The 144,179-nt window shown below is 36.3% G+C and overlaps 7 protein-coding genes across 11 annotated transcripts; 2 read left to right on the forward strand and 5 right to left on the reverse strand.

The window, feature by feature from the left end:
- Positions 1-10,912: 10,912 nt before the first annotated feature.
- LOC5567703 lies at positions 10,913-22,445 on the reverse strand. The gene is made up of 3 exons (XM_001651819.2): positions 21,824-22,445; positions 12,326-12,493; positions 10,913-12,263 (listed from the first exon to the last, which is right to left on the reverse strand). Exons 1-3 carry the CDS (start codon positions 21,873-21,875, stop codon positions 11,815-11,817), a joined length of 669 nt encoding a protein of 222 aa, XP_001651869.2. The 5' UTR covers positions 21,876-22,445; the 3' UTR covers positions 10,913-11,814.
- A 16,915-nt stretch (positions 22,446-39,360) lies between these two features.
- On the reverse strand, positions 39,361-41,126 carry LOC5567702. The gene is made up of 2 exons (XM_001651818.2): positions 40,873-41,126; positions 39,361-40,798 (listed from the first exon to the last, which is right to left on the reverse strand). Exons 1-2 carry the CDS (start codon positions 40,955-40,957, stop codon positions 39,903-39,905), a joined length of 981 nt encoding a protein of 326 aa, XP_001651868.2. The 5' UTR covers positions 40,958-41,126; the 3' UTR covers positions 39,361-39,902.
- Positions 41,127-42,063: 937 nt separating this feature from the next.
- LOC5567701 (solute carrier family 25 member 35) lies at positions 42,064-59,228 on the forward strand. Its single transcript, XM_021844099.1, has 3 exons — positions 42,064-42,340; positions 58,230-58,405; positions 58,467-59,228. The coding sequence occupies exons 1-3, from the start codon at positions 42,269-42,271 to the stop codon at positions 59,146-59,148; spliced, it is 930 nt and encodes a 309-aa protein (XP_021699791.1). The 5' UTR covers positions 42,064-42,268; the 3' UTR covers positions 59,149-59,228.
- Positions 59,099-73,763, reverse strand: LOC5567700 (solute carrier family 2, facilitated glucose transporter member 1). 3 transcript variants are annotated; one of them, XM_021844096.1, is made up of 7 exons: positions 73,665-73,763; positions 73,499-73,603; positions 73,273-73,433; positions 60,137-60,731; positions 59,725-59,937; positions 59,528-59,630; positions 59,099-59,469 (listed from the first exon to the last, which is right to left on the reverse strand). In XM_021844096.1, the coding sequence occupies exons 1-7, from the start codon at positions 73,680-73,682 to the stop codon at positions 59,216-59,218; spliced, it is 1,449 nt and encodes a 482-aa protein (XP_021699788.1). In that variant the 5' UTR covers positions 73,683-73,763; the 3' UTR covers positions 59,099-59,215. The 3 variants fall into 3 exon arrangements, with proteins under 3 accessions (XP_021699788.1, XP_021699790.1, XP_021699789.1); XM_021844098.1 differs by having other exon boundaries at positions 59,149-59,469; positions 59,725-59,877; XM_021844097.1 differs by having other exon boundaries at positions 59,149-59,469; positions 59,725-59,907.
- Positions 73,764-73,825: 62 nt separating this feature from the next.
- On the reverse strand, positions 73,826-76,580 carry LOC5567699 (solute carrier family 2, facilitated glucose transporter member 3). Its single transcript, XM_021844095.1, has 7 exons — positions 76,399-76,580; positions 76,078-76,343; positions 75,389-76,025; positions 75,194-75,329; positions 74,394-74,470; positions 74,238-74,340; positions 73,826-74,105 (listed from the first exon to the last, which is right to left on the reverse strand). The coding sequence occupies exons 1-7, from the start codon at positions 76,414-76,416 to the stop codon at positions 73,852-73,854; spliced, it is 1,491 nt and encodes a 496-aa protein (XP_021699787.1). The 5' UTR covers positions 76,417-76,580; the 3' UTR covers positions 73,826-73,851.
- Positions 76,581-76,685: 105 nt separating this feature from the next.
- Positions 76,686-108,116, reverse strand: LOC5567698 (solute carrier family 2, facilitated glucose transporter member 3). 3 transcript variants are annotated; one of them, XM_021844093.1, is made up of 8 exons: positions 107,901-108,085; positions 107,586-107,818; positions 87,881-87,985; positions 87,652-87,812; positions 86,953-87,586; positions 86,677-86,889; positions 77,181-77,283; positions 76,686-77,122 (listed from the first exon to the last, which is right to left on the reverse strand). In XM_021844093.1, the coding sequence occupies exons 2-8, from the start codon at positions 107,670-107,672 to the stop codon at positions 76,857-76,859; spliced, it is 1,569 nt and encodes a 522-aa protein (XP_021699785.1). In that variant the 5' UTR covers positions 107,673-107,818; positions 107,901-108,085; the 3' UTR covers positions 76,686-76,856. The 3 variants fall into 3 exon arrangements, with proteins under 3 accessions (XP_021699785.1, XP_001651862.1, XP_021699786.1); XM_001651812.2 differs by having other exon boundaries at positions 107,586-108,116; XM_021844094.1 differs by lacking the exons at positions 107,586-107,818; positions 107,901-108,085 and adding an exon at positions 106,389-106,549.
- Positions 108,117-114,105: 5,989 nt separating this feature from the next.
- On the forward strand, positions 114,106-115,447 carry LOC5567697 (sugar transporter SWEET1). Its single transcript, XM_001651811.2, has 5 exons — positions 114,106-114,410; positions 114,474-114,551; positions 114,649-114,875; positions 114,933-115,108; positions 115,161-115,447. The coding sequence occupies exons 1-5, from the start codon at positions 114,325-114,327 to the stop codon at positions 115,290-115,292; spliced, it is 699 nt and encodes a 232-aa protein (XP_001651861.1). The 5' UTR covers positions 114,106-114,324; the 3' UTR covers positions 115,293-115,447.
- Positions 115,448-144,179: the final 28,732 nt, after the last annotated feature.

Consider the following 144,179-nt stretch of genomic DNA (forward strand, 5'->3'; position numbering starts at 1 on the left):
AAGAAGAATGACATGAGAGCTGAGTCCAGGTAGATGATATTCGAGAGAGAAGTAGATTTTACAAATTTGAAGACCTCCAAATATTTCCTTGTGTTTGTCTTGTCTGAGGTAAAGCTTTGAAGTTTCGTTGAAGCTTCGTTTTTTTCTAGTTTGATAAACCTCAAACCTGCTTTCCCCCAAATCTCAAACCTACTGCCTCTTACTCAAGGTGTGCATCAAACTTCATTCCCTTTTTTTGGCATTACGTCCCTACTGGGAGAGAACTTGTTTTTCTGCTTAGTGTTTCATGAACAACTTCACAAGAGCTTTCTCAGCCAAAGTTAGCATTTTTGAATTAGTATATTGTGTGTCACGTACGATAATACTTTATGCCCTACCAAGCTAAGTTAATTTGCATTATAAAAATGGAATGGAATCGAGTTCAGACACTTTTGTGACTTTGTTTTATGGCCTCAGAAGCTACAGAAAATCTAAGAGCTATCTTATTTTATGGTTATTCTAAACCCTCTACACGCTTATAAAAACTTACTTATAACTGTCTCGTAATCGAGCAATCTAAATTAAAAATGGGCTCCACATTCACTTAATTTCTCAGATCTTTTACCGGCAATAATTAGAAAACCTCCAATGCTACAACTTTTGGAAAACCTCAAATGCTACAACTTTTCGAATTGTTTTAACAAGGATGGAGTGTTAAGGCCTTACACGGAGAAATCAGACTACCCTAAAAATAAGTTCTTTTAATTCATATTTGAGTAAATTGCATTTAGTTTTTACCCACAGTTAAGTTGTTTTGTCCCTCTCGCAACAGCAATGTTAATAATAAATCTTCGAGCTGTTTAGTGAAATACCTATAAACAAACGAAAAAACCAATTCAATTCCGCTAGAGCTTGTATCCTTTGACAGATACGCGTATTTCGACCTCAACTGTAAGGCCATTTTGTAAATTCTGAAATTAAACGTTCTTAAAGAGAAAAACCGACTTGGTTTAGAGCGGAACGTGTAGAATTTCGTCGGCGAAACACTTAGGATTGATAAAGTAAGTGTGTCAATTTTTCTGACTTGGGTCTGTTTGAATAAGTTTTCGAGAAATCGATTCTGGAACTCCTATGTTTTGAGTGGAGCTGATTGCTGATGTGTTTGTCATATGGGATGTAGACTCTTTTCATGGGCTCGGTAATAGGAGGGGTTTTGAATTGCAATGTTGTCAAAAGCAGAAAGCGAAGCACCGACCCAGGTCGAATGTCTGTGGAATAAGCATAATTTGGGTTTTTTGAGTTTACCTGGCCAATAACCACTTTCCACTTATTAATTTTAAAACTTTTGTATGAACAAATGACCAGGAGGGTGGGAGGAGGATACGGTGTCTGAAGTCTCAAAAAATAACCTCGTGATTAATGAACAGCCCCTAAACGGCAACACTGGCAAATGGAGCAGTTGTAGTAACATAGTGCTGGCGCAATAATACTCGAATTATGCAATAATTACCCATGTTAAAACTGAAGTGTAGTGCACAAATAATCGATAACCAACCTATTCAATCGTGAACTGTGATATTCTTTCTCAATTACTCTTCTGTGGTGTGAAAAACTCGGAATTGCTGTCTGTCTGAGGACTGGTGATATAATCTATCCGTCATCATCTTCGTCTGTACCGGTTGGCGGTGTAATTCATCGAAATGAACACAAGAAGAGATGTATCTACAAAACGCACTAAGCCAGACGAGACATCCAACAGTACCGATGAAATGTCTGTCGCTCAACTCGCTCAGTGGATTTCTAACAAGTTAGACAGTACAAAAGATGAGTTGGCAAAACAAATCAACGATGGGATGCTGAGTGTGAAGATGGAGATTAAATCTGAGCTGGACTCTATGCGCTCTCAACTGGACAAATCGATCAGCGATCTCAACCGATCGGTCCAAGCCAACAAGGAGGCAATACATTCTACAGCATCTACCCTCTCGCGCTCTCAGTATTCGAACGAGAACCTAATGGAATACTTCGATATATGGTGCAATCAGCTTGGATATAGCAGCACACCACTTGTGGATATCCGTCGACTTTCAAAGCAACCTATGACCGTTGGAAAAAGCTACAAAATCCTTCTGCAATTTGCAGAAATAATAAATCAACGATGCGATTTCTATTACAAGTATATTCGCACGAGAACGCTAACGCTTGATCAGATCGGGTTCAAGAGCAACGATAGGATTTTTGTGAACGAGAATCTCACACCGATCGCAAGAGAAATTAAAAATAAAGCACTACTGGCTAGAAAGGATGGCAAGTTGCAAGCTGTGTTCTCCAGAAACGGTGAAATATGCATCAAGAAGACGGTGGAGGCTGGAGTGATTCCTATATCGTCTGTGGATCATCTGAACAACATAATACATCAATCTTAACCTTTCCTAGTTAGTGCTCTCTTTTCCTTTGCTTCCATTCCTGATTGCTCCCGTGATTTCTTTCCTGAAAGTCAACAACATGATACCTATCCAATAAGAGCTCTCTGTCCTTCCACTCCTTCCTGCAGTTACTCCTTGTATCCTCTCCTAAAAGTTATCAACGAAACTCATCAATGGATACTGCTGGGCGGACTGCGTGATGTTGCTGCTGTCGTTGTTGCTGTCGTTGTTGCTGTTGGCTGCGCTGCTGGGAAGTTACTTTCATTTGTCTTGAAGCTACTACGATCAAGGATGGAAATCTAGTGATCATGACAAAATAAATGATGCATCGCGGTTGTTCTTTATCGTGCGAGCATAGCAACAACGATAAACCATTAGTCGTCAAGCCCTAACAACAAACTCCGCTCAGCGAAAAATGAATCGCTCGGCATGTGTACTAACGATCAATTGTTCGCAAACCAAAGTCATAAGTTTTAGAGGATTTTTTAACTTTTATTCCGCGATCTGCCTTCTGGTATGTCGTTTCTGATCCGAAAGTCAATCGGGCATAGTTTGTGCGAAAAATTATGCCGTGAACGCGTTCTGATTCTTGTTAATCGCAACATGTTACAACATCCGACAAACGGTTTGTCCCGCGACAAACAGTGCATCGGATGCTCCATATATCCTTACCATGCGCGCGTAGTGAGCAGTTCAAATCAAATTCAAATCAATTCAAATCATGCAGTTCAAATCATGCATGAGTAATACCTATTAAGAAGAAGCATAATTGCAATACGCTTGAAAATCTGCGGCCGATAAGTATTCTTTGCGCACTGTCCAAGGCTTTCGAACGAATTTTAAAAAAGCAAATTTGTGCTTATGTTCACGATAAGCAATTACTTTCCGATTATCAATCGGGGTATCGTCCAGGTCACAGTACCAAAACTGCAATGATAAAGATCTGCGATGACATTGGTATCGTCTTGGATAAAGGAAATAAAGTCATTATGATATTACTGGATTTCTCAAAGGCCTTCGATTCCATATCACATTCAATGGTGTGTAATAAGCTTGCAGAACAATTTTTATTTTGTAGGCAATCTGTACAATTGATTCAATCTTATTTGCAGAATCGTAAGCAGGCCGTTTTTTCTAATGGTATTTTATCAAGTTTTCTTAATGTCAGCTCGGGCGTTCCGCAAGGATCTGTTCTAGGTCCTATCTTGTTCAGTTTATACATAAATGATCTCCCATCTGTTATTAAATATTGTTCTATACATTTATTCGCTGATGATGTTCAGTTGTATTTTGATTGTAAAAAATATGATGCAGAGACTATTGCATGTTTCATTAATGAAGATTTTGAATCTATCAGGAAATGGTCTGAACTGAACTCTCTCAAACTGAATGCTCGAAAAACCAATGCTCTTTTAATAAATCGTGGAAATAGCTGTGAATGTCCAAAAATTCAAATAGGTTCTGACCCCGTAAGATTTGTTGATAGTGCAACCAGTTTAGGGTACACTGTTGAAACTTCTTTCAAATGGGACAAATACGTTTTAGGTCAGTGCGGTAAAATTTATGGTGTTTTACGATCTCTTTATTCAAAGGCTAATCTGTTCAGCTTCGATATGAAATTGAAATTGTTCAAAACTTTCATTTTACCATATTTTATATCTTGTGATTTTTTGTTCTTCAGTGTAACGTCTAGAACTCAAGAAAAACTTAGAGTAGCGCTTAATTCATGTGTTCGTTTTGTATATGGTTTAAAACGTCTGGACCATGTTTCTCACCTTCAACAAACACTGTTGGACAACTCTTTTCATGGTTTTTACAAGGCACGTATTAGTATCATAGTCCATAAGTTAATTCTTACCAAAAACCCTAGATATTTGCACACAAAATTGAGATCCTTAAGAAGTAATAGAAGCAGAAATTTTTCCATCCCAGTTCATTATACGTCACAATATTCAGGTACATTTTTCGTGAAGGGTGTCGGTTTATGGAATGCTCTGCCGAATTTCTTAAAGGAAATAAATTCAATTATAGTGTTTAAGAAGCAATGCAAAGTACACTTTAATTAGTTTTAGTATATTTTTTTCTGTAATATGTAAAAGTAAAAGTGATTGTTACGCACTCCATAACTACTTTGTGGCAATTATAAGATTTATATCTTACGCTACTTGTGAAAAATGCAATAAATAAATAAATAAATAAATAAATAAATAAACGGCATGAGCGTGAGCAGTGATTTTGCATCAAAATCTCTTGCGTGAGTTTCTACCGACACTGGCCATAAACCCATTTTTCTTTACTGATTATTTTATTTTGATTCTGAAAGATTATTCCATGGCTTCCACCAGGGATTTGTCATCTGTATCCTTCATAGATTCTCCAAAGATTTTGTTTTTTAGATTTTCCTATATGCCTTGCAGAGATGCTTCAAGGAATTTCGGTGATATTTTTTAGATATCACTGAACGAACCCTTAAAATATTTTCAGAGCAAGAAACTTTTATTGAATCCCTAAAACAATATAGGACATTCCTTGCTTCTTGTGTAATTCTTGATTCTCTATCCTTTTTATGAATAATAGTTGACTTCATATTTATGTTCATATTTACTTTTTTTTTATTGGCTAAAATTGGAACTTTGTTGGTTGATGTGTTAGGTAAATGTATTAGAATTAAGTTTTACCATCATTAGGGCTCTGAATGGCTGAATGAAAATAAGCACAGAAGGTCAAAATTTCTCAGTTACGATGGAGCGAGTTTTCATGCTAGGATGAATGGGATTAAATATACTGTTGTATTACAATCCCGCGCATTCAGAATATGACTCTGATTATTCAAATCAACTATAGCATGACTTTCACTTCAAATTAAGTATACTACCTGTTCAAGCACTTAACCACTCTTCGTACTAGGATATGAGGATTCTGTTACTAGCACTGGAATTGGCCTTTTCTTTTCCCTTCTTGGCTCAATTTCTTGGGGGATTTTACACTACACAGCACAAACGGGAGAAAAAAAATCGGTTTGTAATAACAATGTAATAACGCGGGCACCATTCAGACACCACAAAACCAAACGCAACAAATTGTGTGTGCAAACGCGGCGGGATGACGATTTCAACTGATTTTATTTACTTATGCTACTATCTACGAAAAAGGTCTGCACAGTGGGTTCGATGCTCGTGTCAGGTGGTTATTGCAATTTTAGTTCAAATTCATTTTCTTACTTTCTAGATGTGTTTGGAAATTTCTTTTTGATTTTGTATGGTTTTAAACACCCATAAAAGCATAACTGTGCCAAATAAATTTTCGGAACAACACTCTTCTTCACCGCAACCTTCATGATTTAGTATAAACTTTAATATGCATATAAAAATTTACATACTTTGATTGTAAATGTTGCTGAAAAATATGTTGTTGGTGCAGTCTCATATTGAAAAAATAAAGGCAGAACAGACTCTATATGAACTTTCAACTAAAAAAGCAACTGCAAAACGTGTATTATGTTCAAGTTTTTTTTTTGCTTATCAATAGACGCAAAATAAGTTATCTTTGTGGTGCTGCTAGGTGAAAATAACATGCAGAAATGTACAAGATAAATATGAATGATGAATGAATGATCGATTTTTGACCTGATTTGACCCATAAGACACCTTTTTAACTCTAGCCTCAAAGTCCGAATGACTTTTCAAATTGTTTTCCTCAAAAAAGATATGTAGATGCACTATTTCCGAAATTTTCAGAAAAATGGTTGAAAATTGAGTCCGGGGTGTTTTTTTTTCAACTAAACTTTTAACCCGGACGAAACGGGTTAAGGAGACATTCATTAAAGTTGTAGCTTTCTGAATAAAGGAAAAAGCCTCGGATACTCGAGACTAACCATAGATTAGATATGGGAAAATAGGCTATAATAGTATATAAGATTTTTAACCTCTAATAAATAACAATATGAGTTGCGACAATAAAATTAATACTTACTTGTCTTTTTTATATAACTAGAGTGTTGAGTGGTATTCAAAATGACAAATAAATAACATATTTTGATATGATAGCACATTTGTAGTTGTAATAAAAATATTCAGTTTTCCATAAATGTCTTAAAATATCTTAATATGTGCTGACAGCATTTTTTTATTTTGATTTTGAATTGTCTTTCACTTCTTCACTTCACCGGTTTTGGTCATATGCCAGTCGAATCCATAGTGGGTTATACCGTTTAACATAGCCAATCAGCATGAAAATTTTTGTGTTCAAGAGATCACACTAACATTATAGATCTACATGAACTTACTAGTCCAAATTGATTCAAAACATAAGAAAAATAATTCATTTTCCTTCTAAATGTATCTCCCATACACATAATCTAGCCAGGGTACTCCTTCTTTGGCCACTCTCATAAGAAATCAATGTAGTTTGCCATTTTAGAAATCAAAGCGGTTCGAAACTGGTTCTGGTGGTCAATATTGACCTACAAGGTTTTCAATGCGAAAAAATAGTTTCAGTTATTTTTCATTTATAATATGGATTGAAAGCATGTGTTTGACATATTAGTAGTATAAATAGAGCTTCCCATATAATTTTCAATTACATTTTCTCTTAGGCTGGCCAAAACCGGTGCATCTAAAATAGTCACAGCTTCAAATAACCTTAAAATATGGGTGGCCTCAAATAAAAATGTGGTAAAATCTCCATTTCTTTATTCTTTAAGTCATGTGAGATAAAATACGACGTTATCATGGAACACATAGACAAAATACGATACAGCTGGCTTTCTATCGTTATTAATGAAATTTTTAACCCTATGCCAGTTTCAATCGGAACGAGGCCAAACAATCATTTTCATATATTTTTAATAAATGAGTATTGAACTAGCTTCCTATGTAAGTTTTAATATTGGTATACGTTTGCTTTCACTGTGAAATTGATTACTCGTATTTTTCGTGATTGAAAATACAACCCAACCATATGATTCGGAATAAGTTTTATATGGTATAGACCAAATAAGGTAAACAAAAAGTCAGTACGCATCGTACCTTCGTGCTGTGCGTACACGAATTCTCTCTGCTCTTGGAAGTTTTTTTTCTAACTACCTAAAGCAATAAAACAGTTCTTCTCAGTGCTAAAATAAAAAAACGGTGCTTTTCAGTGCTACTAAAACAGTACTTTTCAGAACTATTTTTTCTACTATTGATCCCTTTACGATCCTTGTTTGGACCTGTGCCTTCGATTTTTCGTTGGACCCGTTAGCGAAAGCTAGCAGTGGTAATTCTTTTTGGACACCGTCTTGGGAAAAAAAACCTCTCGAAGGTCACGTCTTTGATTGAAGTGAGGAAGCAAAGAGTGCCGCCTATCGTGGATACTGTCGCGTTTTTCCGGAAACTCTTAAAGATCGTGAACTTCTTCTAAAACATCTTGAAAAGAAGAAGCACATTTTTTTTACTTATGACGACAACACTGAACTTTTGCTCAATGTCGCTTTGAAAGGTCTCTCAAGTGACTATAAGTCACCTGAAGAGATCAAAAATGGAATAAATGATTTACTTGTTTTTTCCCCAGTCCAAGTAATCATTATGAAAAAGAGAACCCAATCTGGCATTGTTCGGAAAGGGCTTTCTCAAGAATATTATTTAGTTCACTTTAACAAAAAAGATATAAATAATATTAAAGCTTTAGAAAAAGCATGACTTATGTTCGATGTCCTTGTGCCATGACAACATTTCCAGAAAGCTGGAGGAAATTACCAGAACTCCACTCAGTGCCGTCGGTGCCAAAAGTGGGGTCATGGAACAAAACATTGCCGCATAGATGCTAAATGCATGATTTGCGGAGGTTCTTCTCACGCTAAGCACGTCTATCCTGTGAAGGAAGAAACCAATAAGTTCATATGCGCAAAATGCGGGGGCAATCATAAGTCTAACTTTCGAGCTTGCCCTTCGCGTAAGCGAGTAATTGAGGCTCGTGCCAGGCAGATGAACGGTAATGTCCGTTACGATAACGGTCGTTTCCGGAATTCCCTTTGTAGAGTATCGAACAATGTTCATTTTTCAGTTAACGATCGCTTGATTAGGAATCATACCCATCAGGAAGATTACAATCATGCTCATTCACAAACTTATTTAAATCTGTCGGGTAGCCGTTCGAATCTTTTAATTTAGAATGTATTTACCCAAGGAAAATCCTTTGCCGATATCGTAGCAGGTAATTTGAACTGCTCCCCTATTGGTACTATGAGTACCCATTCTACTTGTTTCAAATCAAATGGAAAAACCCCTGCCGCCACAGGTAACTTCTACTCCGCCTCTTCATGAAGCGATTCTCAATCCTATCAGCTCCACTTTCAATTATTTTCGAGCCGACTGGAATATATATGAAACATATATTGACTCTAATCTTGATGTTACCATTTCTCCACAAACAGAACTTGATATTGACAATGCTCTTGAAACTTTAACAAATTCCATTGTTGAAGCCAGGAGCATTGCAATTCCAAAATGTGATGTAAAATTTGAATCCGTGATTATAGACGATGGTCTTAAACTCTTGATCCGTCTTAAAAACGTGAGGAGAAGGCAATTTCAACGCACTCGCGATCCTGCTATGAATATTATATGGCAGGATTTGCAGAAAGAAATCAAGAAACGTTTTGCACAATTAAGAAACAAAAATTTGGAAACTAATATTTCTTAATTGGACCCTGGTTCCAAGCCCTTTTGGAAATTATCTAAAATTTTGAAAAAACCTTAGAAGCCAATACCGGCATTGAAAGAGGAAAACAAATTATTGCTAACTAATTGCGAAAAAGCTCAAAAACTTGCTATGCAGTTTGAAAGCCCGCACAATTTTAAGTTAGGACCTACTAGTCCAATTGAAAATCAAGTTACTCACGACTTCTAAAATATTCTCAATCAAGAGAATGTTTTCAAAAATTCCTGGGAGACTGATTTGAAAGAAGTGAGAACTATTATTAAAAAAATCAAAAATATGAAAGCTCCTGGCGATGATGGAATTTTCTACATCCTCATCAAGAAACTTCCAGAAAGTAGCTTATCATTCTTAGTTGATATATTTAACAAATGTTTTCAATTAGCATATTTTCCTGACAAATGGAAAAATGCTAAGGTTATACCAATTTCAAAACGAAACAAAAACCTGCAGAAGCTTCTAGCTATCGTCCAATCAGTTTGCTTTCCTCCCTCAGTATACTTTTTGAAAAGATCATGTTGTACAGAATGATGGCCCACATCAACGAAAATTCAATTTATGCCAATGAACAGTTCGGATTCCGCCATGGACATTCGACCACTCATCAACTTTTACGTGTAAGAAATTTGATCCGTTCCAACAAATCTGAAGGCTATTCTACTGGTCTTGCTCTTCTAGACATAGAAAAAGCATTCGACAGTGTTTGGCATGAAGGTTTGGTCGTAAAATTGAAAAAAAACTTTAATTTTCCAATATACATTGTTAGAATAACTCAAAATTATGGGTCAAATCGTACAATTCAGGTTAATTATCAGAACTCCAGATCTGAAAGACTTCCTGTAAGAGCTGGTGTTCCTCAAGGCAGCATTTTGGGACCAATATTATACAATATTTTTACATCTAACTTACCTGAGTTACCTCAGGGATGTCAAAAATCCTTGTTTGCGGATGACACAGGCCTCTCCGCCAAAGGACGAATCCTGCGTGTCATCTGTAGGAGATTGCAAATGAGTTTGGATATTTTTTCTTCCTACATGCAAAAATGGAAAATTTCTCCTCCTGCTTCCAAAACTCAACTAATAATATTCCCACATAAACCAAAAGCTCCTTATTTGAAACCTTCAAGTAGACATGTTGTCACGATGAGAGGGGTTCCAATAAATTGGTCAGATGAATTTTAGTATCTAGAGCTAACGCTAGATAAGAATTTAACTTTCAAAAATCACATTGAGGGCATTCAAGCCAAATGTAATAAATATGTAAAATGTTTCTATCCCCTTATTAATAGAAAATCAAAACTTTGTCTTAAGCGCAAGTTGTATGCTGTACCAATATGGACTAGCTGTTGTAATACCAGGAAAAAAGCTTTGCAGAGAATTCAAAATAGAATTTTGAAAAGGATTCTGAAGCTTCCTCCCTGGTATAGTACCAATGAGTTGGAACATGGAACAAAATGTTAATAAAATCTTAAATTTGTTTTACCAAATTAGGATGATAGTGTTGTCTAACACAGAACACTAAGATATAATAAATGAATGTAATGTGTAAAATGATACTAATAAAAAAATGTAATGATTTAGTCAAAATTAATTTGAAAATTCTTAAATACTAACGATAACAAAAAGTAGTCGCTGAAAACGCTGTGGTACTCAACAAATTTGAACAAGTAAAATATCTTTTGTACCATTAAGTTAGAATTATAGAAAAATCCCAGATGATGGATAGTATCATTGAAAATCCCCGTTGTTTGGAATCTTATTGCAGTACGTCTATAAACAAGTAACTCTTCAAAATAAATCACACACAACTGCTTGGTTATTAATGCACATTGTTTTCATTGCCTTTCGTCACTTATTTCTAAGTACAATACATCATATAACTATTCTTAATCAAAACATGTATTATCACATCTTACATTCAAAATCGTCTAGATAGTCAGTCGTGGGGGTGTGTAAACTAATTAGCAATTAAAATGATTGTCGCTGTCGTGATTACGGCTCACCGCGATCAGTCATGTCTTATAAACAGAATTCTGCACTAATACTGCATTCAGTTGCGGGAAAACCAGTTATCGTTCATCATTATCAACACAAGATAATTTCGAATCGCACCCGATTAGCGTATACTTGTGCGCGAACGATCGTGACGCATTGCGCAAATATATTGCGACTAATATCGACTGCACAGGTCACCTTTGTGAAATGTGTTTCTCGATGTACGCCAAATCATCGTTCCCGACATTTCTTGCCTCACTGTGAAGTGTCCACTGTCAAATACAGCTTTTCCAATAGTTTGATCAGATCACATTTATGTTCCACTGCTGTCTGATGCTCATGATTGATTCATTGCATGACTGGGAAGAGTTGTTGACTAAAAGGTTAAAGAATGAATTTTCAATAAAGTCACAACATTTTTGAATTATTATCTTCCTAGTCATTTGTTTCAAACGCTTCGTATTCTCATATTCTCGATTAAACACTAGTTTTTGGTTTCACAAAAATTAGATTAGAACATTCTTCAGTTTGTTGTCACACCAATCATTCACAAGGCTTTGCCAGAACTATGCATCTGCTCAACTATTTAGAATCATCACTATTGGAAAATATGGATATAACATAATTTCTCTTGTGGAAAAACTGTATTCGCTCCACTTTACAATGCATTCGTGTACTTTAATCCTGAGCTTCTTGAGCATTTCTGATCCTTTTGAACTTCATACAGTAATTGACAATGAATTCCTAGATCGGCGAGGATCACCACTAGTTTCCACACTTTCACTTCGAACATTGGCAGACGGCTCCACAGGTTCCATAACGTCGGAAAGATTTGCCACTAGAAGATCAGTGAACTGTTCTCGTCTATTGTAGTCATCAATCGGTATGATGAAGATACTATCAGGCCTCTTTTCGATGACGGATTCATAGCTTGGCGGAGCAAACAGCCGGTATGATGGAGCTGGCGTTGGAGGTACAGGAATTTCTACTTCCGGTGGCTTTGGGGTGAAGCACCTATTCGTGTCTGCGCATGCCATTACCACGAAGAACGATATCAGAGCTATCAATGTAGCCACGTACCAAATAATAGTGATCAGATCCATTGTTGGAGTTACTGTATGAATATCCCGCAGACTTGTCGTTTGGAGCACGCTGATTGTTGAAGATTCTGGAAGAAAACATGAGGTTATCAAATCACACTACCACAAAAAGCGTTTTCTTGACGCTTACCTACGTCTCCCTTTATTTGATGACCAACTGTTGATGCTTCCTGGTTGCGAAAATCCACGGATGTAACATTTGCAGCTTTCTCCTCTTCGACATTGAGCTCCTCTGTGAGAACAGTTCCTAGCAAATGTGGCTCCTCCGATGCTACCGTTGACCCATTGATCAATCCGACTGGAAACAGAATGGATAAAGAAGGTGTTAAGTCACAACTGCATGGTACGACATAGGTGGGTTCGATTTTTTTAATTCATAAAGAGATAAGAACACGCCAATGAACGGAGTTTTTCTGATAAAACATGTGACTAATCATTTATTCCCATAGACTTGTGTCGATAAAAAATTGCGGTAGCGTTAAACAGCAGTAAAATTTTGCACACACCTTTTAAGAAAATCCGAATCGCGATAACTCTGCGTAAACATTGGTCGACATGTGCTGTAAGCAGTCAGACAGGTACATCCTGTTATTGAAATTAGATAAAATTTCAAATCGCTAGGATAAGGATTATCTTCACAATTGATCTATAGCTGATAAAACAATTATACCAATAGAATTAAGCCAAATTCAACTACAGTCCGTCTGATTTCCGTTATTTTTTAAATATCATTCTTTTCGAAACAATTTTGGATACCAAATGTAATCACAGTCAGATAACCGATAGGAGACGTCCATATATCACGTGGACAGTTCTCGGGCAGGAGGGTGGAGGTTAATGAAATGTCAACGTGCACATTCTTTGATTTGACAAACGAAAAATTAGAATCAATTATTCAAACTTGATCCAATCAATCAAACATTAAATCCTTCAGTTATTCATGAAATTCGGAATCTCATATTTGTTTGTTGACATTATTATTATTATTTATCATAGAGGTTTTAACTAGTGTCATTCGCCTCTGTATTTGTTGAAATGATTTCTTCGAATTAAAATCATTTGTTTACATTTGTTTTAATGATATTTTAAATTTTGGTAAAAGTTTTCAATTTCTGACGATTGCAAAACAGTCAAAAAAAAAGGTAAACCGTTAAATAATCTGTATTTCAGTTAAAAGATTTGAAGTAAAAGTAATTTTAATTTTAAATCGAAGATTATGGCCAACACTGCTGCACGCATTTCCTCAGTGTCGAAAGAATTTTTCTTCTTGGTTTGATTTGGTGTAGCCAAATCAACTATGAAAAATTATTAAGTTAACTATATTTATATGGTGACAAGCGAATTGATTCGTAATTGAATCGATCACACAAAAAATTGAACCAGCAATGTACACATTAACAAAATGTCCATGCTCTTCTACAGAGAGGTTCAATATTGGGCGTGGTATATGGAAGGCACCTAATAAAACAGAAAAATAATTCATTGCATGTACATATCGTGAGTTACAATCACCATCAAGTGCAGGACTTGCCGTATCGTACGATTTTTGTAATATGTATATAGTTATATGCTTATACGAAGTTGTTAAAAACAAATTTTCAACTTCTATTCATTTCTCTCGTCGCTCGCTTGCGATTCTATCCATCTTGTCATTTCATTACTTTCGTTACTCCCTTTCACTCTGAGTACAGTATTGCATTCACCGAGAAAAGCCAATGAATTTTCATAATATTAAAGTCATGCGGTGATTAAACCTTATAAATGTTAAACGAAGTTACACAAAATTGAGTACGATTCGTACATAATTGAGCTTTTTTGACCACACACAGCAAAAATGAAATTCTCGCGTTAAGTATCACGTTGGATCAGTACACAAAAATCAATCGATTGTCGTAACACTCCACGATATAGTATGATCAAAGACAAATTAAAGACCTCGATGTCCCTTGCAGTTTCCCAAAATTTTATGGTTCGTAGGGTAATCTAGAATGCCGTGAAAAGTGTACTGCGATCTGTCAAACTTTAGTATTTTTTGTTCTACCGAGGGACCAAATGCAGTACTAGAAGTGGTACACAATCTGAGCCCGAGTGTGACGAACCTGGTATGATGGAGAATGATAAGTACTTTCTACTGATTTATTTACAGCGGTTGAAAACAATTGCCCGGTGGAGTAATTATTTAAAGAGAAAATCGATGAAAAGAAATCGAACATTGCAGTTACGCCCTTATGATACTGAGCCCGAGAATTGCAATATCACGTCGTTTTAGCAGCGCATCTGCTCCGTCGGAAATGAGTTCAATTAATTATTTTAAACGTTAAAACGAGCCGATGAGTGCTAAAAATCGAGGTCTAGTAATCGATAGAATTGTATTGTTACTCGTTTTTTTTGTGACATTTTCTTTGATAGAATACGTTTACGTTTTAAGGGAATAGAGCACACTGAGGCAAAAAAACCTTAATTGAATCTTAAGAAATAATTATGATTTGGCGCCACAACAAATATTGTTGAAATTCGCAAGTATTACTTATGATTTTGGGGAAGAATTTTATTACTGATTTTTATAAGTCATTTAATGAAATTTTCTATAAAACTCATTGATAATGAACAGATTTCGCTTCACTTCTACTCAACTTCGAAAGCGAAGCAGTTCCGCAAGCGATTGTTATGAAAATTATTACAAACCTTGATTTATAAAGAATTCAAAGATCTCACATCTGACATCTGACACACTGCGAAATTGTTAACCGTTCAATGAAATCGAAATCCCACTGGATCATACGTCATGATTTATGGAAAACTTAAGTAGCAGTAAAAAAGATGTGATCCGATTCACTTACGAACATCGGCCGGTATTAATTTATCTTCTGCTGTGCTTAAAGAAGCTCCACAATATTAAATATATCTGTGAGTCGTAATATTTAAAATAAAATAAAATGTAGCACAAAATCGATTTTTCTCTATATATGAGAATAACACATATGGTGTGCCTGATTTTATGTAACTTCATTTAGGAGTGTAGTGTTTTATATTCAGACATTTATCGCGAACTGGTAGAGGTTTCACGTCGGTTACTACGACTTCTTTATTTACTGTGCGGGACTGAAATCCGTACACCTACGAAATAAATCTATACTCGACTAAGGGTACAAAACAAAATTATATCAACACATATTATTACGTTCTAAGGTTTTTTTTCGAGCATAGGTTGTTAAAAACTTGATGCAGGATGTTCAAATCATAACAAAAACTATATTAATAGTAATATAAACATAATAAAATGTGTTTTAATTCTTTCAAAAACATATCAAACCAAGTTATAATGTTTGATCCAAAGTATTAAAATTATAATACTGTCTAATATACGGGGTAACTCAATCAGCTACAAGCTTTTTGAAAAATAATATGACAATTCAAACAAAGCATGATACTTAGTGCAACTGACAGAAAAATGTATAATTTGTAGTTAAACAAGCAATTTCAAATTGTATTACGTCGGAACGAGTCAATCTTTAATCACTTGGAATTAGTCAAAAATTACATGATTATCAAAACATTCTTGATTGCTTGGATAGTTTGGAAACCTGTTTCCTCAAATGAAAAAAGTTACTCATTTTTATCTTCATTTAGTTAATATTTATCAAAAGGTTACATGGTCCGATTCCAATATTGTATTTTATTGAAATGCGTAAGTATGTATTTGATTTTGTTATAAAGTTGTTAAAATTTAACAAAAAATATTTTCAAAAGAAGTAAACACTTTATGTTACATTTTTGTTTCAAAATGTTCTGTGGATAACGTAGCCTCACAAAATTATGTCATAATATGATATGCATATCATATTCTGATACCGTTTTATTTTATTTTTGTTACAAGCCTCTAGTCGGGTATCCGTACACTTCATAAAACGGCTACTTTTTGCAAGTGTACGGATTTTTAGCCTGTTCGGATTTTGGTCCGCAGCCGAAGCTCGAAAACTGTCTACACAGCAAAAAATAAATTAATATCGGTCAGCATAATTGATGGCTATTGAGGACCTTGCACTTGAAAAGAAATGCAATCACCTATTTCGATATTTGGGAAAATTCTTGCAAGAAATGGTCAAGAAAAGCATTTTTCTCTGATCACAGTACGCAGTTGAAAATAGATTTAAATTTAAATGGAGAAACCTCAGTATCTCCTTGGAGATATTCCAAAAGAAATCATGGATGATTTCCCTGGATATTTTTTTAAGAGCCTGTTGAAGAATTGCTAAAGAAAGCCTGTAAGAAATCAGTCAAGGTTGCTTATACTAAATAAATTCTGAATGATCATAAAAGTAGCTTTTAATAAATTTCCGGGAGAATCTCTGGAGAAATTTCTGAAATCTGTGGAAGAATCGCTGGATAAGCCCTGAGAAACATCACTTCTTTGAGAAGTTTTGGAACGAATCTTTGATTAAATGCTAAGTACATGCAATAATATTCGGCGTTTCGACACGAGGAATTCCCAGGAGGTCTCTAATGTGCATATTTCAAAATTAGCCCTGGTCATATTACGTCATATTACTCTTCATTCATTGACATTTCCACAAGTTCTATGATTTCCAATCGCAAATCATTACATTGTCAAAGGATGCAAACTCCAGTACAATTAAATGGTGCAGTACTAAATTTGGTTGGCCTTATACCAGGCCTACCCAACCTGTTATAATTGTGGAACAAATTTCTAAAACAATATTTTGCGGTGGGCCAAATTATTCTTTTAAGGCAGCTATATTTTAAAATTTTTGATGAGTTCAACATAATTAAAAAAAAAAAAAAATCTCCTGAAGAAATTGTAAAAAGGTACTTGCTTCTATGATAATTATGCCGAATATTTTGTGAGAATCGTGCTTATGATTACGGCATAACCAATCTTAAGATTCTTATAATTATGCCCTGAACCATGAGAGAAAGTAGTCCTGAACTTTAAAATAATATTTCTCATAATTCTATCATACATTGTTAGGAAACTTTGTTAAAATCTCATCAATTATTATTAGAAAAACCTGTCCAGGGGTTTCTTAGAATAATTGCCTAGAGTTTGCGAGAATTCATCTCAGGGTTCTTTGGGAATTTTACTCAGGATTCCGTCAGAATCTCACCTAAGACACATTTCAAAATTCTGTTTCAGGATATGAAGATGTTTATCCCGTTTAGAATTCTATAAGAAATTCATTATGGAAATGAAAGACTGTGTGAGAACCTTTCCAAGGATAATTTCCCGGATTCTGGGAAATGCTACTAAATATTTTGTAACAATTCTGCTCAATATTTTGTTAGAATTCTGCTCTAGTTTTCCTTGTAATTTATGTGAGAATCCTCTATAAAATTTTACAAGCTATTAATTCTGTCACTAGATCTGTTCATTACTTTTTGTTATGTTACTCATGTATAAAATTCATGCTCGTTGCGGGAATCGATCTTATAATTAAGTGGTTTCGTGTTTGGTTTTTAAATTTTTGTCAAGAAAATTTGTTCAATCGTTTTTTTTATCGGATTCGAGGAGTCCAGCAAGTGGGTTCGGGTTTCGCTTCGCCAGAGTGGTTTTTTTTTCAGTTTTCGGGCAGTGCACTTCGAGAAAGGAGTGCTTTGAGATGGCTCGAGTAAACGAGTCAGTTCTGTGCCTCGTTGGTGTTGTTTTTTCGTGTTTTTGTGTATAGTGTCATAAGAGCAAGTTTTTGCATGAAAAGCAAAAGTGTTATTTTTCTCCCGCCTCCAGACTGATTAATTTCTCAGTTAGTCTGTATGCGTTAAGTGAAGCTGAAAGTGGATTGTGACTCCTCAGTCAAGGATGAAAGGTCAATTGGTGAGCTCGTTTCATGCTTTTGTTATAAATCTGTAAAACATGTAAGACTGCACATTTCATCTTTACAACGGTGGGACGTAAATATGATTTTTCAACAAACTATGAATGTCGTCATAGTATCATGTGAGTGTCAGCATGAACTCTTATTCATAAATTATTAATATTTCGCTATTTTTTTTTAAACAACCCTTTCCTCTTACTTTTATTTTTGTAATTAAACAACTTTGAATGGTTCGACACTATAAGTGTAGACTTGCAAAAGGCTACTTTATTCAACATATACTTCAATGTCGGCATAAAAGTGTTCTGTGATGGTCCAGCCAATCGAGTATTTTTTTTCATTTCATATGAGTAAAATATGATAACCACGCTTTCATCCTGACAGTTTTAGGAATGTTGCGTTTAGCTATTTATTCAACAAATTTTGAATGGTTCGTCACAGCAAGCGTCAGCATTATTTACTTCTACAATGCCGTAGGTTGGCCCCCACCAAGTGCGCCAGGCTTCAACGGGCGCTAAATTGCGTGACGCACATGTTGAAATTTCTAGAGATACATATTTAGAAAGGGCGATAGAAGATGCGTATATGCTACAGCTTCAAACATGTAGATATAAACATGATAGGTTTCTGAATGAAATTCTCGTACATGATAAAAAGTCATTGCGTATTTCGAAATTACGTAAAGAAAAATCACCAAAGGGGATGGAAATTTGTTTTTTTTTTATTCCACTCTTGGTACAATAATTATTTAGCCTATTCTCAAAACGCAATATTTTTTGAAGGGTGCAAATAAAGCTAATAAAAAAGATACAGGACTTTATTTGCCAAATCTAGTTCCTCATAGTCCTTAATCACAGACTGATAACCGTTTAAATTCACAAAAATTATTGTTCATTCATAAAAATTCCTGAAAATCCGTACCGAACTCTTCGTAACATTTCAAGTTTTTATTGACTTATGACAACATAAGTTTGCTATTTTTGATGCAGATTCTAGAGATTCTTGGCATAATTTCATTAGACAATTTTGATATATTTGAGTATTTCTTAGAAATTAATATTCGTTCCATTGTTTACGTAAATTCTCTATGCCACTTTTTTATTGTATGATTCAAAGAGGAAACATTTCATTCAACATATTCTGCTGTGGTCCCGTGTTTTTATGTCAACGAAATATTATTTATTGATAGCATTGAGCTTGAGCTTGATAAGCCGCCCGTTGCTACTTTAGTATCGCCAGATCAACTGCACTTACACAAGGAACCAACCAGATGACGGCTTGGGACTAACAGACACTCTCAGTGTATAAGTGCTGGTGATCTTCTATTTTTAGGCAACAATGGTGTCTGTCACGTCAGAATGCAGACCAATGAGGGGAAGGGGGAGGAATTGATGATGCATTAAATGATTTTTTTCTTGAATTTTCTTTATTAAAGAGACTTTCAGCCCTTGGCTGGTTCGTCTCTATGATGCATTAAACTGGCTCCCACGGTAGACCGTATATGCCACTGCGTCTACGCCAGTTCATACGGGAAGTGTGAAGGGGTGGGGTGATGTTTATGGCAGAGAGGCTTGCTGATTTGGTTAGCAGACTGCCTATGTATCAGGCGTAAGTAAAGAAAGGCGTGCTATAATGATGAAAGAATGTAAGCGTAGGGAAACGGTTTATTTATGTCCGTCTCGGGTTCTAGCAAATGCTATGAACTGTGATAGATCAACTGTGATATATTAAGAGTGGTAGATAGAAGCAAGTGAAAGGATACAACTACAAAGTACGACGAAAGGGACGGGCCTGGGATTGAACCAATGACCTTCAGCTGATGAAGCAGAAAAGGTAACCGTTAGACTGATAGCATTTCAGAGATAAGCTGCAAATTTATTTTGGAACATAAGACAAATGAGTTAAAACTAATGAACAAATAAATGTATCTGAAATGTTTACAATTAGCTTTTCAAGAGTATGAATTTTGCTGAAATTTTGACAGAAGATTACTCTGGTCATATGAACAATAGTTTTGATATCAATTTACTCAAAATATCTTCAGATTCTTAAATCATGAAAGCAGCCCGGAAGACAGTTATTCCTTAAAAAAAACTTTCGGTTAATCTTTTTTTTTTTTTTTTTTTTCATAAGTAGCCCTAGACATTCAAATACTTTTCCGAATTTGTTTACGAAAACTTACACAATAAAAAATGAAGTTTGAGTAAGGGGCGCTCACATGGCGGTGCAATGAGGCAATACTTACTACGGCTCTGATAATAAATTTTCAAGCTGTTTAGTGGAATAAAAATAAATAAATACAATTCAATTCCACTGGAGCTTGTATCCTTTGACAGATACACGTATTTCAACTTCAACGTAAGGCCAAACGATTCTCCCACCCTAGTTAGGTTTTTTGTATGAAAAAAAAGGATGGCGCGTAAGAAATCTCAAACCCCCACCTCTCATAATCTCTTACGTAGTTTATAGACGGCCCTTAAGATTTGTACCATGGCTTAGTAAATGTAAGCCGCAATCTATCACCCTCATTCTTGTTTACGGCGGATCCAACTTTCGATCGAATCCTATTCGTTCGAATCCACGGCCCACTTGATTTCGCTGGCGTAAACGGGAATGCAAAATGGGTTTCGATCGAAAGAGCATTCGAGCGTTAACAAGAATAGGGGTGTATACATATCGGTCATCCTAAACTGCTAACGGAAGAACGATTAAATTGAATTTGTGTTGATGCTTTAACATTCATGCCTTTTCTGAGACTATCAAATATTTTTCCAACTTATTGTCAATTTTGTCTTTAGCGCAACTACTGATACAAGTGGCTTGAGCAATTTCATGTACAAAAAATGTTTTAATTACTTTTTATACTTTTAAGGCCTTATTGAAGTATAACTGACCAAAACGCTTACACAGTACATCAATCTGTGATATGTGCCAATTCTATGATTAACTGGAAAATATTGAAAAATGTTGTGTGTTTTACATAAAATGTAGACTGTCCGGGATTCTAAGCAGTCCAAAATTTTAATCAAAATGGTAGTTAAGGTAAATATCGTCTGATTTACGTTAAAAGGTCAACCGTAGGTCTTTTCATTGTTTTGTTATGATTTGCTGTTCTTATGTGATCCACTAACGATTAGTTTTGGCACTCTAGAAAGTGGTTTTGTTAAATATGACTTAAAGTTAGATATTCTCATCTAAATTGTGAACAGTTATAACATAGCTGATCATTCATATTTTCAGTTAGCAGTAATTTGTTAGCAGAGCATTAAGAGGTCCAAAATATTGCTCTGAAGTTGCTACTTCACAAGGAAGTGGATAGGAGTCGGATCCAATTCTTGGCACTTTCGATTCACTTCGGCAGAGGGGTTTTTAAAGCGCTATTGTGCTTATATTTGGGCACAATATGCGGCATACTAAAATGCTTCTTGTTGCCAAGTTTTAAACAACCCGAGTAGCACACATGTTATAATTGAAGCAGAATAACTCTTATATAACCAGATCTGGTTGTATAAGAGTTATTCTGCCTTAATTATAACATGTGTGCTACTAGGGAATTCCGTCAAGAAACCCCCCCTGGTACCAAAGTGAATCATGAAGATGCCCAAATAGTTCTTCACCCTATGTGTCGTGGTTTATTATTTTCTGATTCTTTATCCCCTAGGTCGAACAAGCTCCTCTCATTGAAATACTTTTACTATGTTGTTTTGTTGGCTTGGATAATCTCTATGCACACATCAACAAGTGAGTAACATACAAGGTATGGTGTGACATGTGATAAAACGTCTAATTAAACTTACCTAATCGGAATAGCAACAGCGCCACCGTCAGATACCAATCTCCAGCATCCATATTTGCTGGTTGACTTTTTTTTTTGCTTTTTCTAAGCTGTGCACTCTCCGTCAATTGTATTGACTAAGAAACTCTCCAAGAAAACTTCCTGCACTTTCTTATCACAAAGATCACTTCCGTCGTTATTACACAGTACCACTTTTGCGATTTCATTAAAATTTTTAGCAAAACCATCAGTAGCAAATGAAATTCATTATTTCAGAATTTTAAAAGCTTTCACGAATCACACTTTTTGTCACCTATCTGCTAACTGGATTCAGCTATTTGCACGATCTATTAAACAGCAGAGACACTGAGACGAACTAATATGGTAACAGTCGTATGGTTCGCATTTATAATGAACCGAATAACAATCAGAGAGATAGGATATTAAAGAGCAAGGCCAAAACACGTCCAATTGGCGAAACGATCGATTTGTAAAAGATTGCAGTCACAAGTATCGGCTATAACATCTCTTCTCGGACGGACACACTACTCGGAAGGCAGTTCTCCGTTCGGGGTATGAACTCACTTACGACGAGAAACACCTGAAACGCGTCCGGTTGGCGCCAATTGCTCAACGTATCTGGGCGCTTATTACTCTCTTATCCGATGCTGAACCGGCGAGAGGAAAGCCTTTTTTATCATTTTGTTTAGATGCAATGAACTTGCTGAGGAGAGTGGAATTATTCTGGAAATGAGATTACATGGGTGCTTTTTACGGAACTAGGCTTGCTTTATTTTTGTTTTAAGATGTAAAATTATTTATATTAAGATTTTTTCAACTAGAGTAATAACAATTATTTAGGGATTGTTCATATATACTGTTGCATTTCAGATTTGAACAAAGTACACTGAAACCTCTATTAACGTAATTTCTATGATTTCTATGAAATTTAATTTCCGGAATAACTTTGATTGTTGATGCGGTTGAAAATATGATTGATTTTGCACTCCTTCTTAAAAATGTATGTCTTATATTTTTGAAATACGTCCTGGTATCTCAGTTATCATTGCAGTTAAATGATTGCATTATGATTAAATGATAAATAATGATCGTAGAATAGATTGTTTTTAGAGGAGGGCTTGAATTCTGAAATATTTCAAATTTTCTATATTTGAATATGAAGCATCAAATGCTTTGTTATTCTATAGAGGTACAGTTGTGTGCAGAATAATAGTAGTGAAAGCCGATTTTCATACAAAATGCTCAACTTTGGCATGCTGTAAAGATGTCTCCATATGAGCAATCGGCATGAAATTTTGGCAGTGAATTACAAATATACCCAATTCTATTATCACAAGATTTGAAAATTTTCACACTACCGGCTAAAAAGTTTAGCACCAGGTGAAATCGCTCAAAATAATAGTAGTTTTAATAATTTAAATATCTGCTGTATTTTGAGTTTTTAATTTTTCTTTATTCGTCAAATTCCAAATCATGATCGGGAATATATCAGCCAATATTGGATATATATTTTTACAAAATTTTAATCGGATGTTCCTTATAGTTATCTAGAGCTACCGTTAAAAAGATTGGATTCTTTGAGCTTACAGTTAATTTTTAATAAATCATTGAAAAGTATTTGAAAGCCGTTTGAAATTGTCACTTTCAGAGTGTTATGAAATATTTCACTTTTAGGTGTTTCAAAATCTCACAATCATGTCCATCATATGAATTGATATTGGAAAGATGTAGGAAACTTGAGCAGAAGACGATTCATTTTCAGGCTATCATTGAAATCCTTTGAGCATTCAGATTTACAAGCACATTTATACTTTACGAGTTTGGATTATACTTATTTTTATTCTTCTCATATAAAACAACTGTGTAGAGTTATCCAAGAACTGTATTGAGAACAGGACTTAGGTTTTACAGGCCTAACGAACGATTTCTTGAATTTTATTGAATGGATTCAAACTCAAGGCTCAGACAAACATAATCTATTGCATATGATTGTCCAAAAGTAAATCTTCTAATCTAGGTATCGTAAGCAGATCTCTTGACGATTTATGAATGAGATTTATACTCAACTGAACTCAAACAAACACACAGAGGCGTTGCGTGCCCAAGACAATCACCTGTTCAACATGACATATTTTTTTTAAATAGGAATCATATTGCCTATTTAAGGTGACACAGGATACCGTGTTATTTACCCTATCTTTTGTCTCACTCTAACAATTATCAAAACTTTGCAGAAGCAAATCTCGAGTTTTAGTGAACCGATGAAGCTGAAAATTGTATGGGTTGTACATCACATATACAGCCATTCCATGAAAAACCGATCTAGTGGGTCACCGAATTCCGTGAAAATTTGCTATTTTGTTCCTTATCCAAAATAAGGACACACGTGTTTTTGGATTTTTTGATTAGGGTTAGAAAAACATATAAAACTTTGAAAAAATATTTTTTTACATTAAAATAAATGAAATTTTTTAAGAAAAACTTGAAATTTTTATATGTTTTTATGTAAAAATATTTCTTTTCAGATATTTTAGTTTTTTAAATTTTGTCTGAAAAGTTGAAATCTTAAGCTTTCATAACATAAAAAAAAATTGAAAATCGGTTTAGCTGTTCAAAAGTTATGATTTTTTGAAAAATAAAAAAAATAATGCGCTGAGACCTACAGTGTGTGCCGATGAAAAATGACTGATTTTTTATTTTCAAAAAAATATATCTCAAAAACTAAAAAATATACATCGCTGAAAACTTGACAGTAAACGTTAAATTTTCTGAACTTTCAAGAAAAAATGAGAACAGCAATAGCCCCTTTGGTCCCGAGGCCTTCAAAACACAAAAAAAAACGGAAATTTTTGTTTTTTTTTTTCATGTAAAATAATAATTTTTGTGAAGTTTCATATTTTTCCTGAAAAGTTAAAATCTTTAGCTTTCATTTCGTCCAAAAAGATTGAAAATCTGTCATACGGTTCAAAAGTTATAATTTTTTTTTTTAATATTTTTTTTGTAAAATCGCGATTTTTCTGATCACCCTATTTCGGAAATGGTCACCCTAATCAAAAAATCCAAAAACACGTGTATCCTTATTTCGGATTAGGAACAAAATAGCAAATTTTCACGGAATTCGGTGACCCACTAGATCGGTTTTTCATGGAATGGCTGTATATAGAATATAGTGATCAGGGATTGAATCCTGAGAAAATTGAGAGAATCTCTCACGTATCGCTCTCTGTAACTATCATAACATGCGGCACATTATGAGAGACTGTTTATCGTATACTGCTACAAGTTTGATCAGATTGGGGGGATAGTAGTGCATGATAAAACCCCTCTAAACATGCTCCAAGCCTGGGGGACACTGTTGTTATTGGAAGTTCGTGGATTGTTTATTGTGCCAGTAAAGAAAAACACCTATCCCCAACGGTAAACAAGCGAGAAAAATGGATTTTATCATCGCTCTCTCGTTGGGGCTCTCGCTCGCTGCTTCCATTTATCAGACTTGTTACACCTTGCGATACAATGACGATCGTGGACCGCAACAGATGGGATGTTTTTCTTTGCTTGCTTTGATCGTGCTTCATTCTCAAATGAGAGCGAATTCTGCAACGCCTGATAGTGATACATTTTTGGTCTCGATGTATGGAGTAGTAATTGAGACTTGCTTTTTTAAACAGATAATGTGATTATAATAACGTCCCGTGCAGACTTAATCAGCGATCAATTTTTTTTTTACAATTTCTTGTTATGTTTTACATGACTTGAAAGTATTTTCAGCTACACATTAATTTTATGTTTCCGGCAGAAATTAAGTAAAAATAGACACTATTTTCAAATATATTTTTTCTCATTCCTCAAGTACTGTATACTTAGAAATTATAAGAATGCAGTACCATGTATCAAACAAATTAGAAAACACAATGTTGGAAATGTTAACACTTCTTCAATCAAAAACATAGATTTTTTTTCAAAATCTATAGAGAAAGCAAATAGAAAGCGAGTCAGATATTATGCAGCAAAAGTTAAACGGAGCAGTGTTACACTACACGTACAGTACGAAGTAAAAAAATTGCGCCACTCTATTAAATTTTCTTTGAAATCCCTGCATTTTTCCTGAGCTTTTATCATCTTCCTCAGCCTGTTCAAGCGACCGATTGAACGTGTTGAGAGAAACAAGAGCAACCGACGCCGTATTGCATGAAAGTTTATATCTTCCTTGCATGCTTTAAACTCTAACAACACTCCATATTGCCTGCGCTAACTTCGCCAATGACCCGATTTTGCTAGTGTATTGATAAAATTTCCGTATACCTGGGACATATGCATATAATTTTTATCATTTTGATTTTGATTATTAGGATCAAAATTATAATATATCCTTCTAAGTTGATGAACAAACATTTGATCTGTTTCGAATCAAATACATTTTAATATGAAACTTTTTAGCGTGCACGAATCTGACGAAAAAGTTATACCTGTTCAATTAATTCGTAGAACCTGTTGGTTGCACACATGTATGCTTCAGAGCGTATACGTATTACTATGATGCGAATATATGGGATTTGGTTCAACAATGGCAGTAGAACAGGTTGAACGCACAGTAGCGTTTTACGACGGCATGTCTCTCAAGCTTTTGTGCTGTGGATATCAAGCTCTCAAGCTTTTTTTGGAGCGTGGATACGGCACGACCGGTCTTGGGATTTTGGGAAAATTGCTATGCTTTTTCCTTGTAGAGAATATGAAACCGCACTCTATTGAAAATCCTCATGCAATTTTAAGACACTGTAATAAGTTTCTTATGGGTTTTTTGAATATTTTTTTACAATTTTGATTCAAATTGGCTACCTGTTCTATGAACAGGTTGAACAGTCTGACGAGACGCCTCTGCAAACACAACATAACATAGTTTCGTAAAACATGTATTTCGTATAAGTTTCGTATAACAAGTTTCGAGACAAACAAATGTCTAAGGATATCCAAGAGATGAAAGGACTGAACATCAGTATCCATAAGAAAGAGGTGAATTCCTTCAAGAAAAGTATCTTTTTTCACAACATATGATCAATATGACTTAACGGTCAATGTTGTACTGAAGATGGGCTTTTTTGCAAATATTTGCAGTTATATTAAGTTTTTAATACGTGTTGTCTGAGAAATCGTTCGTTGCCGGTTGACCTTGCAAAGATTTTGTATATTTTGTATATAAAAATGCGGTAAGAATTGCATTGCATTTATGTTATTGAAATTATTTTAGTAAAAAACTATTGATTTTGACAACTTTAAACTACAGCTTAACCATTGTATAAGGACCCACTGAGGGTTCTAAAATGATCGTTTCTGTTACCAAGAAAGTTCTGTCTACCTTATCTTGCATTGGCTTTCAAATCTGCTATCCCAAAACAAACAACTGCATACAGAACGGCACCGTAACTGCAACGATTGTGCTGATTTTGTCAATTAAAGATATACGAAAGGCCATTGTTGGTACGGGGTGTCCTTATCATTGATGCCACGCGACAGATGATACCATAGAAAGAGACAACCAAATAATAACAGATTCGCTATCACTTCGTGTCCATAATTGATTGCTCCATTTTGCAATTGTTTTACAACCTTAAGTCGCGCCTGTGTCAATAAACATCGGGAGACCTAATTCACAGGGAAATGCGCGAAAATTTTAATCTCTGATAGAAGCGTGGGTTTGCTCCAGAGATAAAGTTGTTTTTAAGCAACCCGCCAACAGTTTCGATGACGTTGGTTTGTGCCTATTTTGAGTGGCATTATCTTTTTCTCATGTTAAAGATGACTGGTTTCGTTTGGAAGCATTCGAGAAATTATTAACAGCTCACAGGAAGAGCACCAAGATTGATGAGACAACTGAGAAAGATATGAAGAAAACTCTACTACTGCATTTTATATTCTATTTTAATTTTCCATGAAGATTTTCTACCATATTCTCTATTATAGAGTGTCTTTAACTCGTATCCGCACAGCAGATGAAAAAAATGTTCAAATTGCTGCCATTTCTGCAATAGGGTAACGACTGTTTATTTCGTTCGTAAACGCTAACAGTTGGCGCCAGCGGCAAACGTGGAGACAACAACCTTACACTTTCTCTCACTGGCCGCCAAGCAGCGACACTGATGTTTGTATTCCACTCACTCGCGCTACGCTGGATTCTCAAATTTCTCAAACTTGTCAACTTTGACAGGAACTGGCACCGTTGTTTTCAGATTTCCCGAAGGAGGGAAAGAGAGCGATTTTCTGATGACGTCACCGTGCAATGGGCAATTCAAATTTCTCAAACTTAGCTGCGCTGTCAGTATAAAATAGGGGAACATGGTCCAAGACGCACTGATGGGATAAAATGGCTCAACTCATTGAATCATTCCTACAGCGTTTCCATTTATATTTTTTGCCAAACGATGTTAAAATATGATTACCCAAGAGTTGCCGCTACAACCCCTGTACATAAACTCATCGATTTTTCCTTAAATTCCCGGTGAAATTCAACATGTTTCACATTTTTGCCTAAATATTAAGGTTTTCCGATGATTTGGTTAACGAATAAGCGTTTCCATACCACAGAGCAAACTCATGGAGAAACATGGTTGCTTACTCCTAGTTATCCATACTAAATGGCATTCTACCCCACCCATGTGGTCATTTTGAACCACCCCCATTTTTCAACCAACTTTTCTACACGATCTAAGACCGTTAAAAAACTCAAATTTAGGAAATGTTTTCAATGTGATAGCTAGAAAATATTGTAAAGTTACTGTTAGGACTTCGAATGGTGTTCAAATGTAGATCTCATTAAGAGAAAACGACACAAATCCTCAAAGTGGCATTTTGGACCATTTTGTCCTATATCTGTTTTGTCACCAGCTCTTCTGGGCATCACCACGCTCGTCTTATACTACAATAACACGACTAAAGAACAATAGAAGTAATCCATAGCATGTAAGAAAGTATTGTAATTATTGTATGTAGTCTACTAGACTGGCCCATCCCAGTATGGGAGAAAAATAAAGTTGTATAATTCCACCCCCCAGAAATATTCCTTAGGATTAGAGGAAGACTTCCTGAAAATTTCAGCACAATTGGTCGTTCCATGAGTTGGCGCATTTGAATTAAAGTTAATATGGGATTTCCAGCTCAAATATATGGGAAACAGCCCATCATCTACTGTTAGGTTCAGGAAAATTGTTGATCACGTTCAATTGAACCCAGAATGTCAAAAACAGTACTTGACACCATAACGAACAATATTGTAGAAGGTTATATCATGATTAAAATTGATTAAGCTGGTGTTTTAATCAACTGAAGCAGATCTGCAATACTGCTCTGTATTTCTTCAACATACCATGATGGTTATCACTAGGCGCATCATAGCCACCTATGACGCTGGGCGATCTGCTGCGCAAGGCGCATGCATATAAGTGGTTGTACGGGAGTGCTGATCTAAGCTTAACTTTCAACAACTTAAATGTTAATTCAAATGAGCTTAAATCCAGATAAAACCTTCTGCAATTATGTTCAGTAGGGTATCAACTAGTGTTTTTGTCATTCTGGGCTCAATTGAACACGATCAACTAGTGTACAGATCGAAAGAGGAACAAAGGGTCAATTTTCAATATATTTGAAACGAATATCCCATACAAACTTCGAATTGAATGCGCCAGCTGGTGGCGCAACCAATTGTGTTGAAATTTTGAGAGACCTTTTTTCTTACCATAAGGCACATATCTAGGGGGTGCCCCGTTGAGTTTTACAACTTTTTTATTTAAGGGCCAGTCTAGTAGTCTACCTATGCTTGACGAAATAAATAAATACATAAACCAACGAAAATAAGCCTGGTTTACAAATCAAAGATTCCTGAACAATTATGGAATGGATCTTGTGAAGGATTCCGGGATTCCAGAGTGAATTCTGAGATTTCAGAATATATCCTGGGATGCCTCGATGCACATCGAGGGTTTCCAGTGCAGAATCCTGGGACTCCAGTGTGGATTCTGGGATTATAGTGTGGATCGTAGGGTTTCAGTGTGGACCCTGGGATTGTAGTGTGGATTCTGGGAATTCCGTGTGGATTCTGGGAATCCCCGATTTTAGGATTTCAGTGTAGATATTTGAACATCAATGAGTATTTTTCTTTTCCAGTGTAGATCCTTGGAATTCACTGCGGATGCTGGCATATTCCAGAATGGATTTCAGATGTGGATCCTTCAATTTCAGCGTGGATCCTTGCATTCCAACATAGATCATGGATTTCCAGTGCGGATTTTAAGATTCTAGTGTAGATGCTAGTATTCCAGTGAGGATTCTGGCATTCCAGTGGGAATTGTTAGATGGTAACTCAAGGATATACTGTGGGAATCCTGTTGGAGTTATGTAGAAAGACAGTGCAAATGTTGTAGAAATACTGCGGAAATGGTGAGCAAAAGGTTTTAAAATACATTGGGAATCTTCAAGAATGCTGGGATTCTTGTGATGGTTCTGTGGAAATCTTATCTCATAGTTATATGGCAAACAGTTAGTATTCTTGAGAGAATCTCTTAAAAAATACTTTAAGAATTTGGATTGGTCTTATTGGTAAGAGTCATGTGAGAATTCTCAGGGAACTTTGTGCAAAACCTGTAAGAATTCTTTGAGTATTTTGTAGAAATACTGCGGAAATTGTGAACCTTATGGGAATTCTGTTTGTTTTTTTCTCATGAGCTTCCTGGAAAAATTCCAATGGGAATTCTGTTATATTCTTCGAGAAACCTGAGGGAATCTTGTGGGAAACCTTCAAGAGTCCTGTAGAAACAGTATGTTAATACCTTAGGAATCCTGCAAAATCCTCAGTGGTTTTTATTACGACAAAAAATATCATATTCGTGTAAATTTTTATAAGTATGTACCCCGTACCCATTTGATACTAACGAGGCTGGCGTACAATAAAGGAGGAGCATGCGACTACTGCGGCTATATGTGTATGAATTTATGTATGTTTGTATGTGCAAACGAGTATGTGTTGTGCATGTACGTGTATGTTCTTGTGTGTGCTTCGGTCCTCGTTTGTTATTTATATTTATGGTAACATGTTACTACCGTTTACATTATGTTTGTCATAATATCTTGTCACTTTTGAATGCACCATACCACCTTCAAACATTTGCGAAAATAATCAAGTATTTTTATTTTTTCAATATTTTGCGTTCATATGACCCACTGTGTACAAAATGTGACCGTAGATTTTCATTTAAATGACGGTTTTAGCATTCTCTTATCATATTGCGATACTCCAGAAAGAATCAGGTGATTACTACAAATGTGAAATAATTCGGGCGTTAATGGGTTAATGTAGTATAAGACCAGCGTGGTGATGCCGATAAAAGCTGGTGACAAAACAGATATATTTTATGCTGACAGCGCAACCTAGTGGAAGAAATCTGAATTAAAAAACCTGTCATTGAACTGCCCTTAAGGTCTGTCACAACTTTGCCAAAGATACCAACCATCCATTTTGTCTAAAAAAATAACTGTATTCAAAAATTTTACTGATCTCAAAATAGATCACTGGCCGTAATGAGTTAAGAATTATCGAGGAATTACTAATCTCTCTGCCGCATCAAAATTGTTTGAAATGATCATATGTCACGTTATTCCAGAGCAGGCCAAATGCTACATTTCTGCCGATCAACATGGCTTTATGCCGGGGCGTTCGGTAACCACGAACTTGCTAAGCTTCCCCACAACCTGTTTTGAACAGTTGGAGACCGGAGCCTAAATCGACGTTATTTACACTGACCCCAAAGCGGCATTCGACTCCATTAAACACGATATCCTACTGGCAAAGCTCGCCAAGCTAGGTGCTTTGAGTCGGTTACCATCATGGTTTTCCTCCTACCTGACAGAAAGATCGCTTCGCGTAAAGCTCGATTCAAGTACTTCAACGTGCTTCATGAGTTCATCCGGAGTTCCTCAAGGAAGCAACCTGGGTCCGCTGCTTTTCCTTCTATTCTTCAACGATGTGATGGTTCTTCTGGGATCCGGCTGTGGACTTGCCTATGCTGACGATTTGAAATTGTACGCCACCATACACTCCATCGGATGATTGCTCCCGACTACAGTAGGGCGGTTCAAAATTCAAAAATGTTTGAGAATCCAATCTCCCATATGCTCCTAACCATCCGTACCATAAAAATAGTGATCTGTGAAATTTTCAGCTTTCTAGGTGGTGATTTAAAGGTGGTGCAAAGACAATGTAGGTTTATATGGAAATTACTATGGAGAAATTTTGAGCTATTTTCCAAACACGCTAATACTGTAACGTGACGTAAAAACGATTTTTAGTTAAGTCCAAATTTCATGTAGACAATAGTCAGATGAAAATAAATCAATAATAATGAAAATACTAATAATAACTACGCCAAGTGATTTCCTGCATTTGAATTTTAGTCGATTGTCATACTTACAGCCTTCCTTTAGTTCAAACTTTAACGTTATATCGTGACGGTCGCAACATTTTAGATTTTCAATTGACACCCAGTATATTGCCGTAAGACGTAGTTAACGTCAAAAGAAGAATGAGCAAAGAAGCAGAAATCGGTCTGCTTTTATAGTGCACATGCCAATCCAAAAGAATCGTGGAAGACAATTTGAACGTGTTTGGTTGCGTAAGAATGGGGTCGAAATTTTTCCAATTTTCGGCAGTCTATCGTCAAAAATTAAAAGTTTTCTCCATTTGAGTAAAATGTTGTAGAAATTTCCGACCGATTGGTGGGAAAATATTGAAAATCTACCGATAAATGGCTGAGTTATCAGTATTCAAAATCTTACATAATTTCGTGACGGTCGCAGCCTTTCTTTTTTTTTATTTCTTTATTAGTATCATTCCAAATATTACATTCATTATTTCTTATATCTAGGTGTTCTGTGTTATTAGACAACACTATCATCCTAATTTGGTAAAACAAATCTAAGATTTTATCAACATTTTGTTAACAGCATATTACATTTCATTTGCCGTAGCAGTTCAGATTTTTTACAGGTGAGTTGATTTCACCTGCTTATAAGAGAAAAAAAAAACGTTTTGAATATACTTAACCTAACTTAACCTAAACATATAACGCATAAATCGTGGCAATAGAAGATTGTAACGATTTTTGCCTGAAATTATTGATTATTTTATTTGACATTTGTTCCAATGTTTCAACATTGGATATTCTATGTAAATCATTGGTGCTATACCAGGGAGGAAGCCTCAGAATCATTTTCAATATTTTTTTTGAATTCTCTGCAGAGCTTTCTTCCTGGTATTACAACAGCTAGTCCATATTGGTACAGCATACAACATGGCTGGCCAGAAAATTTGTTTGAATATCAAAAGCTTGTTCTTAAGACAAAGTTTTGATTTTCTATTAAATTCTTATCTAGCATGAGCCCTAGATACTTAACTTCATCTGACCAATTTATTGGAACCCCTCTCAGCGTGACAACATGTCTACTTGAAGGTTTCAAATAAAGAGTTTTTGGTTTATGTGGGAATATTATCAGTTGAGTTTTTAAAGCATTAGGAGAAATCTTCCATTTTTGCAAGTATGAAGAAAAAATATCCAAACTTGTTTGCAATCGACTACAGATGACACGCAGGCTTCGTCCTTTGGCAAAGAGGCCTGTGTAATCCACAAACAAGGATTTTTGACATCCCTGAGGTATCTCAGGTAAGTCAGATGTGAAAATATTGTATAATATTGGTCTCCCAAAATGCTGCCTTTAGGAACACCAGCTTTTAAAGGAAGTCTTTCAGACCTGAATTTCTAATAATTAACCTGAAGTGTACGATATGACAGATAACTTTCAATTATTCTAACAATGTGGAAATTAAAGTTTTTTAATTTTACAAAATTAAATTTACAAGCCTTCACTCCAAACACTGTTGAATGCTTTTTCTATGTCTAGAAGAGCAAGACCTGTGGAATTGCCTTCAGATTTGTTGGAACGGATCAAATTTGTTACACATGAAAGTTGATGAGTGGTCGAATGTCCATGGCGGAATCTGAATTGTTCCTTGTCAAAAATTGAATTTTCGTTGATGTAAACCATCGTTCTGTTCAAAATGACCTTTTCAAAAAGTTTTCTGATGGAGGAAAACAAACTGATTGGACGATAGCTAGAAGCTTCTGCAGGATTTTGTTTGCTTTTAAAATTGGTACAACCTTAGCATTTTTCTATTTGTCAGGAAATATGTCAACTGAAAACATTTGTTAAATATATCAACTAAGAATGATAAGCTACTTTCTGGAAGTTTCTTGATGAGGATGTTGAAAATTCCATCATCGACAGGAGCCTTGAAATTTTTGATTTTTTTAATAATAGTTCTCACTTCTTCCAAATCAGTCTCCCATGAATTTTCAAAAACGTTATCTTGATTGAGTCCTGAAGTCCTGAGTGACTTGATTTTCTATTGGATTAGTAAGTCCTAAATTAAAATTGTACGCGCTTTCAAGCTGCATAGCAAGCTCTTGAGCTTTTTTCGCAATTAGTTAGTAATAATTTATTTTCTTCTTTCAATGGGTATTGGGTTCTGAGGTTTTTTTTTTTAAATTTTAGATGATTTCCAAAACGGCTTAGAGCCAGAATCCAATTAAGAAATATAATTTTCAAAATTTTTGTTTCTTAATTGTGAAAAACGTCTCTTGATTTCTTTCTGCAAATCCTGCCATATAATTTTCAAAGCAGGATCGCGAGTGCGTTGAAATTGCCTTCTCATCACGTTTTTAAGACGGGCCAGTAGTTTAAAATCATCGTCTATAATTATGGATTCAAGTTTTACTTCACATTTTGAAATTGCGATGCTCCTGGCTTCAACAATGGAACAAGATCATTGTCAATATCAAGTTTTGTTTGTAAAGAAAAGTTAACATCAAGATGAGAGAGATTTGAAATGAAACAGGGACATGATCAGAATCAAAATCAGTATGAGTAACTAATTGGCTACAAAGATGACTAGCGTCGGTTAAGACCAAATCAATCGTAGATGGGCTTCTAGGAGAGGAAAAACATGTCGGGCTATCAGGGTATTGAATTGAGAAATATCCTGAAGGGTACTCATCAAATGAAATTCTGCCGTTGGAATTACTTTGTGAATTATTCCATGATCGATGTTTGGCGCCAATGTCACCAATGACAAAAAAATTTTGACTTATTGCGAGTCAATTTTCGCAAGTCAGTTTGGAGCAAATTAGCTTGCTGTCCAGAACATTGAAAAGGCAAATAGGCAGCTATGAAAGTATATTTTTGCAATTCCTCATCGTAATAGGCTGTTTTTCATTTCGCCAATCTGTCATGAAACGGCCTACTTTCCTGCACTGAAGTATGCAGTGCAGGAATAGTCATTACGCAACTGAAACCAGTGCTGTAATGATTTATTACGCAACGCTTTCTCATTACGCAATTGTTGTGAGTTGCGTAATGAATCATAACACAACAATTTTTCAGAAATTGTAAAATAATGGTGAATGCATTCTGATACCTTCTACGAAATTGCAAAAAATGTTGTACGTAACTCGTTGCAGAACTCGATTTTTACAGCACTAGTCATAATTATCCTACTCGGCAAGCCTCGTAGGATAAATTTACGACTCGTGCTGTAAAAATCATCATTCTGCAACTTGTTCCGTAAACTACTATTTTAGTAGCACTGAAAAGTACCGTTTTAAGTTTTAGCACTGAAAAGTGTTTCATTGCTTTAGGTAGTTTTTAATATACTTCCAAGAGCAGAAAGAATTCACACAGCACGAAGGTACGATGCGCACTGATTCGATTTTGGTTATATTCTTACGATCACACTAATACTACTGTAAAACTGCTACTACACTTGCACTTACACAATCTGCAAAGACAGTTCATTTCAAAATTGTTTTCTGTCAATCAAAAATCCATTGTATCGCGGCATAAAAGCGAATGCTAGTAGTTTTTTCAACACATGATGAACATTCAGTTTCAAATTAATGAATCACGGTGAAAAATACGTAATTCTTATAAATAAATAAAAAAATATATGACATGGTACATTTCCCCCTACTTTTTAATGGGATGGGGTAAGTTGATCAACCATTTTAATCGTATATTGGCATAAGTTGGTTAAGCTTGTAGATCGTAAGACCTATGCTCATTAAAGTTTTTGTATGACCTTAAACGGTCGTTTTACACAGAACTTGACAAAATATATCTTCAGGAGTCTATTGTTGTTGCTCCTAACTCTTCGGGACATCACTGGCTACGCTTGTAGAACTGAAGGCCTAGTTCCCATGGAGTTCGTTGCTGATCTAGAACATCAAGGTCAAATTATCATAAAGCTGACTTGGGGCGGTCCATTAGTTACGTAAGACAATTTTGACGGTTTTTCAATACCCCCCGCACTCTTCCCATGGTATTTTTTTTGTATGAAAATTAAACATAATGTGTGTGGCGCGTAAGAAATCTAAAAAATCCTTTACTCCACAACCCCTTACATAATAAATATTTTATTATTTCGATATTGTAATTTCGACGAGCTGAAAGGCGCTATCACTACCGTCGATTGGGCTACACTGTTCATCGGTAAGGACACGGACGAAACGGTATGTACTTTTTATGAAGTTCTGTATCGCATTCTGGACGAGCACGTTCCGCGTAAACGACGAAGACGTACACATCCTTTCAAACATCCATGGTGGACATCCGAGCTGCAACACCTTCGCAATATTGTTCGTAAATCTCGAAGGCGTTATTTTCAGTCACGGACTGTTGAGTACCGTGACAAGCTTCGTCTCCTAGAAGCCAGCTATATCGATTGTCAAACAACCTCGTTCCGACGCTACGTTGCTCGCATGGAAACGACTGCAAAGGAAGATCCCTCCGCCTTCTGGACCTTCATACGGGATCGCAAACGTGTGAACAATTTCCCAGCTGAAATGGCTTTCCGAGAGACCGTCGCTAACTCCCCCGAAGGTATTGCTAATTTGTTTGCAGACTTCTTTGAAAACGTACACTGTACAAGCCCGCCGACGTTCTCGCCAGACAATCTCAGGAATTGTCCCACTTTCGATCTAAACCTCGAGCCTTTTGACTTTGCTCAGCAGGATGTATTATCTGCCTTGCAAAAATTGGACACCAGTAAAGGCCCCGGTACCGACAATCTTCCACCGTTACTCTTCAAGGAATGTGCCGATTCATTCCAAATTCCATTGACAATCATTTTCAACAAGTCGCTCCAAGGCAGAACTTTTCCGATGCTTTGGAAAACAGCCTCAGTCATCCCGATTTTTATGGCAGGTTCTACTCGTGGTGTTGAAAATTATCGAGGAATTTCAATTCTGTGCTGCCTGGCGAAAATCTTCGAAGAATTGGTTCATAATGTCCTGTACACTGCATCTCAACCGCTGATATCTCAGTTCCAACACGGATTTGTTAAAAAGCGATCAACGACAACGAATCTCATGACGTTTACGAGTTTCCTCTCGACGGAAATTGAAAATAAACACCAAGTTGATGCCATATACTTTGACTTTTCCAAAGCATTCGACAAGGTACCGCATGATCTCGCCATTTCTAAACTCAGACACTTGGGTTTTCCAAATTGGATTGCTGATTGGTTGCGATCTTATCTGACAAACCGAAAGGCATTTGTTAACATCAATGGCACATATTCTCGCGTCATCTCTGTAACGTCTGGTGTACCGCAGGGAAGTGTGCTTGGGCCTCTGATTTTCGTTTTGTTAATAAACGATCTGTGCTTTCGGCTGAAATCCGGAAAGCTGTTTTACGCCGACGACCTAAAAATTTACAGAATCATCGCATCTCACCTGGACTGTTGCGCTCTTCAAGCTGATGTTAATGAACTTGCATTGTGGTGCCAGAAGAACGGAATGGAGCTCAATATAAAAATATGTAAATCCATCGCTTTCTCCCGTCGACCATCACGCACCGAATTCGATTATAAGATCGGATCGGAACCGCTTGAACGCGTGGAATCAATTCGTGATCTTGGAGTAATCATCGATACAAAAGTGCGTTTCAACGAGCATATATCTGTCATTAATGCCAAGGCGTTCGCGGCCCTTGGGTTCCTTCGTCGCAGTACAAACGATTTCAAGGATATATATGCGCTCAAATCGCTGTATTGCTCGTTAGTTCGCAGTATATTGGAGTACGCAGCATGTGTATGGGCACCGCATCACACCACTCAAATCGTCAAGCTGGAGAAAGTTCAACGGAGTTTTATTCGGTACGCCCTTCGACAGCTGCCTTGGTCAGATCCTGTCAACTTGCCGGATTACCCAGCACGATGTAGGCTCATCAATCTGGAGATGTTGGACGCCAGACGTAACAATCTGCAAAGGCTTTTCGTTTTTGATCTCATCATGGGAAATATCGATTGTCCTGCACTTCTGGAAGACGTTCAGTTCTACGCGCCGCTTCGTCAACTGAGGGAACGTGATTTGTTGCAAATTAGACGTCACATGACTTCTTACGGATTCAACAATCCGCTGTCTAGATGTTTCCGTTTGTTCAATTGTGTGAGTGCATTGTTTGATTTTAATGTGTCCAAGTATGTCTTTAAGAATAGGCCTTTTCATGTGACAGATCCGTCTATGCATTTGTTTACATCGGTGGAGGACCGGTGCTAACACGAGCCTGTCATTTTCATAGAAGAACTGTCAAAGTGCTTCCCGATCAGCTGATTTGAGACGTCATGTGAATAGGCCTATAGGCTTAAGGTTTTTTAGCATAAGAAACAGTCTGTGGAATGCAACAATTCGAGACGGTGACAATAAATAAATAAATAAAATAAATAAATGGACAGTCCCCATAGCTTTACACAAACTCTGTCAAGCAAGTCTTGTGTGTGATCTGCCGGATATTAATATACGAAATTTTATAAAAGCTAAATTTCAAGGGTCTGGAATTCATTTTTTTTTTAACAAAAATTCCGGTTACGTAATGATTAAATTAACTTAAAACTTTAATCAGTGTATCATACTTCACAACCCAAGCATTTAATTCGGCAAAAATGATTGAAATCGAATAAAAAACAACTCCTATTTTTACAGAACTTCTTAAAAGTGTGAAAATTTAGGCTCTAGGTGTGCAAGGTATGGCGCTAAATTTGCTATTTTTGCATTCCTATATCGTGTGGCAGGTACGGTAATTTAACACAAACACCTTCAGCAGGACTTTGCTTCAGTAACGGTGAACTTTTATACTAGGCAAAAGAATACCTCCGAATATTGTTGCTTTTGGAATAGACCCGCGCTTAAAATCAATAAATTACATCCCAGAACTTATAATAAAAAAATCCATGTAGGTACCGCTTTACCCCTTAAACGTATCCCTACATTGTATGTTTTGAGCGTGGTAATTTGTTTGCCCTTGATAAGCATTTTGCATCCACGCCATCACTCCGTGGTATTTGCAGTCCGGTGAAGTTTGATAACAGTCAATCGAGTTTTGATGGATGATGGTTCAATGGGGAATTTTTCGGATATATCTTTCGGGGGCTAAGAATGACTCTGGTAAAATTTGGAAATGCATATATTCCAACATACAGTTTCAATATGTACATTCAATAGCATTTGTGAATTGGTTATGCGTTTACGTTTTCTGTTTGTTACAATAAAAAACACTAGAACGTTCTCCGTTTGTCGTAATTCTACCTACATATTTGGGCTTGACTCGGGGGAAATGACAGAATTTAATAATAAATAACTAAAATTAATTAAACGGCCATTGTTTAAAAGATTTCGTAATACATTCACCGTATTGTATTATTATTGTTTCTTGTGTACACAGATCTAAATGTGAATACGTTCGAGCACTTAAAACTAGTATAAAAGTTACACTATCAAATGCAAAAGATTACGAATCAATTACATTATGTTGTTCAGTTCATTCGTTTTTTACGAGACGTGGCATGAGTTTACCCTTATTTTCAGGTGCGACAGTGTATCTCCCCATTCACGTTGTATCTACTAATTATATTTAATTTAAAACCAATAATACAAGTTAATCTAAACAACAAACTCAAGTATAGCAAATCAATTGTCTATCTTGACTGGTTAGGGGCTGGTTCTACCCGATGGGTTTACCGGAAACAAAGATTCATAAGTAGGTGGCAGGTCTTTGTCGTAGTCGGGTGGCGCAGAAGGCTGAATATCGTTTCCAGAAGACTGCAGTTCTACTTGAATTTGCTCCGCTGCCACAGTTCTCGTATTTTGATTATTGCGTGCTGTATCTGCACTGTTGCTATTGCAATTGCCAATGCAATTTCGGTATCTATAGAGGCACCAAAGACAACCCCCGAATACAATCGTAGTTCCCAACAGGGATATGATTGCACTCAGAAAAACATTGGAAGGATTCATAATCTGAACTTGCTCTGACTCTTTGAAGCAACCTTTCTCATCAGTACACTCAGGACAGTTTACATATCCATCTTCGAAAAAATCTTTGTAAATACAGGAATCATCCTCATCATCTTCGCATGGTGAATATCCTTCTAGGCTGTTGCAATCCCGTTTAACAGTTGCAATAAACTGGACCTCCAGCGTATCGTCCAGAGTTGGCAAGGCCAAACCGGTATCCAAGTTTACAGTCACTCGCATTTTCCCATGATCATCGGCATACACTTTCAGCTCATCGTCATCATCCATTGCATCGCAAAATGCGTATTTTTTTTCGTTGCTTTTCTTGACCACAATACTATCAATACAATGGCCACGACTATTCTTTCTTAGTTTTGCAATACTAACGGTCAGGTATAGACCCATACTTGGAGGTGCCTGCAAGTAAAACTTGCAATCGCCAAACCTCTTGAAAGATGATGAATTCCAGGTTTGCCGGAAAATAGCGCCCCTCTCAGGGTTTTTTAATTGTATAGGATCCGTTTGGGTAAGCAAATTATCAAACAGGGGAAGCCGCCGAGACTTACAGATCCCTTCCGGTACCATTTCATCTGGAAAAATATGACACAAAAAACGACAACGTAGAATGAATCATGCAAATTACTAGGATATCAACTTCACTTACAAATACGATATGGCGTATTGGTCGATCCTCGAATCTCATGCAAAATCTGCACTAAGAGTAATGCTTTGAAGTAAAATACTTGCATCGTCGTTGCTCTCTATCAAGAAGGCCAAATTAAGAATAAATGGGCTATCAGCAAAATTTCATCATTTATTTTATTTTATTTTTTCGAGCTCTCTACTTTTCTCACTGCAAAACTTTTTTTGTTCTTGCTGCAACTGCATGAAGTTAAATCAAAATAAAAAGATAGATTGACAGCGGTCAAACCCAGAGTCATACTCAGGTTTGTCAGTTGAAAAGATGTAGACAATTGGATAATAGACTTGCGCACTGTCTGAAAAGCTAATCTTATTAAAATATTATTCATATTCATTTGATGTCGTAATAAGTTCGCCTATTCAAAATAGCTTGTGGATTCAAAAGTTGAAAAAAATCAATCAATAAATAAATAAATAAATAAATAAATAAATAAAAAAATAAAAAAAAAAAATAAATAAATAAAAAATAAATTTAATTTTCAATGGAGATCGTTGTATTCTTTCATAATATTTTTTTATCCAATCTAATTTTGGACCAACACAACATAATTCATTTCAAGCGATGCACGATTTCATTTATTGGTCGTTTGAATGTTGCCATGTTCCCTCGTTTCCATGGCTACAGAAATAATACCGAATCGCTCAAACTAGAAGGGCTAGTCATTTAACACGTGGAATTTTTTTTTATTTTTTGTTTCAGGCATTATGATGTTAGCTATTTGTCCAATTATTTCCATTTAGTTGAGTTTTTCGGTAGTCAAAAAATCCGGCAGATTCACAGACTCCGGTAATTAAATCTGACTGTGCGTAGTCCCCATCAGTTCAAATAGCTGGCGCTCCCAGGATGAAATATAAAAAGCAAGCGTTAATCCGTTCAGCAGGCTGTGGCGAAATATGTATTACGAACGATTTGTATTTTATTCTCTAAACTTATTTTCTTTCAATGCTAAACATGTGTTATATTCAGTGACCGAATTCACCAAGATGATTTTTTCACATAAACATTGCACTTAGTGACGACTTCCATCCGCCAAACTTCACGTCATGACGTTTAAGGTTCACAAGTCAGCTTATGAATAACCCCTCGTTCGTTCAAACGTCAAAGCTCACGTCAGTGGCGAAAGGTAAATTAAATTGTTTTTGTTCCACTCCTTATGCTCACCGATTCGTCTTACCTGATAGAGAGTTTTTATTTTGTTGTGTCTACGTTATTGGGAAACGGTCGCAGCTAATGATATAACATCATTAGTTTGCCGGTTTTCTGTACATAATTTTAGTATTAATTTCAGTTGTAAATAGAGTTTTCGATCGATTTAACGAATATCATTTTATTAGTTGCAAAAGAATCTTATTCAAGGATGTATGCTACCGATTTTCTACTTGGAGGCGTCGCATCGATGGGAGCCACACTGTTTACGAATCCCTTGGAGGTGAGTACTTTTAAAAATCGTATTTACTTGAATTATTAATTGCAATTGATCTCAGTTTCTAAGAAGATTGGGAAAAATGTGAAGTGGAATTGTCGACGACGTTCAATGTTCAACCAATAAATAAATAAGCCATTCTATTTGCAAAGTTGGACAACATTTTGTGGTACCGTAAGATCGGGTGAAATACCGCGTTGAATCATGTTGGTGTCTTCAGAGCAATTATTCTTTGGATAGCGAAGATTAAGCCCGCTGAAGACACCGATTTGATTTGGTGCAATCGCGCACTTTAATTAGCGTTTTTGCACTTGTAAAAACTTCTGCGATAGTCCAGTGGTGAAAGAAATGACCAATATAATGGGCGAAGTGATCGTAGTTCGTCACTAATATTGTGATATGTGTAGTTTAAAGTGTCAAATAATATTGGCATCAGCATAACTTTACTGATTTCCCTAAAACATCTTTTATATGGTAGAGAAAGACATTCACCAACTGAATTCTCAACATGTATGGTAAAAATCGGAAACAATGAAATGATGCCTGCCCCGAAGAAGATTTCGTTTTTGAACGTTTCACTAAATTGACTGGTGCGTCAATGTTATTATAAAACGAATCCAAACTTTCAAATAATTTTCAAGTGCACAAATCTGGAGAATCTGACAACCGTTTGCGCTGAAAATCAATCTAATTGCTCACTCGCAGGTGGTGACCAATCGATCAAATTTCCAACACAGAGCTGTGTATGGTTCTCAAGACTTGTGCTCTTGAAAATTCGAGGTGTGGCTTCATTCTATAACCATCTTAAAATACCCAATGTTTCTGTTTCATGTTTGAGAATCCTGTCGATGAGACGTAATGCCAGAAAGAATAAAAATAATTGTAGTGTTCAGGTCCGTAAATGTAATCTTATAAAGATGCCACGCACGTTCCGTCATCCAGAGGAGAAGCCTATGTTGCATTTATTTATTTCATGTCATCAATCATTAGTAGACCTTGTAGTTACAATTTGAACATAAAATAAAACAGTTATATACGGTAACACTGCAAAAAAGCAAATTCGAATACGCGCGATTCACGATTCGCTGAAGTACCATTTTACACAGTTTTCCGATTTATGTAGCTGTCCAAAGTTGTTTTTACCTGTGCTTCTTCGAAGCGTATAAGCAATACTGTTCATGATTTGTAATTAGGGGGGTCCGTAGCCTTGAGGTTACGCTTTCGCTTCATAAGCGGAAGGTCATGGATTCAATTCCCAGCCCCTCCAAAAAATAACCCGTCCAGCCACCAGAAGACGCCCCACGGAGGACCGTGCTTAGGAGGGGAGCACATCCATCCTCCGTCAGTTTCAGATGGTGACTGAGACAAACTGACCCACTTCGCAGGCAGCTAGCCTCAAACGACTCAGGAACACGGCAAAACGAACCACCGCGAGAGCAATGGACTATGGCTTATGGAAATTGATTGGACCAACAGCCGAGCACTCTCCTACCTGCTCGGTGTGAGAGCAAAAGAGCAGAAGAGAGTGAAAGCAGATGTAAATATAGATTTGTTAAAAATAGAATTGTATCGGTAAGGAAGATACAGATAAACTGATTCCGGCACAGTAGTGGCCACGAGCACGGAGTGCCTTAAAAAAAAAAATGATTTGTAATCATCATAACCTCCTTTAAGTATCAGCCAATAGGGTCCTAAAGCGAATGAACGAGTTTCGGTTATGAAATCTGGTTTGGGGATATATCTTAAGCATCCTCACAAACTTGCAGGATTATATTATGTTCAAATCCTTGTCTAGAACTAGAAGTTTATTGAAGTTTGTCAATGCTGCACCGTGCATGATTTTGAAATTTTACATTATTTTCACGGAAATAAACATTCTTAACGCAAAAAACTTCACAACACACAATTTGACAATACTTACGACAAAGAACGTTCATTCACTGCAGGTTACATTGATTTTTGTGTTCCATTAGGAAGAAATAAAATCGAGTGACACGGTGATCAATTTCACCCACTGATTAATTTCACTCCTTTAAAATCTCCCTAATAAAGCTAATAATAATAAAATTTCACCCGAATTAACGGTATTATGTTTTCCATATCTCTTCCGAAATGCCAGATAGGAATAACCCCAGTGTTAAAATCAAAACCCCTGTGGTGTTTTTGTCAACTAAGCGAACGTCAAACATGATCAAAAGTGTCAAAGTTCATTTATGGACTTAATTTTTAAATTAAAGTTTAAATATGATATAGCCGTTATTTGAACGGGAAAAATTGCTAAAATAATTGCAGTTTTATTTATTTATTTATTTGAAGCAGTAACATGCTCTTTCGTGTAATTAAATAAAAACAAGATTTCATTAAACATTTAAGGACCTTATTCTGCCGTAGCCTAAAATCGTTTGGAACTACACGGAGAAAACCCGAGTAACACACATGTTGTAATTAAGGCATATCAACTGATATATAACCAAATTTGGTCATATAAGAGTTAATCTGCCTCAATAATAACATGTGTGCTACCTGGGAAGGGAAAATACTAGTTAGTGTACGATATATTACTTTTTCAATATTTTGCTCTTTTAATCTTTGAGAAGCTTAAAAATTATTAACCGAATTATTTTATTTTATACTTTATCATGCTTATCCGCGATTTATTTTTTTCTGTGCTTATGTAGTGAATCACGCTACGCTTGGGACTTATTCAAAATAAAGTGCCATTTTGTTCAGTTCGGTATCAACATCACATCGTGTTCAACCAAGTTTCTCTTTTTAATCCGAGTGTCGTGACAATCCAACTTTCTTTGTCTGTGGATATCAAGTGAATCTCTTTGGATGGAAAAGCAACAATGTACTATGCCGGGAGTAGATCATTCCTCGCCGAAGCAACACCGGTCTTTCCGCGATTGTGCCACGTTCGGATCACAACAAAAACAGCATCCTCAAAGGATATTCTTCCCAGAAAAGCTGCCACAGGAAACGGTAAGTTCGTTTGTCGTATTCATTTCGGAATCTCATCATCATTTTGTCAAACTTTTCCAGATCATTTTAAAATGGGCCTAATCCCCTCCAGTCGTCGTGGGCGGAACAAAAACGAACAGATTGGAGAAAGCATCAACTATGGATAGCAAAAATGGAGAGAACTACATGATTCATATGATAATAAATTAGTTACATGCAAAAAATGCACATTCTTTTAATTTGGTTGGCCTTTGTTTATTGTATATAAAGAAAAATGGCTAATTTTATTCAAAGCACTGGATTTTTTAACTTTAAGCATCAAACGCATAATTCTCAAAAAATCATTCATCGAAATAAAATACATTTATACTAGCCAAGATTAATATGCTTAAATGCATTGCAATGAGTGAATAGACCGAATATGATTTTAGAATGGTATTTAAGCCATCTAGTATAATATTTTCTTAGCGTGTACAGCTAAATCCATGCTTTGTCGTCAGCCCGTAAAATTGGGTCAAAAAGTGAAAATGGATATCTATTCCGCATGTGGCAAAGACGCTACCCTCGCTACTAAAGCGAAAGGTACCAAGAAGCCCAAAAAAGTAAGCATGTGTGATAGCTGCCAAAACTGGTTCAATACAGTTTTAATCAAAATCAATGATGTTATTCTGCACGTTGTTGGAAAATTCTGGTATTTTTGCGAGGAATGCTCATTTCTCGGAAGACTCATTGCCAAGCCACAGCAATAAGCAGTTTCCACATACCTAAAGTCAGCTACCAAAAAGATTATACACTGAAACAAGCGTTGAAGTAATGAGAACGATGAATGAGTTTTTAAATTTACTATTCCAACTACGATTGAGCTATCATGACCGCTTTTTATTTACGTTTTGTTCCCACTCCATTCAACCGTATCGAAAGCCGTGCGGTAAGCGTTCGCGCTTGACAATCGCCAGATCCTCGGTTCGATTCTGGTCTGCTGCAAATCTTTAACCATGATAAAGTAATTTTTACTGTCCAATTGGTGCCATGGTAAAATTGAATGCACAAAATATTCGAAATCAATGCGAATGTAGTCTGCACAAATTTAATTTAATGCATTCAATTTAAACCTCTGATATAGTATTTCCAACCGCTACGCTGTTCTCCGTGTAGACGATGTATCGACCGAGATAAGCAGGCTGGAAGCTGAAATGGATGTGTGCAGAAGTACCAATAAAAACAGCTCGATCATCTGCGTAACCATCTCTTTTTTTTAAAGACATGGACACGTTGATGCTTTCAGTGGACGATTATGTCCTTTAATACTTATGACACACTTGTGGTATAAGTACCATGGTACAATTATTTTGAAATGGGTTCCATACTAATAATTGTCTTCATTCAAGATAGCCTTGGAATAATTTTCTTGAACACTTGTACCATGGTATATGTATCAGATGTCTGTCCAAGGTATAAAGGAAGCACCACACTAGACAACGGACTAGCGTGCAACGCCCAGTGGCACAGCCGAAAAACATTTCTGACGAAAAGTTTCCCGGACTGAAGCGGGAATCGAACCCACACTCCTTGACTCGATACTGCTACATGCTTGGTAACACTAACCGCACGGCCATGAAGTCCACTAATGATGATGAAAGAAATCCCGAGCAGAATGATCTAATCTGTCAAATCCAGGAAAAAATTGAATTGAATCTGGGCCAAAATCAGTCAATCTTTGCTCATCGAGTGTGAATTGCTGCAGGATTGCTGTAAAGAAGATTCCGTTCCAGCAAGGCGAATGTGTTCGGAATTTGATCGAAAAGCTCTTCGTCTTCCTGCGCCTGGAAGAAGCAATCATCCACATCAACAGCTGTTTCCGGTTACGAGTTAAAGCTTCAAAATGGAACGATCGATGACTTTCTCCAACCATCATAGTTGTTTTTGACAGCAAAGAAGTCAAAGAAACAGTGCTGCGAAGTTACTTCAAGAGGTACAAAGAAGTAAAACTTTCCGTACTTACTTACTTACCGTAACCTAAAGTACCGCTTTACAATCAACGAAGTTCTCTCTGTCAAATCGTTTCGTCCCTGCAATCTTGCGATCTGGTAAAAGCATACAAAGGACGTGGACTTGGTGTTTGTCCGGCGCGATAATGTTTCTGTTCATCTGCCCAATTAAAAAGAGTATTTTCCGGTTCGTGATACCAGTCATCTGCTGCAATTGACGCATGCTACCTCTGATCCCGATGAAACCGCAGACTTTTATGATGCACTGTCAACAAACACATCTTTTGATTCCCGACTGTAAATACCTACGAGCTGACGACGGTAACCAACGGAAAACATCAACCGAACATGCAGACCCCTAATCAACTCTCCAACCTTCGAATTGGCCACCTAAACATAAGTTGATGATATTAACACTTCAGTCGTCGCGCTGTTGTACTAGGGTGTTTGAAACATTTCTCAAAATTTCTTCATAGTAATTTCCATATAAACCTACATTGTCTTTGGGCCACCTTTAAATCACCAGGTAGAAGGCTGACAATTTTACAGAACACTATTTTTGTGGTAAGAATTATGGGAGCATATGGGAGATTGGATTTTCAAACATTTTTAAAATTTGAATCGCCCTAACGTAGGCACCAAAACGCAAATTGTAACCGAGGAATTACAGAATTTTCTCCAAACACATGCCCAGAGTGCGTAGCTGTTATCCGGGATAAACGAACTCCATGGATCAGTAGAGAAATCGAACAGGCAGTGGCATAGCTAGGATTTTGGGGGCCCAGTGCGGAGGTAGATTTGGGGGCCCTTATAGAGATTTGCAAAATATGCCTTTCATAACCGAGCTCATGCGTACGTTCAACTTTTTTTTTTTTTTTCAAAATACACTTCCGAAGGCGTAGCTAGGATTTTCGACAGGAAATACTTTTTGATGTTATGCCTTGTAGAATCACAAAATATAACTAAACTTTTTTTTATTTAAACGATCATTAAAGGTATTCTTGGATAACTTTTTATATGTTGTACGGTATTATGTACTACGCTTACGGTTATTCCTAGCTGAACTCTTTGAAGGCTCGTGAAAAAATCTTGGAACAATTCATAGAAAAATATGTAGTGAAACCGCTGAATAAATTGTTGAAATTCTAGTATTGCGCAAATCACTGAAATCATTTGTGGTTTTGATGCTGATCTAGGAGGCAATCAAGATAAACTGTTTTATAATAAATATTCCTATATGCGGCATTCTCAGCAAAACTCATAGAGGCATCCGTGGAGAAAATTTTCGAATATACATTGAAAAACGATATGCAGAGATTCTTCAGAAGGAACAATGATTTCCTGAAACTCTATCAAAATTCCTTAAATTCTCGGATTTTTCGATAATTTCTCTATAAAAGCAGTCTTAGAGAAATCTTGGAAGAATATTCAAAAGAATTCTTGAAACAAAAAGAAATGGTAGAACCGTTAATGATTAGTTTCTGAGGAAATCACTGCTTTTATCACTTGAAGGACTCCTGGTAGAAATTGGCGAATCTAATAAGGGTTCCCTAAAAAAAATAAAGGACGAATCTAAAAGGATTTCCAATTATCTGAAAAATTCAAACGTCTGAAATGAATACCAGAAAAAATACTCAGATAAATCTCAAGGGGTATATTCAGTGGCGCGGGAAGTGGGTAGGACCAAGTGACATCGTTCCTACAGGAATTCTATAGCCAGATGTAGATGTTTTTGGACATATTGCCATAAGCTGTTTTGGAAGTATTTCTTGACAAATTACTGTATTTCATAGATAACTATCAAAAAACTCCTAAAGAATCGTTGGAACAATTCATGGATTAACCCAAGACCGGTAGCATCGTGTACTGAGTATACGCATCTTAAGCATAGCTCGCTTGTTATACACAGCACTAGCGTTGTGCTGCTGGCGACTGCTGATGATGCTTTTGATTTCTCAAGGCAAGCGGCGTGTTTACTGCTACGGCTACGGGAACGGTATAATTTTGAGAATTTCTGAAAGACTTCTTGCCGGAAACACAAAAAGTGCCAGCAGAATTAAAAAAAAAAAAAATACAGCAAAATATTTGAAGGAGTTTCTGCATATTGAATCATTTACAAAGAAACTCGATCTTGTTAAGTGGTTTTACAATTAGTACGAAAGTTTTTAGATTCGTTCACATACTGTTTGCACCATTGCTATTAATCGCAAATCAAACTGAGTTGATATCAGTTTTCAGCGTATCTTCCAATGACCTTTCAGTTGCACTGATAATACAGCACGACTTTTTCTGTTGAATTAGGCGAAAACGCGCAAGAATTCTCAGTACCTTTTACCGATGCCTATTTTTTACATATGGGACTGACTTGCGATTCACGATAGTACAGAAATTAAAAGTTACTTGCTTAACAGGGCTGGTAGTGACTAAGTGTCTTAAAAATATAAATTTTAGAGACCTGTTGCCTGAAAAAAAACAAAAATAGACAAGACAAGAATCAAACAGAGTTCGAAAAGGAATCAAAAACCAAGATAACAAAAAGAACCTTAATAGGAACTAGGAAAAAAAAACTTTTATCCTTATCAGAAATTTCTCTAAGAATATTTGATCGATTTTTTTGCGAATTACCCATGACATTATGACAAGTATTACTGCTCGCATTTCTGTATGAAATTCTACATTATTTTATCCAGGAATTGATTCAGGTGTTTGCCCAAGGAGTTTCCTCAAAAGATTCCGTCAGAAGTTCATTTCGGAATTCCTGAGGAACCCTTCCAAGTTTAGTTGTGGGAAATCAGGAAATATACTAAGATTAATTAAAGAAATAACCTCAGAGATTTCATCAGTAATTCCTCCAAAGATTCTTTCAGATTTTTTTCAAGGAAGTCTTAAGTCATCCAAGAATTTATCCAATGATTCTGCGATTATTTTCTCTAGAACATCCTTAAAGATTCTTGCTTAGAACATTTACAAGAATTTAGCCATTTTTTTTCAGGCATTTTCTAGGATTTCCACAAAATTATTGCTGAAGATTTCTATAAGTTTCCTTCAGGAATTCTTCCAGAAAACTGAGAAATTTCCCAAATATTCAAATTATTTCCAGGGATATTTGACTTATCCTTTTTCAGAGAATTCTCTGAAGAAATGATTGCAAAAGTACTATCTGGTGTAAAATCTTTAATAAATTATGAAAATATTGAGAAAGATTTTACATGAAAAATCACTCGAGGAATTGTTTGAAACAACTGCAGGATTGAACCTTGAATAAGCTACAGCAATTCCTGGATAATTGTTGATGCATTATTGTACGATTTCACAAGAAAATGCCAGGAAAGAGAACTTGAGAAACTGGAGTAGGAATTTTTATAGATCTTTCAAAAAAAATCCATGAACAAAATTTTTAAAAAAATTCTGGAATGAACCTTTTTGGATTTCTTTGGAAAAAAAACTCCAGTAGGAATCTTTGGAAAATCTCCTAGAGTAACAGCTGGGACAATCCATGAAAGAGTTAGTCAATAAACATCTGGGAGAATTACTGAAAATTACTTTCACCATAAGCCTTGTGGAAATTACTGGAGCATCAGTTCATTCAAGAATTTCCTGTAGCAAATTCTAAAGCAATTCATCTAAGCATCCCTTAAAACGTCACTGGAAGGTTTGGAGAATTGGTAAAGGAATTTGAAGAGAAATGTCTAGAGGGATCTCTGAAAGAGCCCCTGTAAATATGCTGGAAAATCGCTAAAGAAAATACTAGCAGAATTCCTGAAACTCTTTCTTTAGTACCTACTCTATGAAGAAATTTCTGAAGAACCTGTGTAATAAACGCGCAATAGTCTGAAGTTTTCTTTAGAACCCTTCAAATTTTGCAGCAGGATTCTCTGCAGTTAGAACAATAAAAAAGTGACCTTGGAGATTATTTTTGTTAAAATACTGACTTTAGAGGCCTTCCGTCAAAAATGATATTCAAAATGCGAAAAAGAATACAAAGAAAAACAAAACAGATCCACAGCATTTTAATGTTTAAATAAGGAAATTATAGAACAAAATCACTGTATGTTAGGTTTCGCAATTTGCTCTAGTTTTTTGTCAAATCTGTCTAAGTGAACTGATCCTAAAAAGGATATAAATTCTGATTGAATAATAAACCACTAATGAAGTTGATCTTACCAATGATCTTGAAGCTTTCTGAATCTTGTGGAAATTACTGACATGAAAACAATCACTTTCATTTTTGTTTCAAGGATCCTATAAATTTGATTTTTTTCTTGACTTCCTTGGATATGGAGATTTTTGTTTGGAACGTTTGTCCTACCCATGGTTTTGAATGTGGACGCGCCTCTGGGTATATTTGTAATATGTAAGTAAAATAATCGTGGTAGAATCCCTGAAGTTATTAAGAAAACCACGGGATTTCTTGGCCAAGGGTACGTGGTTTTCAGAGGAAAATGCTCAGAAGTCTCTTTAGTGGAATTCTAGGTTGAAACCTTGATATATTTCTGAAATGATTGCTGTAGGAATTTGGGAACGCCAGATTGATTGTAACTAGCAATATTATTGTGGTTCTAGGCGGAAGGCATTATTATAAAGTTACTTGAAAAATTTCTGGTGTCATTGCTACATAAAAGCAATGGAAAATATACGCTGGATATGTTTTATTAAAAAATGGATTTCACTATGGCATAATTTCATGTAAATAACCAGGATTTTTTTAAGGAAATATCCTGATGAATTATTTACGGCCATCCGAGAATTAATTTGGATGATTTCTGGTAGTTATTTTTGGAGGACTTTAAAAATAATACCTGAAAGAATATCGATTTATAGTCACTGTTCAAAATAAAAAAAATAAAATTAAAATTTGTAAAATTGTTTTTTTTTGTATTTTTTTTAATGTACCCAAGTATGTACCCGAAATATTTTTCCCTGCCTTGTGCCACCCAAGTGGTCAAGGACATATGAAAAAAATATTTGCATCAGCCTATATGAGCATGAGTATGAGCATTGGCGACCGTACAATTCGTAGTTGCTACTCCGTAATTTACCAGAATAATCAATATTGCACAAGGAATTAATAGATGGAACTTGGGAGTAGTTTACCATTTTTCGTGTGCAACCTCAAGAATTCCAAACATTTTGAAGTCAATAACGGTGCCGGCCACGTCCTTACGGTCATCAGGGAAGGGAAGGAATCTTAGTATGATATTCATTGTTACTAAAGACCGAGTATACCTCTGCATCTGCATGGTGGTCAAGGGAAGGAGTTTTTGTTAGTGGGATGTCGACACCTATGGTGACGAACCGTTCAAAGATTTTCTAAATATCGTAAAAAAACATCTATTGTGTTGTGTTTCATGTTACAGTATATTTTGCGTTCGTTGAGCAAATGAAGAAATGTTTGTGATTTAAATTGTTATAGACCGAGTATACCTCTGCATCTTTATGATGATAACAAAAAAAGCTTTTGTAAGTAAAGAGAGTTCAAATAAAAAGTGATATATCAGTTTCTAACGAAAACGTCGACACTTCTATTGTCAAACCATTCAGATTTTTTTTGTAATAACATAAACCAGAGTAAAGGTATATATCTGTCAATATGTGCTATGTATAACAGGAATTCAAATATGTCAACACTTATGGTGACGAACCAATCAATGTCTTTGAATGAATCCTTTAACGTAATATCAATACCGTTGTCACAATAAGGGATTGTGTTAACATATTTGACCAATTTGAAATAATAGCATGAAACGAGCTCACCAATTACTAATCCATCATCAACAGGGAAGTTGCTAATCACCTTCAAATTCTTCACCAAGATTCCTAATACACACTGACTAAAATTTTTGAGCTTTCACATAGCATTTCCCAGAAACCCGAGACAAAAATCACTCCAATTGCGCGAAATCTTTTGATTACTTATAAGCGGTTTCTTCACCACCGCTTAGACATTAAACCTAGTCTAACCATATGGGTAAACGTAAGCGAAGGTGAAGAAATTGGCCCTAATTCTATTAAAGTCACGATTTTGAAATATATCTCAAACGTTCAAATCTAAAAAATTTACGCCTTCAGTCTTGAACTTATGTTTATATACTATTCAGAAGGTTTATGTATCAATTCTAAAATGAATGACAATGGTTCAGATCGTAAAATTGTGTACAAGTTAAAAGCTCACCAATGCACCAGATTTTTAGAGACCTTCAAATTTGGGTAGATTTGACCTGAAATCAGAATTCATGAATTATTATATAAATATTAATATTTATGAATTGAATGCCGTAATTAGACTCAACATCTTCAATAATTGGTATTTGAGCCTATGTAAGCATCTACAGCCGGGCCTTAATTAGTTATTAGAAGACTCAGTTCAACAAGACAAATAACTTACAAAACAAATATTTGTGAAGGCCTCTGAAATGTGGAGGCCAAAAGCCACGATCCCCCAGGGCACTCGGCTCACTCTAAACCTATCTCTAAAATATTAAAACTAAGGGATAATCAGGCGGCCCCTGTACAGCTTTGATCCAAGTTTCCTCCAGAACTTATGCTTGACATGCTCATTATTTTAAGATTTCACAAATTGTTAGTTTTCTATAAGCTATGTCGAACTTCTAGTGATATAAGAAATGTTTACTGCAATTTTGGGGCCCCTAGGAGCTCGGGGCCCGGTGCGGACTGCACCCACCGCACCCCCCTAGCTACGCTACTGCGAACAGGCAATCGCTACTAGAGACTTGTCGTACAAGCTCTATTCACGCAACCCAAATAGAAGAAGAGATGACCCCCAATGGAACGACTACTGTCGTTTACGCGACAGAGCCAATTCACTGATATTTGCACTGCCCATAAAAGCATAACTGTCCCATATTGATTTTCGAACCAACAACTTTTTTCATCGCAACTTTCATGTTTTAATATGCAGTTCACTAGGCATATGAAAATTTATACACTTTGTTTGAAAATGTTGTGGAAAAATATGAAGTTGGTGCAGTCCCATATTGAAAAATAAAGGCATAACAGTCTCTATATGAACTTTGAACCCCAATAGCAACTGCAAAACTGGAATTATGTTCAACTTTATATTTTTCACTGATCAATATTAGCCAATTGAGTATTCTGTGGGGTGGAGCTAAAAGAATATTGCATTTTAAAATTTACTAGAAAATTATAAACATTTGTATGAAAATGCAAACTTCAAACTTTGAGCGCTGTTTTCTCAATGCCTACTAATTCCATATGGGACAGTTATGCCTTTATGGGCAGCTGCAGCTAACAAACGTTACGCCGACAGAAAATCTGCCGGCCAAGACATTGTGGAACAATTTACGCCGGGTTGGAATACACAATAATAGCTAGAAAATTCATGTGGATAAAGCAATTGATGATGATGAGCTGCCCAGCCTACTGAACAGCACCACGCCATACCCAGATATGGGAATTCACTTTCCATCATATTAATTCAGCTGAAGTAGCCCTTCGTATAGCTGGAATCGAAACCAATGCTACAGATTCCGATGGAATACCCATATTATTTGTGCAAATGCTCTGCCCTTTCATCATTCCGCTGCTGGTCCATTTGTTCAATTCATTTATTGAATCAGGGCAGTTCCTGCTGCGTGGAAAAAAGCAATCATCACCCCCATTCCGAAGAATTCGCATCCCACGGATCCGAAGTATTTCCGCCCAATCAACGTCTTGCCAGCCATGTCAAAAGTGTTCGAAAGGTTTTGCTTGCACAAATCAACGAACAGTTGTCGAGTGCAACGTTTCTTGCTAAGCTGCATGTGACCTCGTCGGATCCTTCCTATGGGACAGAAGCCACGTTATAAAGTTGGGAAACAAATGTTCTCAACTCTTGCAGCTTACCGCAGGTACACCTCAATCGCGCCTTAGTGCTCTCTTGTTTAGCCTATTCATCAACAGTAGGGTGCGGCTTATTTTTCAAAAGTTCTCAAAACCAAAAATTCGTGTGCTCTACTGAATTCAAATCACATTAAAAGAGAAACCTCAAAATCTGAGCCAAAAATATTAACATTTAGAGGTGGCGCAAGCGTCTTGAAGTTGAATTTTCAGGTTATAAAAAATGACGCTCAGTGAAGTACACATAACTTTGTTATTTTTCAACCGATTTTGAAACTTTTAGCATCAATACATTCAAAATTAAATTTGTGAAAACTTTGTTGAACACCAAATTTGTCTAAAATCAAAACAAGTTTTAGTTAAAAGTAATTTATTCCAAATTTTCCCTCATTTTACTAAAAATTTCAACTTTGTTTGACCATAACTTCATGATTACTCAACCGATTCCAAATCTTTTTACATGCTTTTTAAGCTAATTCAATTGTTTTCAAACCTTTCATACATCACATTTCACTAAAAAATGTCTTGACCAAGTTATTCAGCAAAAACTGCACAAAAATATGATTTTTTTCACGAAAAATGCCAGTTTTTCAAATTTTTGCCAGTTAAATATTATCTCTAAAGCTGAAACAGGTTTTTCTCATTTGTTAAACCTTTGGGAAGGACTTTGCAACAATTTTTAAATAATTGTTCAACAAAATTATGTTTGCATATGTTAAAAAATATATGCACTATTCAACTTGTAATTAAGGCAAGATGCTTTATATATTTAAGTTTTATAGAAAAAATGCAATTTCCGGCAAAAAAACTTAAATAATCCAAATAAATTTGATTTCTTCATTGAAAAAACATGTTGTTGGGTAGTTTTTGTTGAATACCCGAGTCAAAATTATTTTTTAGAAAAATGTGTTCTATGAACAGTAAAAATCAACTAAATTTGCTTCAAAAACATGTAAAAAGATTCGGAATCGATTGAGTTTTAATGAAGTTATGATCGAACAAAAATGATTTTTTTAGTAAAATGAGGAAAAATTTGGATAAAAGTATTTTTAACTAAGAAAAGTTTTGATTTTAGACAAATTCGATGTATTACAAAGTTTTCATAAATTTAATTTGAAAGATAATGCTGCTAAAAGTTTCAAAATCGGTTGAAAAATATCAAAGTTATGTTTACTTCACTGAACGTCATTTTTTATAACTTGAAAATTTACCTTCAAGACGCCTGCGCCACCTCTAAATGTCAATATTTTTGGCTCAGATTTTGAGGTTTCTCTTTTATTGTGATTTAAATTCAGTAGAGCATACGAATTTTAGGGTTTGAGAACTTTTGAAAAATAAGCCGCACCCTAATCAACAGCCTTTCAAATAACCTGCAGTGTGAATATCACATGTATGTCGATGACCTACAAATGAATATTTCTGGCCTGACGGGTGAAATAAATAGGCTTATTCTGACGATCAACAAGACCTTGCCATTAGTTAACGCTAATGGTCTTTATTTTAATCCCAAAACGACACAAGCCATTTTTTTTTACGAAAACGGAATTGAACCGGCCCCAGTTTTGAATGTGTCATTCTGCGACGATTTTTTTTGTAGGGCCTTCCTTAGCCGAGTGTAGCCGCGCCTACAAAGCAAAATCATGGTGAAGGTGTCAGGGTTCGATTCCCGGTCGGTCCAGAATCTTTTCGTAATGGAAATTTCCTTGACTTCCCTGAGAATAGACGCAGTGCTTCCCAAACTTTTTCAACTTTCGCCCCTTGGGGCCAATATTTATCTGAAATCGCCCCCCTGATATGTAATTCAAATATTGTAATTAAGCGTTGTACGCCAAAAAATATCCTCGGCTCGTACATCCATAGAGTAATAATACAATAACTAGTTTGTGCATTTAAAAACATTTTCATAAATATCAATAACCCACAATTATTAGGAATGATTTACTGGACTGTTATTTGTAATAGCAATTATAGCATTATAGGCTGCTGAATCAGTTTTCAATATAAATTCAGCCCAGTTTCAACTATTCAAATGTAATGTATGCATAGTCACTAACTTGTGACATAGTTGGGGGCAAAGCTCTTCAAAACTGAACCAAATGCAATGTTTTACAAGCAAATGCACTTCTTTTCACATGAATATGTCATATTTGGGTGAACTGCATTGATTTTGTTTGCAGTTGTGTGATGTTAAAAAAACCTTCACCCTCCCCATAAATATGTCCAAGTTGGCGCTTATATGTAAAATGATTCGTTAATTTGATTTCATACTAATTTCCCATTATTAATGTTTTAAGGCCTCGTGGCCGCGCGGTTAGTGTTACCAAGCATTTATCCACATCGAGTCAAGGGGTGTGGGTTCGATTCCCGCTTCAATCTTGAAAACTTTTCGTCAGGAATGTATTTCGACTGTGCCACTGGGCGTTGCATACTAGTCCGTTGTCTATTGTCGTGCTTCCTTCAAAAGGCAAATCGTCCACTGGAAGCATTAACGTGTCGGTGTCTTTTTTATAAAAAAAAACTCATTTTGTGTTGGACAATCATCAAGTGTTGTGTATCATATTTTTAAAATGATTATATTTAGAGATATAAAGATCTAAGGTAAAATAGTCCTGGAAATAGTTATGTTTGGAATTGATAAACCTCCAGATGAGTGTCCTCAAAACGTTACGAGTAATTATTTTTAAATGCTCCCGTGTTAGCCTTTCGCCCCCTTTGTGGATTTTTCGCCCCCCAAATTCTGTTTTACAAATTTTCGCCCCCTTGAGACTGAAAATCGCCCCCAGGGGGGCGAATTCGCCCACTTTGGGAATCCCTGGAATAGAGTATCATCGTACTTGCCACACGATATACAAACGCAAAATGGCAACTTTGGCAAAGAAAGCTCTCAGTTCATAACAATGGCTGGATAGACAAAGGCTGTCAGTCTTACCAACTTCAAATTGTTCTGATTAAAATGCTGAATTTTTTTCGACGCTGGAACATTTGGATCTTTTCTTCTTCCCGATAACTGTGATAAACCTTTTTTGTTCTATTAATCGCACTTTGAATTAATGTAAGTAATTCCACAATATTTTCTTTTCGATTGACAGGTAGTCAAAACACGCATGCAACTACAAGGAGAGTTAGCTGCCAAGGGTACCTACGCTAAGCCTTATAAAAGCATCCTGGATGCGTTTGTGACGATCGCCAAAAACGATGGATATTGGGCATTACAGAAAGGATTGACACCATCGCTGTGTTTTCAATTTGGCATCAATTCTGCAAGGTAAGTTCCATTGATACCGCATTTAATTATGTACGTGTGTAACAATTGCTTCATTTATCAGGTTGGGAATTTACAATACCGCCTTTGAGAATGGATACACTAGGACCAAAGATGGAAAGCAATCCATTTGGAAAAACGCTTTTTGGGGCGGCATCGGTGGATTCATAGGATCTGCGCTAGCAAGCCCATTCTTCATGCTTCGTACTCACCTGCAATCACAAGCCGTAACGCAAATAGCCGTTGGATATCAGCATCAACACACCGGTATGATGAGTGCGTTGAAAGAAATATTCCAGAAACATGGAATCCGAGGTTTATACAGAGGAGTGGCTGTGACTATGCCCCGAGCAATGTTGGGAAGTGGTGGTCAACTGGCCGGATATGGTTACACCAAAGACATACTTCTGAGGCATCCTCTTCATGCCCAGCAATCGGATCGGTTGGTTTCATTTCTCTCAGGAATAGCCGGTGGAACGGTTATGGCTATTACTATGACTCCTCCAGACGTAGTTGCTACTCGTTTGTACAATCAAGGGGTAGATGCTAAAGGAAAAGGAATTTACTACAACGGGGTTGTTGATTGCTTTTTAAAAATTCTCAAAACGGAAGGAGTTGCCGGCTTGTACAAAGGCTTTTGGCCTCATTACATGAGGATCGGACCACATTCAATGTTGGTCTTAGTATTTTTCGACGAACTCAAAGCAATCAGAAAGAAATACTTCAGAAACCGAGAAAAACTGTGATAACTGTTATTTGTTTATTGTTTACAAGTTTATAAACGCATCATTAGGGCCTAATAAATGTTTTCCACTAACGAATATGAGATTTGAAGCCCTTCGATATTAGTAGTGCTGTATCACTCACAATCCTGCCACGAGTTTCCGGAAGATAGAAATAAACAAAAATGGCCAATGCGAAACAAACGATGGAAGATGGTAGAAATGCAAATGCTCCCCATAGATGTTGTACAATAGGAAACAGCATTACTATAATAAGATTAGCAAGCCAATTACCAAAAGTCCCCAAAGCGAGTGCCGATGACCGTGCTTCTATTTCGAACATTTCTGTAAGCATAAAATTGATCAAACGATCTAAAATAACCTAAGCATTTGATTTTCTTACCAGCTCCGATGAAGAATGGTATTTGGCCGACTCCAGTCTGGTATGACAGCAGAAACAGCACGATTGCCCCTACGGATACCATGGGTAACCAACTGACTTCATTCTGGAACAATATATCATAATATGTTATGTTTTGTAACTCAAAAGAAAAACAACTCAGGTAAAGCATGCTGACAAGACATTCAGATCATACTCACAATGAAATAAATTACTGTTGTATTCAATAACAGAGTAACTCCACAAGCGATACAGGAAATCAGCATCATTGGTCTTCGGTTGAAACGATCCATCAAAAACAGACCACAACTTGATGCCGCTAGGTTAATGCACCCAAAACCAACACTGAAAAGCTTTGCATCATTTGAATTGATTCCAATTCGCTGCAGTGTTGAGACAGAATATGAGAATATCTGTTTGAAATTATAAAGTAATGAATCATCAGAAAGCGTAAGGTAGGGAGCCGGATCCAATTCTTGGCACTTATGATTCACTTCGGCAGTCGTCTGCGCAAAGTTTCAGACGTTTCGGTCAAGAAAAACCCTTCATGCCAAAGTGAATCATGGAAGTGCCCAAGTAGCTCTGCACCCTATATGACTTAAAAATACTTACAACATTAATTCCGGAGAGTCCACAGCCAGCATTCATGAGGAACAGTAAAGCTAATGGCAATCTGTATTTGCCATCAGTCAATATATCTCGAACTGATAGTCCCTTAGACTTCTGGGCAATGCCGAATCCTGTTCGTATTTGCTTTTCCAAGGCACCATCAACACTGTTTTGCCCAAGCAATTTTCTTATAACTTTCAAGGCTTCCTCTGGGTTGTTTTTGAAACTACACAAATATTCTGGACTCTCGGGCATCCACCAATAAGCAACGAAACAGATAAAATTAAGCAATCCACCAATGCCCAATCCGAAGTGCCACAGATCTTTGTCACCTAGCAATTGGTCAAGAGTAACTACCTGTCCGAGCACTACACCTGCGGTTATTCCTAAGGGAAGCAACACTCCCATGGCTCCACGAAGCTTCAGGGGCGATACTTCAGCCAGATACATGGGTATCACCGATAATGAAAGCCCTAGGGCCAACCCGACGGAAAGTCTGCCCAAGTACAGAAGTTCAATTGACCATGCCATTCTGCAGAATAAAAAACATGGTGCTGCGAAGAGTAGCAGTGTGCTGGAGATTAAAAACGATTTTTTTCTGCGGATAGAGAAAAGCATTAGTTGGTGAACCTTACATGTTTTAAAGCATTTACAATGTTTATGTATTAAGTAATAACATGCGATGTCGTGAAAGCCACAAATTACGGAAACTCTCGAACCACTACGAAGTTATTAAAATTCAGTAGATTTGTATGTAAATTCTTGGGCTTTGTAGCCGTGCAGTTAGTGTCGTCAGGCAGTAAAGGCATCATGTCATGAGATGTGCGTTCGACTTCCGCTTCAGTCGTCGAAACATTTCGTCAGATATATTACTCGGCTGTGCCTCTGGAGCATGCTTGTCCATTGTCTAGTGTTAAATTAGTGTTGTTTTTGTCTTTCAAAATTACAACAATCCATGAATAGTTCGCAATTTCCACGATTATTTAGCAGCTTCAAGAGCATTAAATTAACATACTTTTAAAACTGTGTCATGTTTCCTAATTATTAAAATATAATAAAATTTTATTTACAATAGTATAAAAAAGTCTTAAAAAGATTCAGGAAGCTTCATAGTTTTTTGTGTCAATTATGCGTAGGGAGCCGGATCGTATTCTTGGCACTTTTGATTCACTTGGGCAGCGGGGTTTTTTTAAAAGCTACTGAGCTCAAAGTGCCAAAGTGAATCATGGTAGTGCCCAAGTAGCTCTGCACCCTATGTACTTTCAAAACTAAGAAACCGGGAGACCGCTGCGAAAATTGAGGTTTGCACGGTGTGCTTTAATGCACTTATAATCTAACTTGCAAGAGCTTTTGATAAAATAACTTAAGGAACCAGTTCATATGCTCTAATTGCGGGGCTAATCATAAGTAAATATTTTGGAATTGGCCTTCACGCAAGAGAGTCATTGAGGCTCGTGCCAGGCAGATGAAAGATAATATCCGTTACGATAACTGTCGTTTCCGGAATTTCCCTGGTAGAGTATCGAACAATACTCATTTTTCAGTTAACGATTGCTTGATTAGGAATCATACCCATCAGGAAGATCATAATCATGCTCATTCACAAACTAATTTTAATACGTCGGGTAGCCGTTTGAATCTTTCAATTTCGAATGTATCTACCCACAGAAAATCCTTTGCCGATATCGTAGCAGGTAATTTGAACTCCTCCCCTGTTCGTTCCATGAGTACCCATTCTACTTGTTTCAAATCAAATGGAAAAAAAACCCAACCGCCACATGTAACTCCTACTCCGCTTCTTCGTCTACCGAAAATAATAATGGGAAATCATTAGATAATGTACCCACTTCAAGTGATATGTCTGCCTCTGATTTTAATTTTCTAACTGAATAATTGAATCTAATGATTGATGCAATGTTTTGCTTATTTTGTTTATCGTAATGATCGACTTGATGGGGCATGTGGGGGAGTTGCAATCATCATTCATAGGCGTATAAAACATCAACTGTTTTCGTCATTTGAAACTAAAGTTTTTGAAACTTTAGGTGTTTCAGTTGAAACACAACTTGGTAAATATACTTTCATAGCTGCCTATTTGCCTTTTCAAAGCTCTGGACAGCAAATTAATTTGCTTCAAACTTACTTGCGAAAATTGACTAGCAATATGTCAAATTTTTTGTCATTGGTGACTTTAATGCCAAACATCTGTCATGGAATAATTCTCAAAGTAATTCCAACGGCAGAATTTTATTTGATGAGTGCTCTTCAGGATATTTCTCAATTCAATACCCTGATAGCCCTACATGTTTTTCATCTTCTAGAAATCCATCTACGATTGATTTGGTCTTAACCAAGTGATTACTCATGCTGATTTTGATTCTGATCATGTCCCTGTTACATTTCCAATATCCCATGAAGCCATTCTCAATCCTATCAGCTCCACTTTCAATTATTTTCGAGCCGACTGGAATATTTATGAAACATTTATTGACTCTAATCTTAATGTTAATATTCCTTTACAAACAAAGCATGATATTGACAATGCTCTTGAAACTTTAACAGATTCCATTGTTGAAGCCAGAAGCATTGCAATTCAAAAAAAAATGAATCCGTTATTATAGACGATGATTTTAAACTCTTGATCCGTCTTAAAAACGTGAGGAGAAGGCAATTTCAACGCACTCGCGATCCTGCTATGAAAATTATATGGCAGGATTTGCAGAAAGAAATCAAGAAACGTTTTGCACAATTAAGAAACAAAAATTTTGAAAATAACATTTCTCAATTGGACCCTGGCTCTAAGCTCTTTTGGAAATTATCTAAAATTTTGAAAAAACCTCCGAAACCAATACCGGCATTGAAAGAGGAAAAAAAATTATTACTACTTGTTTTTAATTATGAATCGTGGTTTACGGCCAACCAGCCGAGTGGAAGTTTAACAACTACCGAAAAGCTTAACATTACATATAATTTGCAAATGGATTAGATGGACAAATTGATGTAAAGATTTGCGAAAAAGTTACACGTCTTCTCAGTGAAAATCGAACTCACGACTCCCCGATCTCTAGTTGGGGCGCGTTACCACTACGCCATGAGAGGACTCATGAACGCAGAAGTTAACCTGAATTTGATTTCAGCTCAATAATCACGTGGTCCTTTTTCGCAAAGTGCACCTCTTTCGGAAGAATTAGATTACTAACTAATTGCGAAAAATCTGAAAAACTTGCTATGCAGTTTGAAAGCGCGCACAATTTTAATTTAGGACTTACTAGTCCAATTGAAAATCAAGTTACTAGAGATGGTCGGGTTCGGGTTTGAAAATTTGAAATATTTCGGGTTCGGGTTCGGGTCGGGTTTGAAGGCTACAAAATTATCGGGTACGGGTCGGGTTCGGGCTTACAAAAAGTCGGGTTTGAGTCGGGTTTAGGTCGGGTTTGGTGAGAATTGTGAACAGAGTAACAACCGAAAAGCTTCCATACGCATCAGAAACGATGAATTTACGATCTTTTCAAACTCGGGTTTTATTCGGGTTTTTCTTACAATTTTTTTTTCGGGTTCCGGGTCGGGTTCGGGATTACACAGCAACAATTTCTCGGGTTCGGGTCGGGTCCGGGTTTGCTTTTCAATTGTTGCCTCGGGTTCGGGTCGGGTCCGGGTTTGAAGAAATAAAATAAGTCGGGTACGGGTCGGGTTCGGGTTTGAAAAATGCGAAACCCGACCATCTCTAGAAGTTACTCATGAAAATATTCTCAATCAAGAGAACGTTTTCGAAAATGCCTGTGAGTCTGATTTGGAAGAAGTGAAAGCTATTATTAAAAAAATCAAAAATATGAAAGCTCCTGGCGATGATGGAATTTTCTACATCCTCATCAACTTCCAGAAAGTAGCTTACCATTTTTAGTTGATATATTCAACAAATGTTTTCAATTTGCATATTTTCCTGACAAATGGAAAAATACTAAGGTTGTTCCAATTTTAAAACCAGACAAAAATCCTGCAGAAGCTTCTAGCTATCGTCCAATCAGTTTGCTTTCCTGTATCATAAACTTTTTGAAAAGGTCATTTTGAACAGAATGATGGCCCACATCAACGGAAATTCAATTTTTGCAAATAAACAGTTCAGATTCCGACATGGACATTCGACCACTCATCAACTTTTGGCACCATCCTTTCACTCCCAGCAAAAGAGAAAAGTAAAAAGCGTGTCCATAACTAGTTTGGATTACTAAAGAAACTATATTTGTAAAAACGAGAGCTGAATCGTGAGTTTAAACCACAGGCATAAGTATAAATTTTACTGTTTATGGTAGTTTTACTAAAAAGTCTCATACTTTTAAAATCATGTACGCATATTTATCGATCTACAGCAAATTGTAAACGGTTTTCTCCGAATTTTTCAATTGGTAATCTTAGAATGATATAGTATGAAAATAATATGTGGAAAATAAAATCGATTTTTTTACAGCAGTGCACACTGGTCCAGGAAGCTTATTTAGGCGGACATGAGGTTTTCGTCAAGATTTATTGATTTTAGAGCCATAGTTTCTTCTGAGAATATGTTCAGAATTTTCAGTACTACAAAATGTACTAATCAAAAATTTTTTACGGTGATTGCAAGATTGACGTATACGCCAACTTTTTTATTTTTACGAATCGTAAGTTGGTATGTTCAGCAAAGTTGTAGCAAATGATCATAGAAACAACTTTGCCGAACAAACTTTTTCTCGGTTTTGCTTAAGAGCCGAGATAATTAAGTATTTTTAATAAAAAAATCGTTTTTTGCTCTTCAGTGTTTTAATTTTTAGTTTTTTGGCCTACTATGTTCTACAAAGTTTTTATACTTATCATTTGCTACAACTTTGCTGAACATACCAAAGTTGTATTTCTTATGGTTTTCATGTTATTTGAGTATTTCATCTTAAAATTAGCTATTTTGTATGCCTTGTATCTCAACTATGAGCACCTCAAAAAAATATATCTTTCCACCACATGATTTTGCAGTCTTCCAAGTACCTGTGAGCAAAATTTGGAGAAGATGATATTTTTCTATCTCGCTTAAAATCGATTTTACTAATAGACGATATGAGATAAATCCATATTTATTGAATATTCATACATGTTCAACTTTCAAAAGTTATGGCTACCTGAGCACATCAAACCAAAGTTAACACGTGTATTTATGTAGAAATATAAAGTACATATTTTTTCAGTTGTTTTCGATTAACTTGGAAGCTTCTGCAAGAAATTCATCGTCTTTTCTTTTACCAATATTTGATCTATTCTTAAGCAAGATCACTGGATTGGAAGTCAACATGAGCCGTATAAAATACATATACAAAAATTACAGTCCGATTGAATTCTGTGGCATGATTTTCCCAGAATCTTCTGATGGATTTATTCCGCATTTCTTATGCTTCTTCGGCGGCATGCCGGACAACATCACTCCATGCGAAAGTAGTTTTTGCAGCTTTGGAGAGAGTACGTACCAATCGTAGAACTGGCGATACTACAGTACGTTTCTGTCAAAAACTGTTCAAATGCCTCCTCGTTAATCTCCCGATTAAAGTTGACTACTTTTAAAATGATTGAGATCCGAAAAACGAGGTGTTTGTCAAGTCCCGTTATTTCTGTTACTGTATTGCGCATTTCTTTCACCACTGGACTATCGCAGAAGTTTTTCAAGTGCGGAAACGCTAACAAAAGTGCGCAATTGAATCAAATCGGATAGGTGTCTTCGGGGTACTTATTCTTCGTAAATCGAAGAATAAGTGCTCTGAAGAGACCAGCAGGATTCAATGCAATCCCGCACTTTTATTCACACTTTCGCACTTATGAGGCCGCACTTCGCAGTCCAGTAGTGAAAGAAATACACAAAATCTACTTCCCGTGAAAAGCGGTGAGCCCTATTACGACCATTTGAGTTCCTACCAGCTGGAAGAGGTTCGTTCAGTCTCAGCCCCAACCTTCCTTTGAAGGCTTTTCGTGGCGATCCTTCAGAATGCTGTCACACTTACTGATACGCCTACAACTATTGCACGGAAGTGGTGTTGTCTGGCATGCCGCATTACCAAAGAAAAATATGAAATGTGAAATCCAACAGATGATTCTGGGAAAATCATGCCACAGAATTCAATCAGACTGTAAATTTTGTAGATGTATTTTATATGGCTTATGTTGACTTTCAATCCAGTGATCTTGCTTAGGAATGAATTAAATACTGGTTAAGGAAAAGACGATGCATTTCTTGCAGAAGCTTCCAAGTTAATCGAAAACACCTGAAGAACGATGTACTTTATAATTCTACATAAATACACGTGTTACCTTTGGTTTGATGTGATTAGGTAGCCATGACTTTTGAGAGTTGAACATGTATGAATATTTAATAAATATGGATTTATCTCATATCGTCTATTAGTGAAATCGATTTTAAACGAGATAGAAAAATATCATCTTCTTCAAATTTTGCTCACAGGTACTTGAAAGACTGCAAAATCATGTGGTGGAAAGACATATTTTTTTGAGGTGCTCATAGTTGAGATACAAGGCATACAAAATAGCTAATTTTAAGATGAAATACTCAAATAACATGAAAACCATAAGGAATATAACTTTGGTATGTTCAGCAAAGTTGTAGCAAATGATAAGTATAAAAACATTGTAGAACATAGTAGGCCAAAAAAACTAAAAATTAAAACACTTAAGAGCAAAAAACGATTTTTTATTAAAAATACTTAATTATCTCAGCAAGCAAGCAGCAAGAAAAATATTTGAATCTTTAAAAATATACGGGAAAAATGATTTTATTATATCTGTAAAATTATTGCTCCCAAAGTAACTTGTTTTTTTTTTTCGTCAAGCTTCTGATTGATGATGCTTTCGAAGAACAAGCCTTTTTTTGAAAATAAAAATATAAATTATCGAATTCTCCAGCCAATTTCTAACAATTATTGATTTTAATAACCTCCAAAAATCGACCGCTCTAATCGTTGTTCCATATTCGTGTGAAATATAATTATTTTGGAGAATTTTTATTATCACAACATTGTACAATACTAGTCGAACGATGTGCAAAAAAACGATTGAAATTTCATTGAATAATTAAATAGATGACATGCACATGGTGTCCACTTTATCAAATGAACACTCCTTAAACTGATTGTTAGCGTTGAAATTCCGCTTAAAAATCACAAGAATTACAAACTTACGATGTTCAGCAAAAATGTGTATCATTACTTCCTCTGCAACTCTTCTGAAGACCACATTACGAAAAAATAAAAGAAGTTAGACCAAAATAACTGATTTTTGGGGTCCACACAAAGTTCAAACTTCCAAAATCAATTTACTTAGCTCAAATGAAGAGTTAGATCAAAAGTGTCTTCGACAAAGTTGTTCAACATAACATTTTGTAAAAGTTTGCAGAAAGCGCAACCACAAATTTAATCAAACAAAAATATTTGAGTCAATATTTTAACTTAAATAAGGGCCGCCCTATTCAACTTTTTTCATTAGAAGATGCAAAACTCAGTTACGAATAACTTCTCTGAAGACATCGAACGTCTAAAATCGACAAGAACAGAGAAAACACTTTTTTCCTGCTAAATTGTCGATTAGCACCATTGTGCAATGATTGCTCCCTGATTGATCGGAGCTGGTAAAAACTGTATTTCGATCGAAGTGAATAAGGGATGAGACTTTCCGTTACTCTCGAAGTGCACAGTTTAGCAGCTTAATTATAATTGATCAATAACGTTGCCGGCCAAGTCCTTGCAGTCTTTTGGGATGGGGAAGGAATGTTAGTGTGTAATGATTGTTGATTCTAGAGACCGAAAAAACCTCTGCATATCCACAGTCACCCGAACGGTGGATTACAACAGAGTTGTAACAGATTTTGTTACTCAGTCAGCGCGTTTTTTTCTAACAAAATATGTTATAATATAGGCTGGTTGGAAGTTGAAATAACACAAAACGATATTGAATCAAAATATGTTATAACTTCAACAAAAAATATACTCATTATGTTTCAAATCAAACCAAAATATAACTCATTTTGTTATTATCCATAACAGAATTATAACAAAATTAGTTATTAGCTGTTGATATCAGTTTTTGTATAACATATTGAGTTATAATTATGTTTGAAATTGAAACAAATTTTAAACAGACTTTGTTATTAGAACTGATTTCGCTTTAATTATGTTATAATTTCATCCATCAACTCAATGAGCTTCTAATAAAAATGAATCAAAATTTGTTATTTGTAACAAATTTTGATATAATTGTGCTATAGTTTTGATGTAATCCACTGTTCGGGTAGTTTTGCATGTTTGTCTCGCGCTGAAAATATATTGGTAGATGATTAAAAAAGTACGTTCACATTCATAATGTCAATTTATTCAAAGGTTATTTTGAATAATATCGAAAAAAGGCATGTGTATATTAAAATTAAATAAAACAGGATAATAATAAACCCTTTTTTTATGTCGACACTTTTAGTGACGGACCATCCATAGTTTGTTTGTAAAAAAAAAATTAATGAAGCCAGATAACAACATGCAACGATCTCACTAGTTGACAATCTATCCTCAACTGAATGTGAATATCTTTTCGCACAACGCGAACCGGACACGATTGATCTTGATTGCGTCGCAAACTTTACAGGAGTATGCAAGGGAATCAAAAGAACACATACTACTGATGCGAGTTTGTTTTTATATTCACTCTCGCACAACGATTGTTTTTGATTCTGTCACTCCCCAGTGAACACAAACTCGTATACGATAGCGCATAAGAGTTCAAAGATGGAGGCGATATACGTACTTGTGCCATAAGGCTGCATGCAAGTTGTACGTATATCGCCTCCACCTTTGTACTCTTATATACACTCATATACGAAGGTGTGTTTACTGGGTCACCTCACAAGAGCAAAGGAAAGACCAGACACTATTTAAGATTTTATTTTTATTTCGTTTCAGGCAATGAAAGTTCGTCCGAAAATAACCATTTTCACGTCTTAAACCAAAAGCCAATGGCCATAGCTTTTCCGTATCTCTATCAATTTCTTTTATATTTAGTGTAAAAGTCTTTTACCTTTCTTTCTTTCTGGCGTTACATCCCAACTGGGACAAAGCCTACTTCTCAGCTTAGTGTTCTTATGAGCACTTCCACATTTATTAACTGAGAGTTTTCTTTGCCGATTGACCATTTTTGCATGTGTATATCGTGTGGCAGGTACGAAGATACTCTATGCCCTGGGAATCGAGAAAATTTCCTTTACGAAAAGATCCTCGACCAGCGGGATTCGAACCCACGACCCTCAGCATGGTCATGCTGAATAGCTGCGCGTTTACCGCTACGGCTATCTGAGCCCCCAGCTTTTACCTAAACAGCACTTGAATCACCATGACATTTATAATATTTGTTTTCAATTGAGCTACAAATCGTATAAAAAGAAATCGTTATCGTGAAAAAAACCTTACCTTACTCTATGCGTCTAGCGTACACACTCCCAAAAAATCATGTGATTTTACGTCTTTTGGATGCACATAAAAGAAGCGAACCAAATGACGTAAATTTATGTTGAATTTCAAATATATCAGTGTCTGATTTGGTAAATGTCGATTACAGTGCCATCGTTTCCGTGTCTTTTATCATGTAAAATTACATTTGTTGTTCAATACATCTTCAAAAACACGTTTTGTGTCCTTCCATCACTTACATCATGCGTCATTCAGTCATAACGTGACTTACGTCCACAGTAATTTTCATTATTTTTAAGAGTGTATGTCAAGTTTAAAATGCAAAACTCAAACAAGATTTCAAAATAAAATGTTTATTTAAAAAAATCTCTTTATTCGTGCATTATAAAATGTTTGAGTTTTGCTTAAAGCTCAAGCTGATTACATGGTCCTCTGATCTCCTTATACATCATAAAACAAATGTCATGCAAATTTTAAAATATTTTTCGAAAATATATTGGAAAAAATCGGGTCGACGATTTTTTTAAGTAAAGTAAAAGCAAAGCAAAGTAAAATGAATTTAGAAAGATTACAAGAAACTAGCGTGGCACCATTCAATCGCTCTTCTTCTGTTGTTCTTAAAATATGTTTCCGAGTTTTTCAACAATGAGAATGACTTTAAGAATAATCTTTAAGTGCAAAAATTTACAATAGAAATCATTTCCAGTATTGTTGCAGTAGGTCGAAACTAGATCAGCATTGCAAAACTCAACTGCCGGTTGAAAACTAATTGTCACATCTTACAGAATTGGCAATCAAGAAAATCGAGTCCAAAGGTCAACACTGAGTTCTGCTTTCGCTGTAAACATTTTATGTCCAAATATGTTATAACACCTAAAAATGCAAGTACGACCATTTTACTCTGTTTTTAGCTGACTTTGTAATCCGATTGATTTATTATTGCATTAGGACGCTAATGCATTCTAATGGGCAAATCCGAGTACCTCACGGGCAGCTAAATACTTCAATAGTATAATCAGATTTTCCTACTGAATTGAAATCGTACGCTGAAGGTCGCAAAATTTAGCAAAATGCTGAGGCAACCATAAAAATTTCTATATTTTGGATGCTGCGCCAATTAAAAGATTTCAATATATCTGAAGGTTTGACAAACTGTTGACACAATGCCGTCAGTTAATTTTCAATAAATGTCTACTTGAAGGTTTCAAATAAAGTGCTTTTGGTTTATGTGGATATATTGTTAGTTAAGTTGTGGAAACATTAGGAGAAATCTTCCATTTTTGCATGTATGAAGAATAAATATTCTAACTTTTTTGCAATCTCCTACAAATGACACGCAGACTTCGTCCTTTAGCGGACAGGCCTGTGTCATCCGCAAACAAGGATTTTTGACATCCCTAAGGTAACTCAGGTAAGCCAGATGTGAAAACTTTGTATAATATTGGTCCCAAATTGCTGCCTTGAGGAACACCAGCTCTTAAAGGAAGTGTTCCAGACCTGGAGTTCTGATAATTAACCTGAAGTGTACGATATCTGTCAAACTTTGAATTATTCTAACAAAGTATTTTACACCAACTTGGACTGCTTCAAGCATAGTGGTGACTTTGGAAATTGCATCAATCATCAATTTAAATTGTTCAGTTAGACAATTAAAATCAGAGGCAGACATATTACTTGAAGTAGGTACATTAACTGATAATTTTCCGTTAAGATTTTTGGTAGGATTTTCCTTGGATAGATGGATTCGAAATTAAAAGATTCGAAAGGCTACCCGACGTAATAGAATTAGTTTGTGAATGAGCATGGTTATAATCTTCCTGATGGGTACAAATATTAGACAATCAGGTATCAGGTATCAGAAGGCCGGCTCCAAAGGCACGTTCCCAACCATTTGGGAGATTTGTGCCATCGCCATATTTGAGCCTATTTCATCATCTACCCGTTGAGAGATAAAAGGGAAGGGAAAGATGGGAGGAAATAGGAGTGGGGTCCCTTGAAGAGGGAAGATCGCATAAGCGAAATGAGAGCATATAGCTCCATACCACAATGGGTTCGAACAGCGCCCTAAAAAGGGCACTGCAAAACGCATGAGCGTAAAGAGAGCCTATAGCTCATTACCACAGCGGGTTAAGAATAACAGAATGTCCTGAAGATTCAGGCTTCTGAATTCAGTTTCACTTAATAAGTGTTTACCAAGTAATTGGAATCGCATTTGCGAAAAAACTGGACAGTTACATATCAGGTGATACGAAGTTCCATAATCGGAGTCACAACTATCACACACAAATGAGTCAGCACACTGAATATTTGCCATGTGATAGTTGAGTCGGCAGTGGCCTGTCAACGCTTTGACCAAGAGACTGCAATTCTGCTTTGACAGATTTGTTAAATATTTCGCCACCCTTGGAGATGGCTCAGTAATGTACAATTTTGTTTGACGACATGACTCCAAACTATTCCAATATTGCTTGTTCTGAGTTGCCGGCCAAGAGTTTATCTGAAGCTTCACCCAGCACCTCGAAATTGGAATAGCCGGCTCAGGGCCAATGAAGTCATGCGATGCTCCATCGCGAGCTAGCTCATCAGCCAATTTATTTCCAGCGATGGAAGAATGGCCAGGTACCCATACAAGGTTTACAGAGTTGACTGAATTCAGTTCCTCAATTTGAGTTCGACATGCGATAACAAGCTTCGACCTTGATTTGGTCGAAGCGAGAACTTTTATAGCAGCCTGACTATCTGAACAGAAGTATATGACTTTACCCATTACGCGCTGTTGAAGTGCTGATTGCACTCCATACATAAGAGCAAATATTTCCGCCTGAAAAACGGTGCAGTTTCTACCAAGTGAGTAAAACTGATTCAGCCTTAGCTCACGAGAATATACTCCTGCACCAGCTCTACCTTCAAGAAGGGAGCCATCAGTGTAACATACTATATTGTTTGATATACTTCTTTCCAAATAGCCAGACGTCCACTCTTCCCGTGAAGGGAATTGTGTACTAATGTCCTGTAAGGAAAGTGACAAGTAATTGTGAGATCACTTGGAGCAAGGACAATTTTGGCTGTGAGATTGTTCTATAAAACACTAGAATTTTAGTTTCTACCCATACTGCTATAAAACGCACATTTGGTACTCCATTTCTCAACGCCTACTTTTGTCGAATGTTACAAATATGCAGTTATGGGCAGTCTGTGTGTCATAAAATTTAAGGAAAAGAAGAAGAAACCAGCACATGAGCGGGTTTCAAGCTTGTGTAAAAATCACACAAATTTTGTGTTGGTCCACAAGAGCCCGATTTTTTGTAAACCGTACTCAAATCTGCTGCTGCTTTCTGGTGTTACGTCCCAACTGGGACAAAGCCTGCTTCTCAGCTTAGTGTTCTTATAACTGTGGAAGTGTTATTAACTGAGAGCTTTCTATGCCAATTGACCATTTTTGCATGTGTATATCGTGTGGCAGGTACGAAGATACTCTATGCCCTGGGATGTCGAGAAAATTTCCAACCCGAAAAGGTCCTCGACCGGTGGGTTTCGAACCCACGACCCTTAGCTTAGTCTTGCTGAATAGCTGCGCGTTTACCGCTACGGCTATCTGGGCCCGGCAAATCTGTGATATATTTTTAAGCAGCACGACTAACAGTTAATTTCCAGCTCACTTACCTTCCGAGTTTTGAAGACAAAATTCCTCCGCAAAAACAACCAACCATGCCCATCAACAATGTTGAAGTAACGACAGATGCCCACAGTATTTCCATCTCTTCAGTTGAAAGGGTTGCACCAAAACGAGCTGTCAGTACCTTTCGACACCACTGTTGGATTTGCTACATAGTGAAACAAGTCGATCTTTACTAATAACAGGAAATTTCCACTTTATTCAGTTTTTCACCTCAGCTGGTGCATTTATTACACTAACTTGCATTCCTAATGGAACAGCCGAACCGAAACATATGACAAAGCCAAATAACACGAGATTTGGTGTCCATCCTGTTTCCTAATAAAGTTTATAAGAATATTATATTTTACACCGTTTATGCCTAAAAATTCTTACGTACTGGTAGTTGGAAGTCCATTTTACAAATGTGGACGATGGAAGTGCTAGACAGAAAAACCTGACTGACTAAATCTCAAGTGGATCTGTCTATTGATGAAGCCAAACAAACACCTAAATATTTGTTTAGTGAAGTGTGCGGAAAGGTCTTCGAACGAGATTCATATTTTCTCAATTGTTTGCATCGTTATCTACACCACTTTTGATTTGAATCCTTTTGAAACTAACACCACAACATCGGATACGTCACGTCCACGTGTTTCGGGTAAATAAAATAGTATCAAAACGGTTAACAGCACACAGGTGATTGAACAAGGTAGAAAAGCGAAAGCACCCCAGGCACTTGAAAGAAGCGGAAATAGCATTCCAACCACAAAGTTGCATCCCCACGACGACAGACTTCCGAGGGCCATGGCTGATGGGCGAGAGCTGAGCTCGAAGAGTTCTGAAAGGGAGCATAAAGGTGATCAGAAATAACTTAGGTTTGTCATGCTTTTTGATTAGCAGTAAACAGTTACTAGGGTAAGCGCAATAGTTTTCAACCCATCACAAGATGACACATATTCATAGAACATACCTGATCCGATAAAAAATGGGATCGGTCCCAACCCAAGTTGAAAAAATATAATATACAGAAGAATCGCAAAGATGCTAGCATAGTTGAACCAGGAAATGACATCCTACAATTAAAAAATGCATTAATTGTTCCTCAAACCAAAATGACAGAACATACCATTAAATGAATCAACATTGCTACGCAGAACATGTATAACGCACAAAACGAACAAGAAATCAAGCAAAGTGTCCTTTAAGCCGTTCTTAGCCATTTTAAGCCTTTTTTAGACGTTTCAAATTTTCTATTTTATGAATTTTCAAATATAGGCCGTTTATTTATTTATTTATTTATTTGTTCCGCTTCAGCAAAAAGTTCACCGATGTGTATTGCCTGAAAGCTTTATACTGCTCAATTGTACGCCCTATCCTGGAATACTCATCGGTTGTATGGTCACCATTCTACAGGAACGAGATTCAACGAATTGAGGCCATTCAACGCAAATTCGTGCGCTTCGCCCTTCGCCGACTTAGGTGGAGAGATCCACTGAACTTGCCAAGCTATGAAAGCCGCTGCAAACTTATTGATCTGGACCTTCTGGAACCTAGACGCAATGTAGCAAAGGCGTGCTTCATCTCTGACCTTTTGCAAGGATCGATAGACAGCCCTCTGCTGCTCAGTTCATTGGACATCAACACTCGTCGCCGAAATCTCCGGTTTCATCCATTTCTGAACATTCCTTCCGCCAGAACAAATTATGGCCTTCACGAACCAATGCGTAGCATGTCCCGTGTGTTTAATAGTTGTTATCATGTGTTTAATTTTAATGTGTCGCGTGGAACAAATAAGTGTAATTTTAGACAATTTTTATGTTAATTCATGTGAAATGTTTGTTTTGGTTTTTTTGCTTTTAGACTTAAGATCAATTGTCATTGGGGTGGGAACTTCACCTGTTGACTAAAGCAGTAAATAAATAAATAGATTGTAATGTCCCATCAGATAGGGACTCAATGAACCGACTAACAGGTTCAAGCAGCCCACTCCTAGATTGGCGAACTTGGCACTCGTCGAGCTCAACCCAACCGACTCAAAAATTGACACTGAATAATAAAAAACCTGAAATTTATGAAGGATTATGTTTGTTACATTTCTTGAAGATAAAGTAAGAGTATTACCGCATTAATTCCTGATAGTTGTTGACCACCTTGCAGAGCACACACCAATACTAGAGGTAACCTTAGCGTAGGGTCGGCTATGACTGACCACATGGACCTTGTTGCTGGATCGTTGTCCATCATTTTGAAGTTCTGTTCGGAATCACTGGATATGCTTGCCGTTGCAGTATTTTCTCTTTGGAGCTTTACGTAATCGTCACTGATTGAACTTTTTCCAAATAAACGACGAATTGCTATGAGAGTACCCTTTGGATCATCTCTGATGCTAAACAAATATTTGGGACTCTCTGGTAGCCAAGCATATGGCACATAGCAAAAGATGTTCAGAATAGTGAAACTTCCAACAGCGTAGTGCCAGTTACGATTAGTTCCTAGTACTTGATCAAGACTAACAATTTGCCCAGCAACCACTCCAACGGTTAAACCCAATCCACACAATGTACTGATAGTTCCGCGCAATTTCGTTGGAGATACCTCCGCAAGATACATTGGTAAAACACTAGTTGTTAAGCCAGCTGCAAGGCCAACGAGGGTTCTACCGAGCAAAAGCAATTCAACGGAAATCAATTGTCGGCAGAACACGAAGCATAAGCCGCCCATAGTGTGTAAAATTCCACAAATGAGATACGATTTTTTCCTGGAATGGATAGTGTTGGTAAATGTCTTATTTCAGTAATCCATATGACTACCTTCCGAATTTGTCAGCAATTATCGCACCACTTAAGGATCCTATCACTCCTCCTATCAAAAAAATGGAAACTACTATGGAAAACAGCATATCCAGCCCACTGGACGACAAGACGACTCCATAGCGCTCATAGATAGTGTCATTGATCCATGATTTTATATAGACTGACGGAGCATTGATTACTCCAATGTTGATGCCTACTGGAATCGAAACTCCTAAAGTGGTTGTCACAGCTAGTGTGAATAAACACGTTGTCCATCCAGAATCCTGTCAAAATAGTTCTTTATCAACCGTTCTGATATGAAATACTTCCTTTACTAACCGGTAGCGTGAGATCCATTCCGAACAAGTTTCAAACCACAATTAGGATTCAAATGCAGCCTACAAATGCATTGCTGGTATTCAAGAGAGGATATGATATCTACCCTAGACAGTTTACAATCGTTTGTGTGAAAGATTAGAGAGCAATTAATGATGAACTACAAACGGCTATCCACATAACCGCAAAGGTGTGCCAAATGGTACGATAAACAGCGTAAAAGGTTATAAATCTTTCGCGACTTCTGGTATTACACGATCGTGCGCCTGGGATGTAATAAAACACGTGAATAAGTTTCCGCAGTGAGTTGCACTAGTTTATTCTGTAAATTCGATTTTGAGTTGTGTTTGCCCACACAGCGTGAATCAGCATAGCCATTAGCGATAAAAAATTGAGCAAAAATTTGTAGAAAAATCCTATTTGTCGTCTTCAAAGCGTGAGAAAAAAAATTGTTCTATGTTCTACGACCAAGGCACCAACGGTTTTGACCGGAAGCCATTTGATACGAGAGGTACAATGGACGAAATGTGTCGCCCTCTGGTTTCGGGTAAGTAGTATTTAAGTAATAACGTTAACAGCACACAGGTAACGGTGAACGGAAGGAAGACGAATGCTCCCCAAGCACTCTGCAGGGTGGTGAAAAGCATGGCCACCAGGAAGTTGCATCCCCATGATGAAATACTGCCCATTGCCATAGCTGCTGGACGAGGACCCACTTCGAACAGTTCTGAAACAAATGGAACCTGGTTAGTTCAAATGTGTTACCTTGCATCAATCATTATTACCTGATCCAATAAAATATGGTATCGGGCCAAGGCCAATTTGATAGAATAATATGTACAACAGTATGGCAATTATGCTTGCGTATGAAAACCAGCTCACGTGATTCTGAAAAATAAGAAGTTTAAGTTTAAGATGGATTTCAATTCTCTGTATATTCGTTCTATATGAAATAGCTTGGGCATAAAATTTTGCATGATGTTCATACAGTTTTTGCTAAGGATTTTCAATGCACCCATCAATAATATAAAATAACGTATTGGAACACATATACTGAATATTCCAGCACCTTGAAAAGTTTAGCATAACTGAATATGAATTATATGTCTGGATTTGAGATGCCATTTGAATTGAATTTTAACTTCAAAATTACATTTTGAAGCAACTTTTTTTGTTACAAAATATTTTGATAACTCTATTTTGTTATAACCAGCCAATCCCTAAATTTTCTAGCTATGATTCGATAAACTGGAGGCAAATTGATCACTATAACTTTTCGTTATATTATACTTAGGAATTAAGATATTGTTAACTTCGATTCGGCAATATCAGTTCTTCGTTGATCTCAATAAGTGTACGTAATGGGTTTTTCATAAAATAAAATTCAATATTTCCTAATATTAGCACGAATATAAAAAAAATGAAATTAACACAATGCACAGTAAGATATTTCGTTATTTTGACGCTTTTAAGTAACAACTTTTTCAGTAAGTAAAAGTGCTTCCTTTGGATGTATTCAGCTTTTTGATCTATTCCCCTAAAAGTGAAATAGAAAATACATGTTTTTACTATTCAATATACAAGGTAGGTGTTTTCACAAAAGTTGCAGAAAATGCTAGACGACACCAAGTTCATAATTTCATTAGTTTGATAATAATCTTATAAAGTGTTTTTATTTTTGTTGTCTACACATGTTCTGTATTCTACATGTTACAGTTTTAGATTTTATTTAGGAATTTTCAGATATCGTTGATTTAGTTATATGCGGCATCTCGCAAGTTTAGAAGCAAACGAGCTTTTGCAGTTTTTTGGGTTAATTTATCATAACTGAACAGGAGATGCAGATGTAGATCATATTATCATTAATTCATTCATTTATTTAGTTAACATCTAAACAAATAACACTGAATCAACAATTTCACGCCACAATACTCGGTTCGTGGCCGCATCTCTCCATCCTCGGTTCTGCCCCACGCTTGCCAAATCGATACACACTTGATCAGCCCACCTAGCTCGCTGCGCTCCACGCCTTCTTGTACTTACCGGATCCGAAGCGAACATCATTTTTGAAGGATTGCTGTCCGGCATTCTTGCAACACGCCCTGCCCATCGTATCCTTCCAGCTTTGGCTACCTTCTGGATATTGGGTTCGCCGTAGAGTTGGGCGAGCTCATGGTTCATCCTTCGCCGCCATACACCGTTTTCCTGCACCCGACGTTCGAAGACTCCAAGTGCTTGCAAGTCCTCTTCAAGCATCTATTTTTTTTCTAATATTTTTGTACCGCGGGGACTGGTTGGTTTCCATCGCCCGCATTACTGACGAAGGCATTTCCTCCGTTGTCCCGTTTTTCATTGCCTGTGCTCTCAGCGCCATTCAGTTGTTCGTCGAAGTGCTGCTTCCACCTATCGCTCGTCTGTCAAAATGCTCCCTGTCCTATCCCTGCACATCTCGGCTCGTGGCATGAAGCCGTTGCGGGATATGTTGAGCTTCTGATGGAACTTACGTGTTTCTTGAGACCAGCACAGCTGTTCCATCTCTTCGCACTCCGTCTCCTACAGGTGGCGTTTTTTTCTCCCGAAAGAGGCGGGTCTGCTGATGTCGTTTCCGTCTATAACGTTCCACGTTCTGCCGTGTCTCTTGCTGCAGCATGACCGCCCGCGTTGCATTCTTCTCCTCCAGAATCTGCCTACATTCCTCGTCGAACCAATCATTCCATCGACTCCGTCGCACGTACCCGACGTTGCTCTTAGCTGCATTGTTGATGGCTGCTTTCACTGTTCTCCAGCAGTCCTCAAGAGGGGCTTCATTCAGCTCACCCTCTTCCGGTAATGCAGCCTCGAGGTGCTGCGCGTACGCAGTTCTGACATCCGGTTGCTTAAGCCGCTCTAGGTCATACCGGGGCGGCCGTCGGTACCGTACGTTATTGACGATGGAGAGTTTTGGGCTCAGTTTAACCATCACCAGATAGAGGTCAGAGTCGATGTAAGCGCCACGATAGGTCCTGATGTCGATAATGTCGGAGAAGTGCCGTCCATCAATCAGAACGTGGTCGATTTGCGATTCTGTCTGCTGTGGTGATCTCCAGGTGTGTCGGTATGGAAGGCTGTGCTGGAAATAGGTGCTACGAATGGCCATATTCTTGAAGGCGGCGAAATCGATTGGTCGTAAGCCGTTTTCGTTCGTCAGCCGGTGGGCACTGAACTTTCCAATAGTCGGTTTGAACTCCTCCTCTTGGCGAACCTGAGTGTTTAGATTTCCTATGATGATTTTGACGTCGTGACTTGGGCAGCTGTCGTACTCGCGTTCGAGCTGCGCGTAAAAAGCGTCATCATCAGGAGTGAGGGCTGTGCACGTTTATTATGCTGAAGTTGAAGAAACGGCCTTTGAGCCTAAACATGCCACGGTGTGCCAGAAACCGTTATTAACAGAAAAAAATGTCCATGAATTTGGCACCTACCATTCGAAAGATATATCACTCAAGCATCTTCTCCGTGAATTTGAAAATATTCTAACGAGGAAATCTAAAGTTATCGTGATTTAAAAGTTTTGAGTTATTTTAGAAGAGAAATTTACATGCTTATAAATATTCCCCAACGGTGCATCATTATTAACTTGTAAACCAGCCAAGTTAACACAAGCTTTGCATTAAGCATTCGAAACATGTGATATCCAAGCACCTTCTCTGTAAAATTGAAATGATTTTGTCGAGAAAATCTGAAGTTATAGTGATTTGTATATTTTCCATTATTTCTATGAAGTTTAAACTAGAGCTTATTTATATGCCTCTATTATAAATATGTACCTAGTTTATAAATAAAAATGTCTATAGGACAGACCCTCAGCATTCAAAAGATTTAGTGGTCAATATTCTTCGCAGTTAGTTTGAGAATATTTTATCAAAAGACAACATAGCTAGAGTACTTTGAAGTTTTGGAGTCATTGAGATTTTTTATTCAATCGTCTAAAATAGTGTTCGCAACACGCATTTGATAATTGCGACACAAAAACGAAAGGCAGTGCTTCGTTAAATCACAAGCAAATGGGTTCGTTTTTGTGAATTTTGTTTCATTTCCACGAGTTTTGCTGGGCAGTGTTTATTGGTAAGCATACTGGTGAACCTCAATAATTTGAAAGTGGCTCCCTGTTGCTCAGTCGAGGTTTGGATTATCATCAGGTGAGATCGTTTTATGCTAGTGTTTTAAACAAGCTAAATAAGCAAAGGGGATACGTTTATATATTTATTCAATTGATAGTTAATTGTCGGTTATTGTAGAAATAAACATTATTTCATATTCTGCAGAATATTTAAATGCAACAAGCCTTATATTTTGTTTAATTATTCGATACTATAAGTGTTGACTTTTCCTTTAGATACTGATAGATTACTTTTTGGATCGATGCTGCATGAGTTGCATCTTGCAAAATCTTTGAATGGTTCGTGATCAAAGGTATCGTCATATTGAATCTTCAGTCATGTCTTGTACATATAAAAAGATTGCTTTTTTTTATTCATTATGTTTTGAGGGAGGTAAAACTAGTGAAAATGATGTGATGATTCCTAGGACTTTTGTAATTAAGCGTTTTGTTTACTAAGACGAATCTGTAATATAACGCCATCCAATTTTCCAAACTCCCATTGATTTCTCGTGGAAGCGCAGAGGACTCCAACGGCTTCCTCAAAGATAGTATCACGTAAATATTTATTCCATAACCCCATTTGACCTGTATTTGGACGCAGTCGCACTGGTATTGCTTAGTACAAGAAATAAGAATTCCATTACTTACACACTGAGAGTACTGCGACTAATCCTAAGTAGCATCCGTTGGTGCCTTGTTCAAGCATAGTTGCTCTTGTAATAACAGAGAAGCAACAGTGGGCGGTCAATCACGCTATTAAATCACATTGATAAGCATGCTGAACAGAATTTGTTGCATTTAGTAGTGGTAAAAACATTGAACGTGGTAATTTAATATTCAAAATATACTTTTTTATAGGTTTAAAACTTCAAAGTACTTTAGGTATGTTGTCTCTTTATAAAGTATTCTCAAACTAGCTTCGAAGATGCTTGAATAATACATCTTTTGAATGCCAAGTGTCAGTCCGTATGGACATTTTCATTTGTAAATTCTGTGCATTGATATAACAAAGCCATAAAAATTCTCTAATTTAAACTTCATAGAAATATTGGTAAATATACAAATTACTATAACTTCTGATTTTCTCGACCTAATGATATGAAATTCACAGAAAAGATGTTTCAATATCACATGTTTTGAATGCTTTATGAAAAGCTGATGGTTACTTGGCTTGTTTACAAGTTAATAATGAAGCACTTTTCAGGAATATTTTGAAGCATGTGAATATCCCATGCAAAATACTTAAACATTTTCAAATCACGATAACTTTCGATTCCCTCGATAAAATATTTTCAAATTCACAGAGAAGATGCTTGAATACTATATCTTTCGAATGGTAGGTGCCAAATTCTTGGACATTTTTTTCTGTTAATAACGGTTTCTGGCACACCGTGATGCACATTCTCTCATTGATCGGCCACCCAATCACGCGCCTCTGCATATCACCCATCACTATAACAGCTGTTCCCTGCTCTTGTGTATTGCCGCAGCTCTGGTAGATGGTATGATTACCTCTAAACGTTCGCACCATCGAACCTGTCCAGCACACCTCCTGCAACGCTACGATGCCGAAACCGCGGATCTTCAGTACATCGGAGAGTATGCGTGTGCTTCCGATGAAGTTGAAAGAGTTGCATTTCCACAATCCAATCGCTAGTCCATTTCCGTCGCTGTGGTTTTTTTCCGATTGTTCTGGTCCGTATTCTCTCGTTGATTATTGGTTGCTTGATTTTTTACGGCTGGCTTGCAGGGCCTGCCACAAATCACCTAGATTTCCGGAGGATCATTCCCCTTAAATCTTTGGAGCACCATAGTGGGCAGTTTTGCTTCTCTTTAGTCTTTCTCTGGCATTCGAACGATGATCAGCCTCCCCTAACATGGGGAACAGATGCTGTTGTGAGCCGCTCCTAACATGGAGTACAGACGCTCCAGATTTACAAAGCAAAAGCAAAAGTAAACCCCCCTTCCCTGTCAGCATACGACCAAAGTTCCCACCGGGGTTGGTTACCCGATCTTCCCCAAGGTTACTCGTACCCTAGCCAGTACCACAAGGAGGTAGGGATAGGAGTTCCTGGGTAAGAGGCTTAGGGCCACACAAAGGGATCTATTTTATTTCTGCAGGTACGCGAGGTACCAATGGTACGCCATGCCCAGCCATTTACCGTGCCAGATCACTTTATGCGCATATGAAAGTACAAGTTTTAAACTATGAGATGATGTGAAATCGGGGTAAGATAGTGGTAACGGTAAACACACAACAATGAAAGCTCTCAAATAATAACTGTGCAATTAGAACACTTAGCTTAAATGCTGGCTCTGTCCCAGTAGGGACGGGATTTTAGAATATGATAAGCAGAAAATGATCAAAATGTAAGATACTGCTTAACCATATGACCAACATATAAAGTTGAACAATAAAAACGCATATGCGTAAAAAATGAATGTGAATTTTTCTTAAAGGTGAGGTTTCTAAGTTTTTTAGACATTGAGAGGCGAAGTTAATTATCATAAATCAAAACAGATTTAAGCATAAAACCATTATCCAGCTACTAAATTTGGGTCCCTTGAATCAGATAATGACGTCAAAATGGACAACAAATTTGCAACATTTTTTGATTCGGCAATATAAACAAGTTTGCTGAAGATTGTTCTTCATGTTTATGATCTATAACACTTACAAAATATGGTCTTATAATAATAATGGGCAAACCGTTATAACTTTATCACTCATGAAATATCAAAAAGTATGTATTGAAATTCAAGTTTTGTCTGACATGTGACCGGCCGTCTTACTTTTCATTCAAAAAGTAGTATTTCAAAATACAAAGCTTGTTCAAACTTTAATGTTTAACTGCCTTATATGTGCGTATTTTTATAACAAAACATTCAGACACACGGGCTCTCCAAACTCCAAACCGTGGCCAACATGGTTTTGACATTTTTGGGAATCTGACACTTTTGGGGAATCTGACAGTTTTGGGTTATTCACGTTAACTTTTAACTACTCATTAACGTGGGTTTAACGTGGGTAAGGTGCATAATGACGGAATTGGTTTTAGAGTGCTATTGCTCAATAGTTACACGATTCCTAGAAATATGCAAGTAAATGAGTAAACAATTGTGTAAGCCGACATGGAAATCCTCTTTTGTTGGCCCCCTGTTCAGACACGAAGATAGCTCTTCTGCTCCATCCGGATGATTCTCAAATTGTTGCCCATTCATCGTGATTTCGATGATTTATTCCGATCAATTTCTATCAATCTTTGCGCTATAATTAAAGCACCTATAAATACTTCAATATCCTGAAACCTTTCTTTACATTTGTACGTAGCTGTCTGGAAAGCTTAATGTTCACCATCAGTAACTTCATTTGTATTCGATCATCGTAATCCTGTTGGTTATCATAGGATCTTCTTTTTTCTCCGTTCAATAACTTCACCCTCAGTTTTTTAATGTTTCACGACATGTTTTAACGGAAACAAGTTGCAAATAAATTTATGTACGGTGATAAACCATTCTTAAAGGCCCACGCGCAATGATAGCGGAACGGCAACGGAAGCGGAACCTGTTCGGCCAGAATGGATCACACCATATCGCCTGACATGATAATGAGAATAATAGGTTTTTTGATTGACCTGAGAAATTTCCATCAACGAACTTTACAAAACTTACATATTTATTGAACGATTATAAGGTTTCTCATCAGTAGGTACCGAAATTACCAGTACTCAATGCTTTACAGTATCGGAATTTTGATACCAAAAAATGATCGGTATTACCCGTACTTCCGGTACCAAAGCTTAAGTATCTTACATTCAAGCTTACGCAACAAATCAAACACTCAAAGTTTGCATGTAAGGTAAGTACCGTGGACGTACCATATTTGACGCAGTTAAGAAAATTCTGAATTCAAACATTTGTCAAATCATCAAAATCTGTCCGATTTTGTTGAAATTTGAAGCAATGCTAGCTCAACTATTATAGAATTAGGGAAAAATCAGTAAACATATGTTAAACGTTTTTTTCTTCATGTTTTAATGACTTTTTGTGGAACATATTAGGTTCCTTAATTGACGCATCAATTCTTCAATGTGCCTAATTTGACGCACTATGTTCCTTATTTGACGCACAAAAAATAATTGCTAAAGTTTCAAATATACAGTAGTTTTAGTATTCAATAGTTTAATTTATTGAAAAAGCGCTTTAGAGTGAACATAAAAGTTAGAACTTTAAAAAAAAAAATTTTGAATGACGTCATCGGTAGTACTTTTGCTGTGCATTCAGTTTAAGTCAGAAAATAAAACCAGTTTAAGTGTAGAAAATAAACCGATTGAGTTCAATCCATAGTCAAGTATTACTGTTTAGTTTAATGTATTTTCGTCGTGGTATCAAACAAGGGAAAGGTTTGAAAACAACGTTTCGCTGGAACGGGGAAGAAAGTTGCAAAAAAAAAGGAAAAATTGGTCGAAAACTAGAACGAAAACAACCTATTCCAAAAATGGTTGTTTGAGAATCTTCATTACAGCACGTGAACTACGCCTACTTGTTCCTTGTTCTATGTAAACTTTATGGGCCGCGGCCCAAATATGCGTGCAACCAACGGCAGTATGGCATCTAAATCTTTCGAGAACCATATATGAGGTCATCCATTAATTACGTCATTTTATTAGAGGAAGGAGCTGTTCTGCAAAATATGAGGAATCATAATTTTTTTAAGGTTTCGTAAAAAAGTGTGACGTAGGGCGGATGTTGTAGAAAATGGTATGTATTTGTGACACTTATCTCATGGACACCCCCTATTCTATAATTTTTACTTAACCAACCATTGAACCAACACCTCACCTCCTGACGTATTTATTTAAGCTTCATTGAAACATTAGGGGACGTTCATAAACCGCGCTAAATTGTACCATTTTCAACCCCTCTCCACTTTGGCCATATTTTTTGTATGGAAAGTGCGAATATTTTGTATGAGCATTTGCGTTTCCCTGAACCCCTCCTCTCCCTAAAAACGTGACGTAATCTATGGATGACCCTTTACATGTGATTTCATAAAGCATTGGATTGTTTCTGTTTTGAATGCAAGCGCCATAAATATTTCTTTTCCTATTTTCGATCCAACAAAACATGCTGAGCAAAAAAGCAAATAATAAGGAACATTGTGTGCCTAACTTGACGCACAAGATTTTCATACAAAAATATGTCTTAAACCTTAAAAATAGAAAAATGTCGACGTGAGTTCATGAATAAAAGGATATTACTGGCTGTTGTTGATGATATTGATGTAAAAGACCACAATATTTTAACGAGAATTGATTAACAATATTTAGCATTTTCACTAAGGAATGAAAAAATTGACGCACTGGTAGGATGCATTTTCAAATAAATTTTATTTTTTGCCTATTATTAATCAAAAATAATCTTTTTTCAATTGGAATCCTTCAATAACATGTAAATGGAGAATAAGCAATAAATTTTCGAGTGCTAGTTTGAACTGGATTTTTTCTATGATAAAATTAATTAGAAAATGCGTCAAGTTTGGACCCGCGTCAAATATGGTACGTTCACGGTACCAGCGGATTGTTTGAAATTAACTTGCCCAACAGTACCTTCGAAAGCAATACTTAAATAATTATGTGCAAAACTAAACGTTAACATATAGTTTAAATCACAAATAAACAAATATAAACTAAAAAAAAATAATATCTGTGATATCAACGAGACATTTAGCATCCTTGGAAGGAATTGTCAATAGGTTCAGACCTGTTCCAATTCGCCTCAGTGATCAATTTGACCCTAGATTACGGTATCTTTAACATGTCTTCTTCTTCTTCTTGGCATTAACGTTCTCACTGGAACAGAGCCTGCTTCTCAGCTTAGTGTTCTTATGAGCACTTCTACAGTTATTAACTGAGAGCTTTCTTTGCCAAAGTTGCCATTTTTGCATTCGTATATCGTGTGGCAGGTACGAGATACTTTATGCCCAGGAAAGTCAAGTAAATTTCCATTACAAAAAAAACCGGAACCGACCGGGAATCGAACCCAGACACCTTCAGCATGGATTTACTTTGTAGCTGCGGACTCTAACCACTCGGCTAAGAAAGGCCCCATCTTTAACATGTAAAGTTTTCAATAATACTTACAATAAAATACACAACGAAGGTCAGTGCAAAAAGGAACACCGCACACATGGCACAGGATAGGAGTGCCAGGAATCTCCGGTTGAACTTTTCCATCAGCATGGGTGTGAAGAAGGCAACGAATAAGTTCAGACAACCAGCCCCAAGATTGGCAAACTTCGCGTTCGTTGAACTGAGCCCTACGGACTCAAAAATCGATACGGAGTAGAAAAACACCTGAAAATGAAGAGCACTTTGTAGAACAGAGGAACCAAAAATAACATTCATTCATCAACAAACCGCATTGATACCGGATAGCTGTTGTCCTCCTTGTAAGGCACACACTAGTATTAGAGGCAGTGTCAAAGTGGGATCAGTTAAGACAGACCACAATGACCTTTGTTTCGGTTTACTTCGTTGCGTCTCCTCATCATCACTTATGCTATTGGGGATGTCTTCACTGCGCATAGACTCTATTTGTTGTTTTATGTACTCGTCCTTCACGTTCTTGCCACCTAATCTCTTGATTTCATTTATCGCCTCATCCCTTTTCTGCTTGATCACATAAAGGTACTTTGGACTTTCCGGAAGCCAATGATAAGGGACGAAAAATGTTATAACTAACAATACATAGAAACTAAGTGCAAACTGCCACAGTTCATCGGTACCGAAGATTTCCTCTAAACTCAATATTTGTCCAACTACCACGCCACCTGTCACTCCCATGGAACAAAATACACCAAGAGCACCACGCAATTCAATTGGTGCTAGCTCGGTTAAGTACATTGGAACCGTACTTGTGGTCAGACCAGCAGCTAATCCAACTAGCACTCGTCCCAGTAGTAGTAATTCTACCGATGATACAGCTCTACAAAACTGAAAACAAATTCCACCTAATACTAGAAGAAATCCACATGTGAGGTATGATCGTTTGCTGCAACAAAAGACGAAAATAAATTAAAATTAAACACTCTCTAATTAAGTCACTTAAGAACTTACCGTCCAAGTCTATCTGCTAACCACGCTCCACCAAGTGAACCGACGACCCCACCAATTAGGAAGATTGATACTACAACTGCCCAAAACGTGTCCAGTTCACCCTCGGTAAGAACTGTTCCATAGGTTTCAAATATCGTCTCATTGCACCAGTCTTTTATGAACTGAAAAGAGAAATTGCGACTGTTAGATCATACTAACTTTAACATTAGCGATAATTTGTGTTTCTTACATTTGCTGGTGCATTGATCACTCCAATGTTGTAGCCTGTCGGTATTGCTGCTCCAAAAGTGGTGGAAATACCAGCGGTCAATAGCCAGAAGGTCCATTTTGCTTCCTGCAAGGGTATCGGAATTTTATTACCATCATTATTTTATTGCCATATTTATGACCATTTTTTCCACGCATCATAAATGGGCGACAATTCGAGCAACATCCGGATGGAACCAGAAATAATACGGACACATATGACATTTATACATTAAAGTTTGAACATGTTTTTTAATACAACTTTTTTACATGACCTACATTTTAACATTAAGGTTTTGCTTAAAACTATAAATAATTTCAATAACCAAATCATCCCGTTGATATTATTTAAAATCCTTTGCCAATTGAATAACATCCACCTGGTCTCCCTATAATCATATGGTTTCTTATAAATATCGGTCAAATAATGTTTGTCCATGTGTTAGCAGAAGAAATAATCTGCACAACATCGATTTCTCAGGAAGTGTAAAAATTACACAAATTATGTGTTACCACAAAAGCGTAAAATTTTGTGTGAGTCGTAGTTAACTCTGTGTAACATTGTTCAACGTGTACACTAAGGTTTTTTCTACGTCGATCGATGCCTCGCGTAAAAAAGAACAGCGTGAAAAAAACCCATTAATCAAAAAAACGACGTAAAAATAGACCTCATGTGTTTCGACTTTTCATGACAATACGAATCATATTGTAGAATATTGTTTTGTATGGAAAAAAAAATATTTCTTTTAAATATTATTTAAAAAAAAAATCACCCCTCTAAAACCCAACCCCGTCTTTAGACGGGGTACATTTTGGAATTTTGTGTATTTTTTCGTAGTTGGGAAATCAAAATTATTCAATTTTTGGCTTAAACCTTGACTCATAACACGCATATAAGAAAAGCTTTTTCTGACTTTTGAAACTTTATTGTATTATATTGTATTATATGCATGGGGTTCATTTAACGTGTAATATAAAAAATCGTACCTTTTATATTTTTCTACTATCACAGAAGAACAGCTTGGTGGTATTTAAATAATTTCAAACCTGTTTTTCCGTTATTTATACAGAAAATAAAAATATGTCCAGAAAAACAATAAAAATTTAATACATTTAAAAAATTTAACTGCCAAAAATCAGTATCTAGAAGAGGCTTCAAGAAAAAATAAAGAAAGGATAGCGACGTTTAAAAATAAAAATTCATTGATTTGCGAATGAATATAAATCATTGCCCAAAACGTGTTTAGAACGATTTTAAATAACTAAAAATGATATATACATATAAAGATATATAGATCGAAAATAAAAATTTGGGTATTAGAGGGTTAACGTCTGTTTTTGAATAAACGCGGTACCGTTTAAAAAACTGCGTAAGAAAACCTTGCAAAAAACACGTAAAATTAACTTCAGCGTACAACAATCCAATTACTATATTGAGTAATTCTTACTGAGACCGGTTCACTGTTTGCACTTGATCTTTCAAAATGTTCAAATTTATGCTTCGGAAGTTTCTGTTAAGTAAGTATTGAAACTGTATTGATGGACCCCTCGTTAGCTACAGTTAAGGTGAAGATGAATCGAAGCCAAACCTCAAATTTTCAAGAGCACAAATCTGGATAACCAAACATCCGTTTAAGCTAAAAACCTCGCGTACCTGCAGGAATAAAATAGACCCCTCTGTGCGGTCCTAAGCCTCCTGCCCAGCAACTCCTATCCGAAGGATTGCGGAATCGGCATCGTAGCGTTGCAGGAAGTGTGTTGGAAAGGATCAATGGTGCGAACACCATTTAGAAAAAACCATACCATCTACCAGAGCTGCGGAAGCACACATGAGCTGGGAACAGCTAGTGATAGGTGATATGAAGAAGCACGTGATCGGGTGATGATCAATGGGCGAATGTGCAAGTTGAGGCTCAAAGGCTGGTTCTTCTTCTTCTTCTTCTTGGCATTAACGTCCTAACTGGGACAGAGCCTGCCTCTCAGCTTAGTTTTCTTGTGTGCACTTCCACAGTTATAAGGTGAAAGCTTTCTTTGTTTTCTTTCGCATTCGTATATCGTGTGGCAGGTACGATTATACTCTATGTCCAGGGAAGTCAAGGAAATTTTCATTACGAAGAGATCCTGAACCGACCGGGAATCTAACCCGGACCTTTAGCATGGCATTGTTTTGAAGCCATGGACGCTAACCACTCGGCTAAGGAAGGCCCGGTTCTTCAGCATAATAAACGTGCACATCCATCACTCCGGAAGCACTGATGATAATAAAGGCACTTTTAACGCGCAGCTCGAACGCGAATACGACAGCTGCCTGAGTCACGACGTCAAAATCATCATAGGAGATCTAAACGCTCAGGTTGGTCAGGGGGAGGAATTCAGACCGACTTGGAAAGTTCAGCGCCCACCGACTGATAAACTAAAACGGCTTACGACTCATTGATTTCGTCGCCTCTAAGAATATGGCCATTCGTAGCACCTACTTCCAGCACAGCCTTACATACCTATACACCTGGAGATCGCCACAGCAGTCAGAATCACAAATCGACCACGTTCTGATTGATGGACGGCACTTCTCCGACATTATCGACGTCAGGGCCTATCGCCTGCGCCCGAAACTCTATGTAGTTAACAACGTTCGGTACCGACGGCCGCTCCAATATGATCTTGAGTGGCTTAAGTAATCGGATGTCGCAGCTGCATACGCGCAGCACCTCGAGGCGAATAGTGGAAGTAGCCATCAATAATGCAGCTGAGAGCAACGTCGGGTACATGGGACGAAGTCAACGGAACGATTGGTTCAATGGACAATGACTGATTTTGTAGGAGAAGAATGCAGCGCGGGCGGTCATGCTGCAGCAAGGGTGCTGGCTCAACGTGGAACGTTATAAATGGAAGCGGCAACAGCAGAACCGCCTCTTTCAAGATAAAACGAAAACGCCGCCTGGAGGATACGGAGTGTGAGTAGGTGGAACAGCTGCGCCGGTCTCAAGAAACACGTAAGTTCTATCAGAAGCTCAACGCATCCCGCAACGGCTTTGTGCCGCGAGCCGAGAAGTGCAGGGATAAGCATGGGGGCATTTAGACGGACGAGTGTGAGGTGATCGAAAGCTGCAAGAAACACTTCGACGAACACCCGAATGGCGCTGAGAACACAGGCAATGAAAGACGGGACAACGGAGGAAATGCCTGCGGGTGATGGAAAGCAACCAGCCTTCACTTTGTGGGAGGTTAATGATGCCATTCACCAGCTCAGGAACAATAAAGCTGCTGGAAAAGATGGTGTCGGAGCTGAACTCATAAAGATGGGCTCGGAGAAGCTGGCCATTGGACTACATCGGCTGATAGGCACAATCTGATAAACAGAAAAGCTACCAGTAGAGTGGAAGGAAGGGGTAATAATCCCCATCTACAAGAAAGGGTACAAGTTAGATTGTGAGAATTTTCGAGCGATTACCATTCTAAGTGCGGCCTACAAAGTATTATCCCAGATCATCTTCCGTTGTCTGTCACCTGTAGTAAACGAGTCCGTGGGAAGTTATCAAGCCGGCTTCGTTGACGGCCGATTGACAATGGACCAGATCATTACTGTACGGCAAATCCTACAAAAATGTCGTGAATACCAGGTCTCAACGCATCACCTTTTCATCGATTTCAAAGCGGCATACGATAGCATCAATCGCGTAGAGCTATGGAAGATCATGGACGAGAACAGCTTTCCCGGGAAGCTTACGAGCCGGAGAGCCGGGCTTGACAGCCGGGGTACGATTTTTACGAGATCCAGTCAATTTGTTTGCTTCGTGGATGATATGGACATTGTCGGCCGAACATTTGAAACGGTTGCAGACCTGTACACCCGCCTGGAACGCGAGGCAGCTAAAGTTGGACTGGTGGTGAATGCGTACAAGGCAAAGTACATGCTAGCTGGTGGGATCGAGCGCGACAGGGCTCGCCTAGGTAGCAGTGTTACGATAGACGGGGATACGTTCGAGGTGGTCGACAGTTCGTCTACCTTGGATCCTTGCTGACGGCTGACAATAACGTTGGCGTGAAATACGGAGGCGCATCATCAGTGGTAGTCGCGCCTACTAGTGCGACCACAAGAAGCTGCGAACAAAATAAATTCACACCCGCACCAAATGTACCATGTATAAAACGCTCATAAGGCCGGTAGTCCTCTACGGGCATGAGACGTAGACGATACTTGAGGAGGACCTGCAAGCACTTGGAGTCTTCGAACGTCGGGTGCTTAGGACGATCTTTGGCGGTTGGCAGGAAAACGGTGTGTGGCGGCGAAGGATGAACCACGAGCTCGCCCAACTCTGCGGCGAACCCAGTATCCAGAAAGTGGTCAAAGCTGGAAAGTTACGATGGGCAGGGCATGTTGCAAGAATGCCGACAGCAACCCTGCAAATATGGTGTTCGCTTCGAATACGGTTAGTACAAGAAGGCGTTGAGCCCGGCGAGCTAGGAGGGCGTATCAAGTGCGTATCGATTTGGGGAGCGTGGGGCAGTACCGAGGGTGGGGGAGTTGCAATCATCATTCATATAGGTATGGAACAGCAACTTTTTTTGTCATTTAAAACCAAAGTTTTTGAATTTTTGGGTGTTTGTGTTGAAACACTGGGCAGCTAGTAATTTGCTTTAAATGACATGTGGAAATTTACTCACAATAAGTCAATTTTTTTGTCATTGGTGACTTTAATGCTAATCATCGCTCATGGAATAATTCGCAAAGTAATTCCAACGGCAGAATTTTACATGGGGCAGGACACAAGATCCAGTATCAAAATATTAATATTTATTAATGATATTAATATTGATATTGAGAAGATTATCAAGTATGCATGGAGTTTTGCTTTTTGCCTGTTGCCGGAGTTGCCAAGGCAAATTTATTATTTATATGAAAAAACAAAATGTGTTTATCGTCAGATCGTCTGAGCAAAAAATATGAGAAATCCGTCCGATGCAACATAGACCACACTGTTTGATGCCAACATCCATCTGGAGTCTGGCTGTAAGGAGACTGGCACCTTGTACGATGCATCACATTCAGTGAAGCTCCATTGTTATTAATGCCTCACATCTTCCTACGATCTTCGGGTCATTCCGCAACTCGATTCCGATGCAATTTGTCTCCTATGGTATGTCAGATCGGCAAGACATATAATCCACGATCCCTAGCCTCTTGTTTATAAACCCCCATCATTGTCTTAAATTCAAGATACTGTCAGATGTCTTTAGGAAAATCGTAGGTAACTCAATGATATCATCAATATAATATATATTAATCCGTATTAACGGATATTAATACCAATATTAATGAGTGTCTTACCCCATGGAATTTTATTTGATGAGTGCTCTTCAGGATATTTCTCAATTCAATACCCTGATAGCCCTACACCCCCTTTTCCTCTTTTAGAAACCCTTCTACGATTGATTTGGTCTTAACCAACTCTAGTCACCTTTGTAGCCAACATGCAGATTTTGATTCTGTTGTTCCTGTTACATTTCAAATATCCCATGAAGCGTTCCTCAATCCCATTAGCTCCACTTTTAATTATTTTCGAGTCGACTGGAATATATATGAAACATACACCGATTGTCATCTCGATGTTAACATTTCTTTACAAACAAAACTTGCTATGCAGTTTGAAAGCGCGCACAATTTTAATTAAGTACCGTAAGTGATCAGTTATTAGGATATTTTTTTAAATATTTCATTCAATAATGCAAATGTTGTGAGTTTTGTATTTTAAAACAAGTACTACCCCCCATAGCTCGTGACTATATAATGTATTTTGTTTTTTGAAAGATTTAAGCATGTTTACACAAATGTTTTATGTGATTTTTTCTTTTAGCTGATATGGGGTAACATTGATCAATCTATGTAAACAACGTTCGGTAATATTGAAAATGTCGTTACTTACTTAAATCGTGGCCCCTGAAACCGAATATGATGTCCAAACGCTTACATCTCATTTACTTTTTGAGTTATTTTAAAATTAAAAATATCTCGAACAGCGGAATACGAAAAAGGGTAGGCAATTTCCTAAGGGAATTCTACATTCTTAACAATAATTCGTTAATGTTGCGTAATTGAACATACTTATAAAAGTTTTGACAGCGGAATCGATTTTGAGGATGCCATTTTTAGTGAGAACCGCATTTTACTTGCTCATATCGCTTGCAGAACTTATGTGAGACATGAATCTCCGGTAGCGTAATCCTCAACCATTGAAATCATTGTTTCGCAAACTTGACAAACCCTAATTTTTAATAGCTTATAAATAAAAAGAGAGAAGCAACGTTCATGCTTTGGAAATGTTTCATCAATAAATGATGATACTAACTTATTACGAGATGAGTCATTCCGATCAATGTTACCCCGGATTACGGTACTTAATAGTCCAATAGAAAATCAAGTTACTCAGAACTTCAATAACATTCTCAATCAAGAGAATCTTTCCGAAAATTCCTGGGAGACTGATTCGGAAGAAGTGAGATCTTTTAATGAAAAAATTAAAAATTTGAAAGACCCTGGCGATGATGGAGTTTTAGACATCTTCATCAAGAAATTTACAAAAAGTAGCTTATCATTCATAGTTGATATATTTAATAAATGTTTTCAGTTGGCATATTTTCGTGACAAATGGAAAAATGCTAAGGTTGTTCCAATTTTAAAACCAGACAAAAATCCTGCAGAAGCTTCTAGCTAGCGTTCAATCAGTTTGCTTTCCTCCATCAGTAAACTTTTTTAAAATGTCATTTTGAACAGAATGATGGTCCACATCAATGAAAATTCAATTTTTGCCAATAAACAGTTCGGATTTCGCCATGGACATTCGACCACTCATCAACTCTTACGTGTAACAAATTTGATCCGTTCCAACAAATCTGAAGGCTATTCTACTGGTCTTCTCATCTAGACATAGAAAAAGCATTCGACAGTGTTTTGCATGAAGGCTTGATCGTAAAATTAAAAAACTTTACATAAGGTACCGTGGGGTAAGTGGATACAGAAAAATCAATAGTCAACTTCATTGTTACGTACAGCTAACGTGAATAATGTAATTCAAACTTTTTACTGTGGATAATAAATGAGGGACTAATATACTTCGAATCGTCATTTATTTCGATTTTTCTGATTGTTATGTATTGAGTATGAGGGACTTAAAAATTTGCGCCAAATGATCCCCACCATGGTGGGGTAAGTGGATCACCAATAAAAAAATCTGTTCTCAAAACAAATGTGGTGTAATTATGTATAGTAAGAATGATATTACTCTCGTTTTTGTTATTAGTGCTAGTAATGTTACATTTTAATACTTTCAAATTAATAAAAAATTATATTTAATAGAAATATTATGAAAAATATGTATACATTGGTTCACACTAATTCAAACAAAAAAAGACACTGTAACTAGCATAATTTGGAGAAAATTCATCCATTTATACACATAAGTTATACAGAAGTATTGTAGGATTATTCCTAACGATGTTTTCGAAAAAACATTCGTAGTTTAAAAATATTAGTTGCATTAACTTTTGAATAACAAACTGAAATCCTTCTATTCTATTCTATTTTTGAATATATTTGTATCATTTGTCTAGAACAATTTATATGGTCAAATTAGGTACGATACTATGCTTTCAGTTGGAAAATTAGTATATTTTGCTCTTTTGCAACACAGTTTAGATAAACCACGAAAAGTTTCGTGTGAATTTTGAAATTATTATTCTTTTATATTTTTTTGAGTCAGAAAGGTGAAAAAAAACTTTTAGGTGGAATGATTCATATTTTCTATGGTCAATTTGACGAATTTAAGCTGGGAATGGAAAAAATAAAGGAAAACAACATTTGCTGATATTAAAACTTATTAAAATTCTCGTAAGCAGTCTACCAATAAATGATAATAATACTTGATCCACTTACCCCACCCCATTAAAAAGTAGGGGTAAGTGTACCATGTATAATATATCTGAATTTATTTATAAAAATACATATTTTTCATCGTGATTCATTCAATTAGAACTGAAATGCTCACCATGTGTCGAGAAAAATAATAGTATTCGATTTTAGACAGAAATACAATGGATTTTTGATTGATGGAAAACAATTTTTAATTAAATTATTTTTTGCAGCTAACAAGTTTGCTTGTGTTAGTGTACGTGTAGTACTAGTATTGCAATTGTATCAGTGTGGGCGTAATAATATAACCTAAAACGAAGCAATGGTGCAAAAACATTCAACATATTCAAGTATTTATGCTTAATATTGACGAATGATCCACTTACCCCACTGATACACTTCCCCCACTGTACCTTACTTGTTTTTAATTATGAATCGTGGTTTACGGCTACCAGCCGAGTGGAAGTTTAAAAACTACCGAAAAGCTAAACATTACATATACTTTGCAATTGGATTAAATCAGGCCTGCCCAACCTTTTTGAACCGCGGGCCAAATCGCAGAAAAAAATTTGTGTGGCGGGCCACATTTTTGTACGCTCAAATATGTGCATGAAATCTGACAAAACCAAACCTTGGATTTTCAAATGCACAAATCTAGAAAACTAGGCAATCGTTCGCTGTTAATTTGATCGACTGGTCACTACAGCAGATTTAGTTGTTTTGTTGGTTGTTTAGTTCCCTATATTTGTGATATTGAAAATTCGAGGTTTAGCTTCGAAGTATTTTTGCCTTAAGTTCCAAAATTGTTCATCACTCGTAATGTTCTCATAAAATAAACACAGTAAGTGTGACAAAAATTAGTGAACGAAGTTCAAGAAATATGTCAAAAATTGGTGAACGAAGCAAATTTCATTTGGAAAAACCGAAAAACAAATGAAACATTCTGCTAGATATCGTGAAAGCAGTGAAAGCCTCTTTTAAAAATTATGAAATAAATTCCAGCCTATATTGAAAGACCTGAGTACACCAGAGATTTAAAATCCTGTCAGAATAATGCCCAGGATTATATTGCGCATTTCTTTCACCACTGGACTATCGCAGAAGTTTTCACAAGTGCGGGAACGCTAATAAAAGTGCGCGATTACATCAAATCAGTGTTGCATTTGAACGCGTTCAGTTTGCGTTCCAGTTGAAATATTTGAACGAGGGATCAAGTAGGCTTGAACATTGATCAGTTCAAAAAAATGAACCCATGGGAGCTGAAAATGAACGCAGAAAGAAAATTGTTCCCAAGGCTCATACACAATACATTGCCATGCAAAAGTCATACAAAATATGCTAGGAAACCTCGATGGTACCATCAATTTGGAATGATATGAATTCAACATAGTTTGACGTGTTTTTTTTCATGTTTTTGGCTGCAGTAAGCATTTATAAGTGAACGGGGCGTTCTTGAGCATTGACAAAATTTTGCACGAAAGTTCAATGTTTACTGCGTTCTCGTTCAAAAAAGGCTCGTTCACATTTGGCTCGCGTTCAGTTCAAAATGCATCACTGCATCAAATCGAGTCGGTGTCTTCAGCGGGGTTATCCATCACAGGCCAAAGAATAAGTGCTCTGAAGACACCAACATGATTCGATGAAATCCCGCAATTTTATTCGCATTTTCGCGCTTATGAAGCCGCACTTTGCAGTCCACTAGTGAAAAAAATACACAATATAAAATCATACTCCGAATTCTTCCAGAATCCAACCTAGTATTATCAGAATGGCCCAGAATGTTTTAAAACCCTGAACTAACTTTTACGAAAATCTTGGTAGGAATTTTCAGGATTTTACAAGAATCGTGTCTAAGATTCCTTCAAAATCTCACCCAATAATCATTCCGGAATCCTTTCTTGAAAACGTTGTGAATGCTTACCAGTATACAAAAACAAACCTGCTCAATACTCTATAATTTTTTCGCTTAAGATTCTGTCAAAATCCTACATGGTGTTATATGGTAACCTTTTCCAGGATTTAAGAAAATTACGTTTTAAATCACGCCCAGCTGTTGGTAAAATTTACTTCCAAAGTTCTGTGAAAGTTTGAGCCTTGATTTAGTGAAATTTTGTTTGAAAATTTATCCTTTTGACAATGAGTTATGTTCAGGCTTCATTCACTGAATGTTGAAAGAAGGCACGGTAGAAATATTTTTGTTGTAATCCCAATAATATTATTCTGATATTTGTGTTTTTTCTCATAATGAACCTCAAATCATTACCTCAAGTCAGATTTTTATGTAGAACAATTTTAACCTTTATAAAAACTGCAATCGACAGTGCTTAAATCTAGCTGCAAAATGTCCAGATTCTAAAATTAAGAACTCAAATCATTCACAAAATAAACAATTACCGAGCTAAAATGTTAGCTTAAAACTAAAATGTAAATTAAAACGATTAGTCTTGGTATGCTCTTCGGGTTGGTGGAATAGCCAACGGGCCAAATATGAGAAGAATCTTCGAACCCTCTGCGGGCCGCACAAAATGAGGTCGCGGGCCGGATGCGGCCCGCGGGCCGTACGTTAGGCAGGCCTGGATTAAATGGACAAATTGATGTGAAGTTTTGCGAAAAAGTAACACGTCTCCTCTGTGAGAATCGAACTCACGACTCCCCGATCTCTAGTTGGAGCGCGTTACCACTACGCCATGAGAGGACTCATGAACGCATAAGTTAACCTGAATTCGATTTCAGCTCAATAATCTTTTTCGCAAAGTGCACCTCTTTCGGAAGAATTAGATGCCCATCCAAACACAACGCTTTCTATATATATCCAATGCCTAGCCCGAGAGCGCATTGTTTTTTAGGTATAGGAATAGCACACTACACTAGCCATCAACTGCGCAGGCTGAGGTTTCTATTGTGTGGGCTTCCAATGGGTCGCGACGTTCTCAAACGACCGGTTACGGAACATGAGTCCGTTGCTCGATAAATACTTGTATTTAATTTTGAATCGTGGTTTTACGGCTAACCAGCCGAGTGGAAGTTTAACAACTACCGAAAAGCTTAACATTACATATAATTTGCAATTGGATTAGATGGACAAATTGATGTGTGTCCTCTCATGGCGTAGTGGTAACGCGCCCCAACTAGAGATCGGAGAGTCGTGAGTTCGATTCTCACTGAGAAGACGTGTACCTTTGTCGCAAATCTTCACATCAATTTGTCCATCTAATCCAATTGCAAATTATATGTAATGTTTAGCTTTTCGGTAGTTGTTAAACTTCCACTCGGCTGGTTAGCCGTAAAACCACGATTCATAATTAAAAACAAGTATTCATTAATTTTGTTTTCCTTTTAGCATAGGCTATTTTCAAGAGTAAAGTAAATAAAATGTCAAAATTAAGTACTATACCATTTAATACCACTAGAAAATTACTTTGGGAAATTTTTGAAAACAATCATTTTTATTGTCAAATGGTATACTTCAAAGTTGTGTGTCTCATTCAATTAAATATTTTTGCAGAAGGGCATAAGGACTGTTCATTAAAGAAAGTGGACACCTAATTGTTAACATTTTGGTGTGAAAATTCCAAGGAAAAATTTCAAATTTTGTTTCAGTGTGTACGCAGGTATTTATTTTGACAGCAGAAGAAAGTTGACATGAAACAGTTGTAAATTCTAAGCGATAGGTCGGTTTACCATGGCGACACGCAGATTTATTCTGCACAAATGGTGTTCAGAAAAGCTGTCGTTCCGAGATTTGGCTTAAATCGTGAAGTGGCCAAATTCCAATTTTTCGACAACGTATCGAAAACAGATGCTTATGACGACGTGCAATACATCCGAACAGAAAAATTTGGGAAAAAAACAGTTTTTTATGGCAAGCAATTTGCTCCTGCGGTATGAAAAGTACTACATTTTTCACAACGGGTTCAATCAACGGCGAAAATTACAGAACTGAATGCATTTAAAAACGTCTTCTGTCCATCTACCGAAAGTATAACAAGCCATCATCGTTTTGGCCAGGCCTGGCATTGACTCACTATGCTTCAGCTACATTGGAGATGATCAAGAAGGAAAAAGTCGAATTTGTTGAAATATGGCAGATTCTACCGAATTGCCCATAACTACGCCCCATTTGGAAATATTGGGCATTAATCAAACAACATGTTAAGAAGGATGGAAGATAAGCAAGTTCCATGGATTTTTTCAAGAAAATGTGATAAGCAACACAAAGAAAAGTTACGAAGAAAGTTGTGCAGAACCCGATGGGAGGCATCAAGAGAAAAGTCAAAGCATTATCCAGGAATGCTCAATAAATGTTCAAACTTATGTGAATTTGGTCGAGATTACTTTGATTTCCATGTATTTCAAGAGAACTCATGAATTTGTTCGAAAATAAACAGTTTGCTTTAAAAAATACGTGTCCACTTACTGAAATGAACAGTCCTTATTACTCAAACTATTTCCATTTAAGAATTATTTTTAATTCATATTTTACCTTTTTTATCAAAATTTATGATAACTCAAAAGATTTTTTTATGAAAAACTCTGAATTTTTAGCTTAGTAAATTTGAAGTTATTTTTAAGTTGCGGTGAAAATTTAAGATTATTCTGGGCACTAGAAAAATGGTCATTGCGTCGTATATTCTGTCCAATACTGTATATACGATATATTGTGATGGAAACAGTTATTTTAAAATCACTCATTGTGCCAAACGGCCATTATGCCAAACGACCATTATGCTAAACGTATTATTTGCATTTTTCTTTAGGCGATTTAATTGATAGTCACGACCATTTTTTGATCAAATTCAAATTCAATTTTCATTTTAGAAAATCAATGCTTACCTGGCCAGCGCATATTTTACTTTTTTGTTTTGTGGAAATATAACAAGTAGAAAATATTTTTATCGAATTCTTTTGCCGTGACATGTTTAAGTATCTAAGATTTTGTCCATAGATTATTGTTTAACATTTTATTTAGCTTTGCTTTGCTCTTGACAAAATTGCGAAATTCGGAAAAAAACATATGATTTCGTTTCCACAACTTCACGAAGTTACAATTTTTCAGGTGATTTTGTTTTTTTTTAATAAGAATAAAAATTACACATTTCAGGTTTAATTAAGCCAAATGTCATACTTTTCGAAAGGCAACATCAATTTTAAATCAATACATAGATATTGTTGTTTTTTTTACTATTTCTATATCGACCACAACTGGAATCGATTTTTTTTTTGTTCCTATTCATATTTAATATACATTAGCTTAAAATTTCTATTAAAGTATATGATAGTCTGATCAGTTATCGTATCGGCACTGTTGAATATATTTTTTTCTGATTTTTGATGCACCTTCTAACCAAACACAGTTTTTTTAAAACAAAATCGTTCGAAAAAAAAAACGCGATTTGTGCAAAACTGATAAGAGGTGCTGCTATTAACTGTAACGTCTCTTAATTATTGATATTAAAATAATTCGTTCAAAACTCAAAATCAACCAGCTTTGTTATTTCACAATATGTGTATTTTTTCATCGATTCATACAGGAAAATCGAAGAGAAAAACTAAAAAGAAGAATTCAAATTAACTCATGTGAAAGTTATAAACAATCCAGAAAATCTTCACAACTTCTTACAAGAATTTCTCCAAGGTACTATTCCATAGATCCTTTCAGTTAAACAAACCTCCAATAATTTCTACAAGAAAGTCTCCTGAGATGTCTGGAAGAATTGCTGTAAAGTTCGACCTAAAGTATCATCCAAAAATCTATTTGGTTTAAGGTTAACTAGAGAATTTCTTCTGAAATTGTTGTGCTCATTAAAGAATTTACACAAAAAAAGTCGTACACGCAATTTGAGAGGATAATATGCTCGCGCATAGTTTTATCAATCGCTCAACAATGGAAACCGTAGCAATCTTAGTCATAGAATTTGGAAAAATCTCATATTAACATTTAAAAAAAATCTGAGTGCTTCACTTTCAGTGTGTAACGTGTAGTGACGGTAGGTAGATCAAAATAAAGACATTTTCTATTGGTGACTTTAATGCCAAACATCGGTCATGGAATAATTCTCAAAGTAATTCCAACGCCAGAATTTTATTTGATGAGTGCTCTTCAGGATATTTCTCAATTCAATACCCTGATAGCCCTACAAGTTTTTCGTCTTCTAGAAATCCATCTACGATTGACTTGGTCTTAACCGACTCTAGTCATCTTTGTAGCCAATTAGTTACTCATGCTGATTTTGATTCTGATCATGTGCCTGTTACATTTCAAATATCCCATGAAGCGATTCTCAATCCTATCAGCTCCACTTTTAATTATTTACGAGCCGACTGGAATATATATGAAACGTATGTTGACTCTAATCTTGATGTTAACATTTCTTTAGAAACTAAACTTGATATTGACAATGCTCTTGAAACTTTAACAAATTCCATTGTTGAAGCCAGAAGCATTGCAATTCCAAAATGTGAAGTAAAATTTGAATCCGTGATTATAGACGATGATCTTAAACTCCTGATCCGTCTTAAAAACGTGAGGAGAAGGCAATTTCAACGCACTCGTGATCCTGCTATGAAAATTATATGGCAGGATTTGCAGAAAGAAATCAAGAAACGTTTTGCAGATTTAAGAAACAAAAAAATTGAAAATAAAATTTCTCAATTGGACCCTGGCTCTAAGCCCTTTTGGAAATTATCTAAAATCTTGAAAAAACCCCAGAAGCCAATACCGGCATTGAAAGAGGAAAACAAATTATTACTAACTAATGGCGAAAAAGCTCAAAAACTTGATATGCAGTTCGAAAGTGCGCACAATTTTAATTTAGGACTTACTAGTCCAATTGAAAATCAAGTTACTCAGGACTTCGAAAATATTCTCAATCAAGAGAACGTTTTCGAAAATGCCTGGGAGACTGATTTGGAAGAAGTGAGAACTATTATTAAAAAATTCAAAAATATGAAAGCTCCTGGCGATGATGGAATTTTCTACATCCTCATCAAAAAACTTCCAGAAAGTAGCTTATCATTTTTAGTTGATATATTCAACAAATGTCTTCAATAAGCATATTTTCCCGATAAATGGAAAAATGCTAAGGTTGTTACAATTTTAAAACCAGACAAAAATCCTGCAGAAGCTTCTAGCTATCGTCCAATCAGTTTGCTTTCCTCCATCAGTAAACTTTTTGAAAAGGTTATTTTGAACAGAATGATGGCCCACATCAACGAAAATTCAATTTTTGCCAATGAACAGTTCGGATTCCGCCATGGACATTCGACCACTCATCAACTTTTACGTGTAACAAATTTGATCCGTTTCAACAAATCTGAAGGCTACTCTACTGGTCTTGCTCTTTTACACTGAGCCAGAAATTGCGTACAAATTTCATAAGAGAACGCTTGTGAATTGATTTCTCGACTGGTTTACTCTCTTTCATAAGAGTCTTATGAAATACAAAACGTCCGATATTCACAAGAAATTCTTGTCGTTGTCATTAGAGATCTTATGAATATCTTTATTTTCCTAAATTCAAATAAATACATAATGGTCGAAAAGAATTCCATAATTGATATCTATGATCCTTCATAAGAGTATCTTATGATATTATACCCATTTATATTATGAACGCAATGATCGATGGAAGTTCACAAGTTTTTCTCATGAGTCTCATTAGATGCTTCTTATGTCTTTATTTCATAAGAAATTCGTATGAAATTCTTACGTGTTTTTCGATAGGAAGTCGACTGTTTTTCACAAGTGTTAATAATAATTGTCATACGCGCGCTTATGAATCTCAATCGTGAATATTATGTTATTACCATCGCTCCACGTAATTCATAAGATTTTCGTATGATATTGTAAAGGAAATCGTACTCCATTAGATTGTCTTATGAAAGCCAATGATCAATGCGTATGATAACCAAAACGAGTTTCTTATGAAAGTATTGTTTCATAAGTCTGCAATGGAATGTTATAAGATTCTCGAATGAAAAACAAAATACTTCTTATGTCATTATTCCATAAGAAAATCTTATGTACCTCATACGTTCCGTTTCCTCAGTGTAGACATAGAAAAAGCATTCGACAGTGTTTGGCATGAAGGTTTGATCGTAAAGTTGAAAAACTTTAATTTTCTAACATACATTGTTAGAATAATTCAAAGTTATCTGTCAAATCGTACACTTCAGGTTAATTATCAGAACTCCAGATCTGAAAGACTTCCTGTAAGAGCTGGTGTTCCTCAAGGCAGCATATTGGGACCAATATTATACAATATTTCCACATCTGACTTACCTGGGTTACCTCAGGGATGTCAAAAATCCTTGTTTGCGGATGACACAAGTCTCTCCGCCAAAGGACGAAGCCTGCGTGTCATCTGTAGTCGATTGCAAAAAAGTTTGGATATTTTTCCTTCATACTTGCAAAAATGGAAGATTTCTCCTAATGCTTCCAAAACTCAACTAATAATATTCCCACATAAACCAAAAACTCTTTATTTGAAACCTTCAAGTAGACATGTTGTCACGATGAGAGGGGTTCCAGTAAATTGGTCAGATGAAGTTAAGTATCTAGGGCTCATGCTAGATAAGAATTTAACTTTCAAAAATCACATTGAGGGCATTCAAGCCAAATCTAACAAATATGTAAAATGTATCTATCCACTTATTAATAAAAAATCAAAACTTTGTCTTAAGTACAAGCTTTTGATATTCAAATAAATTTTCAGACCAGCCATGTTGTATGCTGTACCAATATGCAGTGTTGACTAGACTCATTTCCCCGAAATTCGAATTGTGAAGCCATGAACTGTTATAACTGTGCGTTGTATTCCTGAGATGGAGGGGGAGGTGGTTGTGCTTGAGTGTTTCGTATGTGGGATCCGACAGTTTCGATCTCGGTGGGCCGCAATTCAAGTTTCGGTGAAATGATTCGCACTCACTCACTCACTCATTTCATTTCACCGAAACTTGAATTGTGGCTCTCTGGGATCAAAATTGATCGATTTTGTGTGCAGTACTCAAGCTTAACCATCTACTTTTCTATCTTAGGAGGATAGAGCATGGTTGTAGTAATTCGTGGCTTCGTAGTTCGGAAAATGTTATTTTCGGGGAAATGAGTCTGAGCAACACTGCCAATATGGACTAGCTGTTGTAACACCAGGAAGAAAGCTCTGCAGAGAAAACAAAATAAAATTTTGAAAATGATTCTGAGGCTTCTTCCCTGGTATAGTACCAACGAGTTACATAGAATATCCAATGTTGAAACATTGGAACAAATGTCAAATAAAATAATCAATAATTTCAGGCAAAAATCGTTACAATCTTCTATTGCCACGATTAATGCGTTATATATTTAGATTTAGTTTGGTAAAGTAAATTGAAGGCGTTTTTTTCTATTATAAACAAGTGAAATCAACTCACCTGAAAAAATTCTGAACTGCTACGACAAATGAAATGTAATATGTTGTTAACAAAATGTAATAAAAGTTTAATTTTGTTTTACGAAATTAGGATGATACTGTTGCCTAACACAGAACACCTAGATATAAGAAATTGATGAAATTTCGCATAACTTATGATCTCGCCCTAAAAGCCATTGGTAACCGAGTGTGTAGCTAGTTGTTATTGAGCAAACGAATGGATTTACACGTTATTCAACAATGCCACGATGATATCGTCCAGTGGTAATAATTTCCATCCTGGGCCATTCATTTGCTTAGAAACAAGGAGCTACACACTCGGTTACCAATGGCTTTTAGGACGAGATCACAAGTTATGCGAGAAATGTAAAAAGAAAACGCACACACAACGTAAGGCCGGTGCATCCTGGACGAAACAGATTTATTTCAACATATTTTATTTGGCATGTAACTAACGAAAAAAAATAGTTAAAGCTGGTCTTCTTTGCTAGATTGATTGTGAGGTGTTTTCCAATATGTACAAAATTTATGCAAAACACTCTAAATAAGACTCAATCATTTATAGGTTATAGGAAAAAATCAAACAACTTGAAAATACAAAAAGACTTCGAATGTCATGTTAAAATCTTTATTGATATGCATGTTTTGGCTCAACCAGTTGGACACAAAAATAATCATTTTGATTTGAAAGCTATGAAAATATACAAAAAAAAAATCCAAAAGCTTAAATGCGGGTATAAGAGGATTAAAATAAGAAAAAATGACGCAATAAGTCCAACTAAATCCCTCAATTGGTGAACCGAGTCCAGTGGCTTTTAAGATTCGTTTATTGTTCAAAAATGATGAATAACGCTTCAACAATGGAATATACAATTTATTTCTCTAGGAAATGGAACGGAAATTTTGGAATTAATTCGATTTCATTGAAATGATCCACGAGATTGTGTGGAATTGCATAAAATGTAATGAACGCTCAAACCTATTATTGGCTTGTCTATCAAATGAATCCCGTATCATACACGCGACAGTAATCAAATTTGCTGATACCAACAATTTAAGGAATACCGTGGCGAAATAACCGTCATAATATCTTGATACAATGAAGTTTTTTCTAGCGCCAAACATTTTGTTTGATTTATTCATGCACCTCGAACAAAACAATCACACACTATACGTACTTCTTTACCAGTAGCCGTTTTATCCATTGTTTAGAAAATTATGCACAACAATGTTGCCCTTGATACGCGTTACGAATTAACAGCTTCTGAAGTGCTTGATTTAAACCAACTCCATACTCTGCACTCACTAAGCACCCGTTCAAGCCCGATCACTAGCAATTACTGAGGCCGTTTGAGCCAATCGAACCTTACCGTGTCTGAGCGCCGTATCAGTCAGTTTCTTTAGACGAGATATGGGTCTGGTGAGCAATTAAGAAGCAATTTCTTAGCAATTTTCACTACCGGACGAAAACCGAAAGTGTACATAATTAGTGGTTGTAATCACGGGTCAGCAAATCCCTTATCGTGTCAGTCGGTTATCGAATTTGTGAGAGCACGAAAAGTACCTCGTTAATGGGGGAGCACCGAATTAGCATCTTCGCTCCTAAATTTGAATTGTGGAAGCGTTATCACCTCGATGACAATAATTAAGTGTCTTGTTGATAAATTGATTTCATTTGTTGTTTCAATGCCACTGAAGCTGTACATCTCCGTTTTTCGGGATACCTTTATTGAGATCACATGGTATTAATGCGTACTTTTGAATTTAACTGTTATCATTAAAAACGAATGCTGAACCAAAGGTTCAAATTTATTGAGAGTAAAACAAACAAAAAAATGTTATGAAAATAATAACTTTGAACGTAAGGTTAATCATTTCTTCAGTTAACGGCGCCTATTGTCTATACCTTAATTCTCTTTATGTATATCCATTATTGATCCAACATTGCATATTCGACGCGAATGATCTATCAACATTTGTCGTTTGCATGTGAATTGGCACACATTCCTGAATGAACCAGAGTAATACAACAATAGTATGCTAACTATCGTGTAAACTAGACTTCAAATGCATTTTGAATGCACCTACTGTTAATGGGCTGGTCTATTTAAACTGTATCGTAGGTTTATCAATCACTTCTAACCTGCTCTCAATGCCAGCTTGCAGAACAAGTATTATTCTATCGTTTCAGGATACAAACGAGTTTCACTGGTTGCATTTGTTTTGTTATGAATTACGAATTGCCTATGTATGGAGGTAGCTGTACTATTTCTATTTACGTTAAAGGCTTAGGCACATTTTCTCCTACTTTCGCACTTTGAAGGGCAGCCACTTATAGCAGTATCGCTTCCCGAAAATTAACATTTACTACTTACCGTTCTTGGTCGTTGTGTGCTGACAATTTTTGCACTTGCTTCCGGTGCATAGAGTATTATTGACTCCGATTGGTCGTGGCTATCCATTTCGTAAAGCCTGGACCGTGTCTCAATTGCGTGTCTTGAATTCTTTATACGTTGCTGTACACCAGTTTTGTAGTTTCTTTTTGTTTCTGAACTGCTCGTCAATTCTTCATATCACTCTCATCGTTGCGTTCATTATCGAAAAAAATCTACGTAATGTAATGATAGCGTTGAACTTTGCATAACACTAGTAATTGCAAGCAAAGTTACGGGATGTCAAGAGAATCTCACCCGAGCGTTGAGGTATTGGAAAATGAACTGCACGGTATTGATAACATCTAATCCTTACTTTACCAAATATACATCGTTGATAATGAAATATGAGTAGAGGACGGAATAAAACAAAAAAACGCTGTGGTGTATTAGGCCTCTTCAAAACATGCCACTTTCACGACTGACAGACAGACAGCCGAATCTGCCTTTCGTACCAATGCCATAGCTGGTACCTCTGTGCTATGTGTGGCAGATCAACATATCAGCATTATACATCTGTACAGTAGTTGATACAAACATTTACACTTCTTTTGCACACTATATTATGGTCTGGGTCGTATACATTCATAAGAGTTTGGCATTTCGATGTCGGTCCAACAGGGTTGACTCGTGCTGGTTGTATGCATTTGCGTTACCTACATGCATATTTGCTTTTATTTCGCTTCTAATAAGAATTCAAAAAAGTTGTGTAAGCTTGAAATGATTTGTCATTTAATGTATATCATTAGAAGTAACAAGTTTATTTTAGAATAAATGTTATTTTTTTTCTTAACATTTTTTTCTTGCTAAGGTTTGTAAATTTCTAATACTTAATTCAATTCGATGAACTTTTTTGAATTCTTTTATTTTTTTGGTGTTTGGCAACACTATCATCTTGAACATATTACATTTTATTTGCCGTTTTTACAGGTAAGTTGATTTCATCTGTTTATAAGAATAAAAAGCTTTCAATTAACTTTACCTAATTATATGGGGGCCATCCTTAGCCGAGTGGTTAGAGTCCGCTGCTTCAAAGCAAAGCCATGCTGAAGGTGTCTGGGTTCGATTCCCGGTTGGTTCAGAATCTTTCGTAATGGAAGTTTCTTTTACTTCCCTGAGCATAGAGTAACATCGTGCCTGTCACACGATATTTAAATGCGAAAATGGCAACTTTGGCAAAGAAAGCTCTCAGTTAATAACTGTGGAAGTGCTCATGAAAACACTAAGCTGAGAAACAGGCTCTGTCCCAGTGAGGACGTAATGCCAATAAGAAGAAGAAGAAAAACCTAACTCCATAATGCAATAATCGTGTCAGTAGAAGATTGCAAATATTTTTGTCTAAAAATTAATTATAATTTCATTCGACATTTGTTCCAATGTTTCAACATTGGATATTCTATGTAACACATTAGTACTTTACATTTCCAAAATTTTATCCTCTGCAGCGATTTCTTCCTGGTATGACAATAACTAGTCCATATTGATACAGCATTATCTAGCCCTAGATACTTTACTTCATCTGACCAATTTATTAGAATCAGTGCTGGGAATGGTAATACTAGTAGGCTTGAATTTCGCGAAAATCACGTGGCTTTCCCAGTAAACTACTGTACTGGGAAAGCATCGTGAATCTCATTAAGTAGCCTATGAACCAATGCACGAGTTCATTATTTGACGTTTGAGCGGAGCCGTGTTATTTATGTGACCATAGAAACTAGTGAACTCGGCACCGTTCAAACGTCAAATTAGTGAATTCGTGCATTGGTCCATATTGGGTGCATGAATTTTCTAAATCGTTAGTGTCATTGAAGGCTTCAAATGCGGGAAATGCAGCGGGAAATGGACCGATGCCCGAGTTCACTATTTGACGTTTGAACGGTGCCGTGTTATTTACGTGACCATGGCAACGAGTGAATTCGGCACCGCTCAAACGTCAAATAGTGAACCCGTGCATTGGTCCATGGAACATTTTTCTACAGTAATTTTGAGTTGCCTTTAGCAACGGGTGTTTTGCAATTTTCAAGGCTCTTTGCCTACAGCAGCGATAGGCGTGAGTTTCACTGGCTTCGCTGACTGCGATTGGCTTTGTTTGGCTACTGTAGAATGAATTTCAGATTTTTTTCCCAACCCTGATTAGGATCCCTCTCATCGTAACAACTGGTCTACTTGAAGGTTTCAAATAAAGAGCTTTTGGTTTATGTGAGAATATGATTAGTTAAGTTTTAGAAGCATTAGGAGGAATCTTCCATTTTTACAAATATGAAGAAAAAATATCCCAACTTTTTTGCAATCTATTACAGATGACACGCAGACTTCGTTCTTTGGTGGAGAGGCCTATGTCATACGCAAAACAAATATTTTTGACATCCCTGAAGTAGGGTAACGTATATAACTTGCCCAATAAACACACGATCGCATATGATAAGATATAAGGGTACAAATGTGGAGGCGATATACGTACATTTTGCATGTATCCTAATGGCGCAAGTACGTATATCGCCTCCACTTTTGTACTCTTATGCATTATCGTATACGATTTCGTGTTGACTGGGTGGACATGCATATAATTTGGACAGACTGGTCGTTCTATGCTCATTTACAATGAGATGATGAGCAATTTATGTATGTGAATTGTAAATTGTATCAACAGAACATCTGTGAAACCTACGAATGCAAGAGGATATCAAGAACATACATTAAACGCAATAATAGCGCCCAGAACTGGCATTCATAAAAGAGTTTAAAGGTTGGAATATGATAAAATATATCTAAAATTGAAGCTAAGTTCATCTAAAATTTCGACATGATTATATAAGGCATAAATCAGGTGGTGTCCAAATTAGATTACGATTTTTGTTCAGTTGATATAATTTGGCCATCTGACGAAACGCACTGGAATGTCGCATGCATGCATACTTGCAAGCATATTTCGTGGATCTGATGATATTTGCTTGCATTAAATGAAATTATTGATTATCACTAATATACACATCCAATAAGCGAAAAAATGCATAAGTCACATGTAAACTCTTAAAAAATTATGATATGACCGTCTTTATAAGAAACCATTGAATAGATATTGATATAACGCGCCTGTCCAAATTATATTTATATGAGGGTGTCCAAAATGTATATTTGATGTCCGAAATGTATAACAGACAGGCCGCTCAAAAACGCTATTTTGGCAGTTAATGCTACATTTTGTAAGCTTTTTCTCCTCAGAAACTCGAAGTACAATGAGACATTAATTATATAAGTATCATAACGTAATAAAATATTAGTATCTAAGACAATCAATCGATCGCCGATTCCAGACGTATCCTTAGCCTGTCCAAAATACATAATTTACTAACTCAGGTAAGTCAGATGTGAAAATATTGTATAATATTGGTCTCAAAATGCTGCCTAAAGGAAAATTAGCTTTTAACGGATGTGTTTCAGACTTGGAGTTCTGATAATTAACTTGAAATATACGATTTGACAGATAACTTTGGATTATTCTAACAGTGAACGTTCGATTTTTTTTTTATTTTACTATCAAGCCTTTATGCCAAACATTTTCTAATGCTATTTCTATGTCTAGACCTTTTCAGAAAATCAGTGGGGGTTGTGTACAAGACACGACCGCATGACGTTAACTTCGCCATGTGATTTGTTGCATTTGAATTTAAGTTAATTGTCATAATTGCAACCTTCCTTTAGTTATAATTCAGAATGTAATGGTTTGTGAATTTAAGAACAGTGAGGAGAAGTGCCCCAGTCATCGATATCATCATTGCCACCGTATATTTCAATTTGCCGTATTGTCAATTGTTCTTCTAATTCTTGGCATTAACGTTCTTACTGCTTCTCAGTTTAGTGTTCAACAGTGATGGAAAGTGGTCAACGTTTCTGCTGAACTGGAACAAAAACAAAACCAAACACTCCCGAGCGTCAGAATGCTAGTCTACTCGCATCTGTCGTGTTCCCGAGTAACCGAAGCTAAAAGTGATTCGCGAACGTCTTCGGAGCTGTTCAGAGTCATATTGTGCGTTTGGGAAAAAAGCTGCTTCCCCTCCGAGATGTATGGTTTCCAGGGGTTTTTGACCACAAACTAGTAGTTTACTGTCGATTTGATGGTTATAAAATTGATTTGTCTGTCAAAACCATAGTAAATCACACCTTGCTCGATTACTCGTGAGTAAAGACTCCCGAGCTTGTTGCTACTTCTTTTGACATGTTCTCCTGAGCAGACGGGTGCGCACTTACTCACACCTAGCTAGTTCCCGAGTCTGTGATGTTTGTTGTGCGTTGGTGTACACTCATGAGCTGCTTCGTGATGCGAACTTTCCCACCACTGGTGTTCAATGAGCACTTCCACATTTATTAACAGATAGCTTTCTTTGCCTAAGTTACCATTTTCACATTTGTACATCGTGTAGCAGGTACGATGAGACTTTATGCCCAGGGAAGTCAAGGAAATTACGGAGAGATCCTGGAACGACCGGGAATCGAACCCAGACACCTTCAGCATGGCTTTGCTTTGTACCCGCGGACTCTAACCACTCGGCTAAGGAAGACCCCTATTGGCAATTATCAATTATTCGTAATAAATCAGATATTGTGTGATGCTACGAGTAGAATTTAGTGATTATAGCAAGTATGTGGTATACACATTAGGGATGGTACACAAATTATGTCACGCTAAATTTCAACTTTTTCTACCCTCTCCCCCCCGCCTTTTGTCACACTTTTTGTATGAGTCCTTCGAAAATTTTGTAAGGCTTGTCACGCTTGGATCGACCCCCTCCCCCCCCCCCCCTTGGAGCGTGACGTAATTTGTGCATGACCCCTTAGTAAATATTACGTACAACATTTTTTGCAATTTCGCAGAAGACTACTTGAGGGTATCAGAAATTATATCGGAATGCATTCACCATCATTTTACAATTTCTGAAAAAAATGTTGTGTAATGATTCATTACGCAACTCAAAACAGTTGCGCAATGAGAAAGCGTTGCGTAATGAATCATTACAGCACTGGTTTCAGTTGCTTAATGACTATTCCCGCGCTGCATACTCCAGTGCAGGAAAGTAGGCTGTTTCATGACAGATTGGCGTGATGAAAAACAGCCTATTACGATGAGAAATTGCAAAAATTATTTTACGAATCACTATAGATTTACGTGATTTGAGCTAACGTAAGAACAACACGACATTCACGAAAACGCGACGTGAGACAAGACATAACGCTTATGTTCTTACTATCGTCAAAAAAGCTTAAAAAATACCTTTCTGTTGATCGGTTTCGGGCGCGATGTAGCCCATCTACGGGACAATGTTCGACTGATTGTGATTCGTACGATGTTCGTGTGTCCGAAGAGAATAACTGCTACTGAAGTGTCGTGTTCGTAATTCCACACATAAATTTTCTGATTCGCACGACTTCACAGTCGTGAGGCATCTTGCTTCCCTAGGTCAGCCAACTCGTTTCTCGCCCAATATTTTCGGGAAAATCTTTAACCCTCTCCTGAAGGGTCTGAAAAGGTCGGGCCAAAAACGGTTAGTGGTCTCCATTCGGAATGGCGCTTAAGACATTTTATCTTACATCAGGGAAACTTGTAAGGCTGCCGGGTAACATAATAAAGCTACTGGTAGAGACGTTAATCAATAAACAAATGAAAAAAACATTTCAACCAACATGAAGCTTTCAACACCCTTCATCATATAATTTTAAAACAATAATGTTCGATTTAGAACAAGTTTAATTTTTTTGTAGTTTCTTGAATAAATTTAGGATAATCATCTATTTTTCGAGTATTTTTTCTGAATTTTATACTGGATAATGTCACTTGACTTCTATAAAAAAGCCTAAGGGACTTTCTATATGAGTTCATACAGGAATACCAGAAAACTTCTGAAATCATAAGATGAATTAAGGTGCAGATATATCAAAGCCATACCTCACTCGCAGACACTGTCTACACTAAAAAGATGAATTGAAACTCATTTTGAGCGTTTTCAAATACATCACAGTTGCATTGATTCTTACTGGAAGCAACAACTTCTATTCCAATTGGTTTTAAAAAAATCTCTCATATTCAGGTGCATTCACACTTAGTTCAGCACTGTGATACATAGATGGCGACGTAATAAATAATTGGCAATCTAGAAACAGATATGGAGAGAGATGTCGCTCATGTCTCTATGATCTTCACTGTTTTACAAGCCTTTTATAAATCAAAGAGCGATATTTTGCCAGAATATATTGATGTTTCCATTCTTACGTTTTTCTTGTTATGAAACAATTGAATTTTAAAAGTAATGTAATGAAAAAACAATGCTTAATCTTTATCTAATTATGACTTTTTTAACATTCGAGAAACATCAAGTCGCCTATACTGCATTATCCAACCAATACATAGAACAAAGGGGTAAAAATAAGTGTTGATATTTATTTGACAACTCAACTCATTCCTCACGATTACAATTACAGTAGTTGTGATTGTAAACACAGCTCAAACTCCGATCACATCGCAGTCGGCTTGGATAACAACATACCTATCAGATGTGATTATAAAAAAGTGCCAACGTACAAGGCCTACTTGGATGGCAATTTTTCTCGACTGATTGTTGGTGGCAAATTAGAGATAATTTCGTTGTAAACCTTTTGTCCTATTGAATATCAAACAGTTGCTAGTGATATGCCACTTTTTGATGATCTCTCGTTTAAAGATATTTTGGCATCTTCTGCCACTATATCAACAGTATTGCAGTTTTTGACTGGATCGTAAGATGTGAAATGTTATCAGCAACAAGCATACATTTCTTACCTCTTATCATTTATTTTCAGTGTGATATGCCACAGATATATAAGGAAAAAGTCAACCGGAGAGACGTCTGCTTTTCCGTTTGTTTCGGGCTTCCTGTCGTAAGTATCCACATCCATATATCTTGTTATCACTATTTATTAGAATGATTTGTGAAAGTTAACAACGATTCCAAATGTCAATTTAACTTTCTTTCAGATGTTCTCTGTGGTTGAAGTACGGATTGTTGTCGGAAGAACATACAATAATTTTTGTTAACACCATAGGGTCAGCCTTGTTCTTCGCATACGTGATAATTTACTTTACTTTTTCTGTGAACAAACGCACCGTAGTTCGGCAATTCTTGGCAGTCTGTTGCTTTATACTGGCGTGTAGCGTATACACAAAATACGAACCAAACTCGGAAACAGCTCTCGAAGTTATTGGTAGAAGATATAAATTTTCTTAGCAATAGATTGTTCAGATTTTTATTTTATTTTCAGGTCTTATTTGCTGCGGCGTTGGAGTGCTATTCTTTGCATCGCCTCTAACAGTATTAGCTCAAGTGATAAGAACTAAGAACACGGAGAGTTTACCTTTTCCGATTATTATTTCTTCCTTTTTCGTATCCCTTCAATGGTTTATATATGGAATGGTGATTGAAGATAGTTTCATTCAGGTAAGGGATTCTCAAAATTTGTTATATAGTGTCTAAAATGCTTTGCTTTCAGATTCCAAATCTTTTGGGGTGCATTTTATCGTCAATCCAACTTCTGCTTTACGCAATATATCCAAATCGGAAGCTATATTCGGATGGTGGACCGTCGTACCAACCTTTACGCTCAGATGCCAATATTCTTTGAAAAGGAGAGACAAAGTTTACTTTGTACTGGTGATATGCAGTCAAAATGGTTGCTTGAAAACATAATAATTAAGTATTCGTTTGACATTTGTGATCAGTATATTTTGTAAATAAAACATTATTTAATTGTATTAATAAAACGACGATTCAGCAGAACAACTTTTATTAGGTAAATCAAGAGCTTCCATTTGGTGAGTCCGTCAACGGAAGAATTTTAAAATACTTACATAAAGCTTTAAAAAATCCTGAAATATCTCCACAAGACGCAATTTTGGTGGATATTTGTGGAGGAATCACTGGAAAGTAATTCTGTTGAATACATAAAAGGGTTAATATTTTGAGAAGAATACTCCAAAAAATTCTATGATAGAATTTTCTTAGAAAATTTTCAGAGCAATTGTCATTGATTCAGAAACGATCTCAACAGTCATAAACTACAACAGATTTCAAAGCTTAAGCGAAGTATGCACTTCAACAGAAAAGTAATCGCCTATCTGGATGCGTGGGAAATTTCTTGCAAGAAATGCTCAAGAAAAACATTTTTCTTTGATCGCAGTACGCAGTTGAAAAGAAATGTCAATTCAAATGGAGCTCACTGTAGGAAATTTCTTGATCATTTCTTGGGAAGAAATTTTTACTTTTCTTGAGCGGAACAGCATACCTAGCTTTATTGTTGATAATAAGTCGGAATATCTTGTTTAAAAAAACTTTCTTTTTAAAGTCTACGCATTGTCCCATAAGTCCAATATATCATATTTTCATATTCTCTTGCATACGTTTTATACCAATGTTTCTTATTTTCATCCCTATACTTCAGTTCAGTATTTTTTATTACAAAAACTAGGCTTTTCCATTGTATATCCAAATTGTCCAATTATGTTAACATAACATCCTGAAATTTCTGATCAACATTAAAGGAACCAGTTGGCTAAACATTGAATGAGGCTCTGTAAAATCTCTAGAAGAATTGCTTGGAGTATTTCAGAATAAAATCTTGGAAAAACTATTCTATAAATTCTTGAAATAAATCTGATGTTTTCGGAAGAACCAATAAAGAAATTAAATACAAGGAATTATCAAAAACTTAGCTGAAAAGATGGATTTAGTAGTTCATGAATTCCTTAATAATTATTTTCAATGTATCTGCCATTTACATTTTGTAAAATTAAAACCAATATTTTTGAACTACCAATTCGTATAGGTGGACCATCAGCAGCGCTATGAAAAAATCCACATATGAATGTTTTATGCTGATGTTGATGTGTGGCTAAAATCCATAACACATACTAGAGCAATTCTCGCTGAAACCAGGCCACCATCAGCACCCATCGTTAGAATTCCAATTTTATGTCACTGATCACAAGTGAAAACTAAAACTTAAGGGTGCTCCTTTCGGCTTTCGACGGATTTCACGCCAACTCGACACGCGATTGGCAGCACCCCTTCAGAATTCAATGAAACTTTCTGGATGTCGAAAGTATGTAAAACTAAGATACTTTGCATATTTTGTTTTTTCAAAATCGATCTAGACTAACATTTGGAAAGGGTCAAAGTTTTTTTTACTTTTTTTTATAAGCCCGTATAACTCGCAAACGGTAAGACCTACAAAAAAGTGTTGTATGGGGGACTGTCGTGAAATTTTCTGAAGTTTTAGAGAAAAATATTGAAAAAATAAAAATTCATTTTCTACACTGAAAAAAAAAATATTCAAAACTTTAAAGTCGATTTAAAAAAAACGGCCACTTCAGATTTTGATCATCCTTAAGCAAAAAGTTTGGTAATTAAATTTACTAAAAGTCGTCCATACATTGCAAATTGGGCATATTTTAGAGAAAAAAGTTTTTCTAACATCGAATTTTTTAAGTCCCAAAGTTTTTTTTTACTTTTTTTATAGACCCGTATAACTCGAAAACGGTAAGACCTACAAAAAAGTGTTGTATGGGGGACTGTCGTGAAATTCCCTGACGTTTTAGAGAAAAATATTGAAAAAATAAAAACACATTTTCTACACTGAAAAAAAAATATTCAAAACTTTAAAGTCGATTTAAAAAAAACGGCCATTTCAGATTTTGATCATCCTTAAGCAAAAAGTTTCGTAATTAAATTTACTAAAATTCGTCCATACATTGCAAATTGGGCATATTTTAGGGAAAAAAGTTTTTCTGACATCGAATTTTTTAAGTCCTAAAGTTTTTTTTTTTACTTTTTTTATAAACCCGTATAACTCGAAAACGGTAAGACCTACAAAAAAGTGTTGTATAAGGGACTGTCGTGAAATTTCCTGAAGTTTTAGAAAAAATATTGAAAAAATAAAAACACATTTTCTACACTGAAAAAAAATATTCAAAACTTTAAAGTCGATTTAAGATCAATTGAATTTAATTAAAAAAAACTGTATAATTCCGTTTTATTTCTTTTAACTACTCCCAATAAAACAAATACAGGTCGGACTCGATTATCCGGAGTATCGATTTTTTTTTCACTCCGGATAATCGAATCCTCCGGATAATCAAATCACTAACAAAAAATTGAAATCTTCGATAAAAAACTTAAATATTATCTTTTTTTGGTTGTTTTATTTATATGATGCGGTGGCGTAGCTAGAAATTATTTCTAGGAACAGTAGGTGTCTTTACAAGAAAAAGAAATTTTTTTGACCAGCATACACAAAAAAACACTTTTTCAAACCCCCCTCTTATTAAATACGTTCAAAACTGCGAAACCATTCATATTGTATATTGCAATACCAAATTATATCAGATTTATGTATAAAAATTGAAAAACAAGAACATCAAAAAACAAATTCCGGATAATCGAGTCTAAAATTCCGGATAATCGAATCCCGGATAATCGAGTCCCCGGATAATCGAGTCTCCGGATAATCGAGTCCGACCTGTATAATCTATTTTGTGATTAAAACTCATTTATCACTTGAAAATATGATCATACTAGACTATTTAAAGCGAAATAAAAATAAAATAAAAAATTCATTTTGGAATTAAAAACTTCGAAGTTAGAAAAACTTTTTTCCCTAAAATATGCCCAATTTGCAATATATGGACGACTTTTAGTAAATTTAATTACAAATTTTTTTTCTTAAGGATGATCAAAATCTGAAATGGCCTTTTTTTTAAATCGACTTTAAAGTTTTGAATCATTTTTTTTTCAGTGTAGAAAATGTGTTTTTATTTTTTCAATATTTTTTTTCTAAAACTTCAGGAAATTTCACGACAGTCCCCCATACAACAGTTTTTTGTAGGTCTTACCGTTTTCGAGTTATACGGGTTTATAAAAAAAGTAAAAAAAAAAACTTTGGGACTTAAAAAATTCGATGTTAGAAAAACTTTTTTCCCTAAAATATGCCCAATTTGCAATGTATGGACGAATTTTAGTAAATTTAATTACGAAACTTTTTGCTTAAGGATGATCAAAATCTGAAATGGCCGTTTTTTTTAAATCGACTTTAAAGTTTTGAATATTTTTTTTTTCAGTGTAGAAAATGTGTTTTTATTTTTTCAATATTTTTCTCTAAAACGTCAGGGAATTTCACGACAGTCCTCCATACAACACTTTTTTGTAGGTCTTACCGTTTTCGAGTTATACGGGTCTATAAAAAAAGTAAAAAAAAACTTTGACCCTTTCCAAATGTTAGTCTAGATCGATTTTGAAAAAACAAAGTATGTAAAGTATCTTAGTTTCACATAGTCTTCACACCCAGAAAGTTTCATTGAATTCTGAAGGGGTGCTGCCAATCCCTTTGTCGAGTTGGCGTGAAATCCGTCTTTCTCAAAATGGTAGTCCCTCGTACGCCAACTAGCAAAACAGCTTACGAAAAAAGTTCATTTTTATATGAATCTTAGGTATTTATTCACGTGATATGTCTCATATTTCCCTTATATAACATATATAACACATCTTGAATTTTGTGAGAAAAACCGTTTTTTACCATTGGCGCAACGCTCGTTTTGAATTCTGAGATCACCAAGAAGCAGAGAAAAAACTGAGTAAGATCGGCTACAGAAACTAGGGTGTAATGGTATTTACCCTATGAAATTGGCAATTTTCAAAATCATGTACTACGATTTTAACGTATATGACAAAACATATTTTTTGTGCAATAAAGAAACATGTTTTCAATTGTAAGTGTTTTCATTGAGTCGAGCGAACAATAAGAGTTTTAATTTCGGTGAAAATATCTGGCGGCCATCTTAGATTTTAACGAAATCTTAATTTGAAGTAGTAGAATGAGTTTTGCACCTTGTTAGCACTTGTTGAATAATACGAAGAATGCATGCCTCTACCGAAGAATGTATGCCATCATCTTTATTGCCACAAAATATGTCTGAATCGTGATAATTTTTTTATCTTTGCTCTATTTAATCAAGAGTTCTCAAAAAAATCTTTTTTATTTATGAATCGGTGTTATCACTGCACTATGGGCCAGACATCAAAATTTCGCGACAAAATTCCAAACACTTTCAAAATGAACAAAAACCAACCAAAAAGTAAAACAAACTTAAAAAAACATATAAAAGACGTGTTTGGGACGATTATGATGCATTTTGAATCAAATTGAGAATATTTGTAAGGATGATGAATATTTGGAGAAATATGTTAATTAAGTTCAATTCAAATTCGCTCATACATCATATTACAAAATGCATTGTACATTTTCAAAGATATGATTTATACATTTCAAAGTATTCTTCATCATCTAAACTATTATTTTTTTATAACGCTGCTTCGTTTTCACTGTACATAACCTACAACAAAGCCATAAAACCATGAAAGAGTCATAAAGTCATTGTCCGAAATGGAACAAGTTGATATGAACTATATATTTTTAGGCGCTATATTGTTTTAAAAGGTGACCATTTCATATTCGCGCTTCAAGCGTTTCAATTAAATTCACTTTCGAAACACTATGGTCAGAAATACTTTAACTGTAATGGAGGCCGTATTTATTGTGTTCTAACATCAGAGCATCCGGTTTACACCATCTTTTTGACTTCATTATATTAATACTTGCAGGAAATTGTTGTATAAGAATCATGAATTTTTGTGTAGATCTCATATATGATTGATTTTAAATTGAAATAAATCAAGCAGAATTCTTAATCTTCATTTGATTGCAACTAAATCAGATGATTCGTTAATGCATAATTAAACAGTCCATATGCTCAAACTACTAACATTCTCCCAGCAATATTACGCTTGAGTTGCCAATATACCTGGCAGCAATTTAAAAGGATTTTTTTACTTTTCTTCATTGATGGCCTGTGACCTGGTCATTTGTTGCTGCCTTTTTAGTTCTGTTTTTTTTTTAATCTTTTTATTATATATCTTTTTTCTGATATTCCAACGTAGTTTTGGTTATTTAACGTAAAGCGAAAATGCGTAGATGGTGCTCTTCTAGAATAGCGATTAGTGCACCGTAATCAAAATTTCTAGTGATAACTTTGGAAGAAAAATCACCACAATCATTTAACTGACAAGCTTTTGCAATTTAAGGCACAGGAAACCGTTAATATTTATTTCTATTTGAGAAACTTTCGCAACCTAATCTCACTTTTGATCACCAATAGGAGGATAGTACATGATGTTGCCTAATTCTTTTATTATCTATTGTTTCCTAATATCAATTCACTCTTAGTGAACCATCAAGTTTAAAAACGGGCAGGTTATGGATGTTTCTACTTGATTTTTATAACTTTTGTAAAATCCTGGTTGAAAAATAATCAGCAGGGTTGGAAGATTCTTTTTAGAAAATGTCTACTAAATGTTCATATTAGATTGATGCCATTGCGATTTGTATAAAAACATAGAACAATTTCAGTCGTTTCATAATTCTTCAAAAGTCTTTAATCTTAACCTGGAGGCTGTCCAGAAACCACGCTTAAGTCGTTATAATGGGAGCCTCAAACGGATTCCTCTGTTATGATCTTATCATCCCATATATAACTTGGCCTCAAAGGAAATTGCAAAAAATAATTGTTTTGTAATTTTTCTACCGACCCTACCTAGATTTCTAAAAGTCTCCTAGCTCATGAACGGATCCTTGCTCAAAAGTAGTGCGTTATGGCAGCTTTAGTTGATTTTATACCAATCAAACTTATTCAATTGGTTGGATTGTATTACAAGCAGCAAAGTTTAAAATATAGGGTTGAAAAATTAACTAAATTATCGTTTGTACATGAACCGCTGTATCTCGGCCATCCGCAAATATATGCAAAAACTTTTGGTAGCACAAGAAAGAGTGGAGTCTAGGCTTCCACCTCAAACTGATTGAAAGCCGAATACGGTGGAATAACTAAACTTTTAAGGTGAACTAGTAAAAATATAGTAAACATTACTGGTACATTGTAAAATCAATGGTTAAATTTAAAATTAACATTATTTTTATATCACACATGTGAAATACACTCAATTTGCTTTCGAAAAATGAACACGCAATTGTTTTTCTTGCCATTTTTCCCCTCAAACTAAATTTTCTAATAATAGGCTGAAATACAAGTTTTTCAGTTTAAACAAAATTGACCTCTATAAAGTACAATGAAATAATGTAATAAATCATATAAGATAGTTGATATACAATCACACATGTTCCCAATAATGAGAAATTCATCTCAATAATTAATTTTATTGGAAAAAGATTTTTGGACTTTTGTCGCGAAATTTTGATTTCTGGCCCATAGTGCACTGGTCATCTAGTTTTGAAAATGTTCTTAAATTCTTTGAAGGACAAACATCTCCCATACAAAATTTATGAGGTCGCCATTTTGTTTTTTAGTAAATTAAAAAAAAAACTAAAATATGGGCTGAACAAAATCTGGTATCTCACATAAGATCGTACAAATCGATTAAGTTATCTCCAAGAAAACTGAAAATACCAAATGACATTTTGACAATTTTTATCTCAAGCACCAAAATACCACAATTTACTCAATTTCTTAATCCATTACCGTTTCTAAAACCATCATAACACTAGTTTTTGAGATATTGGCTGTTAAAAATGCATTCTTTTACTAGTTCAGTTAACTTGCATGCAAGTTAACCAGCTTATATGACGATTTATGTGCTTAATTAATAACAGAATTCAAAATCAATGTGTTACGAATACTTTGATATAGTTCATAATACTTACGAGACTCTACTATTCCTAATGCCACTACCTCGAATGCCACTACCCCGAACGCCATTACCCCGAATGAGTTATTACCCCGAACGCCACTATCCCGAATATTAAAAGACAAAAAAGGAGCTAAGTTTTCAGAAAATAATTTTTACGTATTAAGTTTTGTTTGGTTTTGTCCTTTAATTTTGGTGAGATTCACACAGACACAATGCAATGCTTTGAAGAACAGCCTATTTGAAAAAGAAAGGTGAATTTATTATGAAAAGGATAGCTATAATATGCGCAAAATGACGATGTCTGATACACATGCTTCAGAAAAAAGTAGACCATTCAATTTAAATAAACTTTGACAAAACAGTTTGTAGGTGGCTCTTAAATTGACCGGTTAAAAGCTTTTGTCCTATGGTGACATAGGATGTTCTAACGAAAACTAGTTTTCTGACTCCATCATTTTCGGTTCTAATATCTCATCAATGTCTTCTATGAAACGATTTAATAAAATTGAAAATTGCGTTATTCGCTGAGCGAAGGAACTCGTTATATCTTTCAAATTTCCTATTGAAAGTTCTGGATAAACATTTGAAAAGGGCCCACGAGGTCTTGAGCCTTTTTTCAGAAACGCCTGCCCACGCAAACTAACACCACTATCAGGAAGATTGGTGTTAGCTCTTCCTGATAATGGTATTGGTGAGCGTGATTGAGTTGAATTGGGCTCTACAGCGTCTTGCAAAGTCAATGTTTACCAACGTCGTTGTGCCCTTTTGAAATGTTTGTCCAGAGTTATTGTTGTTTTTCTTGTAAACCACGCCTACTTTGATTACGGATATTTTTGATTCGGGGAAATATAAAAGCATTCAAAAGACAAAATAAAATTGTATATTATACCAACTAATAATTACAGATGTGTTATTTTTGTAACAATAATAGAATGCCTTGAAAAACAAATAATTTTGAACTGAAAAACTTCAAAAACATTTGAACTAAAATAGATATCAACAATCTTTAATCCATAAAAAATGCATTTTCTCAAGTTCTACAACTTTGCCTAATATGCCAATATTGTTCATATAAGAATGTTGATTGTATTATTTATATGAAATTGTAAACCACCCTAATTTTAGATAACACTGAATAAAAAGTTAGCATTTTTAGAAATAATTTTCTTACAAACCGTTTTTGTCTAGAATTTAATTTTCATGCTCTAAATGCTAAATACAGGTATGTTCCGTTTTTGTCACGTTCCGATTTCTTCAACAAATTATTTCGTTTTCACTAACACAAAATTATTGATATTTTTTTTTTGATGCTTAGAATATAAACTAAAGACTTATTTTGAAGCAAGCCAAATGCTTTTAGAATGCATCAGGGTAGAATTTTCGACATTTTGTTAGTGTTGATTCGCATGTACAGTAGGTGTAAAGTCCAAAACCATTCGATAAGGACTGTCTCCTTCTCGACCGCATTCCAAACAGAGTATTCAAGCTTAACTAGGGCTGCTAGACAAGATTGACATATCCTTCAACAGTCAGGGTTGTCCTGGCCACATCCTAGCGACAGCTGGAGATTGTTATTAGTTGACTTAAGCACGTATAGAGATTCAGATATCCTTCGTTTTCTTATGAAACATGGCATCATAGAATGTTCGATGTAATAAGATAGACATATTCGTTCAGACAATGTTCAATTCTTTGTTATAAGGGATGGACCAGGAAATGAACTCAAGATATTCTGCCATGGAAGAAAAAGCGATAACCTTTAGATCAGAAATAAAATGAAGACGTTATAGTAAAGATCTAACTTGGAGCTGGTCTAGTAATAAATTCGTTACCCAAGTTTAAAAGATTACAGTATATTTTTCTCAGCACCTAGCTTTTGCTCAAGTACCTGATGTATCGAAAACAGCGATCAAGATCGAATTTATTTCGTACTTGATGTTTCGATAATCGACCCCGTTATATTTTGGATAAAAACTTTTTTTTATCTCTATTGTCTCAAACATGATTGATTTTCACAGATTACGTTGTTTGGCATAGTTGTTCAAAATTGAATGGTCTACAACGATTCTACCCCATTACCCCGAATGCCATTTCCCCGATTGCCATCACCCCGAACTCCATTACCCCGAATGTACCATCACCCCGAATTCCATCACCCCGAATGCTATTTCCCCGAATTTACAATTATATTGACATGATGATATTGATGACATTTCACCACGATATTAGAATTCGGGGTAATATCATTCGGGGTGATGGGTCGTTCGGGGTCTTGGAATTCGGGGTAATGGCGTTCGGGTTAATGGCATTCGGGGTAATGGGATTCGGGGTAATGGGGTAGAATCGTCTACAACTTTACTGAAGCATGTATATTATAATTTCTACAAATGGTCGATTTTCAGACAGAATGGATCAAGCGTTTTTTATGGTTTCAGGAAAACCTACCCCAAGCATCCAAAATGTAAAAATATTTGCATTATATGCTGTGATAATAGAACATCACTATTTGATGAAACATGTGCATCAAAATAGTATCGAGAAAAACAAATCCTATAGAGTTCTGAACGTATCTTTAGAACGTCAAAATATCATCTAGTCCGTTCTGTCTTTGAGTCAAAGGGGACCAAGTACAAAACTTGAGAAAATTGGATTATTCTCTCATTAGATGCGAAATCACATTACTTCCGTTTCACTTTGATCAGATTTGATGAATGCTGTAAACTACGAGAGATATGTTATAAATTTACTTTGAATGATCAATAAAAATCGATAAAAGTGGTGCTTATTACCATAACAGCGAAAATGATCAACGCGAGGAAATGAAAAACATTTCAAGACATTTGTCAGATTACCCGACATCCAATAATTCTTCTACTCATCCATCAATAGAAATTTATAAATATTACTTAATTCGATGCATTTGATTTTGATTGTTGACCATTTATCATATTTGGACGGGTGGTTAGAAATTGCAACAATTTCTGTGCAGTCAGAGCGGAGCAAGTGTTGAAAAGCAATAAACTGATTGATTACTGTATTTTTGAGCCAATTTCAGAGTTGGATAGAAGTTTATGAAAGATCTATGGTGTATGTATGGAATGTTCTAGAACCCGTTCATTGGATCAGTATATTTTGGATGGTACTCAAGATTTTCACTTGGTCCACTCTGACTGAACGCATATTTGAATATTTCTAGTCTTCAATGGCCATGAAAAACTTTAATTTTTAAGCTATCGTAATGCCACTGATTTTGATATTGACGATATGGATTATTGAAGAATTCACGATGCTGGTGTCGGGTCTTGATAATCTATTTATCTAAGAGATATTCCCATGCAAGCATTAAATGATTGTTATTTTCCTAGAAATTGTTCAGTCAGAGTGAACCAACTCATTGAAAGGTGGTCTTCCCGTGGAGCAACAAATAAATCTCCAATAACTTATGCATACCATATTTTGGTATCATACCAAAATTAGGTATTGTTCAGTTGTCAATACCTCAATTTGGTATTATAATGGTATTGAAAAAAAATCTTTAAAACAATTAAAAATACTTCATTAAGGTATTAAACAACTATTGAGGTCTGCTGGAGGTATTGAACTACTATTGAAAAATTTCAATTTTATATGAAAATCCTTTAAGTATTATTGAGGTATTACAATACCTGATTTAGTTATCAGTTTGGTGTTCGTTGAATATGCTTGAGATATTATTTGAGGTATTTTACCTCTTATGCAGGGCTAATTCATACTTCATTCAGGTTGTAAGTATTGGAAATTATCTGGTATGGAATACCTTAGTTTGGTATTCAGAAGTTATTTTCTTCTGCTCGGGTTTATTTCAGTCAGAGTGGATCATGTACACATAGTCCATCAAAAAATCGTTCTATCAGAGGTTTGGATTATGATTTTTCATGATCATCACTTTACATCATATATTTTGAAAGTAACACAAAGATGTGTAGAAGTATTGAATCAAAATTTAAATGAGTTAAATAATTACAGAGCGTTAGATCTTAAACCCATTTTTCTCAAAATATGAAAAATGTCACATGGTCCACTCTGACTTAACGCCGACCAAATAAGAAAGTTAGTTTTACCATTTCTATGAAAATGTGGACCACTCTAATTTTCGATAACACCAAATAAAGGATTTTACTAATACAAACAACTTTGTAGACGAATGAATGAATGAATTTTCTTTATTAAAGAGACTTTCAGCCCTTGGCTGGTTCGTCTCTAGGACTTTGTAGACGAGCGTTTTCGTCTAATGTTTCATTCTTAAGCTCAAAATGCATCTCTTCGCGTAAAACGGAATTCTGGTTCATTGTGCGCGGTTTAGGTACAAAATGTCGAAAGACAAAACGTCGAAAGCGAACGTTTTTGGATAGCTTGCGTTGCTAAGGACAAAATAGTTGCGATGTGGACGGTGTTGGAAACAGCAAAATTTTCTATTTTCTTCATAGTAATCCTGTTTCAACTCTTCCTTTACGAACACAAGCCTGTCGATTGGATACTAACTGACTTATCTGTTTGTTTCGTCCCTCTTCGTGTTCCGTGAATGTGTTATTGTGGGATAGTTACAAGAGTGTTTGCAGTTTGCGTTATTTAGCAAATAAATTAACGTATAACAGTTCGTATAGGGTGGTATGATTTTATGAAACTGGATAATTTCAATAACTCAATTTAATTTGCATGTTTAACTAATTCAATGTGATCTGAACTGATTATTAACAACTAACACATGATTTTTGACACTTAGTGATTTTTTTTTATTATTTAAAAAGTTACTTATCGTTTTCTCTAATAATCACAAATAGATCGTTGATTGATTTCAGAAATAAATATTTAGGATTACATACAGTTGTGTTCAGAATTATAGTAGTGAAATCCGATTTTCATACAAAATGCTCAACTTTGGCATGCTGTAACTTTGTTTCCCTATCAGCAATCGACATAACATTTTGACAGAGAACTACAGTATGGCCCATAAAAAAATGCGAAAATCGTCATATCATGTTTTATGGTAGTTTTTACATGGAAAACGTGAATGAAACATAAATATTATTCATTATTTGTATTGTTTAATCTATTTAGACTCAGTTTTTTGCTTTGGACATGATTTTTATCTGTTACTTTCACCTTACCAGAGAGGAATTGGAAATATCCCTTTAAATTTTATCATGCGGAGGTCGAGTTCAATATCTGTGTGATGAAAGCTTCTAAAACATCAACGATGGTGTGAGATTCTTCACTGGCCTTGTCTCCAGCATACGCCCATATCAAATAACAGAATTGGTTCATACCTGGGTCATTGGAGACTTAAATATATTTTCGATAAAACGGCTTTTTTTGGAGAGCTTTGTTTGAACATTCATGTAAGTGTGATAAGCGGCTCCGTTTTGCTCAAAACCTATGAGCTAGTATTGATATAAGTTGTCTCTAGCCGAAGGAACAAATTTCATCTTCAAAAATCTGTTATAGGCCTCCGTATTTATTTTTTATTCAGCTTTAACAAAAAATAAAGGCATATTAAACCTATAAGACGCAAATGCCCTCAAAACTATGACCCTGGCAAAATATTTTATTGTGATCATGAAAAATACGTTCTATAAGATCTCCTCCATCCTCTGATACCAAACGAACTAAAATTTTCAACAATAAAGTGTGATTTTTGAAGGTGGAAAGTTTATCACCAGAGTATACGATAATCAGACGCTGTTTCTAGCTTTGGGCGGACAAAACCTTTGAACTTCTTTGCTTTATTACATTATTTAGGACAGCAAGAAAAATATGACAACAATTGTCATGGGTAGCGAAGTTGTGTCAGAATATACTACAATAATCATAAATTACATTCACTAGCAAAAACAATGAAAGTAACGCTTGTGGATGTTAAATTCACGTTCAAACAATTTTCGCATTTTTTTATGGGCCATACTGTACATATATCCTCAATTTTATTATCACAAAATTTGACAGTATCGGTTAAAAACTTAAGCACCGGGTGAAATCGTTAAAAATAATAGTACACACTTGGAATAAATCACCGACTTCGGTAATTTATTTACCGAAATCTCAACAGCTGACCATTCGGTAATGCGTTCGGTAAACGAAAAGAGTACCGAACGATCGGTAAATTGTGATTTGCCATGAAACGTCAAAAATTACTGAACACTTCGGTAAATTTTAGGCCCATCTACCGACCTATACGGTAATTCAGTTTTTTTCGTTTCGTTCCCCGGCTACTCAATCGATCAAAAATAAAACAAAAGCAAGATGCAATTTGCAGTATCTTTTATTTCTAGATATATGCATTTGTTCTGATATAAAAGTATTTCCGATGTATGCAGCACTCCACATGCCATTCTTAACATTTATGAGCCGATCTGCAGGCACTCGAAGCAAGGGGATCCAGGCTGGTTTTGTTTCTGAAGAGAGAATATCAACGAAATAGAACGAAATAAAATCTAACACGGCTATAAAGACTGTTGTGTCTAGTTGCTTATAATGGGATTGAACTCAGAGGATACTTACACACAGTTTTTCACAGATTTCAATGAATAAATCCACAAATTTCGTGAGTCGTCTACGTTGCGCTGAAAAGGAGGAAAATATGCACTGCGTGTGTATGACCGTTGTCAACAAACATATCGAGGTCCGTGACAGCTGAAATTTACAGAATGATCCGTAATAATTTACCGAACTCGGTGATGGATCTGTTTCACTGATGTTTTCGGTAAATAAAATTACCGAACTCGTTAAAATAGGATGACATCACCGATATTCTGTAAATTGATTTACAAATTCCGGTAATTTTCCAAGCGATTGCCGAAACAACTGTAAAATTTTAAATTACCGGTCTGTTTCGGTAAATTTCATTACCGAACTCTGAAAGTCTGTTTGAGTATGTAGAAAATTAAAAATAAATGCCTTAAAAATTTCGACGAGTTTTGTAAATTTTCAATTTAATTTTTTACTATCCCTTCCAAGACCTACTAAAAATTACGGTATCAATTAGTATCACAGTGATAACAATGAAGAAATATATTTTCTACTCCCTTGACTATTGAAAACATTATAAAATATTTGCATTTTAAGTTACGGTTTCATCTACTTTCTTCATTTCTCTTCGATTAACATAAAAAAATCGAGATTTTATCAGGCATTTCTATTTTTTTTTTCTTTTCGACGTCTGGTCCATTCGACGTTTGATCCTTTCGACGTTTTGGCATTCGAAGTTTTGGCATTTGACATTTTGACATTTGACTTTTTGTCTTTTCAACGTTTTGGCATTCGACGTTTTGTCCCTTCGACGTTTTGGCATTCGATCGACGTTTTATCTTCCGACGTTTTGTCACCCATTTCTAGTTTATATTTTAGGATTATTTTTACGTGAATAAAATAGAAAAGCTTTTAAATAACCTACGTATTTAGTTATAAAACGAAAGTGTCCGTTTATATTTGGAGACATTTTATTCTTCGACCCGTTATAACTACCTTTATCACTGGTACAGGTACCATATCTGAATCCAAACAAGTTGAGATATCACCATACCCTTAATTTAAAAATGGGACAATAGCATGAGAACCATCATATAAATTTGTTCCGAACATCTGCCTCTTGATTCGAAACTGTCAACGCTCAATCATCATGCAATTCAATTATCTGTCCATTTATTTGATTTCGTCAGTTTTCAATAGATCGTGAAAGGGGCTTGGTCTTCTTTCCTTCCTTTGCCATTATTCACAAAATGTAAGGTAGCAGAACAGAAAACTTAATTATGAGTGACTATAATATATGGACCATTTAATATTTTACTAAGTTATGAATTCCATAAGTTTTTCAATTATATAAGTAAAGTTACAAGTTTATTCGGTTCTATGGAAAAACGATAACATAACAATAATTCTAACAAATTTTCATCGGAAAACCATTGCTCAAATGGCCTTTGTGCTATTTAATCTTAAAATTTTTTTTCTTATTTATTCACGATTATCGTTTTCAAGAATTTAATTTGAAATAATTCATAACCCCTATTTGTTCTATATGCAATATTTATATCATATGATCTTGCCACGTGCACAAATGTTTACAAATGGATGCTACCGGTTTTTTTTTCGGCTACCATAACAATGAATGCAATTAACCGTGTTTGTTTATTCGATTTCGTTCCCTTGATTTGAAAAAAAATCATACCACACAGTCACTTGAAATGCAGGAATACGTGCTACCCTTCTGCTTTGCCCATGTAGATCAAATAATCGAATAGCAACAAATCATCCCGCAAAGATGCGTTGGTTGGGTTGGAAAATAATTCCCCTGTCGTATTCCGGAAGCTGCACTCAGGATGAAGCGATGATGAAGGTTGTATGTTTTCCGTTGATTTTGCTTCATCGTTTCCCTTCATGAGATGGTCTTGAAATAATTTCATCAACGAATACGAATACGATTTATCGTACCGTGAAATGGGGTATCTTTGAAGGTTTCAGATATACAGCATGATGAATTTCACAGAATACATGTTGAAACAAGTTTATAATATAATTATTCTATATATTTGCATCAAAACGAGAATTTTTCAACTCTTTGCTGCGTAATCATAGAGCTATGACCGTTCGAAAACATTGTGCGTAATCTTTCTGCACCTCTTCTAAAAAAAATTAAGAAAAAGTACAAAATTCATAATTTTACCAACGTTTAAACCACTCGAAAGCAGGAAAAGTTTAAATGTTAAAGTAATTTTACGCACCACGAACACGTTAATTACAATTTTTAATTTGGCAGTCAAGGTCAACGAAAACCGTTCATCTTGAACGAGAGAATGTTTTCGAGTTAATTTCAGTTAGGTCCAACTTCTTGCAGGTGCCAATTCATAATAGCCTGCCGTATATCTATATGATGAATGAGCAAACGTTCATTCGGTAACCAGTCATCGCGTGTACCATATGGTGAAGTATTTTAAGCAACCAAGCACAACCCTTTCCAAAAGAATGACTCCATTCTCAAGCGAGCGCATATATTTTCAACCTGGTTAATTTACGATCTATCATTAATTCCATGATTTACGCAGCTAGAAACAATGGTCTAATGATCCAACATCACCCTTTCACCAGTTGAGCTTTTTGTGCTAATCCGCGGGTGATTATAGTATGTAAGTATGTGCACCGAATTTCCTCCAGCTATCGACTGACAAAAGTCCGCACAGGAAGCACCAGCATAATGTACACAGACGAAAGGGACAAAACAACTCTTCATCGAGGAATAACCCCTATTAAAATTTCGATGTGTAACATTTGAACTGCTCAGCGACAGGAAAAGGGGTTAATGTTTCAGGGTTTCAGGTATTCCTGAGCAACCGTTACATAGCGTGTACAGGTAGAATACACGTGAATGAGAAAAATAACATTGAATAAGAAGATTTATGTTAGGTATATGAAATAGTTGCGATTGCGGGAGGCGCTTGAATACGTCAACTCGTTCATCGGGATGAAGACAAAATTTTTTGTCCAGAATCATCTACGAAGCTTTCAAATTATAAGAGACAGGCGAAGTTACTTTAACAAACTTACAAATTCGGAGGTCGAATATAGGAAAATAATTGATTCCTAATTTCACACTTCTCCATCTTAGCAATGCAGTTCTTGTGATTATTTATATTGCGTGTGTCATTATTTATATTGTACAGATTTCTTGAAAATGGTATTATTATTATGAACATAAATTGATAGAATCCAGATTATTTTACATGCATCTCATTGCTACATGTTGTATATCGATGCGCAAGTATACGTCAAGCAATACTTTCGGAGTTGTCGGTTATGGGTAGCAGTGTATGGAACAAAATAAGATTTATTTGTTCATTTCGTCAACCGACGTAGACTAGTACATTTTACATATACATATTTTTGTTTTATTTCTTAATACTAAAATTGTGAAATTTATAAAAATTATCGAAAAAGAAAGTGTAGTTTAAGTAATGTTAATTTCATTATGTTTTATTTTATGTGTTGCGATTTCTAATGGATTTGAAGTATGTTTTTAGATTTTGCCGATACATGGAAAAGTCAATAGTTTCGAAATGTTGATTGTAAATGGCCATCATTTGATTTAGAGGCCCGTTTTTGACATAATTTGTTCGATGATAATTTGTCAAGAATAAGTTAAGATTTCGTAGTTATCTAGAAGGAACGTAGAAATTTAATTTTGATAAGATTTCTGTAGAATCAATACGTTACGAAACGATATAATTTACAAATGAAACTCTTGCGATTTCACGCCGCTCTTTCAAAGTTTGTATGTCAATAAGCATGCAGCGTGCTTTGTAGGATGGAAGTGGAAATGATGTCCAACCTAATTTACGAAGAGCATATCGTAGGAATTGTTTTTGTACAGATTCTAATCTTTCTTCGTGTGTCATTGAGAAAGGAGACCATACAATGCTGCAGTATTCCATGATTGATCTTACATATGCAATATATAGAGTTTTAATTGTGTATGGGTCATGAAAGTTGTAGCAGAAGCGTTTTATGAACCCTAGCATGTTATTAGCCCTGTGAATTATTGTATTGTAGTGGTCTACGAAAGAAAGCTTAGAGTCTAAGATTACTCCTAAGTCCCTTACTCTCAAATTTTTTCCTCACAATTTGATTTCCTAATGAAATTGAAATTCGTGGTGTTGTTCTTTTTCTGCTAAATGATATTAGGTTGCATTTTTTTTACATTCAGTTCTAATAGGCTTTTTTTGCATCATATGTAGAATTTTTATATTTCATTGCGGAATACATTGATGTCTTCTTCATTTCTTATTTCCAGGTAGAGCTTCATGTCATCGGCATAAATTAACACTTTGAGTTTATTGAAAATGAAGGAAATGTCGTTTACATACATAATAAAAAGAAGAGGTCCCAAATGAGAGCCTTGAGGAACACCCGAAGTGACGTGCATTGGTTTTGATTTATTTCCTTTGTATTTTATTATTTGTTGACGGTCAGTTAAATACGATTCAAGCCATTTCAGCAGTCCTGGCTCGATTCCAATTTTTTGTAGTTTGAAAACTAGCATTGGTATGTATATGCGATCGAATGCCCTGCTAAAGCCCGTATAAAGAGCTTCTACGTGGTTTCCATTGTCCATTGCATTCAATGAATAGTCAACAAATTAAAGTAAATTTGTTGAGGTCGAGCGATATTTAAAGAAGCCATGTTGTGTGTCAGTCATTCTATTTTTGATTTGAAGAAATAGTTTTTCGTTGACAATTGACTTGAAAAGTTTTGGAATACAGGAGATAATGGCAATTTTACGATAATTACGTATGTCAGATTTTCGGCCAGATTTAAAGATAGGCACTAAAAAGGATTCGTGTCAGGGCCGGGACCTTTTGAAACGTCCAAATTCATTAGAGCGTCTGAAATTTCCCGCACATGGATTTGCTTTACACTAATATCTCTAGAAAATTCAGGATAAAACGCAAAATAATTGCGATCGCGGTCTTCTTCCGAAAATGTAGTATAGATTTCTTGGAAAAAATTTGCATATAGATTGCAATTTTTTTCTGAGTTTTCATCCACATTTTCAACAAGGTGCATAACGGATGGAAAATTGTCAGATTTTAGTTTTGTTTCTACGTAATTGTAATTTCAAGTTCAGTTTTTGAAGTATATTCTTCAAAAGCATCACTGATGGTAAGATTAAATTGATTGCAAATGTCCAAATATTTTGCTAAGTTTTCATCTTTCTGGTGTTTCTTATAAATTTTGTGTGCCTTTTGCTTCCGGTTTTTCAGATTTTTTATGTGGTTGTTATACCATATTGGAGTTTTTTGTACTGTGGTTTCGCCGTATTTTTTTGGAAGGAATTTCTTGTTTTATGATTTCTAATACAATTTTATTGAATATGTATGCAGCAGTTTCGATATTTCTTTTATTTCTGATTATTTCTTGCCAATTAACACTATTTAATCTACATTTAATTTTTTCATAGTCTGCTGATTTGTATTCAAAGGCTTCCTCGTATTCATAGCCGTTGGGTCTTGCATTTTTATGGATGAATAGGGAATATTCGATTGCTGTGTGAAACGCTTCATTTTTCCATAATGGATTCAATGACTCAGTTACACAGAAATCTTCGTAAATGTTTGTCAATAAGAAATCCAAATAACAGTTTTGTCTGTTTCTAATATGATTAATTTGATTTAATCCTAAATTTGCGGTTTTATCGAAAATAAACTGCAATGTTTCATTGTACCCAACGACTGCGAGTAAAATACTTTCATTTTCAGAGTCCCGAATGAAATTAGCATTGCGTAGGTTAAAATCTCCATAATTGTGAACTTTAACCTCTGGGGGGAGTTGTGATTAACGACGTGAAATGCAGTGATACCAAATGGAAGAATATAATTCAATCATTTAGATCATCCGTAATTATATTGTAGGATGGGATTCAAAATAGTATCACTTACAGAGCTTAATTTCAAATATTTGTCTTCGTAAGTTTCGGAAAGTTTCTTTAGCTCCCAAAGTATGATTATTTTTGCGTTTGTAAAGGGTTATAGCAGCTAGTCAGTCCTTATTTCACAAACACAGTTTGCGAACGAAAAAAGATAAAATTTTACTTAGAAATCTTTAGTTCGTGTAGGATTCGAGCCATATAATGTTAAATAGACCAATAGGGCTACCGAATAATTTACGATTTTCCGGTAACCAAATTGGAATTTACGGAGAATCCATGAACAACTCTGTTTAACCATATTTTATAAATATTTTTAACATTATATCCCTAAACTTTTCCATTACCCCGAATATCAAAAACCTTGAGTTCCAGTTCCTAGAATGGTATTACTTCGAATTAAAATATCACGGGGCAATGTAATTCAAGATAATTATATAATAGGGACAATGACATTGTGGGTTAAAATATATAATCGTCTCAAGAGAGGTTTTGAAATTTTTGAGAGACTTGTAAAATTAAGCCCTGCAGGTGTTATGATTTCGAATTCATTGAAACCAAATAATAACGGATGTTTCATACTTATCTGAATCGTATTTTAAGTACTGTGGCGTTCTTGTCAAGAGTTGGCTTGAGAATGGGTTAATTGATTTAAACAATTATTTCACTATTGTTTCTATCCAGGACTCTTACGGGCTTTTGTAATCGAAAAAAACCGAGAAACCCATAGGTGAAATTGTAGATTTGTGAAAAATCTAAATGTAATAATGTATGCTACAAAAGTGTTGACAGTGGTCTAGAGTGCTATAGTTTGGCCGAAAGTGCGTTGCTCAGTAATTGAAGTTTAGGGTCTGGGGCAGTACAAAGTTAGCCGGAACAGCTAAGGGGTGGCTAATTGGGCTATAGTAATATTTTATGAATAATAAGAATAACACAAAATGGTTCCGTAATGCCTTACAGCACTTGAGTGATTGGAAAAATAATTAATTGTGTTCGGCGGTATGTAAGTGAAATGTGCCATTGAAAACATTTGAACATACTTAATGGTATGAGAATGCCTACACTGATAGAAAAAAGATAGTATACTCAAATATACAACCGTTCTTATTTCTACTATGCCAAAAAATAGTAACCATAACCACGAAATCAGTCATGTGTATCAAAACAATATGACAACAACCACGAATTAATAATAATTGAAATTGTGAAAGTTACCATGCCAAATGGTTCACTGAAATGTTCTCGCCATTTTTATTCTGCAGTTTCTTAAAAACCCAGTACAAAACACCAACTCTTTTTCGCTGTAAATTAAAATCAGTTTTATGATGATAGCTGTTGTACGATAGTCGTTTGTCTCGAAACAGCACCGTTAAGTGAATACCCAAAAAATTGAGAACAGTACACATCAATTTATGCTCAATTTTACAGATTGTTATCAGGAACATAACATTGAGAATGGTGAATGAATCCATGTTGAAGTGGATCAGCCGAATCCACCTCATGCTGGACGAGTTACTGAAGACGTTCAACCCGGAGGATTGTTCCGGTTCTGGGAAACGTCCTAGAATTACGAATAGGTCGAGTGTATTGACGAGGTGATCCACGCCCTGAACGGGTGTACCGACATTTCGGTGGAACTACAGGTAATAATTGTCATTCGGGCTTGAAATCTTATGTGAATCTAATCAACACTTTCCGTCGGTTCGTTGAACAGGACATCGCGCCCAGTCTGAGCTGAAAGAACATCAGTGGACACGTAAACCTGGTGGTGGAATGAACTTCTTCTGCAGGACACACAGGGCAAGCAACCAAAGATAGCTGACCCCGTCCAGCCGTCGAGGATGATGGCAATAGGTATCATCAATCATGTGAAAAACCGACAAAATTGTTATTTGGACTTCTTATTCTCAAACATAATGGAAGATTTCTGTGTGAACGAATCTCTTTCTCCACTATGGAAAAATGAAGCGTTTCATACAGCTATCGAGTACTCAATCTTTGTTCATAATTATCATAATTCCGACTACTATGACTTTGAGAATTTCTTTGATTATAAAAACGCCAATTATAACGGCATCAAACAGAAATTGAATAGTATAGATTGGCAATCCGTTTTGAAAAATCAGGAAGATTTGGAGTATGCAGTTACGGGTTTTTATTCAATTTTGTCGGAAATTATTCAGATGGATGTTCCACTCTTGCGGAGACGTCGTAGGAATGGGTCAAAAAATCCTGTTTGGATTAATAAGCAAATAAAAAATTTGAAAAATCGTAAGCAAAAGGCTCATAAAATTTACAGACAACAAAAAACTCAAGAAAGTTTAGAAAATTATTTGTATATTGTCAACCAACTTAATCAGGCCATATCCACTGCACTTGAAGAGTACAACACAAAAATTGAAAATGATACAAAATCTTGCCCTAGGAATTTCTTCAATTATGTTAAAACTAAGATGAAGTCTAACGACTTTCCATCTAAAATGACATTGGATGATAAAGTAGCAGATAATCAAGATGATATTTGCAATCTCTTTGCTGATTTTTTTTCCAAGAGACTTATACAAACTTCTCGGATAATGACCGTGATTTTGAGCACTTTTCTAGTTTTCCTGATTTTACAACCGATGTAGGCGTTAGTCAAATACAGGTACAAGACATTTTAACAGGACTGAAGAATTTAGATTCCTCCAAAGGATCAGGGCCTGACGGAATCCCACCTGCTTTACTGAAAAACTTAGCCAATGAATTTACAGCACCATTATTTTGGCTGTTCAACATGTCACTTGAAAAGGGCAGATTTCCAAAAGAATGGAAAAGGTCATTTCTTATACCCATTTACAAGTCTGGTAAAAAATCTGATATTCGAAATTATCGTGGAATTGCTATTATTTCATCCATTCCAAAACTATTTGAATCAATCATTAATAAAAAAGTATTTAGCCAAATAAAACATAGGATAACGAATGTACAACATGGTTTCTTTAAAGGTCGTTCTACTACAACGAACCTTTTGGAATTTGTTAATTACACTTTAAATGCAATGGATAGAGGTAACCACGTCGAATCACTTTATACCGATTTCAGAAAGGCATTTGACAGACTAGATATTCCTATGTTGATTTTTAAGCTAAATAAAATGGGAATTGCAATGAAACTCCTCAACTGGATTGAATCGTATTTAACAGATCGCCAACAAATAGTAAGATTTGAGGGAAAACTATCTAAACCTGTTCAAGTTACATCAGGAATTCCCCAAGGTTCACATTTAGGCCCATTGTTATTCATATTGTTTGTTAATGATATTTCATATGTGATAAAACATGTTAAAATTCTTATTTATGCTGACGATATGAAACTTTTTATGGAAATCAATAGCAAAAAAGAGAGCGACATTTATCTGAATGAAATAAGTATATTTGATAAATGGTGTAGTAAAAGCTTACTTAAATTAAACGTCAAAAAATGTAATCTAATCACATATAGCAGAAAACGTAATACACCACAGATTACTGTATTTTTAGAAAATCAAGACGTTCAAAGGTGCGATAAGATTAGAGATTTAGGTGTTATATTAGATTCTAAACTTACATTTACTGACCATTATAATACTATTGTCCATAAAGCAACCAATATGTTAAGCTTTATTAAGCGTTTTAGCTTCAATTTTCGGGATCGATATACGATTAATACCTTGTACATTGCTTATGTAAGATCAGTTTTAGAATATTGTAGTATTGTGTGGTCTCCACATATGAAAACACATGAGGATAGAATCGAATCAGTACAGAAGCAATTTCTTTTATATGCCTTACGCAAATTAGGCTGGACAACGTTTCCACTGCCATCATACGAGGCTCGATGCATGCTTATTGACATCCAAACTTTAAAGGAGCGTCGCGAATTAGCCATGATTTCATTTGTCAATGATATAGTATCGCATCGTAATGATTCCACCAATCTCTTATCTAGTTTGAATTTCTACACGCCCGCCAGACAGTTGAGGAATCGGAATTTGTTCGCATCAAACAATCATCGAACTAATTATGCCAAGTTCGGACCAATAAATCAAATGATGTCTCTTTATAACCAGCATTACACAGAAATTGATTTGACCATGTCGCGAACTAAGCTTAGGCAATATTTTAATTCCCTTAGATATAATACAACATAGTATTAAGCAAACATGTAGTCTACAATTTGATTGACGAAATAAATAAATGTGATTAATAACACTACCGAGAAGTGTTCGTTCCTGCACTGTATCGCCGCAATCGAAGCCGTAGCCGACCAAATAATGTAATTTGATTCAGTTTTTGAAGTAAAATAAATTAAATCAACCAGACCGCTGTTTTGTTTTCATATTACTGTCAAAATATCCTACCATATGACTGCAACAACTGTGTGGGCAATTTTACCATTCCCCTATGTTGATCATGAATATGGACGTGGTAAACTTCACTACGCCAAAAATTTGTTGTCAGACCATAGTAAAATTCACAACGGTATAGTTTCACTAATAATTTTCCGTGTTCCGTTGAAATCAAGTAGTAACATATTTTTAAATATACCCTCGATACGGTTGCCGTTACTTTGTTTTTCCAATCAGTGTAGTTATTTTATTTAAAATTGGTGTTTTAATGGTTACACCTGAATAGGGCGTAACTCCAAGCTTCATCTAACTTCCTATTCAAAGCTCCGCCCATAGGATACAAATTATTAAACAAACCAACTTTGAACCAAATTTTGATGTCATATTTATTCTGATGACATGGTAAATGGCTGGGTATGGCGTACCATTGATACCTCGCGTACCTGCAAGAATAAAATAGACCCCTTTGTGTGGTCCTTAGCCTCCTGCCCAGCCACTCCTATCCCTACCTACTCACGGTATTGGACGAGGTACGAGTAACCTTAGGGAAGCTCGGGTAACCAACCGGTAGGAACTTTGGCCGTATGCTGACAGGGAAGGGGGGTTTGCTTTTGCTTCTGCAAACCAGTAGCGTCTGTACTCCATGTTAGGAGTGGCTCACAACAGCGTCTGTTCCCTATGTCAGGGGCGGCTGATCATCGTCCGAGTGCCGAAGAAGGACTATAAGCTGAACTACGCACTATGGTGTTCCGAACATTTAGGGGAAAGTGTCCTCTGGAAATCTAGGGGGTTAGCATCAGGCCCTGCAAGCCAGCCATAAAAAAAATCAAGCAACGAATAATCAACGTAAGAATACGAATCGGGACAATCGGCAAAGACCACAGCGACGAAAAGGGACTAGCAATTGGAAGCTCGGTATGAGGAACTTTAAATCTCTCAAATTCATCGGAAGCACACGCATACTCGCCGATGTGCTGAAGGACCGCGGATTCGGCATCGTAACATTGCAGGAAGTGTGTTGGAAGGAATCGATGGTGCGAACGTTTAGAGGTAACCATACCATCTACCAGAGCTGGAGCAACACACACGAGCTGGGAACAGCTTTTATAGTGAAGGGTGATATGCAGAGGCACGTGATCGGAAGGTGGCCGATCAATGAGAGAATGTGCAAGTTGAGGCTCAAAGGCCGGTTCTTCAGCTTCAGCATAATAAACGTGCACAGCCCTCACTCCGGAAGCACTGATGATGATAAAGACGCTTTTTACGCGCAGCTCGAACGCGAGTACGACAGCTGCCCAAGCCACGACGTTGAAATCATCATAGGAGATCTAAACGCTCAGGTTAGCCAGGAGGAGGAATTTAAACCGACTATTGGAAAGTTCAGCGCCCACCGGCTGACGAACGAAAACGGCCTACGACTAAATGATTTCGCCGCCTCCTAGAATATGGCCATTCGTAGCACCTACTTCCAGCACAGCCTTCCATACCAATACACCTGGAGATCACCACGGCAGACAGAATCGCAAATCGATCACGTTCTGATTGATGGACGGCACTTCTCCGACATTATTGACGTCAGGACCTATCGTGGCGCTAACATCGACTCTGACCACTATCTGGTGATGGTCAAACTGCGCCCAAAACTCTCCGTCGTTAACAACGTACAGTACCGACGGCTGCCCCGGTATGACCTAGAGTGGCTTAAACAACCGGATGTCGCAGCTGCGTACGCGCAGCACCTCGAGGCTGCATTACCGGAAGAGGGTGAGCTGGATGAAGCCCCTCTTGAGGACTGCTGGAGAACAGTGAAAGCAGCCATCAACGATGCAGCTCAGTGCAACGTCGGGTACGTGGGACGGAGTCGACGGAACGATTGGTTCGACGAGGAGTGCCTGGAGGTTTTGGAGGAGAAGAATGCAGCGCGGGCGGTCATGCTGCAGCAAGGGACCCGGCAGAACGTGGAACGTTATAGACGGAAACGGCAACAGCAGACCCGCCTCTTTCGGGAGAAAAAACGCCGCCTGGAGGAGACAGAGTGGAAGGAGATGAAACAGCTGTGCCGGTATCAAGAAACGCGTAAGTTCTATCAGAAGCTCAATGCATCCCGCAACGGCTTCGTTCCGCGAGCCGAGATGTGCAGAGATAAGGATGGGAGCTTTGTGACGGACGAGCGTGAGGTGATCGAAAGGTGGACAGCACTTCGACGAACACCTGAATGACGCTAAAAGCACAGGCAATGAAGGTCGGGACAACTGAAAAAATACCTACGTCAGTACTGCGGGCGATGGAAACCAACCAGCCGCCACTTTGAGGGAGGTTAAAGATGCAATCAGCTCAAGAACAATAAAGCTGCTGGTAAGGATGGTATCGGTGCTGAACTCATAAAGATGCGGCCGGAGAGGCTGGCCATTTGTCTGTACCAGCTGATTGGCACAATCTGGGAAACAGAACAGAGGAGAGGAAGGAAGAGGTAATATGCCCCATCCACAAGAAAGGCGTTAAGTTAGATTGTCAGAACTTATGAGCGATCACCGTTTGAAATGCGGCCTACAAAGTATTATCCCAGTTCATCTTCCGTTGTCTGTCACCTGTAGTAAACGACATCGTGGGTAGTTATCAAGCCGGCTTCGTTGACGGCCGATCAACAACGGACCAGATCTTTACTGTACGGCAAATCCTCCCACCCCATCGACCGCGTAGAGCCTTAAAAAATCATGGACGAGAACAGCTTTCCCGGGAAGCTCACGAGACCGATAAGAGCAACGATGGAAGGTGTGCAAAATTGTGTGAAGGTTTCAGGCGAACACTCCAGTTCGTTTGGATCCCGCCGGGGACTACGACAAGGTGATGGGCTTTCGTGCATGTTGTTCAATATTGCGCTAGAAAGTGTTATGCAGAGAGCCGCGCTCAACAGCCGGAGTACGATATTCACGAGATCCAGTCAATTTGTTTGCTTCGCGGATGATGTGGACATTGTCGGCCGAACATTTGGAAAGGTGGCAGACCTGAACACCTGCCTGAAACGCGAGACAGAAAAAGTTGAACTGGTGGTGAATGCGACCAAGACAAAGTACATGCTAGCTGGTGGGGCCGAGCGCGACAGGGCTCGCCCAGGTAGCAGTGTTTCGATAGACGGGGATACGTTCGAGGTGGTCGAGGAGTTCGTCTACCTAGGACCTTTGCTGACGACTGAAAATAACGTTAGCCCTGATATATAAAGGCGCATCATCAGTGGAAGTCGGGCTTACTATGGCCTCCACAAGAAGCTGCGGTACAAAAAGATTAGAAAAAAAAGCACTTGGAGTCTTTGATTGTCGGGTGCTTAGGACGATCTTTGGCGGTGTGCAGGAAAACGGCGTGTGGCGGAGAAGGAGCACCACGAACTCGCCCAACTCTACGGCGAACCCAGTATCCAGAAGGTGGTCAAAGCTGGGCTGGGGATACGATGGGCAAGGCATGTTGCAAGAATGCCGGACAACAACCCTGCAAAAATGGTTTTAGCTTCGGATCCGGTTGGTACAAGAAGGAGTGAAGCGTAGCGAGCTAGGTGGGCGGATCAAGTGCGTAACGATTTGGCGAGCGTTGGGCAGAACCGAGGATGGAGAGATGCGGCCACGAACCGAGTATTGTGGTGTGAAATTGTTGATTCAGTGTTATCTGCATAGATGTTAACTAAATAAATGAAAATTTATTCTGATAATCATGACCAATGAAACCCCATTTTAATATCTCAGATTTATTTCGAATTTGTGGACTAATACAATCGGAGCTCGAGCTGTGGAGAGCTCGTAAGAACACTAAGCTGAGAAGCAGGCCTTGTCCCAGTTGGGTCGCACCTTGGAGGAAACCCAAGTAAATCATTCTTTTCACTTTCGATCCCTTCCAGGTGATTTATGAGAGTCCTCTGATTTATGAGAGACTCTAGAACTACCTTGAACAAACGTTCAGTTTTATCGTCATAGATAAAATCATTTCTTCGTCTCACGATCTCTCAGGTGATTGATGCAATTTCCAACATTGTCCATATTCTTCTTCTTCTTGGCATGACGTCCTCACTGGGGCAGAGCCTGCTTCTTAGCTTAGTGTTCTTATGAGCACTTACATAGTTATTAACTGAGAGTTTTCTTTGCCAAAGTTGCCATTTTCGTATTCTTATATCGTGTGGCAGGTACGATGATACTCTATGCCCAGGGCAGTCAAGGGAGTTTCCACTACGAAAAGAATCTGGACCGACCGGAAATCGAACCCAGACACTTTCAGCATGGCTTCGTTTTGTAGCTGCGGACTCTAACCACTCGGCTAAGGATGCCCCATTGTCTATATCAATCCTCTCTTTTTCATGGTAGCACAGGTGATCCATTGATTTTCGACAAACGCTAGCTAAACTGAATTGGTAGCTAAAAACGAACGCTCAATAAAGATTGGAATAAATTTATGCGCTCATTTGTCTCATTAGACATTGAAGGTCAAACTATTGAAAAATAATCAACTAACTATTGATGTGTAATGTGATTTTTAAATTTTTTGCTTATTTATAAAAACTGTTGCACAAGCATTTTTTAAAAACGCCACTTCGACAGTTAAATTGTCGAACAAAGCTGTGGGAAAGCAATGGTTAACCTAGAAAAAAAAGTAAGCATTTGAAATCGAATGATTGACCAAATCAATAGATTTGAAAAGAAGCACTGAGTATGTAAGGTGACTTATTTTGTCAAGGCCCACACATCCAGCAAATTCAATTGAAACCTGAGAGGGTGCTACCAGCTCGGAATACGATTTGGCGCGAAATGCGTCTCTTGCGTTGTGCATGTACCTACTTACTGGAATGAAACAATAATTCATTTTGTCTTGACGTTCCCCAATAGTGTTCTAGTTAGACACTGAGAAAATAGAAATTAAAAACGCAACAATTCCCACTTGAGAACAGCACGCGGAGGCAT

Source organism: Aedes aegypti, chromosome 2, assembly GCF_002204515.2.
Source record: "Aedes aegypti strain LVP_AGWG chromosome 2, AaegL5.0 Primary Assembly, whole genome shotgun sequence".
NCBI classification, from domain to species: domain Eukaryota; kingdom Metazoa; phylum Arthropoda; class Insecta; order Diptera; family Culicidae; genus Aedes; species Aedes aegypti.

Excerpts from the sequence above, each read along its gene's own strand:
- LOC5567703 (XM_001651819.2), bottom strand. The coding sequence starts at position 21,875 with ATGGATGCTGGAGATTGGTATCTGACGGTGGCGCTGTTGCTATTCCGA. Across the intron at positions 12,494-21,823 it reads GCTGTTGCTATTCCGATTAG|TCGGATTGATCAATGGGTCA; the intron begins GTAAGTTTAATT and ends TTCTGTTTCCAG. Across the intron at positions 12,264-12,325 it reads TCAAATAAAGGGAGACGTAG|AATCTTCAACAATCAGCGTG; the intron begins GTAAGCGTCAAG and ends GTTTTCTTCCAG.
- LOC5567702 (XM_001651818.2), bottom strand. The coding sequence starts at position 40,957 with ATGCAAGTATTTTACTTCAAAGCATTACTCTTAGTGCAGATTTTGCAT. Across the intron at positions 40,799-40,872 it reads CAATACGCCATATCGTATTT|ATGAAATGGTACCGGAAGGG; the intron begins GTAAGTGAAGTT and ends ATATTTTTCCAG.
- LOC5567701 (XM_021844099.1), top strand. The coding sequence starts at position 42,269 with ATGTATGCTACCGATTTTCTACTTGGAGGCGTCGCATCGATGGGAGCC. Across the intron at positions 42,341-58,229 it reads TGTTTACGAATCCCTTGGAG|GTAGTCAAAACACGCATGCA; the intron begins GTGAGTACTTTT and ends TTCGATTGACAG. Across the intron at positions 58,406-58,466 it reads TTTGGCATCAATTCTGCAAG|GTTGGGAATTTACAATACCG; the intron begins GTAAGTTCCATT and ends TTCATTTATCAG.
- LOC5567700 (XM_021844096.1), bottom strand. Across the intron at positions 59,938-60,136 it reads GACTCTCCGGAATTAATGTT|ATATTCTCATATTCTGTCTC; the intron begins GTAAGTATTTTT and ends AATTTCAAACAG. Across the intron at positions 59,470-59,527 it reads ACCATTCTTCATCGGAGCTG|AAATGTTCGAAATAGAAGCA; the intron begins GTAAGAAAATCA and ends TTATGCTTACAG.
- LOC5567699 (XM_021844095.1), bottom strand. Across the intron at positions 76,026-76,077 it reads ATTGCTGACAAATTCGGAAG|GAAAAAATCGTATCTCATTT; the intron begins GTAGTCATATGG and ends TATCCATTCCAG. Across the intron at positions 75,330-75,388 it reads AACTATCAGGAATTAATGCG|GTTTTTTATTATTCAGTGTC; the intron begins GTAATACTCTTA and ends CATAAATTTCAG.
- LOC5567698 (XM_001651812.2), bottom strand. The coding sequence starts at position 107,672 with ATGGATAGCCACGACCAATCGGAGTCAATAATACTCTATGCACCGGAA. Across the intron at positions 87,986-107,585 it reads GCACACAACGACCAAGAACG|GAAGCAAAATGGACCTTCTG; the intron begins GTAAGTAGTAAA and ends ATACCCTTGCAG. Across the intron at positions 77,284-86,676 it reads CCTTCGTTGTGTATTTTATT|AATCACGTGAGCTGGTTTTC; the intron begins GTAAGTATTATT and ends CTTATTTTTCAG.
- LOC5567697 (XM_001651811.2), top strand. The coding sequence starts at position 114,325 with ATGCCACTTTTTGATGATCTCTCGTTTAAAGATATTTTGGCATCTTCT. Across the intron at positions 114,552-114,648 it reads TTTGTTTCGGGCTTCCTGTC|ATGTTCTCTGTGGTTGAAGT; the intron begins GTAAGTATCCAC and ends ACTTTCTTTCAG. Across the intron at positions 114,876-114,932 it reads AACAGCTCTCGAAGTTATTG|GTCTTATTTGCTGCGGCGTT; the intron begins GTAGAAGATATA and ends TTTTATTTTCAG.